The sequence below is a fragment of the Ambystoma mexicanum genome, chromosome 4q (assembly GCF_040938575.1).
Source record: "Ambystoma mexicanum isolate Mex_15411 chromosome 4q, UKY_AmexF1_1, whole genome shotgun sequence".
NCBI classification, from domain to species: Eukaryota; Metazoa; Chordata; class Amphibia; order Caudata; family Ambystomatidae; genus Ambystoma; species Ambystoma mexicanum.
Window position 1 is genome coordinate 290,395,134 of NC_090928.1, and position 144,179 is coordinate 290,539,312.

Consider the following 144,179-nt stretch of genomic DNA (forward strand, 5'->3'; position numbering starts at 1 on the left):
AACATCTATCGAAATCCGAAAGGCATTGGGGATGACAATTTTTTTTTGGAGTTAGAACTCCTTTTGAATTTAATCTCAGACGCTTCCGACATCACCTCAATTTTTGTAGCTGGAGATTTAAATTTGCAGCTTCTACCTAATCATAATTTGAAATATAATCTCACTTGTCTAAGACTAAAGACCCTAATGAAAACTCGGAAATTGATCATGTGCAATGGCTCAATATCAGGCGATTTGGCACCAAAAAATACCTGGTGTAGAGGAAATGCATCCTCCATAATTGATTATGTTTTTGTGGACTCACTTACTTTTTACAGGGCAATTACCTTTCAAATTCTGCCGCAAACAAGTAGTGATCACAATGTCTTGAACCTAAAATGGAATGTCAAAATGAATGTGCCGCAAGCCAACCAAAGATTTGAACACATAGTGTTAACCAACAATGCCCGTTCACGATTGGTTTGGAATAGGAAGAACTTAGAAGCATACTGCGCAACAATTGAAGCAAACATACACAGTGACTATACAGTCCATCTTCATTTATTTGAAGTAGCCTACAAGAATAGAAAGCTTGATTTCGCAAAATCCAAGCATCAAAGCGATTTGATAATACAACAGAAAAAAACCACACTAAGGAAAAACCGAAAGGCAATTCTACGTTCTAATTGTGTTGACAAATACCAGAAGGTAAAATCACTCAACTGTCAATACACCAATTGGCTAAAAGGTTATCGTTGTACCTTGTATCAAAAGGATGGGGAATCCATGTTGCAAAATAGTAGGAACAAAAATACTGGTCAAATGTGGGCACTCCTCAACGACGCCCTGAATTCAACACAAAAGGCAGCTCAAATAAATGGAGTAAGCGAAAATCAATGGATAAACCACTTCACCAACATGTATCAGAAAGAGCTGTGTCACCCAACTAATGTTGTTAGACAGAATTCCAACTATAGTGGGCTACAAATTGAAGAAGAGGACGTATTACTCTACATAAAAAGGCTCTCAAATTCACGTGCACCAGGGCCAGATGGTGTGAGCAATTTCATGTTCAAACAAGCTCCGACACAATGGGCTAAGATCTTGACGTTGATCTTCAATCAAATCATTCATAATGCCTCAATCCCGGACTCATGGAAAAAGGCCATCATTATACCAATTTTCAAAAAAGGAGACCGCTCACTTCCAAAGAACTATAGGCCCATTTCACTATTAGATGCATCTGGTAAGTTATTCTCTAAATTCATTCTAAGAGACTTTAACAAATGGACACTTGAAGCAGATGTCAGAGATCCTTTCCAAACCGGATTCGTAGCGGGTATGGGAACGTCTATTAACTTGCTCATGTTAACAGCTATTATTGAGCATCACAAAGTAATTAAACAACCATTATACTTCATTTTCATAGATCTACGAGCCGCGTTTGACTCTGTGTCACGTGAACTATTAATCCAAAAACTAATTCGATCAAGATGTCCAAGTTATATCATACAATTAATAGAAGACCTGCATACTAATAATTCTATACAAATTCGACTTACAAATGAAGGCAAATTATCTCAACCTATCAAAACATTCCGTGGAGTGAGACAAGGTTGCACTCTAGCATCAGCACTCTTTAATTTTTTTATCTCAGACATTGGTCAGTCGTTTGAAAACATCTTCATTGATTCTCCAAAATTAAAGAATAAGGCTATTCCCTTTCTGATGTACGCAGATGATTTGGTTATTATGTCTAAAACACCGAAGGGACTACAAAAGTCTTTGGATGCAATCATTAATTACACTCACAATAACTATTTAAGCATTAATCATGAGAAAACCAAGGTGATGACCTTTAATGTCAATCATAAATCATCTAGAACAATGAGTAACTGGAACATCGAGGGAGAAACTCTCAAAATAGTAAACCACTATAATTATCTGGGCGCACAAATATTTTCAAAAGATCAAGTCATGACATACAAACAACAACAAAAAGACAAAGTGATCACCTTTATTCAGCAATCCAAAATAATTACAAGAAAATATGGAAAGTTTACTCTGGTCCCGGTCCTATCATTCTATAAACAAAAAGTTACACCAATTTTGCTTTATTCATCAGAATCAAGACCAGTTATGACCGACAAATTTTGGAACTCCTTGGAAGCAAAGTATTGGCGCAGTGTTCTCCAGCTGCCATCATCAACGCCAATAGCCATCATCAGACATGAATTGGGACTCATCTCCCTACATTTCAGATACATATGGCTAATAATAACATTATTCCGGAAATGCTTATTGGCAGTGAAAGATACATCGGTCCTGAGCATACTGTCTGATTACATCTTTGGCTCCAATGACAGCTTCATACAAAAATGGCGAAACATAGTCATTGACACATTGGCTCTGATTGATGTTGCTCTATCCAGTCTACTTCAAAATCCGGATCATATCAAAACGAGACTATTCGAAAGAGATTGGAATAACACCAGAGACAAATGCACCAAGTATTGTGATTATGATTCGACAACCTTCACAAACAAAAAGCATTCGTACCCAGAACGCTATCTAATCAAATTTCCATCAATCAAATATCGGAATGAGTTATTACGGCTAAGATTCAACATATGGCCAACGAGACAAGTGTTGGCCCGTCGCAAGCTCATCAATAAAGAACAAGCGTTCTGCAGATTTTGTCGACAACAAGATACCATTGAAACATTGAGACATCTGCTCACCGAATGTGAATTTCTTCTACAATTTCGTGTTAAATATTTTAGACATCTAACTGAGCCATTTGGGGTCACTACATCTGATGTACTATGGAGAACTATATACTCTGGGATATCAGTAGCTGTGTCAATTGGGGCAATGGCCTTTCTAGAGGAACTGAAGCTTGAACAAAATCAAGTGGAGCAATAACATGATCATCACAGTACTAAACAAAAGACAGACCTATCAGAAGTTTGACCCCTTGCAAAAAAAAAAGATATGTTAAAAAAGATATGTATATATTGTTAAAATGATTTTCAAAAATTTTTTATTTTAAACTTAAGATATTGAAAAGTTGTATATTTCAACTATATCAATAAAAAAAAAAAAAAAAAAAAAAAAAAAAAAAATAACAGAGGCCCACACTGTTTGCTCATGGCTTGGAACAACAGCTATGGGTGTCTGTAACGTAGAAACTAGACAAGGGATAGGGCAGAGGTTGCCTGACGGAAACCAACAGACAAGCTCTGTACAAGGGGTTTACAAACAGTACAAGAGAAGACACTAACAGATAAATCCAGGGAAAAGGAAGTTGAATAGCAAACTAGCAGAAGGAAATGAAGGGAAAGGCGTATAACAGGATTGGATAGGGAGAAAGAACTGAAGGTTGAAAACAAGTAAGAAAGCAAGGGAGCAGCAGTCACGGAACAGAGGAACTGTAATATCTGAAAGTAAATAATGAAGGTAACTGATGTGGATAACAGAGGACTATAGGGTACAAGGTAGAAAGCTCAGAAAAGCAAGGAAGCAATGGACCAGCCTAAAAGGAGCAGGGCTAGGGCTTAGGGCAGCGGAGTGAAGCAGGCTGCACAGCAAGTAGCCCAGAAGGGCCAGGCAGCAAGGAGTGAGCCCAGAGGAGTAGGGCCACTGACTGTAGAAGGGTGCAGGAGGACTGTAGAATGCTGCTAGACTGGAAGCTCAGCGGATGAAGACTGTAGATTGAAGGCAATGGAGTGAATCGGCTGTAAGGCAGGAGTCTGGGAGGCAAATGGCGGAAGGTAGCAGTGGGGTGTGATCGGCTGCAAGGCAGGAGCCTGGAAGGCAAGAGTGGAAGGTAGCAGCGCAGAGTGATCGGCTGTTTGGCTGGAGCCTGGAAGGCAATGGCGGAAGGTAGCAGCGGAGCGTGATCGGCTGCTAGGCTGGATCCTGGAAGGCAAAGACGGAAGGTAGCAGCGGAGAGTGATCGGCTGCTTGGCTGGAGCCTGGAAGGCAATGGCGGAAGTTAGCAGCGGAGCGTGATCGGCTGCTAGGCTGGATCCTGGAAGGCAAAAACGGAAGGTAGCAGCGGAGAGTGATCGGCTGCTTGGCTTTAGCCTTGAAGGCAATGGCGGAAGGTAGCAGTGGAGCGTGATCGGCTGCTTGGCTGGAGCCTGGAAGGCAAGGACGGAAGGTAGCAGCGGAGCGTGATCGGCTGCAAGGCTGGATCCTGGAAGGCAAAGACGGAAGGTAGCAGCGGAGCTTGATCGGCTGCTATGCGGAGGAACTGCATACAAAGATACGTAGCTCCAAGCAAAAAGGTGCTGGAAGGACTCTTAATGCAAGATACTGAGCCCCTGCAGGCAGCAGCTTTTATACTGCCCAGCCCAGCACAGAGGCAGGCTAATTGGTTGCACCTGGCTAAGCACACCTGCAGAAAATCTGCCACCTCCCTCTCTGTGTTCCTGAGCTGGTGGAAGCAGAGCAAATCGGTAGAGCTTCTGGGGATTGTAGTTCCGATGATGACCAATAGGAATAGCCAGGAATAGATGGTTATAGCCAAGTGCATTATGGTTATTGAAGTTTGTTGGAAAAAATAGAAAAGTACCAAAGTCTCGAAAATGAGAAATAAGGTCCATAATGATCGCCAATGGATGCGCCCATGGCGCAGGCATGACACATCCTCACTACTGCCCAATATCAATTCCATTGGTTAATTGGAAAACCAGAGGCATGTTATATGCTAATAACAAACCCTTGAAACATGGGAAGTTATCCAAAATATTGATGATCTGGTCACCTTGAATGGGATGGCCATCTACTGGAAGAAGATCAAGGGTCATTCCAAAGTAGAGGGGCCAGACAAAACTGGAAATGACTTAGCTGATCGACTGGCCAAAACCGGGGCCATCCAAGGGGATCTAATAGAGATCGAGTCCCTGTTGGGGGAAATCCAGGTCACTGCTATCACTAGGTCCCAGACAAATGCTCACAATGATCTTTCAACTGCACAATGGAGTAAGGAGACCCCAGATGCTGATTTGATTACGGCTCAGAAAGGGGATCCAATAATTGGTAAGTTTTATCAACACATTGAGGATGCTGAGAACTTTCCCCTGACAGATACCGATGACATTGGGAAAGAGGACCTCAGAATGTTGATGAAATGTCCAAAAATGTTCCGAATCCAAGACGGTTTGTTGGTGAGGAAATCCCTAGCTGGCCATGATCAGTGGGTGGTTCCTACCTCATTCCGAAGCATGATGTTCAGTCATGCCCATGATGCGGCCACAGCCAGTCATAGGGGGTTTCATACAACACTTGAAATCTTAAGAGAGGTTGCATACTGGCCACACATGGGGCAGGACCTCGACCAATACTTGAAGGGGTGTCTTGTGTGTGCACAATTTCAGCCAACATCCCTCACACACTGTGCGCCTCTCCAAAAGAGGGGGATGACACTGCCATGGTCAGATTTGCAAGTCGACTTTATGAGGCCCGTGATTCGCTCCTCTAGGGGAATAAGTACATGTTGACTGTGACATGCTTATTTACTAAATGGGTGGAATGTCTCCCGGCCCCAAACTGCAAGGCAGAAACAGCAGCTGCCCTGATGATCAATCATATCTTTTTGCGTTTTGGACTACCCCAAAGGATTCAGTCGGACAGAGGTAGCCATTTCATCAGCGAAGTAATGACAAAGATGTGGGAGATACTTGGGGTTAAAAGGAAGCTACATATTGCTTACCAGCCAGCCTCTAGTGGTGCAGTTGAATGTTACAACAAACCCATTGTGAGCATATTAGAAAAAATTGTGGCAGATTCTGGGCCAAGTTGGGATATCCTATTACCTCTTGTCCTAATGCATCAGATCCACCCCTTCATCTGCAACTAAAATGTCACCGTTTGAGCTGATGACTGGATGCAGGATGGTGCTTCCCCAGCATCTGCTTTACAGGACCCAAGAACAGACATTGATCAATGCCTCCACAACCCATGAGTATGTTGAAAATTTAAGAAAACACCTTCAACATGCTTTTGCCTATGGTCAGTGAAATCTTGAAAGGTCAGCCGACAGCATGAAGACCCACTATGACTTAAAGACTACCAGGAAGGAATACAATGTAGGAGAACGGGTTCATCTATACAATTTCCAAAGGAACCAGGCCAAACAGTGAAAATGTCTGCCTACCTGGAAGGGACCTTTTGAAATAGTAGACAAGATCTCACCAGTCGCCTACAGGATCTGCATCCCCAATTGCAGTTTGGCAGAAGGGGAAGACAAGTGGATCCATATTAATCAGCTGAAGTGTTGCCATCCTAGGCACCCCCCGGTAGCAACTGGAGGAGTCTTCTGGAACCCCAGAGGGGGCCACTCCAGATCCATAAAATTCCAACCCTAAAATATTCCACATATAGTCTATAAAATACAATAATGCAAATGTCTCCTGATTTATAACATGTATATGTCCGCCCAACTCCATTAATAGTGGTGGGGAAATGTCTACAAATATGTTTTATTGCTTTGTCATCCTAGCAGAAAGAGAGAGAGATAAACCATGGAGACTGACCAAGGAGGACAACCTGGGGATCGGGAGCAAAGATCGAGGGGCCCGGGGTATCGCTCAATACTCCCATCTGGACTGGCGAGGAGAACCGATCGATCCACAGCTGGTGGAGGAAAAGATGCCAAACTTTGCCATGTGTGGAATCCGGAGAGATCTTGCAAAGTTCAATTGATGGATTGATGGAACTTAAACGGCCATCACAAGAGGGGGGCTTGTGGGATGTATCAACCCACTCATCCAAGCCCTGCAACTTCACCGTGCAGTGCTGGCAGCAGAAACATCATAATGACCGCCGGAAAGCATGCTGCTCGCTAGAAATCACTAGAAATTGCGCAGTGAAAACCTAAAAAATAGGCTACCATCCACTTTTGCCTATCTTAGTGAGCACAGGAGTTCACTGCCAAAAACCACCATTGGGCTACCCAAAAAGAAGCCTGAAACCAGTTGGAAATAGCAATGCTGATTGAAAAAGAAACACAGAGCTGCTTGAAAATCTGTTTTCTTGATTGTCAAAAATTGATAAAATCATGGCTCACAAATCACCTAAAAGATCCAACCTCCTTGTTGGGTGTTCCACATCATTTACTGCAAGAATCCAAATCAATACAATGTCAACAAGAATCATATGTTCTCAGAACAAAATCCTATTTTAATGATACTTGATGGAAAGACAGCAGTCCAAAATGGGTGTAATACTGGTACTCGCCTCTACCAAGAAGCCAGCGTTTTCAAACATTTTTTGTAAAGTTGTACATTGAACCCCAAACTATGCCCAAGAAAGACTTGGTATCAGAAGCCTAAGAGGTGGATACAATTCAAAACTATATTCTGAAAAGGCTTGAAGGAAGAAATTGTTTAATGTATGTGTTAAAAATGTGGGTTATATTATAAGAAAAGACAATTTGTAGACATTGAGTTTTCCACACTGTGCTACAAATTAATTTCACACCCTTTCCCTGGACAAAGGAAGCTTCCCCTGCCCTGGGCCAAGAGATTGATAGGCTGGTGTGAACAGGAACTAGCAGAGGCACCCTGGCCTGTTGCTCTCAGTCAAGACAATGGATTATTTGGGATGAATAGGAATATGCTAAATTTGGGTGTAACTGTCAACAAAGTGTTGGCAGGAAACAAGACATGTGACCCTCTGAGTCAGCCCAGCTCTAGGAGACGGACCAGACTGAGATGTTAATTGAATTGAAAGCAAATATATGTTTTATAAAAATGCTTATAACAAATTGTACCAAGCTGATAAAAATGAAAAACTCTGAGGTTCTTAAAATGAAAAATTCCCTAACGATTTAAGACTAAGCTGGATGCCGTGTGTTGTTCTGAGACCAAAACCCAGAATTTATTCATATTGTAGCTGCCGTGTTGTTGCTATGAACATATGAAATTACAGTAATATGCTTAGAGAGCATACAAAAAGTGGTCATTTCTGAACCAATGCTCCTAGGAAGATAAGAGTTGGACCGAAATGTACCTTAGGCAACCTGTCATGCAATTTAGGTAGCATTAACAAGTCATGTATATTGTAAATATGTGTTTTATGAAAAATCAGATATGCTCTACAGACACAAAGGGCAGTGTTTTCACCTTAGCCATCAACATGACACCGGGTGACACGCTGATCCTTTCTCCAGTCAGGGGATAGGAAATCCTTTGACCAATGAAATCCTTTGAGGGTTGGGCATAGAGAATTAGCCTTCCCACCAACTTTGGAAATACATAAATAAAGACTTCTAGGACAGATAGGACACACACCTTTCCACTACTCACAGATTTCTTGGCGAAGCACCCTGCAGGAAGACTCCAGACTCCAGATAGATCCAGATACTAGACTCTAGAACCAAACTCTAGAACTTTGAAGCAGAGAGGCCTAATCCAAAAGCTGAACCCTTCTCAGCAGGCCTGCAGAATCTAGCAACCTGATTCTAACCCTTAAACTCCCCAGGGGCTCTCACCTTCAACAGCCGGGCTGTGCTGTTTGCTATTCTAGCCAAGAACCCTGTGCTAGAACCAAGGTCCAGACCCAGAAAGCAGAGCTGTATCCAGAACCCGTCAGATCCAGTCCAAGAGGCCACCCAGACTGCCGTGCAGTGCTGAGAGCAGAACCCAGAGTGCCTGAGACCTGTCCGGTGGTGAGAGCGAAGCCAAACCCTTCACCAGATCTTTGATGAGGCCCGTTCCATTCTAAAGCCTAGGAGTGAGTATCTAGTCTAGAACTGTGCACAGTCATCTCTTAGTTTAAAGTAATCTTATTCTATTTCACCCATCCAGAACTGCATTATAGAACCTTTTGTCCATCCTGAATTCTTCTCTCCTCCACATAAGTCTGTGATAATTGTAGCAATAATCATCTTTGCGCTGATGTTTCTGAAGAGGGGCAAGTGTTTTGACGGACAGAGATCAGTGCGGTGGTGCCACTGTTCTTGTGGCTGCCCGTTGAGTGTCTTGCTTCTTCATAGCCCCTTAGTTTAAGTCCATATTGGTTCCGAATCTTTAAAGTGCATCTGTCATTCTGAAATCTTGACTTTATTTCTGAAAATCTACCTTCAAAAAACCCTGTAACTTTTGAACCGCAGGTCCTAGAATTTAACTGTCATTTTGAAGCTAGGATCCTAAGATTTCATAAGCTTTCCAACAAACCCAAAATGACATTCCAATTCATTATAGTTTTACTGTAATCGTGTTTCACGCACGCAAAAAAATTCCCGCAAATTGTCATTTAGCTCCATTTCAACACATGCCAAAATAGCTGTGTCTTGTTTGCAATTGCTGAGATTCACTTTCAATCTGATAATCATTCAGGAATCATTGCTAGTGTTAACCTGAGACAATCCAAAGTAACTCTCACTAGTGCTGAATCTCCTTTAGTGAATTAAAATCATTTTAGCATATTTTTCACATTCATTGCTATCCCATCCAAAAGTATTTTTGCCTGCTTAGAATCATACCTGTTTCTCTAAGCTTGCTGGGGGAACTGGAATTGAACTGCATTGTTGATTGTATTTCTGGAACCTGTGTGCCCTCATTTCCATCTCTTCATATTGCATACTGGGGGGAGTGAGTAGTCACAAGGGAAAAAGTGATCATATTATCTTTTGATTGAAATCATATCAAGTTTATTTCTGTGTTGCATTCTTTACCATCTTGCATTTCCTTGAACCATATAAAGTGTTCTCTGCTACCTATCCTTCCTATTCCTATTCCTTACTGATTAAAGATATTGTTGAGATTGTAATATTACCCATTGCTGATCATTGTCATATTCATAAGTGTGCTATTCAGAGATTATTTTATTCATAAAAGTGTGATATATATATTGTTCAATTCTTCAAATAAACCTTTTAATTTGCAAAACAAACCTACTTCTTGGCTCAGTGAGGTCGGGGAGATTCAAAGAGAGGGGCGTTATATAAGGGTTCATCATCCAGATTTAAAGAACTTTGACATAAACATATATAAATAAGGGCTTCCATTGGGCATCCCAGACTAGGCACTGACTTAGTTGGAGTGCTGGATTGAAGTCATTTACATGTAAAAAAAAAATACAGTGAGGCATGAATGTTTTCACATTGTGACAAGGAGTATTGAAAGGAAGATAAAAGAGAAGAAAGAGAGATAAGAAGAAAAACAAGATTATTAGTTAATCCCTGTTTTGAGGTGCTTGGGTGAAAAACAGCTAGGCAGGTGCTCGCTAGAGCCATTATATTCACAACCTTGTTTTTGTAAAGTACCTTATATATGAGTAGGATCTTATCAGATCGATACTTAGAGAGGGCGGGTATGATATCCTGTAGCAAAGGACACAAATATGGCTGTTGTTTGGTAATGCACAGGTTATGAAACTCAAATTGAGTTGGCACTCAGTCAATTCCTAATTCCTTAATACACTCATAGTAACATGTCCAATGTATTAACATCAACATACCTCTTAAGTTTTGCCGTTGTGGTAAATTACTTTGCAAATGCAAAGGACGGAACCATTTGAGTGCACATGTGAATGTGCTTTATACTGTAGCAAAGAGACAGACAATGTGCCAGAATTGCTATTTAGTAATAGGTTGATTTTGAAACTCGATCTGAGTTGTTCATGCGAATGAAGGTGCCTATTTCAAAAATGCACTTATAACGTGCCCAATAAGTTAACATAAACATACCTCTTACGCTTTGCTATTGCAGCATCTTACTGCATTTGCAACAATTTGAGTATGTGGTCAAACGTTATTGAGGGAACAGTAACTAATCCAATGCAAGAACGTGAAAGAAAAGAAAGGAAAACAGCTATAAGCGTCAGCGGACTGCTCATTGTCACCTCACATCCAATTCCGAGCGAAGCGCTCTCCATGAATCACAGCGGTAGTCTAAGGGACTGTGTCCCAATCATTTTACCTAGGTGGTTGGCTCCTCTAGGATTGTGATCCCCACACTAGTGGCGAGCCGCGCGCACTCTCAAGTATTACAAAAGGATAACTAGTCCGTAATCCGTGCATGCCTAAAACGGAAAAACTCCATCGCCATTTTGGAGGAGTATTAACTCATTCCACAACCATTATAAATGCAGAAGATACATCGATGTATGTTGCATATATTAAACTGAATTGTTTTAATAAGACTGAGATATATAAGATTGCTTTTACCGGAGGAAAGATTACTCACTGTAATGGCCCATGCAGGGACAAACATCAGCAACTAAAGAATATAAGAGGCTCTACCAAAGCATAAACTGAACGGATTTGTTATCAATTAAGACCCCTTGGGCTTGTGAAAGTGTGGTGTGACAGCAAGGAGTCCATGATATTAGTAATATAGAGCCTCCTGCATGACACCTGCTCAGCCGCACACCCTTTAATATTGCTTTGGAAAGACTTGCGTGAGGATTTGCTTGTGCAGGAAACAAATGGAGCACTAGAGACATTTATAGTTGGTCTTAAGTGTAGCCTAAACTTTGTTTGTTGTGGATTAGACCAGAGCGCTATGGGGGCATTCAACAAATTATGACAGAATTCAAGTGTATGTTTTATATACTGAAGATCATGAGGAGATTCAAATCCCCTGATTTCTGAGTCATATATATTTTTCTCAGATGCACTGGTTTACCTGCCAGTGTTGCAACGCGAAGCAACTGGATAAAGATTGGCATTCATGTTATTGCTACAAATGAGAGATGCCATCAGAGTAGAGTGGTAGTGCCTTGCCCACAGTCTCCAGTAATTGTAAGTGATCTTTTTTGGACTCCACATTGACAAGCATACAGTCTAAACATGGCTTTAGATTCTTGATCCTACCTTTTTCCTTTTTTGACGGAGATGTGACTCACAAGTAGACCCAGTGAATCCACCCACTATACTGTTGGCTCAAGACTGTTGCATCAAAACATCTGCATGAATTATCTCCACGCAGAGCCATTTTTCATCCACCATTGCCCTTGTATCAAGAGCTGAGCAATAGTTTGAGTTGAACTTCTGAAAAGCTGAACTTCCAGAATACATTTCTAATGTTAAAGATCACGCTGAACTGAGGAGCAGCAATTATATTTTAGTCTTTGAAAAGTTACTCAGAATTCACTGCAATGGTTCATGATTCGAATCCCTCTTTCCAGGATATGGCAAACATGTCTCCTCCTCAAGAGGAACTAGAACAACTCAGCATGTATTTTAATATTCTTCTGCCATGTTAGAGAACTGCTTCAGACAGGAAGTAGTCACGACAGGTTTTGATAGAAAACACATGCAGGTATTATGATTCACCAGGAAAACTGACACAGAACACTCATCAATTCATTTACTGCTCCCACTCTTAAACCACACCTTAGCAATTAACCTGGGACAAAGTCTGCTGCCGATCATCTTTAATGCTCCAAATAGTGATTAGATTAGATTACATTATTAATACATTGGGCCCTAAGGGACTTTCCTATGAAAAAGGCAATAATCCAAAGCATGTTACTACATTTTAATTAGTGACACACCTCTAAAACACAGTATCAAATACAAATCAATAAAAAAAGAAGCAGGTCCATAATATGCGCTAAAATGCCCCCAACAAAACGGGTGAAAAAGTCATATGTTAATGCATATAGCCTTGCAGCCATCACAGTAAAAGACATAAAGCCGGTTCTGGGTGAGAAAAAATGGGCATAGTGATCGCTCACTGCAGCTAAGAAATCACGCACATTCCTTATCATCAAATTCGGCTGGGCATATATTTTTGTTCCTCAGCTATTTGTGCAAAGGGCAAATAAGTAAAACATGGAGGGTATTCTCAATCATCCCATGTCTGCAACTACATTAACTGGTGTTACTCACCTTCCATGCTTTTCTGACATGTTTGAGAGGCAGTTTGTCACAGAGGGCCAAAATAAACAGGCGTCTTTCCTCAGCTTGCTTAAAATCTGCATGTAAGGTTGCATGCCAACAGCACCTGAGTAAACATCTGCCCAGGCAAGAGTATCCAGTTTGTATGTAGTGCATTCATACATGCATTTCACCCTTTCGGATTGTTTGTTTATTTAGATCACAGAGTTTCATTGCCTTAGAACAATTGTGAATGGTCTGTACGATGAAGGAGCATTGTTAGGACCTTTTTTAGTGCAAGGGTACAATAGTACTCATGCGCCATGGGACAGAGTTCTATAGGTTTACGAAAAACGAACAAACAACTTACTTTATAATGGAATCCATCAGGAAGAGGCCCACTTAAAAGGTTTAGGAGAAATCCAAATAGTGAATTATCATAGGGCACTAGCAAACTAGCAAACTACTTACCCACTGACAGTCCTAAATAGCACACAGGAATATGCACAGCATCACTACACGAATAACATATTGACTTTAATTGTAACAAAAAAAATCCTTTTATGAAATAATTATTCTAACATGTTCTTCCTCGCCCACTCTAGAGCATCATTGTCTAAGATTTTCCAATTATTTAATAGCATGGTTTTCTTGTAGCTTAAACTCCCAACACCAGACCATAAATCATCTCGAAAGTATTTGGTGTGCTACTACCTCAAACGACAATTTAGAGAATTTAAAAAAGGAACAATGCTGTTATTCCTGTGAGATTTCTAAAGCAAAATATTATTTTCAATATGCCTTTAATGAATCAGCTTCTAACCAATCAAACACACTGTCTACTGTGTTGAAAGCGATAACAAATCAAATCCCTCCTAAACAGCCTTCCATCTCTAGTTCTAAATGTCAAAATGTTGGCATGTTCTTTTCTATCAAGGTTAATGACATTAGGAAAATAACACCCTGTACAATCACTGAATGTTTTCTTCTAACCTGAAAAGCCAATATAATTTGGGATTGTTTTATGTTTCCATATACTGCTAATTTTTTTTTCTTTAATACAAAACACTATAGCCACTTTCTTTGTTGATGACCCCTTTATGGCCTCTAGAGTAATAGAATTTGATTCTAATCTGTCTTCCTTTTTCCCACCAGCTTTTTCATCTCTCATTTCAGTCTGGTTGTTGACTTGATGTTGTTAAAATTGTGCATGTTTTGCCACTGTTAAAAAAAGAACCCTTCTGCTGAGTGCAGGGCTAATTATAGACCAGTCGCCTCACTATCATTCTTAGGTAAATTCATTGAGAGAGTTGTTTAGAATCAATTAAATGACTGGATTAATGATCAAAACCAACTTGCCACATTGCAGTTAGGATTTCAAATTGCCTGTAGTACTGAAACAGCCAAGTTACATACTGTGGACGATATTTGTATAATCCTGTATGATGGCGGCTATTGTCTGCTTGTGCTGCTCCTTTTATCAGGAACCTTTGATACAATGGACCATGAGATTCTTTTTGAAATGTTATCATGTTGCATAGGAATTCGAGAGCTAGTAGTGGACTGGTTTTGTTAAAATTTGATGAACTGAAATCAAAGGCTTACTATGGGAACTACCCATTCTGACTCATTCCCAGTTTCATTTGGAGTCCTGCAGGGATCTGTCCTTGCACCATTGCTTTTCAACTTATATATGGAACATTAGGGAGTTTGGCTACTGTAAGGCGAATGACCCAAAACCCGAAAAACAAAAACAATCCCAAAGAGACCAAATAATCAATGCACCGTTGGAAGTAAAACAAAGTTTTATTACATGCAAAAGTATCTGACGGTCCCGTAGAACCGAACTAACACAGAGCTCACCCCACCAAAAGGGGTTACATCTTTTATAGCGGAAAACCTCAAATTAACAAGGTTATGCATAAAAAAAGATTACAACATGATCCCACACTCCACATTGGCTAACACCTATATACAATTCTAATTATCCCATGTAGTCCATTACCTTATTGGTCACACATTATCTAAAACACATTCCCCGAAACACGTGACCTGATACACAGTCATTGTAAAACTTAGGAGTTGATTAACTACCAGATACATTGTTACCATAATACATTTCTTTAACAAGTAAACATTCTTGACCATCAAGTGATGTGCACCTCTCCGCCAGAGCCTGATCAAAGTGTGAATAGCAAGGTCAACCCTGGTTTCATAATACAATGGGCTTCCTCATTACAGCAGACACTGTGGCACACACAAACTGCTCCCTGCTCTTGGAGATAAATGATAGGCATCACCTCTGCTCCTTCCATCCCAAATCACAGTAGAGCCCTAGGACGTCTCCTCCCTTATCTCCCTGGGAACCCAGGTGTCCATGAATGATGTGATTATGTTTCAATTTTGTTCATTAATTGATCCCTAGTGTGCAGAGCCAGCAGTTTAAATAGGATGACCGCTCTTCGGGTGAGGGCAGTAGTGCTCTAAATCTTCCCCAGGCCTCTTGACTTCACAGAACCCCATGTCCTGCTTACATGAAATCAACCTTTAAAGGCGAATGCTTACCCTTCCTTCCTGGACCCAACATTCCTTTCTCTTTTCTTCTAGACTAAAATTCCAAAGCCCGGGCTTCACACATTCGCGATGCTGTTATCTGGGAAATATGCTCCACTATTTGTGTAAACACAAAAATGTTGTGTTTTTTGGTTTGCTGTGATTTTCCAGTGGAACACCCCCATAGACACTTAGGATTTAATTGGCTATTGTGAAAATCCATGACAAGGTGATGACCTGGATGTTACTTTTCTGATTTTCCTATTGGTCATACCTTCACCTGACCTTTATGGACAGGCCCTGAGGCATGTTGTGGTACTGGAGGTAGCAAGTAGGGATTTACAGATCACATTTTTATATGTAGTCTGCTCAAAATTGGTTTACATGAATCCTGTCAATTTTCAAGGACTCTTATGAGAGCATCTGTTGCATTATTGGGAGACTTTTAGATATAAAATTCAGGAAAATGTGCCGCTAAGTATGGTAAATTTGCACGACTGTGTATATTTTTAATTAATGCCCTTAATGGAAACTATTGCTAGTGATTAAAGGTGTATGAAGGCAGTTGAATAACTGAGTGTGATGCCAAATTGGACAAGATGATTCCCTAATAAGGGTGAAACTAGGTACACAGTTGTGTACAGCCTTGAGAAATGTCTGTATTGTGTAAAAGGGATCTATGTGATTACTTTGAGAAGAAAAAATATCAAAGCCGAAAAAATGAGAGGTTTTTTTTCCGCACATTTCAACGCAACTATATGCAGGGGAGACCCCTGGATCCCCTCATACTCACCTTGCATTATTTATTACACTAACCGACCCCCTCAAATATATTTGCATTGAAATGTGCAGTTAAACATTCAGCATTTTCGGCTGTGGTATTTTTGTTCGCACAATAAAGGGGTGACACTTTGATAAAGCTATGTGTAAAATAGCACTGCCCTATTTGACAAAGACAATATATTCTGGAGCAAAAGCTCTGAACTGGAAGTGATCTTCCAATGATGATTACTGGGTGGTGCTGTGGCATCTGTGAATTGGCTCAAATGCCATATTCTACTTTCTCAAAACAGTACTCAAAGAAAAGCCAACAACAAAAGATCAATCGCAAAACATTGTGTCTATCAAAAATACAAAATCTACTTAAGTCTAGGTCCCATCGAGTGAGGTATAAAGATAATACTCTCCCCTGTGAGCCCAACATGTTTCTATATGATCACCTTCTGGAAAGACTAACTGCCCAGAAAGTAATTTCCTACAAGCTGGCAACAATAGAGCTCAAACCGAACTCCAGCCACTTTGCCATTTAAGCTTAAGAGCCCTTAAGAAAGCTAACCCGGTGCCCAATTATTGTACCATCTGCACCTGACCCTCAGTTTATCAAACTACAGCGATGATTGAATCTCTATGGTCTGGACACACAGTCTCCCCACCAATGCCTTGGACATAGTTTCCAAAGAAATTAAGAGGAATCTCACTGCCTCTGGATTCTGAGAAATATAAGTTTTGTAATTTGTCACCATTTTGAGTTTTGCAGGGAAGAGAATCCTTTCCCTCCTGCCCATTTCCACAAGTGCCAATTTCATAGGCTTAAATACCCCCTATTATTTCTGAATCAAATCAAAAGGTTCAAGAAAGGGAATAGAAACATTCCGACCAAACAGGTCCGTTTTCAGATCAACAAGCCACCAGACACCTCACAGAAAACAGTCGTAGTAGAGGTAGGAGAGGATCAGGAGGATCTAGAAAACCCAGACGGCTTAGACGCCTATCGATGTTTAACGCGAGCGACATCGAAAGAAGCAGCCAAAAAACAAAAATGAACAACTTGGTAATGAATATATCCAATCAAACATTAACAGAAGATGAAATCAGTGTACTGAACAAAGGCTTATCATTTGACCCAACAACAGAGTTTGAACCCATTGAAATTCACGTGGACCTTTTCAAATTTGTTTGAAAACTAAAACTTAAAAAATTCTTCGCGACGCAAGTTGAAAAAAGAAAAGTACCATCTGAAACAATAACTAGGAGTGATATAACCATTGAAGAACTAAGCAATATTCACCTATTAAGATCCCTACAAGAAGCAGGGGATTACCCAATGCATCAAACAATACAAGAGTTACAAATACAACCAACCGGCTTATCGACTAAAAAATTGAAACCCAAATACAGGTTCACATCAAAGCTATCACCGGACAACATGGTGGACGCATTTTACAAAGCCGTGACACAAGATCTATATCACTTAAGAACAAGACCTTTGACAAAAAGAAAGAATATCTTTAAAAATCTTACAACAAATGAAATACTAGCTACACGTAGGCTACAAGCTAACAAAGAACTGGTCATTAAGGAGGCGGACAAAGGTGGCAACATTATAATAATGAACAGAGTGGATTACATTAAGATGGCCATGAACCACCTGGAGAACTCTAAATGCTACGAAAAACTAACAGCCAATCCGACATCTAAAATAATACAAGATTTGAAAAATTACATAGATGCATGGCATCAACAAGGATTAATATCAGACAAAGAGAAAATGCACCTACGTGTAATTAAACCAACAATCCCAACTATATACTTTCTCCCGAAAGTTCACAAGGAATACGAGACCATGCCAGAAGGGAGGACCATAGAAAGTGGCACAGGATGGGCGACGGAACCACTAGCACAATACATTGACAATATAATAAGACCTGAAGTAATCAAGATCAAAGCATACCTGAAAGATACAACAGCGGCTATTAAAATTGTTGAAGAAATTAAGTGGCAGGACACCTATCTATTAGCAACATGGCATGTTAAAGCTCTTTATACATCGATTGAATACAAATTGGCCCTGGAGGCAATAGATTACACCTTTAAGAACAGATCTGAGTCCTATTTTAACTATGCATGCATGCTTAAGGAAATGCTCATGGAAACATTAGAGCACAATGTCTTCATCTTTGACAATCAATTTCTCCGCCAGATTCGGGGTGTTGCAATGGGTGTTAAAACGCCCTGGTCCTCGCAAACATCGTGATGGGAATGTTTGAAGACTTATTTATATATCAACTAGCAGATTTCCAGAACAAGACAATCAAATGGCTAAGATACATTAATGATGTACTGATTATTTGGAATGGGACAACAGAAGAACTAGAGTCTTTATTACACCAAGTAAATGATAACCAATTCGGCCTTTAGTTCATTGGACAAAGTAGTAGATCAGAAATATATTTTTTGGATCTAACCATCTATGTATCAATCACCCTTTTCTAAAGGTTATTTACAAAAACCTTTAGAAAATAAATGGAAGTCAATTCGACACTTTATGCGACAAGTTGCCACCACAAACCAGTTATCCACAATATTCCCAAAGGGGAGTTCGTCCGAGCAAGACGGAATTGCACAGAAGCATCTAATTTTGAGAGTGAATGCCAACTGTTATCAGAAAGATTCAAAGTGAGAGGATATTCAAAGAAATCAATCACAGCTGCAAGAAAAAAAGCCAAGAGCATGACCAGACAACTAACACTGTCTCAAGAGAACAAAAGTACACAACCAGACAGCAATATTCATTTTATTACTGCATATTGTTCAAACAACAAAGAAATCAAGAGAGTCCTAAAGAGAAACTGATACTTATTAAAATTGGATCCACACATATGTCAATATATACAAGACCACCCAACAATAATTTACAGGAAAGCAAGAACTTCGAAAAATATGTTGAGCCCATCCATGCTGCCAGAAGAAGAAAAAGAACAAGAAGCGACAAGACCACAGGCATGGCTACACCAACCACCACATTGTTCAATGTGCCAATATGTGGTACAAGAAACCGATGCATTCACAAACCATGAAGGTGTGAAAATAAGAATCAAAGAACTAATAAACTGTAGATCCAAATATGTGATCTATGCGGTGATATGTGTTTGCAATCTGCTATACATTGGGAGCACTATTCGAGGGTTAAGAACTAGGATCACGGAACACATTTCGGCTATAGGAAGTCAAGACAAAAACCTCCCGCTGTCCGTACATTGGCAAAACCAGCATCAAATGCATAATAAGAAAGATCTTAGGTTTATTGGTCTCAAAAAAATTAAGTTGGGCAAACGTGGAGGTTATCAAGAACTATGCCTACGGCAGGAAGAAGCCAGATTAATCTGCCGTTTTAAAACAGTTGAACAAGGACTCAATTCAGACAATGAAATGATTCATTTCCTGTGATGTAACAGCAATGAAAAAGACAGATCAGAATAACAAGTGTATTCATCAATGCATATCTGTACAGAAACTATGTTGTCTTAATGTCTAAAGTTTTATTTTCGGCCAACGAATAACATTGAATGTTTCCAGTAATGTATAACATGTCAGATGTCATTTACAATTATCATTTTTCAAAATATAGGGTCATCAAGGGAAAAAATTGCACAAGCCTACAGTCAGGATAAAACAACTCATTGCAAGTACCAATGCAGTGATATAAAAAGGAATAATACACTGGATTATACAAATATACCAATTTCTTGGTTCATGTAGAGATCCCATGGGTTGATTGAAAAATAGTCAGGGAAACGGAATGAAGAAGTCTGGGACAGAAGACTACCATAATTAAATAAAAAATAAAAAGCGTATGAAATAAAATGGAAGACCTCCTTAACCACAATGCACCACTCCCAACACAGAAGCTGGTTTAATGTCAACAAACTCTAGGATAAGATTGAATGAACATAAACCCCTCTCCGCCCCCCCATTGGCTAACCTAAAAACTAGAAGATATAATACAGTTTTCTAAATAATTACTATTTGGCAAATACATCGACTTTCGAATCCGTAAACTAGAGCTAACACGTTGTAAAGCATAACTTAGGAGAATAGCCCAAAGTATGGCCGGTGAAAATGAAAGTACAGAAATCAAAGAAGGACTAGAGGCGTAACCTCGACACGTGAGGCGAGATTCAGGATAATTTGGAGTTAAGCCCTTAAGATGGGGAGGGAAGACCACCCAGTTTTGAAGATGCACGCTTCACACAGAGGCAGGCATGCTCCCTACCTAGAGACTAAAACAAACCCTTTTTAACTTGGGTAAACAAACTCGCGTAATTGGGCACAATTGTAAACATGGAAACTAAAGGGAATTCAAGGTGTTTTCTCTCGTATAATAAGAGGGAGAAACACATGATCATGATTATCGCTAGTAATTGCAAATAAGAGTGCGCAATAGATGGCCCAAGCGTGTCTTTCTCCAGTAAACAGGAGGGAGTAACACACGACTAGTGTTATCGCTATTGTTTTTCAAAACATAAGTGTGAAATAGATCATTATTTGAGCATAAACAGCTGACAAATATGCTCAGAATTAAAATCAAAATTGAATTATTCAGTTAAATGGAGCTATCAGAGTAGGTAACAGCAGCCGAAAAGGACTAATCGATTTTTCTATTTAGGAGGGATCAAACCCTAGGACTTTGGTTACTTAATACGACTAAAAATAATTTCCGGAAAGGGGGACTCCAACCTTGATAAGCAAGGGTAAGACATGAATTTCGTTGTGTCTTACTGGTGATAAATAACGTAATATAAGTCCAACCTACTCCCTCTGCAACATTTACAATCTATTGATTTCTCTTTCATTTCACTACTATAATGGACCTACCCACAACTACACGAGGTGTCATACGTATGTGTCACTTTTCGGGTGTTTATTGTATTGAGGGATATATGTATAAGGGTAACAATACCAACTAAGGTCACCACCTCACCAGCACAAATGTGGAATCAAATAAGAAATTATGTAACAAATTTACTCAAAATGGTATTTTATTTTGTGTTTATGTTTCTATAAAAAAACAGCCCGGATTTGAAAAAGGCGCTAGATAAAACGCCAAAACACGTGTCATCCATAAAGGGCGAAATACATACTGAATAAACCAAGAATGAAGGAACTTGATTTTGTGAGTTTAATTTAATACACAAGGAATTTGGCGCAAGAAGGTGCGGGCACAATCAAACGTTTTCTCATAGCGAATAAACGGAGCCACACCCCTGCGACAACGGAAAAATAAAGGAAGTATAACAAAGATAAATATCACATAAGAAAGAGATCATCAGCTCCATAAGCATCTATTAACAAGTCGCGAGAGTACACCTTAACATATCTCCACACAAAAAAGTTCCTCTATATCTGCACTATTATTTATTGCTCTTCACACACACATCAGGAAATATGAAAACTCGCCTGCCGTGAAAAATGACCACCTCTTTTCTCACCGTCACATTTTGAAAGACTTCCTCCCTAGCCATCTGACGCTCACACTGAATCACAATCATCGCCTTCTCTTGGTTCCCCCACCACTTCTTATGGAAAGTGATAACATCCAGCGATTAGTTACAACTGTATATCCTCTTGCAAATGCATGTGTTCTTGAACCGAGGCCAGGCAAATCCCACCAAATGTAGCATTGAAGCTCTTTAGGGAGGTCCCTGGATCTAATTTGAAGTATTTTGGGGGTATGCTCTGCAGCAACCATCTTATTATTCAACTCCATAACTGTCTCATGTAGTTTATCTGGTTTTGGATCAGTCTTGGGTGCTCTTGTCTCAATTTTACAAATCATTTCCATAACTTCATGGCTCGAGGGAGACGAAGAACGAAGAGAATCAAGGATCAAAAGGTCCTCAACTTGGACTAAAGAAAAATTATTTTTTACTGGTAATGTCCAAGTGTTGTTATGCCATTGTTCAGGAAAATAGAATTTGAAAGCTTAAACAAGTAGACAATCTTTCTAATCAGATCCCAAACACATCAAAACCATGGACTCTTAATGTGTAAAATATGTACATGTGCCATGAGAAGAATAGACTACTTTTGTTTCAGGTCAGTGCTTACTCTGGCCCACACTCTCCCTACTTTGAGTGAGCTCACTCCTACCACACTCGCCTTACTGGTGCTTACATGTCAATCCCACTTCACTCATTTTAGAATAGGGGTCCACATGACAAGTAATAAATAAAGAGGGACCATGCCTAATGTCAAAATGGCCACCTCATGGGACTTAAATGATTTTTCTTGCACCATGACCAAGATGTTCCATCTAGTGGGCACTGGAGGACCTATGTGTCATCACCAACCCACTCACTCTCAGCCCCAGATCACAAGCCACATCACTGCAGTTTCTCAAAACACAGCAAGCACTGAGCCACATGACCCTGCCCACAGAACTGTGGTGGTGGCTGCAGCTCCTCTTCCAGCATCTCTAGCAGCAAATCCACACCCATAGGACACTGAGGAAAACGGTCACTGGCAAGTCCCTCAATAAACACTGCCACCAGAGTGAGGGATAGTGCATCAGGAGGGATAAATACACTCGCACCACAACCCTTCATGTACCCATTGATAGATTACATAGTTTCCCTTCCCTCAGAAGGCCATCAAACCCTTCATGTAATGATGAGGGAATCGGTGGGTGGGAGACTCGAAAGTGAGTGACCATATCGTTCAGTGGCCAATCAACACCCCCTAACGTTGTGGGATGTTTTTACCCATGCATCCGAGCCCTGCCAAAAAAAAAAAAAAACTGTGCATTACTGGCGTTGAAAACATCATGATGGCCAGAGTTTCCCAGAAAATGCCCAGGGAAATGCATGAAGAATAGGCTGCCACCCATTTTTGCCGATGTTATGGGCACAGAAGGGCACTGCCTAAAACCACCATTGGACTACCCACACTGTAGCCTGAAACCATTGGGAATGGCAATGCTGATTGCCAAAAGCAACCTAGAACTGTGGGGAATTCATTTTCTTAAATCCCAAAAATGGTTGCATTACCAGTACTCACCACTATCAGAAAGCCGGCGTTTTAAAACCACCAGACTTTTGTGTAAAACTGAATAAATGAACCCAAAGCAGGCCAAAGAAAGACTTACTGAGAGGTGGATACAATGTAAAGTTATATTCTGAAGTGACTTGAAGGTTTATAACAAGACTGGCTGAGCTCTGCAGGTCTGCAGCGTCTCAAACTGAAACTGGATTTAAAATTACCAAAAATTGAAATGTGTAAATAAACTGAGTGACCTACTTTTGAGTGTCACATAGTTTGTAACTGTTAAAATGTCATAGTTTTGAACTTAGAATCAGCATTCTAGCTGCATGTGTAAAAATTGTTAGTTTTATTTGAATGCAGAAAACTGGGTAACTAAAAGTGACATTAGCTGGGGCCTGGCGTAAGGAATTGGATTCTGCCTGACAACTTCTCCCCAACTGGAGTGAAACTGGATCCACAGCAGTTCTCAGGCCTGGCTGCATTCTGAGGGGAGGTTACCCTTCTCTGATTGAATTACCAAGGGACTGCTAGAGACTAAACAAAGGACCCAGGCAGAGGGTTTATTGGGGGGAGGCCATAAATGGCTTCCTCTTGAACAATGGGCCTTCCAGGGCCCAGGCAGATGGTTTATTGGGGTAATCGTAAAATAGCTTCCTCTTGGCAGAAGCTGGGAGGGGCAGGGTCTCTGAGCTTGGCAGAAACTGGATGAACTGATTTCTCCACCATGTGACCTGGGAAGACACACCCCTGTTGGCCAGAATATGATTTTAAGAAAGATGTATAACTCATGGTGATACCATAATTCTTGTGATTTTTCTGTGCACGTTTTAAGACGTGTTGGGAATTTGTGTGATGTTCTGGGGCAAAACCCTGCTATTTATGTATACTACAGACTCTGTGTTTAAGCTAGAGACATGGGAATTTACTGGAGTATGTATGGACAGGCCGTGTATATGTGTATAATTTTTAATGAAAAACCAATATTGCAAAACCAGTTAAAAAACGCAAAATGTTGCCGTTTCTGAATGCAAGCTCTTAGAAACATCAGAGTTTGAACAGAGTATACCTCATGTGATACGTGATGGGTGCATGTAATTTCAAACCACTGTGTATCTATGAAATATGTCTTTAGGTCAAATATAGATTTGTGGGCAAACTGAGCAGGGGAGGATCCTCTGACCCATAAAACCTACAGCATCACCATGACACACATTCCTTCCCCCAATCAAAGCAGTGCGGAAAGCTTGACCAATGGGCAGTTGAGAGAGGGGCTGGCTAGCGATGCTGCACACACACCCACTTTCAAAAGACATAAAAAGAGCCACTGGAAGCTAGAGAGGACATTCAATTCCATTTGCTGCGGAGCATGCTGACCGACGACTTCACATCCAGAGATCCTACACTTAGACTTCCAAGCTAAACAGAGACTACAGAACTTTGAACCAAGAAGGCCCACTGCAAGCAAAAGTATTTGTCAGCAGGCCCAAAAATCTTTTGCAGACTATTCACACCCAGACCCAGGTGTTGATTCTGGCCTGAAACCCTTTGCCAGAAAGATCCAGAAGCAGTGCTGTACCCAGAGAAAGCAGAGCAGTATCCAGAACCAGAGGCCAGAGATCCAGAGTGACCCAGATCGTTGTTAGCAGAAACAGAGAGCTGACCCAGATCACTGTGAAGTGCCGAGACAAGAACCGGAGTCCAGTCCAAAACCTGACCAGATCCGTGGCGAGGCTTATTTCAAAATATATTGTGAGTACCTAGCAGAACTGTGCAGAACCAATCTCTTAGTTAAAATAATATAATTCAATCTATTTTAATCTAACCAGAACTGCCACCTAACTGTCACCTGTCATTTGCAAAGCTGTCACCTGTCATTTTCTAGCTGCAAGCTGTAACCTGTCGCTTTGAACTTTTAAAATTTCAAATCCGAAAAACAACCTTCACAAAATCGTTCATAACTCCGTAACCGTTTGTGCTAGGAGCTTGGTTTAACTACTCCTTATACTTTTGCCGTAATCACGATTCTGGCACTCGTGAATTTTGCCGCGATTTGCGATTTGGCCCGATTTCTTTACTTGTAAAAAGATCGCTGCTTTTGCCTGAACTGCTAAATTTCATTTGCCTCTTAAGAACCATCCCTGAATCATTGCTAGAGTGAGCCTGAACGCATATTAACTAGATACCACTCACCCTGAACCTCCTGAAGGGAATTAAAAGCATTTTCAGCATATTTCTCACTGCATTGTCACCATATTCAAAGCATTTTGCCTGTGTTTCAAAACTCCTATCTGTTGTATAAGCTGCTGGGGGGTGAATTGTCCAAGAAAGTGATTACATTGTCTTTTTCTGAAACCCTATCAAGTTTTTTTCTGTACTGCATTTTCATTCCACCTTGCATCCATTTGAAACCATAAAAGTATTGTTGCTATCTTATCCATCCTATAACCACTCATCATTCATTATAAAGAAGTGTGCTAGTGCCAGACTATCCATTATTGATTACTGCTCAGATTAAGTGTGATATTCAATTATTAATTTATTATAAAGTGTGATATATATATATATTGTTTAAATTCTCAAATAAACCTTTTAACTTGCAAAACAGAACTACTTCTTGGCTCAGTGGGGTCAGGGGGATTCCAAGAGAGGGGTGTTATATAGGGGTAGTCATCCAGAACTCATGAACTGGACATAAAGATATATCAATAAGGGTTTCCATTCAGTATCCCAGACTAGGCATTGACTTAGCTGTAGTGTTGAATTGAATCCTCTTACAAAGTGGGGGCTCGAGCCGGACGTTTCGGTTAGATCTATCACTTGTTCAGATTAATACAGTGTGCCAGCTGACCAGATACACACATCCGGTCGGATCACCATGCTGTGTTACGCTGTAAAGCACTCCTCAAAGGAAAGCTCTAAGGAAACGGTCTGTTTTGCAAAAATAAAATACATACTTCAGTACGTCAGGAAGGAACTCAAATTCCAGAATGACGACACTGGTAGACATCAAAATAGCCAGAGAGCACTTCTTACATAAGCTATTTGTGAGAGGTGAGTGGACTCATCAGGACCAAACGGTCTGGTTGCAGGCAATCGCGCAACAGGTCACGGAAACAGGGTCAGATACATGGGGAGATCAGGGTCCCCTACATGTGGCCCTGAGTGAACTATACATGGCCCCTAAGGCCAAGGATGAGCACAACAAGATTGCCAGGGTAGCGACCTATTTATATTTACATATGGGAGCCATGCAGGACAAATGTGCTGAAGGCCAAGATCTGACGAGTAGGCAACTGCTGGCATTACAGAAGGCCCAATCTGATCTGGACTCTTCTGAGCAGAGGCTGCTCAGGAGCCAGGAGTCAGAAAATGACAGCAGACGGTACATCACTAAAATAAAGGAGGATATGGATGTGCTGCAACAGGAAAAGGCGGACCAAGATATCAGATTTCTGGCCTTGCAGAAGGAGTACCAAGAAGGTTTGGACTCCCTACTGCAGACCCAGAAAAAGCTGGAGCAACAGTTAGACTTCAATAGGGCATGTGCTGAGCAGGTAGTCACCCTGCAAAGTCACCTAGATAGGGAGAAGGCAGAGAGCAATAAACTGATTTTGAAAGACCTGGATACCCAGGCAGAGTTTGACCAGGAGCGCCAGAAGGCTGGTGCCTTCCAAAGGCAAAGGGATGACCTGGCGGCACAGATGCAGGCTCTTAGTCAGGAAAGGGATACCTTAGGCCAGGAAGTCTGCCACTTAAAAAGGGAAATGGAAGAAAATCACCTGGCCCTCCAGGGACTGGGTGACCTCCAAAAAGAACACCAAAACTTGTTAGAACACACCAGGAGGGTGGAGGATGCTCTGGCAAGAAAGGAGCAGGCCAATAGGGACACAGCTCAGGAGGTAACTCCTTATACTTTTGCCGTAATCATGATTCTCGCACTCGCGAATTTTGCCGCGATTTGCGATTTGGCCCGATTTCTTTACTTGTAAAAAGATCGCTGCTTTTGCCTGAACTGCTAAATTTCGTTTGCCTCTTAAGAACCATCCCTGAATCATTGCTAGAGTGAGCCTGAACTCATATTAACTAGATACCACTCAGCCTGAACCTCCTGAAGGGAATTAAAAGTATTTTCAGCATATTTCTCACTGCATTGTCACCATATTCAAAGCATTTTGCCTGTATTTCAAAACTCCTATCTGTTGTATAAGCTGCTGGGGGTGAATTGTCCAAGAAAGTGATTACATTGTCTTTTGCTGAAACCCTATCAAGTTTTTTTCTGTACTGCATTTTCATTCCACCTTGCATCCATTTGAAACCATAAAAGTATTGTTGCTACCTTATCCATCCTATAACCACTCATCATTGATTATAAAGAAGTGTGCTAGTGCCATACTATCCATTATTGATTACTGCTCAGATTAAGTGTGATATTCAATTATTAATTTATTATAAAGTGATATATATATATATATATATATTGTTTAAATTCTCAAATAAACCTTTTAATTTGCAAAACAGAACTACTTCTTGGCTCAGTGGGGTCGGGGGGGATTCCAAGAGAGGGGTGTTATATAGGAGTAGTCATCCAGAACTCATGAACTGGACATAAATATATATATAAATAAGGGTTTCCATTCAGTATCCCAGACTAGGCATTGACTTAGCTGTAGTGTTGAATTGAATCCTCTTACAAAGTGCACCCTTTTCTTGCAGTAATCAGTTGTGAGGGCTCCTTTCTTGGCCAGTAAAGGGAATGGCAGAATCGTGGAAAACATAAATAGTGAACGATTATGTGTGCAAAACAGCCACAGGTAAGACTAACAAAGAGGTATTAGCAAACGTGTTTCACCAAGAGAAAAAACAATCAAAATAATAAACAGCATTCATTAGAGAATAAGCTTAATCCCGTGTTGAAAATGAAGTGCATTCAAAAAGAACAAGAATCTAAGGGATACTTTGGTTCACACTTACGTAGAAGAAAAGAAGACACCAAACACATTGTGGGACCTCCCGAGTGTGGTGGGACACTATCGATGTGGCACTTGTGTGGCGTGTCGCTACACCAGCCCGACAAAAACTTTTGACTACAAGGAATACCATCGAATTCTACAGACCCACACCAACTGCAACAGCAGGTTTGTGATCTATGGAATACAATGCCCGTGCCACCTACTCAATATAGGGAAAACAACTAGACCAGTGAAACAGCGGATTTCAAAGCATAGATCCTATATCAAAAACAAGGTACTGGACAAACCCCTGGTTGACCATTTCAGTCGACTAGGACACACAAATGATGACATTTCCTGGACCATCATACAGCAACTTACTCTGCAGAAAAAGGGAGGGGACAGAGAGAAAGCTCTGACGAGACTCAAGCAACAGTTAGTCCATAAACTAGACACTGTTAGAACAGGTTTAAATATATCTGTAGAATGGAAACACTTCTACAGCCAGTGAATTTAAATGAACGGCCTAACCTCTATGATGATCTCAACAGATCTTACAATTTCTGGTACCACGAGTACATTATTTGAGGCTGTGTCACTGGGGAATTACAACCCTTCATCCATACGTCTTCATTTTCAATACACATATTTGGTTGTTACAAGTTGCACTGTATGATACCCATTTCGCACATGAATCAACGTGGACATATCTTTATCTGTATTTATTATTGTTTGTTCTGAAATGTGATGCATAAGTGATTTACATGTTTAGATTTATTACAGATTGCAAACCACAATTGTCAACATTGGGTGGCTCCACATAAACTCCTCCCATTCCATGACATCACATCTGCGAAGATCTAGGCGTTTGCTCGCTGTTCCGTTTACCCTGCAGTTTACGTGCAATTAGCGCACACTACGCTTGCCTTACTTCACACAGTATTTTCGCTCCTAGCAGAGGCGTCCAGCGGGTCCACCCCTCGAGCCCCCATGGCTGTGTATGATTGGCTACTGAACAAATGACTTCCTACTACGGGAGCGCCACTACCTAACCAATCAACACGACCGACGGGTTTGATTACCTGAGTTTGTCATGGCTACAGTTTCACTTTCAAGGCGTCCGTGTCCAGAGACGTTCGTGTCCAGAGACGCTGCCCCTCCTCGCCTAGCCCAGATGTAAGAGGATTCAATTCAACACTACAGCTAAGTCAGCGCCTAGTTTATAGTACTGAAAGAAAACCCTTATTGATATACCTTTATGTCCAGTTCATGCGTTCTGGATGACTACCCCTATATCACACCCCTCTCTTGGAATCCCCCTGACCCCACTGAGCCAAGAAGTAGTTCTGTTTTGCAAGTTAAAAGGTTTATTTGATAATTTAAACAATAGGTATATATATCCCACTTTATAATAAATTAATAATTGAATATCACCCTTAATCTGATATGATAAAGATTAACAATGGAGAATCTGGCACTAGCACACTTCTTTATAATCACTAATGAGTTGACATGAAATGGATAAGATAGCACACTGGTAAATAGGTACAGAAGTATAATGTGGTAGAGAATACTTTATAAGGTTCAAGGAAATGCAAGGTTGAATGAATGAAATGCAGTATAGAAAACAACTTGATATGATTTCAGCAAAACAATGTAATCACTTTTCTCTGGCAATCCCCTCCCCCCCTTGATGCAATGCAAGGAAATGGAAGGAAGCACACAGTTCTCAGAAATGCAATCAAATGTGATTCAGTTCAATCCCAGCAAGCTTACAGAAAACAGATAGGAGTTTTGAAAACACAGGCCCAAATGCTTTGATATGTGCTAGCAATGGATGAGAAATATGCTGGAAATGCTTTTAATTCCCTTTCAGAGGTTCAGGGTGAGTGGTATCTAGTTAATATTAGCCCAGGCTCACACTAGCAATGATGCAGGGATAGTTAGCAAGCTAAACGAATTTCTGGCAAATGGAAGGCAAAACCGCTGTCTTTTTACACGTGAAGAAATTTGCAAATTGCGGCAAAATTCGCGCGTGCGTTTTCCGTGATTGCGGTAAAACTATAAGGGGTAGGAATGTGGTTCTTGGTGCGATTCAAAGCTAAGATTCTAAGCTTTCAGTTACTGCAAGTCTCTAGCACAAACGGTCACGGAGATATGAGCGATTAAATAAAGGTCATTTTTCAGATTTGAAATTTTAAAGTTCAAAAAGACAAGTGCAGCTTGCAACTAGAAAATGACAAGTGACAGCTTTACAAATGACAGGTGACAGTTAGGAGGCAGTTCTACTCAGATTAAATAGATTGAATTATATTATTTTAACTAGGAGATTGGTTCTGCACAGTTTTGCTATGTACTCACACTATATTCTTGAGTGAAATGGGCCTCGCCATGGATCTGGTCAGGTTTTAAACTCGCCTCTGGTCTCTGCACTTCACAGTGATCTGGGTCAGCTCTCTCTGGTTCTCTGGTCTGGGTCTCTAGTTCTGGATAGATTGAAGTTTCTAGTTTGGCTCTCTGGAGGTTTGATGGAGGTAAAGTATGGATTTTTCCGGCAGAGCTTCCAGCGGCAGATGGATTTGAAAGTCCCTATCTGTCCTGTCTGTCTGCTTTTATGTGTTTAGAATGTGGGTGTGTTCTAGCATCACTGACCCTACCTCTCTCTCAGCTTCTAATTGGTCAAACTTCCATTTATCATTTGATTGGGGAATGAACTGTGAGTCAGAGGGATGTCATTTTATGGCTTGCAGATAGGACACTCCTCTGTCAGATTGCACACATTCTATATTTGATAATAAAAGACATATTTCACAGTTACACAGTTGCTTGAAATTACATATACATGGTGTGGCTGAATTTAGCCATGTCTCTGTCCAAATCTGCTGTTTCTAAGAGCTTGCATTCAGAAATGGCACATAATTTACTTTTTAACTGATTTTTCACTTTCTGACATTGACCCAACTTTACATACATGTGTGCAGGGAGTATGGACATTAACTGATGAAGTTTCAGATTTTTAACATGCATACATTTAGAGTAATATCCACTTTTCCGCTAAAACCCCCCTGAACACGCCACCGGGTCGAAAAACCTCTTAAAATGTGGGCAGAAAAATCACAAGAATTATGGTATCATTTATAAAATTTTCACATGTCCGCTCTATGAGTTATTCATCTTTTTAGAGTTATGTTCTGGCTCCAAAGGGGTGTGGTTTCCTCTCAGCACAAGGTAGAAATACTGGTTTATCCAGTTCTGCCAAGCCAGCTTGCTCTCACAGGCAGTGCCCCTCCCCTTTCCTCAGGAGGAAGCCACTTTTTACGACCATTTACGACTCCTGCCAATAAAACCTTTGCCTGAGCCAGGACAGGGCTTTGTTCAGAGCTCCTGTAGAGCACAGGTAATTCAATTATCAGATAGATGGCATATCCTTAGTGTGAGCAGCAAAAGGCAGATGGGCCAGGAACACAGTTGTGACTCAAGTTTCACTCCTGATGGGGGTAGTTGCCAGGCAGAATTCAGTTCCTTAAGCCAGACTTTCAGCTAACTGTCATGTTTTTTTGTTGCTTTTTAAATTAACTTGCAATTTTACACATGCAGCTAGAATGCTGATTCTAAGTGCAAAACTATGACATTTCAACAGTTACAAAGGCATGTGACACCAAACATAGGTCACTCATTTAATCTAAACATTTTCGATTTTAGTGTCTTTAAATCCAGTGCAACTTAAACTGCTGACTCCATAGCTCAGCCAGTTTTGTTATAAGCATTGTTCTGGGCTCTTCATTTCCCAGATTTTGTAGGCACACAAAACTCCATTCTGCCAAATGTCTGCTGGTGTTCAGTGAATATTTTGCACATATTGCAATGTTTGAAATAGGCACTTTGGCTTGCCTTCAGAGAAACACAGGGTGGTTTTAAAACGCCGGCTTTTGGATAGTGGTGAGTACTGGTACTGCACCCATTTTTGGGATTTAACAAATGAATTCCCCACCATTCTAGGTTGCATTTGGCAATCAGCATTGCCATTCCCAATGGTTTCAGACTACTGTGCGGGTAGTCCAATGGTGGTTTTAAAGCGCTTTGAAGCTAACCGGCGCTACTGTTTTTCCTTTGGCAACCCATTTCCCTCATGGCAACCCGGCCTTTCATTCTCGCACTGGTGGGTGGCAAGTGAGGCAACCATTTTGGTGTGCGCACAAACTGCGCAGCTTTCCTGGATTTCGGCGCACATGTGGGTTTTCCGCCATCTTGAATTTTCTAAGCCCACAGCACCAAATGTTGTGGCATGATAGCTTAAACGTGGGTCAGGACACCCAACAAGCCCAACCACGCGACTGCACTTTGAATTTGAGTCGATGGGGAGTCGCGTGCCCAAGGGTTTTGACCCACGCACCGGTCTGTCCGCATAATCTTCTTCCTCTTCTGTAGATGGCACAGTTCAGCATCTTCTTCTCCATCCGGTACTGATCGATGGGTTCTCCTCGCCGGTCCTGATGTGAATATTGGGCGGTCCACTGGGCCCATTGGATCTTCGTTCCCGGTCTCCGGATCGCCCTCCTTGGCCCGTCTTCAGGTTTTCTTTCTCCTAGGACGACAAAGGAAGAGCGGCAATACCTACTCATAGACTTTTTCCACCACTGTTGAGATAGTGGGGCAGCATATGCATTTCATCATCACAAAACATTACATTCTTATTTTGAAAAAATAAAAACAGTATAACTAAGAGACAGTTTCATGCAAATCACAATATTTTAGAGACTAGATGTGGTATGTTTTATGATTGGAACAGAATTAGTCTGAGACAGTACCCGCTAGGATTCCAGAGGATTCCTCCAGTTGTTGCAGAGTGTGCCTGGGATGGCAACACTTCAACTGGTTTATGTGGACCCACTTGTCTTCCCCCTCTGCCGAACCGCCTTTGGGGATGCGGATCTTGTAGGCCACAGGGGAGATTTTGTCGATGATCTCAAAGGGTCCCTTCCATGTAGGCAAAAATTTGCGCTGCTTGGCCTGGTTCCTTTGGAAGTTGTATAGATAGACCCGGTCTCCCACCTGATATTCCTTCCTGGAAGTTTTCAGGTCATAGTGGGTCTTCATGCTATCAGCTGATCTTTCTAGATTCCGCTGAGCATAAGCAAAAGCATGTTGAAGGTGTTTCCTTAAATTCTCCACATACTCATTAGTTGTGGAGGCATTTATCAGTGTCTGCTCTTGGGTCCTGTAGAGCAAATGCTGGGGAAGCACCATCTTGCGCCCAGTCATCAACTCAAATGGTGACATTTTGGTTGCAGATGAAGGGGTAGATCTGATAGCCATTAGGACCAGAGGTAATCGGATATCCCAACTTGGCCCAGAATCTGCCACAAACTTCTTTAATATGCTCACAATTGTCCGGTTATATCTCTCTACTGCCCCAGAAGAAGCTGGTCTATAAGCAATATGCAGCTTTCTCTTGACCCCCAGTATCTCCCACATCTTTGTCATTACTTCACTGGTGAAGTGGCTACCTCTGTCTGACTCAGTCCTTTGAGGTAGACCAAAACGGGAAAAGATGTGGTTAATCATCAAGGCAGCTGCAGTTTCTGCCTTGCAATTTGGGGCTGGGAGACATTCCACCCACTTGGTAAACAAGCATGTCACAGTCAACATGTACTTATTCCCCCTAGCCGAGCGAATCACAGGGCCTACAAAGTCTATTTGTAAATCTGACCATGGGAGTGTCATTCCCCTCTTTTGTAAAGGTGCCGGTGTGTGAGGGATGATGGCTGAAATTGTGCACACACAAGACACCCCTTCAAGTATTGGTCGAGGTCCTGCCCCATGTGTGGCCAGTATGCAACCTCTCTTAAGATTTCCAATGTTGTGTGAAACCCCCTGTGACCGGCAGTGGCCGCATCATGGGCGTGACTTAACATCAGGCTTCGGAATGAGGTAGGAACCACCCACTGATCGTGGCCAGCTTTGGATTTCCTTACCAGCAAACCGTCTTGGATTCGGAACATTTTTGGACATTTCATCAACACTCTTAGGTCCTCTTTCCCAATGTAATCGGTATCCGTCAGGGGAAAGTTCTCAGGGTCCTCAAGGTGCTGGTAAAATTTACCAATAATTGGATCCCCCTTCTGAGCGGTAATCAAATCAGCATCAGGGGTCTCCTTACTCCATTGTACAATTGAAAGGTCGTTGTGAGCATTTGTCTGGGACCTAGTGATGGCAGTGACCTGGATTTCCCCCAACAGGGACTCAATCTCAATTAGATCCCCTTGGATGGCCCCGGTTTTGGCCAGCTGATCAGCTAAGTCATTTCCAGTTTTGTCTGGTCCCTCTACTTTAGAATGACCCTTGATCTTTTTCCAGTAGATGGTCATCCCATTCGATGTGACCAGATCATCAATGTTTTGGATCAACTTCCCATGTTTCAAGGGTTTGTTGTTAGCACATAACATGCCTCTGGTTTTCCAATTAACCAGGTGCTCCACGAACCCGTTCCGTACATAATCCGAATCTGTGATTATGACCAGTTCGTGGAGTTGATGCTGGACAGCAGTGAGGATGGCCTGATGCACAGCCATCAATTCTGCCACCTGACTACTTCGGGGACCAATTTTGTATCCAGCGGAGGGTTCTGGGGACTCATTCACCCATGCATTCCCTACGCCGGCCACCAGTTCTTTCTCCCCGTTGTTGTCAACATGGTAAGAGCATCCATCCACATACACAGTGGGCATTCCCTCACACTTGTCTTCTTCAAAGACTTTGTGTGGGGAATTAAGGTATGCCTCCATGTTGTCCTTGATTTTCAGACTTTCGTCCTCCAGACAGTTTTCTCTGGCACAATCATGCAAGTCAGCCAGACCTTGCGCGAGGGGACTCTTCTTGTTTTGGCCATATCTTACCTCCACAGGAAAGCCTTGCATTGACAGAATCCAGGAAGTAATTCGGGAATTACTCACATTTCCGGCCCGGATTCTGTCACTTTGGAGATATTGCAGAGGCTGGTGTGGAGTCTCCACTATGATGTGTTCCCCCTGGATAAACGGGCGGTAATTCTTCAATGCCCACACCGTTGCCAGGAGTGCCTTCTCACAATCGTTGAATTTTTCCTCCACAGAGGATAAAGTTTTGCTCGCATAGGAGATTACTTTATTGACCTTGTCATGCTTTTGGTATAATACTGCCGTCAAGCACGTATTAGAGAACCCCGTCTCCAGGAAGAACTCCTTGCTTCTGACAGGGTAAGCTAGGCAAGGCGCTTGTGAGAGGCTTCTTTTGAGTTGTTTTACCGCCTCGGCTTGTTCTGGACCCCATTCCCACTTGACCCCCCCCTTCAGGAGATGAATCAGGGGTCTGGTGATCTCTGCGTAGCCCTCAATGAACTTTCTGCTGTAATTAGTCAGTCCAAGGAGGCTCCTTAGTTCCCGCAGAGTTGTGGGGTCTTTCAGTTTCTGAAGTGCTTCCACTTTCTTTTCCTGGGGACAGAGACCCTGAGGAGTAATCTCATGCCCCAAGAAATTAACACGGGTTCTACACCACTGTGCTTTCTGAAAGGAAAGTTTTGCTCCGGCGGCCCTCAACTGCGTCAGAACATAACGGATCTCCGCTATGTGTTCCTCCACAGATGAACTTTTGATGAGGACATCATCTACATAAGCCAGGTTACCCCTCGCACCCAGGTCGGGCATGGCCTTATGTAGGAAAATATTGAACTCATTACCGGAGTTAAGGTATCCGAAGGGAGTCCGGGTCCATGTGTACTGCTGGCCCCCAAAGGTAAAAGCCAGTTTGTATTGGTCCTCCCTGCTGACAGGCACGGTCCAGTATCCATTGGTCAGGTCTATTGCAGTGAATACCTGTGACCCCTGAATCTGGGCCAGCCCTTGGTCAATGTAGGGCAGAGGCCATCGGGAAGTATGGACCCGTTTGTTGAGCTCTTTGAGGTCGGCGCAGAGTCTCCACTGGCCGTTTGGCTTCAATATACCCAGCACCAGATTATTGAAGGTGCTGTGGACTGGACGGATTATTCCCCTAGACTCAAGGTTCTTAATTATTTCGGTAAGGGACTCCATTGATGCGAGAGGCAAGCGATATTGCTTCACAAACACAGGAGTCATGCCAGGGTCCGTGGGGATTGTTGTTGTGTGGATGTCAGTGCGACCACAGTCATATGAGTCTACCGCAAAGAGATCTTGGAAATCCAAGAAAACTTGTTTCAACTTTTGCTTTTGTTCCAGAGTCACACAGGCATCAGCTAGGTTGACTCTCTCTTCCACCATCTGCCTGAAGCCTGGAAAGACTTCTGGTTTGGCTATTTCCGCGGCCTCCTCCAGCTGGGTGGAGAAGTCCCTGGTCAGAGTGCTGATTTGGACCGGAGGCTTCAGGTGGGAAAGGCAGCCCTCATGTACCTGGAAAATCACCTCATCCCTCCTGAAGTCACACGTCACATCTTCCTTACCATAGGGGCAGGAAGTGTACACCAGGAAGTTCCCCCCATGCCGGGTGAAAATCCTGTCTGGTGTTGTATTGTCCTCACTGTCACTGTCAACACAGTCCTTGGGGATTGGTCCTAACAGTTCATTTACAAGATCAATGGAGAAATGTCGGTTATCAACCGCCATTCCAATAATGGTGCCTGCGGCTAGAGTAATACTCTTTAAGTCGCTGTTATCCACCTCTATTAGACTGGTGTCATGTTCTATGTTGACTAATGGAGTTGGGTTTACCCCCAACCCTTGCTGTTGGAAAGAAGCATTTAGATGTATGTAAGCATCAGGGTTTTTCAACTCTTGTCCCCTTTTAACTTTCACTTCCAGGGAGAATTGTCGGGTCCTTTCTGGGATGGTGACTTCCTCTTTGACCTGAATTTCAACTGCATAAGGTAGCAATTGAGCTGACCTAAATGCTTTTTCTGGATCATCAAAGCCCATGGGATTATCCGCTAATCGGGACCAAGCTTTGAAGTTTATTAGGTCCAAACTAATGGCAAAGCGATTGAGAATGTCACTGCCTAAGTAAAAGGCGGCAGTGACGTCTCGCACGACCCAACAATTATGGACTATGCTCTTGTTGCCAATGGAGATTTTGAGCATACACCTGCTTGGCAGGAGATGTTTTGAATTGGGTGCTTCCAGGTCCATTTCCCATTTGTCTATCAGTTTGAAGGTGGGAATGGCTGGATCTTTTGGAAGTTGGCGAAACATGGCTTCGCTGATGAAGCTCTTACCGTTGTTCACACACACTCGAGCGAGAACAGAGTCCTTCCCATCATTTAACTGAACAGGGATGAACAACAGCTCTCCAATTTGCTGAATATCAGCCAGGCTTTGAGCTGATTTCACATCTTTCTGGACTATAGGAGTGGGAGTTTCAGATTGTGGATTGGTATAGAATTTCAAAGTGTTTCCTTCCAGCGTGGAATACCACTTTAGACTGGAAGGAAGGTTGATTTTCAGAAATAGAGAGGACCCCCCATCACCAGTCTGTTGTCCTACTGCTATGACTGTCACGTCTGGAATTTGGTTGTTCTGGAAGTGAAATTCTACTTGGTCAGATTTTTGTTCAACCATGTGGCAGGTGCCGTTTAAACTAACATGGTTGACACTCTGTTTTAATTTTATCGGTCGGCTAGTCTGGGTCCAGAGGACCTTGTTTACGCAATCTATTAGGGGTGACAACCTTCTCAGGAGGTCATTCCCTAGTAAACAAGGGGTGCCCTCTGGGGTCACAACTATGACCGGGTGTTTCAACTTATGTCGCCCAATTTTAATGTCCAAATCTGCCGTCCCCTCGACGGGAATTTCCTTCCCGTCAAAGTTCTGTAGTTGTCCAGGAAGAGAGGTGAGAGGAATTTGGTAATTCTCTCCCCTTCCTGCATTCAGTTCGTCAAAGGCCCTTCTGGACAGAAGGGTAGCTTGAGATCCCGTGTCCACCAGTGCCGAGATTGTACCCTGCCCCTGTACTTGTACCGGGGCATAATATCTTCCCTCCTTCTCCTCAAGGGGGCACAGATAATGCACATTTTTGGACAACTGGTGGGCTAACTTTCTGGTTTTGGACATCGATAGCGAAGAGATTTGGGCAGAATTCTGTGGAGAGTCTTGGGAATCTGAAAGAAAAAGTTGGCAACTGGAGATCAGAGCCATTGTGGGTTCCTCTGGTTCCGGTTCTGGGCTGCCCCCCCTTTTTGGAGGCAGTCCCCAGGATGGGTTTGAACCAGGGGATTTTCTTGCTGTTGGTTCTGGGATGAGATGGTGGGCGGCGGTAGCTCAGTCTCCACATCTCCCCAGTCTGGATTTGCATCCCTAGGGACCCATTTTTCTTTGGGGGGAGTTCCCCCCTCTCTGAAGGAGAAGATCCTTTTCCCAGGATCCTCTGAGGATCCCTCTCCCTCAAATTGGAAGATCTGTACCTCCTCCTCAAACTGAGTCTGTTTGGGTCTTTTGTTTCTCCTACCCCCCCTCTGCTCCTTAGGAGGCAGGCTTTCAGGGGCAAGAGATTTCGTTTCCGGTTCCTGGGTTTCCAGGGGCTGTTTACAAGTGAGGAAGGAAGCTTCCTCCAAGGCTTTACACCCCCCTTCCCTTTGTGCCTCCTCCCTGGGAACCGGTGAGTTATCGGGGTGCTGCCCCCGTCATTGTTCTGGAGCACCAGGTCCAGAGTTGGGTGCGTTCTGCGCCGGCACGCCCATCTGAGGGTTCTGCTGAGCCCTCAGTATGTGACCCAGATCCCGCGCCATGTTTTGAACCTGGCGCTCTAACTGGGAAACCCGCTCAGGCTGATACGGGGCCCTGTTTTCCCCCCTGGGCTGATCCCGGGAAGGGTAGCTGTCCCTCCTCTGGTAATACCCCGGGTTGGGAAGATTTGGGTACCCCTCCACCCTTGGCCTCCCCTCTCCCGGATTCAGTGGTCTGGGCTCAGGGAATTGGGGAAAGAAGGATGGATGATTTTGGGGTTGGAAGTCGGGTGGATATCTGGGGAAAAAGTTCTGCCCAGGGTTTGGTAAATTTCTGCCCTCCTGTGGGAAGTTTGGAGGGAAGTTCCCTGGGTTAGGTGCTTGGCTGGACCCCCCCCCTTGGGCTGGAGGAGTCCACACATAACCCAGGATGGGTCTGTTTCCCTTATAACGGGGACTTACATAATCAGGAGAGCGAGGGACCCCATTTGTGGGGCTGCCTCCCTGGCTCCCTGTCTGTGACTGGCCCGAGGACCTTCTGGGCCTAGCATTATTAGGTGCAGGTAGGTTTTTAGGCCCCCCTATCTCCAAATCCAAAACAGGGGTGACCTTTACCTCTGCCACCTTGGCAGCAGCAGGGGTGCTGTTGGCTTTGGGGTTTTTCTGGGCATTACTTTTGCTATCTACCGGTTTCTGCACCTCATAGATCCGGGAAGCCTGTTCAATGACCCAGTCTAAGGATCTTTTCTCGTGAAAATCCCTCACGAGCTGGGTCATGATGTATTTGGGCAAGGCATGAAAAAATGTATTAACGAATTCTCTACTGTCTGTGCGCACCCTTCTGGTGGTCTGCGCAAAAGCACGCTTTAACTCCTGCACAAATTCTTGTGGGGCCTGATCCTCCCCACATTGCAAATTGTAGGCTGCCTTGCGAGCCTCTTGAGGATTTCTGTGAACAGAAAAATGTTTCAAGATGGCCGCCTTATAGGTGGACCATCTTAAATGATTTTGGTCCTCCAGCCCTGCAAAGAAACTGGAGTATTCCGGGGAGAAGGTCCACTTTACATACTGAATACAGCTTTGGCTGTCCTTCAAATGGAAAGTCTCCATCATTTGTTCAAACAACTCTAAGTGCTCCCAAACGGAATACTTAGCGTTCTTATGGTAAGGCGTGATGACGCTCCTGATCGCCTTAATCTGCTCTAAGGGGTCCTTTAGCAAGGCCCTTTTTGCCTTATTGGCCTTTTTAGTTCGGGTAACCCTTGTCCATTCGTCCTCGGACTCAGAGGCACTGCTCCCAGAGGTTCCCGTCTGTTCTTCCAGGTTTTCCCGGATTCTGCGAGCCTGGGAATGGCTGGCAGAATGTGGGGACCTGGTCTCCTGTGTCCTGCGCAGTTCAGAGGAGTCTTCAGATTCCTCCTTGCTGCCAGGATTTTCTGGGTACCCCCCCCACTGACCTAACTGGGCAGAGGTTTTCAGGATGCCCTTAATGGGCCTATTCTCCCGGGGTTCCCCACTGAATTGCACCATGCTTGGGTGCCCATACCCGGATGCCCGCCCCTCCATTCCTGGATGGTACTGGCCTATGAGCCCCATGCTTCTGGCTGGATAGTAATCTGCCATCCCTGTGGCCCTGTGCTCATGTGCGCCAGGGGACACGGGGGTGGCAGAGTCCAGGGACTGAGAGGTATGAGGGCCTCTGGTACTAGGGCTCCTGAGGTTATGCTCCGGAGTTTCCATTTCCCAGCGAACCTCATCTCTATCCGCCCCTGCTCCCTGTTGCAATGCAAGAGCCTGCATTTGTGCCTTCAGTTTCTCAGTTAAGGCCTTACTCGACTCTATCAGTCTCTCCTGCATCGCTACCTGCTGTTGGAGCCTATCATTGTGCTGGCAGAGAGCTTCATTCTCTCTCTGTGTTTCCTGATTGGTCCTGGAGCACTGGGCCAGTCTTTGCTGCAGGAGGGTTACCTCCTGAGCTGTGTCCCTATTGGCCTGCTCCTTTCTTGCTAGAGCATCCTCCACCCTCCTGGTGTGCTCTAACAAGTTCTGGTGTTCTTTTTGGAGGTCACCCAGTCCCTGGTGGGCCAGGTGATTTTCTTCCATTTTTCTTTTTAGATGGCAGACTTCCTGGCCTATGGCGTCTCTTTCCTGACTAAGAGCCTGCATTTGTGCCGCCAGGTCGTCCCTCTGCCTTTGGAAGGTACCAGCTTTCTGGCGCTCCTGGTCAAACTCTGTCTGGGTATCCAGGTCTTTCAAAATCAGTTTATTGCTCTCTGCCTTCTCTCTATCTAGGTGGCTTTGCAGGGTGACTACCTGCTCAGCACATGCCCTGTTGAAGTCCAGTTGTTGCTCCAGCTTTTTCTGGCTTTGCAGTAGGGAGTCCAAACCTTCTTGGTGTTCCTTCTGCAAGGCCAGAAATCTGGTATCCTGTTCTGACTTTTCCTTTTGCAGCACATCCATATCCTCCTTTATTTTAGTGATGCACTGTCTGGTCTAATTTTCTGACTCCTGGCTTCTGTGCAGCCTTTGCTCAGAAGAGTCCAGATCAGATTGGGCCTTCTCTAACGCCATCTGTTGCCTTTTTGCCAAATCATGGCCTTCAGCACATTTATTCTGTATGGCTCCCATATATAAATATAAATATGCCGCTATCCTAACAATCTTGTCGTGTTCATCTTTGGCCTTAGGAGCCATATATAGTTCACTCAGGGCCACATGTAATGGACCCTGATCTCTCCATAAGTCTGACCCTGTTTCAGTGGCCTGTCGCGTGATGGCCTGCAACCAGGCATCCTGGCCCTGCTCAGCCCATTCACCTCTCACAAATAGTTTATGTAAGAAGTGCTCTCTGGCTATTTTCATATCTACCAAGGTCGTCATTCTAGAGATTGGTCTCTGTCCTGACTTACAGAAGTTAGTATTTTATTTTTGCAGAACAGAACTTTTCTTGGAGTGTCCCTTTTGAGGAATGCTTCACAGCGTAATGCAGCGTGGTGATCCGACCGGATGTATGTATCCCGTCAGTTAGCACACTGTATTAAGCTGCACAAGTGTAAATCTAACCCAGATGTCCGACACGAGCCCCCAATTTTGTAAGAGGATTCAATTCAACACTACAGCTAAGTCAGCGCCTAGTTTATAGTACTGAAAGAAAACCCTTATTGATATACCTTTATGTCCAGTTCATGCGTTCTGGATGACTACCCCTATATCACACCCCTCTCTTGGAATCCCCCTGACCCCACTGAGCCAAGAAGTAGTTCTGTTTTGCAAGTTAAAAGGTTTATTTGATAATTTAAACAATAGGTATATATATCCCACTTTATAATAAATTAATAATTGAATATCACCCTTAATCTGATATGATAAAGATTAACAATGGAGAATCTGGCACTAGCACACTTCTTTATAATCACTAATGAGTTGACATGAAATGGATAAGATAGCACACTGGTAAATAGGTACAGAAGTATAATGTGGTAGAGAATGCTTTATAAGGTTCAAGGAAATGCAAGGTTGAATGAATGAAATGCAGTATAGAAAACAACTTGATATGATTTCAGCAAAACAATGTAATCACTTTTCTCTGGCAATCCCCTCCCCCCCTTGATGCAATGCAAGGAAATGGAAGGAAGCACACAGTTCTCAGAAATGCAATCAAATGTGATTCAGTTCAATCCCAGCAAGCTTACAGAAAACAGATAGGAGTTTTGAAAACACAGGCCCAAATGCTTTGATATGTGCTAGCAATGGATGAGAAATATGCTGGAAATGCTTTTAATTCCCTTTCAGAGGTTCAGGGTGAGTGGTATCTAGTTAATATTAGCCCAGGCTCACACTAGCAATGATGCAGGGATAGTTAGCAAGTTAAACGAATTTCTGGCAAATGGAAGGCAAAACCGCTGTCTTTTTACACGTGAAGAAATTTGCAAATCGCGGCAAAATTCGCGCGTGCGTTTTCCGCGATTGCGGTAAAACTATAAGGGGTAGGAATGTGGTTCTTGGTGCGATTCAAAGCTAAGATTATAAGCTTTCAAATGAAAGTTACTGCAAGTCTCTAGCACAAACGGTCACGGAGATATGAGCGATTAAATAAAGGTCATTTTTCAGATTTGAAATTTTAAAGTTCAAAAAGACAAGTGCAGCTTGCAACTAGAAAATGACAAGTGACAGCTTTACAAATGACAGGTGACAGTTAGGAGGCAGTTCTACTCAGATTAAATAGATTGAATTATATTATTTTAACTAGGAGATTGGTTCTGCACAGTTTTGCTATGTACTCACACTATATTCTTGAATGAAATGGGCCTCGCCATGGATCTGGTCAGGTTTTAAACTCGCCTCTGGTCTCTGCACTTCACAGTGATCTGGGTCAGCTCTCTCTGGTTCTCTGGTCTGGGTCTCTAGTTCTGGATAGATTGAAGTTTCTAGTTTGGCTCTCTGGAGGTTTGATGGAGGTAAAGTATGGATTTTTCCGGCAGAGCTTCCAGCGGCAGATGGATTTGAAAGTCCCTATCTGTCCTGTCTGTCTGCTTTTATGTGTTTAGAATGTGGGTGTGTTCTAGCATCACTGACCCTACCTCTCTCTCAGCTTCTAATTGGTCAAACTTCCATTTATCATTTGATTGGGGAATGAACTGTGAGTCAGAGGGATGTCATTTTATGGCTTGCAGATAGGACACTCCTCTGTCAGATTGCACACATTCTATATTTGATAATAAAAGACATATTTCACAGTTACACAGTTGCTTGAAATTACATATACATGGTGTGGCTGAATTTAGCCATGTCTCTGTCCAAATCTGCTGTTTCTAAGAGCTTGCATTCAGAAATGGCACATAATTTACTTTTTAACTGATTTTTCACTTTCTGTCATTGACCCAACTTTACATACATGTGTGCAGGGAGTATGGACATTAACTGATGAAGTTTCAGATTTTTAACATGCATACATTTAGAGTAATATCCACTTTTCCGCTAAAACCCCCCTGAACACGCCACCTGGTCGAAAAACCTCTTAAAATGTGGGCAGAAAAATCACAAGAATTATGGTATCATTTATAAAATTTTCACATGTCCGCTCTATGAGTTATTCATCTTTTTAGAGTTATGTTCTGGCTCCAAAGGGGTGTGGTTTCCTCTCAGCACAAGGTAGAAATACTGGTTTATCCAGTTCTGCCAAGCCAGCTTGCTCTCACAGGCAGTGCCCCTCCCCTTTCCTCAGGAGGAAGCCACTTTTTACGACCATTTACGACTCCTGCCAATAAAAACTTTGCCTGAGCCAGGACAGGGCTTTGTTCAGAGCTCCTGTAGAGCACAGGTAATTCAATTATCAGATAGATGGCATATCCTTAGTGTGAGCAGCAAAAGGCAGATGGGCCAGGAACACAGTTGTGACTCAAGTTTCACTCCTGATGGGGGTAGTTGCCAGGCAGAATTCAGTTCCTTAAGCCAGACTTTCAGCTAACTGTCATGTTTTTTTGTTGCTTTTTAAATTAACTTGCAATTTTACACATGCAGCTAGAATGCTGATTCTAAGTGCAAAACTATGACATTTCAACAGTTACAAAGGCATGTGACACCAAACATAGGTCACTCATTTAATCTAAACATTTTCGATTTTAGTGTCTTTAAATCCAGTGCAACTTAAACTGCTGACTCCATAGCTCAGCCAGTTTTGTTATAAGCATTGTTCTGGGCTCTTCATTTCCCAGATTTTGTAGGCACACAAAACTCCATTCTGCCAAATGTCTGCTGGTGTTCAGTGAATATTTTGCACATATTGCAATGTTTGAAATAGGCACTTTGGCTTGCCTTCAGAGAAACACAGGGTGGTTTTAAAACGCCGGCTTTTGGATAGTGGTGAGTACTGGTACTGCACCCATTTTTGGGATTTAACAAATGAATTCCCCACCATTCTAGGTTGCATTTGGCAATCAGCATTGCCATTCCCAATGGTTTCAGACTACTGTGCGGGTAGTCCAATGGTGGTTTTAAAGCGCTTTGAAGCTAACCGGCGCTACTGTTTTTCCTTTGGCAACCCATTTCCCTCATGGCAACCCGGCCTTTCATTCTCGCACTGGTGGGTGGCAAGTGAGGCAACCATTTTGGTGTGCGCACAAACTGCGCAGCTTTCCTGGATTTCGGCGCACATGTGGGTTTTCCGCCATCTTGAATTTTCTAAGCCCACAGCACCAAATGTTGTGGCATGATAGCTTAAACGTGGGTCAGGACACCCAACACAGACGAACACATTAAGGTACGAATGCAAGCCAAATCCTATGTGCTCTGATTCTAGGCCACGAAACAGGGCCTAACACAGTACTTTGCCCTCACTATACCTGCAGACCTATATTTTGCTCGCCGATAAGTTCTCTTCACCCATGCGTGTTTTTCGTACACAGATACTGTCACGTTTGGACAATCTGGGATAGAAACCACGATTCACAGTAGGTGTCTCCAGCATTTTGAACCAAGAAGATATATCTTACCATTTGAGGTAAGATTTTACCCATTTTTCTCGAACTCATATATGACACCACGATCTTTATAGAACTCTTTATATGTCGTTACAGGTAAACATTTGTTCCCTCAACGACGCATTGAATGCACCAAAGATATCTATACCCATGATGGAATATCTTAATTACCCTTACACTGGATACGTTTTCGGTAAGATCCAGGCTCCTCTACCAGAAAGTCTTCTGTTTTTAATGAAGCAACCTATGGGAGCTTTGTGAATTAACATTTTAGTTGAGGTCATTGTTCCACTTACCCCTTCCCATTTGTTGTTCATAGATAGAGACCCCGGGACTACCATCCATTCCATCACACGTCCTGATGAAGGCCTGCCCATAAAGCTGCACTATACAGCTCCTCGAGGCCGAAACACCTTTGTGTCGACGATATCACCATTTGAACAGTGCACATTTGAAGCATTGTTAATGTGCCTTTTGTATATATGTCCATTGATGTGGGTTTATCTTTATTCTTGTGACTGCACAATTGAAATGATCAACCAATACTAGCAGTTATCTGTTGTTGTTATTGCATTGAGATCCAGCCTGTTTTAATGGATCATACCTATATGTGTTGTTTTTTCTAAACATCTCTGGGTTCTCTTTCCCCTCCAACATTATCCAAATGTAATTAAATACATTTTGTGAAGAATAATGCAGTAAAAAGTGACTGTTATATTTGCTATAATGTTTGGAACTATGTGACCTCTCACCCTGACGTTTTTGTCAATTCAACTTCAAGGTCTACATGTTGCCAACTTTTCTTTTCCCACCTACTCCACAAAACGTCCAAAGGCAAAAGAGAATGGCCTGATTTACAAACATGTTTTAACATTGCATTGGAAAGTCCCATTGAAAATATTTTTGTAAATCAGGACCTTAAAATTTGCTTCCCAAAAAGAGTTTCATTCTGCCCTAGAGCTTGTATTCAAGGCCACACAATGAGATTTCGAAATGCAATCTGTGCTTCAAGATTGTTTGGGCACAAACAAGTTTTGTCACCTGAAGTCCGGTCAGGTGGACATATCACCTCTGCCCAAGGTAAAATGAACCTTGTCTGAGTTGCTAGATAATTGTCAGGTTCCATGTCATAAAAATCAATCAATAAATAACGAATTACATTTTAATGAATTTATAATAACAAGAAAAATAACCCCTGTTTCCCGTGCTAAAAAACCCACCCAACCCCCTCCCCACAAGATTTAACCATTTACCCCACCCCCACATATATTTTCCTAAAAGAATTCAGCATGTTTTCGTTATTTTGAATTTGTTATAATTGTCACTCTCTATGTATTTTTCGTTATATTCACTATATACCAACTGACATAGCACTAATAACCAGGTTTTGTGAAGAGTTGCCTGTAGTTCTGTATGAAGCTTTAGTTTGAATATAAACCCAAAACCTGCCCAAAGAGCTTTGCACTGGGAACACATATAATATAGAAAAACTAGTTTTGCAGACCCTGTCATGTGGCATCCCTATAGGTCCCAGATCTGGCAGATGTGCCATCAGAAGATTCTCCCTAAAGTGTTTGCAGAGTTTCCCTTATGACTGGGATGCAAAGGAGGTAGTGTTTCCCAAACAAAGCTTGTTGTGCTATAGCCATTATTACAATAAATGTTTACCTTTCTGTTGCATCTGTTTGACCATAGCCCAGAAGAACAGTTCTAGGCATCTGGCTGGTATCACACGATATGGTGCTTCTTCTTTTCACTTTGTAGAGTTCTCGGCATATGGCTGCTACCACACGTTCTGGCCTTCGTTTTGCTTTGTAGGCCTGGCGAGCTTCTTCCCAGGATGTGTGGGCCTGCCTTTTGGAGCTCCTTGTGTTCCAAACAATGTCAGGAAGAGAAACTGAGACATAGCTTGATCAATTGGCTGCCTCTCCTACCAACATTTCATCTCCAGATTGTGGAGCCTACTGAACTAAACAGAACCCCACCGTACCACTCTCTAAAGTGGTGGGGAAAGAAAGAGTGACTTTACCCACATATTGTAACTTTAGGTTTCTGCAGTGCATGCCGCCAAGCTTAGATAATACAAATGACTTGGTTATTATGCAAAGACGTGTCTCAGGGGCTTGGGAACCCCTTGTGTCTCAGTTCACCTCTGGCAGAGCTGGAGCCACATCTGTCCATGAGTTCAGATGCCTTATTGGCTTATTGGGAGGCTTTGCCCACACACTGTGGATGCTGTTTCAGGCACTATTTGCGCTCTTCAACAAGATGTGTTCTTAGCTGTCTTAACTGAACTTAAACCCACTCACCCTAATTTCAGAGCACCCATATTCTAGTCCCTGAGCTATAAGACCGTTTACACAATGGGGGTAAGGTTTCAGGTACGTTGTGAGCTTTTTATGAATATACGAAAGTAGCTGTCTTAGCTGAACTGCAACAGTCACCCCGTTTCTAGGTCACCCATATTCCTGATCACTCAGATGTAGACCTCTTCTATGTGTGGTCTATAAGAAGCAAAGAGATGTCATTTACCCCCTCAATCATTAATTGCTTTAAAACAACAAACTCCTAGCATTAATATAACGACACACAGTGTCATATATTGTGCTAGTTTTACTAGGCTGTTAACTTTTGGGATCTTTTAATAAGCACTGTGAAAAGTACAGGTCGTTGCATTTGTTGCAGGTCCCTGCCCCTTTAAGGGAATAGACAGGAGCTCGGTGGGAAAGAGAGGGTGGAGAAAGGAAGAGGAGGAGTCAAAGGGGAAGAAGTCAGTGCCTAGTTGAGTTTAATAAAGAGAGACACGTTTATCCAATACTCTGGTGCCGTGTCCTTATTTATATGCATGCCGGGGAGAACAGCATTGACCATGGATATGTTCAGAGAGAGCTACACTTTGCATAGCTAGCAAATATTTCGACATTGCAAGTCGTGGAATAATCTACCCTCTACGTGTGTATTACAACAAGCAATGCCTAGCACTATTCTATTTTTTTCTGCCTTTGTACTATATTTTATTTCTGCAAGAAAAAAACTACATAAAATCAAGCAGCAAACAACACAGATGGGGTGCGTTAGGCGCATAACCATCTCCCCTCTTACCGGAATACTGTGCATTTCTCATTGCTCGGCTGCCAGTGTGTACTCTACCCGCTCACAGATTCATAACAGGCCTGGTTGCAAAATTCGCAGAAATCCAAGAAAAAATGAATCAATAGTAGGTCTCGTGTTTAATTTGAACGTGCTTGTCACTTCTGAATTACGGTGATAATTATATCCGACATGATTGGTCTCCCTCAACCATGTCCCAAAGGAGAAAGGTTCAGCCACAGTGGTTTCCCAGTAATACATTATGAAACTCCTGAGTCTAAATTGGTGTCATCTGCTGCAGGCCTGCAACTTTGTATAGGTGAGTAACCATCCATGCCCTAATAAAGCAGGTAATGGAATCCGAAACGAAATGTGATTTCTTCCTTTTAGGAAGAGCAATTTGGTCTAAAAGTGAAGAAAAAAACAACCCATTTATGAGCTCCACTTCCATGTGATGTAAAATCGCTTTCTTTATTCACCATCAGAAAAATAAGAAATAGTGCCTGCTTCTTTCCACTCAGGGCTGGCATTTTGTAATTGGCGAATAAAATGGCTGTCCTGATTGTATGCCAGGTTGCTATCAAGCAGATGGTGCTGCTGGCATTTGCCTGCTGATAAAATCATAACTCAAGTTGCATATTTTATTCTTGCTTCCAGCTACAGTGCATTAAAGGTGTCCTTGGCAGGAGAGGGACAGAACGACAATGAGCAGTACAGTGCCAGAAGTTAAATATTGCCCCATTTTCATCATCGATCTGCCCACATGAAGTATGAATGCTCTCTGGATTACCTAGCTCACTACTCCAATATAGCAGAGGTAGCCATCAGCAGAGAGCAACTGACGACAACCTGTCATTTGTTTACCCACCACTTCACACCTTATTCTCCCCTCGTTCCTTCTATCTTACTTTTCCTCTACTTCTCGATTTCTCCTCCCTATCTTAAACCCTCCATGTTTCACACTCCACATTCTCCTCCGATTCCCTATTTCCTACTATTCTGGCCCCCTTTTCTCCCGCTAAGCCACTCTACTTCAACTCTGTACCTCTCTCACCTTAGGTCAATCACTTCTCTCCTTCACTCTTTTTCCTTTTCTCCAAAGAACTCTCCCTCACTGCAGAAACAACTTTGATTGCTGGCTGTTAGTTCACATTAATACAAAAATATATTTGAATCTGCAAATGGAGGTCATTATCCGACAGTGCGCAGTGAAAGCAATTCTTCTTCCTAATTAACATTGCAGACTGCTGTCTGCAATGCCTCTCCATTGTCTCACACGCTCTGGGCGGAAAAAGAGATCACCCATGGAGGTGGAGAATTATGTTACCATGGGCCTCATCACGAGTTGGGCTGTAGCTCTTAAATGAGGCGGTAACGGTATTACCGCCACATGTAAGGGCTGGCCCTATCACAAATTTGGCGCTAAATGGGCTGTTTTACCTCCAGCTTTTTCTCGAAGTGAAAATCCCATTTAGCGCCCTGTATTACCACCGGATGTATTAGCGCAGAAGATTCCCCATTGGGTTAAGTGGACCCAATGGGGAATGGGGATTTACAGTTAACACCCAACCCGTGATCCGGCGTTAATACCACTGGACCGGTGGGCCTTAAAGCTATTACAGTTGGGTGGTATTACAACCGGGGTACCACCCAACTCGTGATGAGGCCCTTTGTGCGCAACGTGAGCAACAGTTTTTCCAGCGGTATGTGTGATCCCTGCAATATATGTTGCCTATTTAAAACTGTCAGTTGTTCTGCTATTGTTGTCCTGAATGTTTCAAAGAGTTCTTCTTTTTGTATTTACCTATGAAATCTCAATTTTTGTATTCTGAGAGATTATCCTATCACTCTCAAGAGTTAAAGTTAGAAGAGAAATGTGTACCCCCATTGGGATTATCATCTAATCACATTGCCAGCAACATGCGCTATATGTGCTTATACAAGTCTTCGTCTTCAGTAAGCTGGTGGCTACTCCCACTCACAGCTCCTAAAGTCCACCTGTTTCATTTACATTTCTAGCTAGATGGAGCATTAGCTCTCTGTCAGATCTGTTGTAGGTACGTATTTGAGGAAACCTGGTACCAATAACGTGCTTTGTGATGCAGATGAAATTCTGAAGCCTCCACTTCTTGCATTTGTGTGTGTCGGCGATATTGGACAAGTTATTCCTTCCTTTTCACCCACCCTCTGCACTCCCTGACATCTCCCTCTCCTTGGTCCCTACCCTCACAGAATAGTTTCTGCTTCAGCGCCAGGGACTGGAAATATAATTATCAGCTCAACAGAGAAAGTAAAGCCTTCCAATGCTGTTACCCAGATTAAGGCACGTTGTGAAAACAAAAACAGGACTACATCAAACTTTTCAAGGCAGGCACTCAATGGTTGGTATTCTTCGAGCTTTTTTAACAGAGGTGTTATCAATCTCTTCTGTTATCAGGTAATATTATCCCCCTAAATAATCTCGCCATACATATACTTGCCGGGAAATGGCATAGGCAACATTATTTAGGGGGATAATATATGGGGTAAATGGGAGCGGGGGCTGAGGGGGTGTCACCATGCTCCATTTAAAAAAAAAAATGTGGGTTGTGGGGGTGTCCACTGCAGGTTCCATGTGGTAATATTGCCCAAATAAAATGGCGCCATTATTGCATGGCAATAGTTATGTGTGGATATTATCGCTTGGAATCCCTCTTCCTGTGAACATACAGGACAAGAAACTGAGCAGAAACGCATTCTTGGAATTACAGAGCGAGTGTAGCACACGCAATAAACATAAAATGCAGCATCTCATCCAAGTAGGATTAATGAACAATCTGAGCAGTCATACACAGTTCACTCTACACTTGCGCTGTATTTTTCAAAACAAAAGCCCTGCAGCTGTTTAGCTTGTTACATGTGCACCTGTGCCTGTAGGAATCCTACTAATCGGTGCGTGTTGGCTTTGTGTGTTGCTCTCAGATTTGCGCCGGTTTGGTAGTTAAGCCAAGATATATTTTGCAAACATGACCGACCCCCATCGGCAGTGTAAGTAAAATACTACTGGGTTCAGGTCGAAACCCAAAAACTAAAATGTTAAGGCAGGAATGCAGATAGAGGTGTCTCTTTCGTCTCCAACACCACTTCTCCAGTACTGCAAACTAGGATTAATTCCTATTGTGCTGAGAAAAATGAGTGTCAGGACTACCCAAGACGAGATTCTCTTCTTTAAGAATACTGTACAGAGTTTTCCAACAGTCGCTGGAAAATGTGCATCCCCAATGCAGGATGAGCAAACAAGTTACTCGTGTTTAACAGCCTCCCGTTCTCCAGAAAAAGACCAGAGGAATAGCACTGTGCACTGCAATGCTGTCATAACAATCATAGTCGGTGATGTCTGCTTAGTTGACACGAAAAAAACATCTTCCAATGTTGTGTATAATTTTGCCTTTTAGTCACATCATGCCTATCAACAAGATGCATACCTGTGTCACACAATGACTAAGACTTCTGTGGTGTGTTTTTATATTTTGAACGAAGTACAAACTATCGAGGAGCACAACAATGGGCCAAGTCGGATCATGGCAAGGTTGAAATTGGCTAATCCTGGCTTTGAGAATCACAAAATATTGCATTCTGGTACTTCTCTTTATTGCTAACACTACCTTTACTGACTACAAAGCCTGTGAGTAGGCCTTTTTCTTCCCCTCTCAACCCGATATGATTGGACATAATGGGCAACATTACGAGTTTGGAGGTAGCCATGCCGTTTTTAGCGGCATGGCTACCTCCAAATCCGGGTCGGGGTCCGGGTCCCGCAAAAGGGGACTTACCGGCCATTCCAACCTTGGAGGGCCCGGTAATTGCCATTCGTGGGACCCGGACCCGGTACATCCCCATTCCCATTTGAGCCCCTATAGGGCTCAAATGGGAATGGGGAGGAAGCTAACACCGAGCCTGTTAAAGACGGGCCCGGTGTTTGTTTGTTTGTTTGTTTGTTTTATTATTTATAATGCGCTATTATACCCAAGGGTATCAGGGCGCAGCAATTACAAGAATATGCAAAGCTTGGTTACAAAGTGTACAAAGTTCAAATAGCATAGGGAATGTACAGAGCAGTAGATGAGAGCACACAATATATACAGTATATACAAATTAAAAGGTGGCACACAAGGTTAGCATCCTGATATGCTAGCGGGTCCCGCTCTGCACGTCTGGTCTGACCAGGCGTGCAGTGCGGAGACCGCTGCAGACCTCGTAATGTGGCGGCTCGGAATGAACGGAGCAGGTCCCTTACCGGAAACTTTCATTCCGTGGCCCCCACACTTGTAATGAGGCTCAATCTCATTCCTTTGAATATTTTATTATTTGCGTTAGTGTATGTTTGTGGTTTAATAGGTACTCCAGCTCTGCATCAATCGGGAACTCCTGTCCAACACATCAACCGTTTCAATTTCCCACCGATTACACATGCCAAGATAAAAGAAGGAAACCTGTCCAGTTGCGATCACTTTATCCTTGGGGGCTGCAACAAAGAACACAGGGCCCGATTCATTGAATGGGGCACAGAAAAGGCTCAAGGTCCACGCACCAAGAAGGACCCTGCTGGAGCTGTGGCACAGAAAAAAGATTGAGTGCCACATGTATTAATGGATTTAAACACTCATTACTAGCCATCGCACAAGTAAAAACAAGCTGCCTTCAACACGCCCCCCAGCACACCAAAAAGCAAGCAAAAGGACTAATACAGTGCAAGCCTTCACGCCACCCCATGCACACCATCCAGTAGCTCTGTGTCACTTCACAAGCCCAGGCTGCACCCCAGCAAAATCATGCATCTCACCTCACAAGCCCAGGCTGGATCCCAGCGGAATCGCTCCCCTCACCTCGCAAACCAAGGCCGCACCCCAGAGAAAATGCGTGCCATCAATCGCAAGGCCAGGCTGCACCCCAGTGAAATCGCGCAACTCACCTCGCAAGCCCAGGCCGCACCACATAGAAAAAGAGTGCCCTCCATCACAACCCTAGGCCACACCCCAGCAAAATCGTGTGCCTCAACTCGCAAGCCCAGCCCGCACCCCAGCGAAAACACATGTCTCACCTCGCAAGCCCAGGCTGCACCGCAGTAAAATCGTGCTCCACACCTCGCAAGCCCAGGCCGCACCTAATCGAAAACACGTGCCCTCCAGCGCAATGCCAAGCTACACTCCAGCAAAATCACGCGCCCCACCTTGCAAGCCCAGGCCGCACTGCAGCAAAAATGTGCACCTCACCTTGCAAGCCCAGGCCGCACCCCAGCGAAACTGTGTGCCCTCCCTTGCAACGCCAGACTGCATCCCAGCGATAAGACGGGCCCCCCTCGTAAGTGGAGTCTACAACCCTTACCAAAACGCTCCTCTGCACACTCTGAACCCATTCTGGCCACATACCCCTTACTGCATATTAACTACTCTAAGCAAAAGAAACCGGTGTCGGCAAACTGTGGAACCCTTGCGTTCCCTGCACACCTATTGTGTTTGTAGGAACAAGCAATATGTATGGTGTTATTAGAACGTAGAATTGAAGAAAAACTATTCATTCATAGATGTATGAAAGGATTGTTAGTATAGGAATCAGCATAACATCCAGTAGATACATATCTTAGTTTCTTAGTTCCAATAACAATACAATTAATTCATTCAATTATGTCAAATACATTTGACATACATGTAATATTTCTGTACAGTTAGTACGGATAATAACTTAACACGTTTTGGGACACTAGTCCCTTCATCAGGTGAAAACGTTCCACTATATTTCTTTAATCAATCTTCACCATGATCTGTGTTATGAGACAAAAACAAGCATAGAATATGTCAGCTATGCTATGCTTCGTTGATTTATACAAATCATGTTAAGTTAAATATATATCAATTGTCTCTCATGACAACAATCTAGTCAGTCACCTTTCAAAGATATTGTTGGGGATATATGGGAAGGGTACCCTTCGTTAGAGATGTGAATGGATTCTTGAGGAGGAGTAATCCCGTTATTATTGTAACCTATGGGTAATAATGTACCATCAGAAAGGCTTCCAAATCCTAAAACAGTTTTAAAGATGAAAAAGGGCACTATATCGGGTGTCCGTACCTTGGATGTCAAGCGGTGGGAGACAAACTCATTGTGATGTCCCTTACTGGTTCTCTAGAAAAAAGACAGGACAGAGCACTATTGCTAATACGGAAATCGGATTGACAGGAACCTGTATGACTCATATCGCCTATGATTGACCTCAAGCAAGAGATGTGCCATAGCGTGTAGGGACAATGCATCTTCTTCTAATGAAAAATGGCATGGTTACTAGGAGCGGTGCTCTGTAATGGAGGACAGAGAAGTGATCAGAGGACTAGTGGATCCTAATATCCCAGCTATCTCAATAGTTGTGTAACTGTCTGAACGTACCTACTGTCAGGTCTGGCTCTGTGATGAGTGTGGGTGTGTGTGGGAGTCTGTTCTTGGATGATGGAATCTGTTAATCTTGAAGAGTTTTTATTCTGCCTTAACTACAATGTCCAGAGTGAAAGTAACCCAATCCAACATAAAGGAGGGGGGCATAGAGCTGATTGGTCCAGGAAGTCACCTGGTGGACTTGGCAACATTGTAAACTGCTTTTCATCATCCAGTCTGAACCAGGAAAGTCCTGTATTTAATGTTCTCCTATTTCAAAGTTATTAAGTTTAGTTTAAAACCATTTTCCAAACTCCTTTCCCTGAAGCCATTAAAATCTATCTAGGCTGTCTGAATCCCACAGTAAGAGCAGGGAGGTGTCTGAGGATGTTGTTAGGGAGTTGAGGGAGGAGTTAAGGGCAGCGCACGTTGAAAATGAGAGGTTAAACAAGAAAATTGACGATGTTTGTGAGAGAATGTCCCAGCTTCAACAGGCAGTGGGTCCCTGGTTACCCCCGGGGGTTGAGGACGTCAGGGAGCCTCCTATTCTAGTGAATGAGGGGGCGGGGTCAGGATTTGGAGGAGTCAAATAGAAGAGGAGTTGGAGCTCAAGGAGGGTATTTGATTCCGGTGCCTTTAGCTCCTCCAGAACGCTTTGGGGGGGGACCCAAAGAAGTTTCCATCTTTTATAACTCAATGTGAGTTACATTTTTTATGCAGACCTGAGGGTTTCCCTGCTGAAGAAGCAAGGGTGGCTTTTATGCTGTCTTTTCTGACGGGAGAGGCTTCGACCTGGTCAGTCCTTCTTGTTAATCAGGGAAGTCCATTATTATCAAATGTGAGTCTCTTTAAAAAGGAATTCCATAAGATGTTCGGGAAAAGAAAATTATCTTTGGCGCTAGATGGAGAGTTACTCAAGCTTGAGCAGGGAAGTCGAGTGTTGGTCAGTTATAATACACAGTTTAAAATGCTAGTACTAGAGAGTAGTTGGCTGGAGAAAAAAGGGCATCATTGTTTTATCGTGGATTGCGAGAGGAATTGAAAGATGCCTTGTCTGTTATTGTTGATTGTCCTTCAACGTTTGAAGGTTTGGTTGACTTGGTGATGCAGGTTGAGTTTTGGTTAGGGGAAATAAAGAGTGAACGTAGGAGAGGGTGGAATGAACTGAGATCTGTTCAACAGGTGACTAGGCAGAGAGGTGAATCTGGTTCCAAGGAAGAGAATGAGAGGAAAGGTCAGGATGATAACAAAAGACAATGGGGTCCTTTCTCCAGAGAGGAGAAAGATAGGAGAAGGGCTCATAATCTCTGTCTGTACTGTGGCAAGAGTGGACACTTTCTGGGAAATTGTCCATATACCCCAAAGAGAATTCAAGCTTCACATAATCGGGGTCAACAAGTTACTAACACCATTCAAGCGGCAGCACCTCATATCACAGTTACTGTATCCTTTTTTGTTGAGGGGATGTTTAAGGTGTCTGGTCCTGTTATGATTGACTCAGGATCTACCTCTAAATTTCTGGATTGGGGTTTGGCAAGGTCTTTAGGGATACCTCTTGTTAAGAAAGAAGTTGCTGGTTTGGTTAGGGCAGTGGATGGTTAAAATTTGACCTCAGGCCCAATCACCATGAGACTACTCCGTTGGAGATGGTTATGGGAGAATACCATGGAGAGACCTTAATGTTTGAACGTATTGATGCTCGTCAATTTAAGATAATCCTTGGAATGCCATGGTTGACTCATCATAATCCTTTGATCGACTGGAGTAAATGAGTGGTGGAGTTAAAGTCTGATTTTTGTAAGGAATGTTGTTATAATTTTGAGAATGGAAGGAGGGAGGCAGAGGAAACGGAATTCTGGCTTGGACGGAGAGGTTGGGTGAGACTCAATCAATTGGATCGATTATTGGAGAATTGCCAGAATATTATTATGATTTTAGGGACATCTTCAATGAGACTGAGGCTGGGAAGTTACCTCCCCATAGGCTCTATGACTGCAAGATAGACTTGGAAGTTGGGGCAATTCTACCTAGTAGTAGAGTCTACTCTTTAACTGAAAAGGAGAATGAATATCTGAAAGAGTATTTAGCTGAAAATCTAGCTAAAGGGTTTATCAGGCATTCTCAGTCGCCGGCTGCCTCACTCTTGTTTTTCATTCCTTGGAAGGCCGGAAAATTGAGAACTTGTATTGATTATCAAGCCTTTAATAGCGTGACTGTCAAGAATAGGTATCCACTACCACTGATTTCGGAAATGTTAGACCAGATTCAGGGATCCACAATATTCTCTAAACTGGATTTAAGAGGGGCTTACCACCTGGTAGGGTCAAGCAAGGCGAAAAATGGAAAACAGCTTTTAATACCAGATTTGGCTTGTTCGAGTACCAGGTGATGCCTTTTGGTTGGACATGCAGGATATCGTAAGACTCTTGATCTTGTTCAAAGACATTTCTGGTGTGAAACCATGAGGGAAGACATTTTGAACTATGTGAAAACCTGTCAGATCTGTGTGAGGTAAAAATCTTCTGTGTGAAAACCAACAGGCTTGTTGGAACCCTTATCAATACCGCCACAACCTTGGCACACTGTGTTCCTAGATTATATTGTTGGTTTGCCCATGGATCAAGGATGTTCCAATATTTTAGTGGTAGTGGACGGCCTCACGAAGGAGAGTCATTTTATTCCTGTCAAGGGGGAGGCGACGCCGACTAAATTGACACCAAAAATCTCTTCAAGAAGTTGTTTGTCTTCATGGTTTACCAAGTCAAGACAGAGGCTCTCAGTTTATCTCGAAATGTTGGACAGCCTTTTATAAACAATTGGGAATTGAAGTTCGATTGTCCTCAGGTTATCATCCCGAGACCAGTGGGCAGGCAGAAAGAGTCAACCAAGATTTGGAGAAATGTTTACGCTGTTGTTGGGAGGAAGGTTGAAGTTGGGTAGATTTGTTATGGTTAACAGAGTTTGCATATAATAATTCAACCAACGACTCTATGTTTCCTTTTTTTTGTAACAAAGGTTTTCATCCACGCTTTCTTATGGAAGATTTTGAAGGGGATCCTATTAATCCAGCAGTTGAGGAGAGGTTGCAATTGATGAGGGAAGGTTTAAAGAGGGTTACTAAGACATTGTTAGTGAGCAAAGATAAGTATAAGAAATTTGCTGACAGAAATAGGAAAAGGAGTCGGAATTATTGCGTGGGAGATTTGGTTTGGTTGTCTACTCGTTTCTTAAGATTAAAGGGTAAGAACAAATTCAGTCCAAAGTTTGTAGGCCCATTTGAGGTCCAAAGGCTCATAAATCTGGTGGCCGTAAGATTAAAATTATCTGGAGATTTAAATGTTCACCCAACTTTTTACGTTAGTCAGCTCAAGCCAGTTATTAAAGGGACTAGATTGAAATAGGCCTCCACTTAAGTTACTTTGGACAGTGAATATGAGAAGTATGAAGTGAAAGAAATACTTGATTCAAGAATTTCTCAAGATGGTTTGCAATGCTTGATTGACTGGAAAGGTTTTGGGTCAGAGTAAAGATCTTGGGAAGCAAGTGAGGATGTATATGCCCCGTTATTAATGAAAAGGTTTCATAAGAAATGTCCTTGCAAGCCTAGCCCTGAGGTCAGGTCTTAAGAGAGGTGTACTGTCAGGTCTGGCTCTGTGATGAGTGTGGGTGTGTGTGGGAGCCTGTTCTTGGATGATGGAATCTGTTAATCTTAAAGAGTTTTTATTCTGCCTTAACTACAATGTCCAGAGTGAAAGTAACCCAATCCAACATAAAGGAGAGGGGCAGAGAGCTGATTGGTCCAGAAAATAGTCATTTAAGGTCAGGCAGCATTTGATTCAATACATGCATGTGCTTAACTGTGAAAACTGTAGTGTCTCTTCGAGTACAAACAGAACGCTTTAGTTTCTGTGTTTCTGTGTTTAAACTTAGCGCACAGGTGAAGCAGCTGAACTATTTAGTTCATAAGCAGTTTGTAGATTTAAGTGCTAGTTGTTTTACTGCTATTGGTAGTTTTTTCTAGGCAAACCACATAAAAGCACTTGAAACAAAAAAGACAATTTATGTACAATAAACTTATTAAATATTTTTAAGAAGCATTTTGAATTATAAAGAATTTCCAGCTTCAACTCAAGTAGTATTAAAGAACTTAAAGCCAAGTCTTCATGTCATCAAATAAAGTCACGTTGAAACTTTTTTGATAAGAGGAACTCTCTAAAAGAACTCCAGTTCATCCATTTATAATATAAAGAAGGAAATCCTAAAGAGAATCCAATGCAAAGACTTTTTGACTATTGAAGAGGTTGAAAGTGATTTTAAAGGAAACAAGAAATCTCTGATCTGCAGATTACTGATCCTTTCATCAAGTGGCAGATGATGCACAGGTAGAGAGAATAACTGCAGGAATAGAAAGGGAGATATGAGACATTTTTATTTTTTTATTTTTTTGGTTTATAAAAGAAAACCTTTACAAAAATAAGAATAATATCAAAAAGTAACTGCATTAAAAAAAACAAAGGTCCCTCAGGGAGCAGGGGTCTTTAACAGCAATCTTTTCATGCTACATAAGTCTTCTTTTAAATTATGATGGAGCTTATTTTCAAGACTTGTACTATATTTGCTGTTAACAAAATCTCTTGACCAGCAATCATTCTGTCCCAAAAAAACTCTGAGATAAGACTCTCCTCCTTGGCCACAAATCTTCTGAAGAGCAGCAATCTGGTTTTCCACGTGCCTTCGCACTCTATTAACAAATGTCTTATTGTTTGATTGCTGGGAGCTATACTTTGTTCACAGAGTTTTCTTGCCTGTTCCCCTTGGTTTCTTTTTACCAATATTTCCCCAGTAGCCGCCACATTTAGTTTGAGCCTCAAAAAATTGTTTCTTGATATTTTGTCTGGGAACTTTCAAAGATATTGAGAGAGGGAGCCCACCTTTCACCTGCAACAAAAGATTCAGAGGATTGATAGATCTTACACTGGAAATTGTGTCTATCCAGTCCCAGGTTTCTAATGATTTTTCACTTTACCAGGATTTGAAACAACCACTTCCAAGCTCAATTCAAGCCTGATTAATATTCCTTTTATTTTTTTCTGCAAGCCACAAAGAACCTGAGATCTTCAGTTTTTGAGGTGCTCATTTACCTCGTGGAAAAGGGAATCTTTCTTGCCAATGATGATTTCACAAAACTAAAATTAACTTCCAGTCTGCACAACACCCTAATGAGACTAAGCTCAGTTCAAAACACACTCTCAATTGAGGTGCACATTGGCAGAGCCAAGGTTTTTTTCCAAAGTAAGTCCTCAATTCTGTTCCAATTTGTGTGCCATAAGAGTTGCTTCGCTTCTAAGCCGTATATATGTACTGGGACTGCTTTAGCCATGTAAAACCTGATTAAATATGACATTGAAAATGTGCAATATTTTGCGTTAAATGTTTTCATTTGTGGTATTATTTGGGTAACTTTCTTTCTTTGTTGTTTGCCGGGCACGCAAAGATCTTGTAGCCCAGGTAGGTCAGTTCTTCCACACGTGGGATAGCCTTCCCATCCAAAAACCTATTTTCATAGCTGATTTTCTTCTTTGGGTGCTTGAAGATCAGGATTTTGAGGGATTAATTGTAAACCCATTAAAACTAGCATACTCCCATAGCTTGTACAGGAGACGTTGAAGGCCCACTGCAGAACTATCCAATAATACAATGTCATCAGCGTAGGCCAACCAGTGCAGCCTCCTTCCATTTATCACTGGACTGGCCAACGCTGAAGAAGACAAAAAGTTTCCAAGATCTGAAATAAAAAGGTTAAAAAACAGCAGTGCACTCAATGCAACCTTGTCTTACCCCTCTATAGACCTGGATCAGAAAGATGACTTTGTTCGTCCAGGCGCACTCTTAAGGTTGTATTTCTATGCAGCTCAATTAACATTGGTAAAAGGGGATATGGAATCCCCCAGCTGTGTAGTTTTCTCCAAAGCAAATATCTGTCCACATGATCAAATGCCTTGGATAAATCTACCCAAGCCCCATAGAGAGGTAGGTCCAATTTCCCCTTTGTCCTTTCGCTTACCAGATTTAAGATTAAGCCGTTTAAACTGGTGGACAATCCCTTCCTGAATCCTGTTTGATGGCATGAAAGAATCTGCTGTGATTCCACCCAGAATGTAAGCTCTCTCAAAAGTAACTGTATAAAAAGTTTTCTGTCAATATCAAGGAGGGCGATGGGACGATAGTTTTCTGGACTAAGCCGATCGCCCCCCTTGAAGAATGGAATGACAAGTGGATTCTTCCACGAAGGTGGAAAAGTATGGGTCTTCAGTATTTCTTGAAATAAGAGATTTAAGATCTCTGCCCATAGTTTTGGGTTATTTCTCAGAACCTGGTAGGTTAACCCATTTGGTCCTGCGGCTTTAGACCTGGAGGACTTAGTAATTAGTTCAAAAATGTCATTTTCATCATAGGAGAGAAACCAAGGGGGATCCATATTACAACAAAATTGCGGGGACCCTCAAGATTTAAAGTTTTTCAGAAAGATATTCCACCCACTTTTCTTCTGGGACTAGATTACACAGGGAGCTGTTAATACCTGTTTCTAGTTGACCCACCACCGCCCAGAAGTTCCTAGAGTTATTTGCACTTAACAGATACAACATTTGTTCACCATCTTGTTGCATTCTTTAGAATCTCTGGTTTCTTGACCAGTTTCTTTAGGACTGTTTTCCTTTTTTTAGCTCAGAGTAAAGGATGGTCTTATCACTGATCTCTTTTTTTAAATTGTGCATTGTACTTCTATGTTCTCTTTTTTCTTATGGGTTTCTTCATTGAAGATGTGGAGATGATCTTGCTTCGGGACTGCACCAATCTTGCTTGGTGGGTGAATAAGCCAGATAAATTTCCCGAATTTCTCTGGGTGGAGTTCTTCCTTCCATGCTAGGTTTGTGATTTCTCCCAGTTTTTTATTTAGGGTTTACCCTCCTTGCTTATACTTTGACACTCTTAGCTTTCCCTTGTGGCCTTCCACTTCTTGCCCCAATCTCATGCCTCTACAACGTTGCAGATCAAGAAAGGAAAGTTCCAACCTAGAATGATCACTCCCACCTTCATGATTTATAGTCAGACTTGATTGGAGGCAGGACAGTTCATATGAAACAAAGATATAGTCCAACGTAGATGCTGAGTTCCCTCGGCGCAAAGTTGTCTCGACATTTCCGCCTTCCCTAGGCTTCCCCTGAATTCTCTCTAAATCCCATGAGGCCAGGAAGTCTAGCCACAGTTTTCCTCTTCTTGAGAGTTTACTTCCTTTTTGTGAAAGCTGACCACAAAGATTACAGTCTGTATTAAAGTCCCCCGCAAAGAGAATGTTTATTCCCTCCTGTTTAGTTTTCACCTTAGTTAATCCAGTTCCGCAAGAAAATGCTGAAGTGTGGAGGTGGCAGGATTCCAATAAATGTTAATAACTGCCATTTCCAGTTGTGGATTGTTGGTTTTCATCTCTATTTTGCAAGCTTGTATTCCCACAAGATTGTTGCATATTGGAGTGATCGACTTAAAGGTGGAATTTTTAAAGGCAAGTAAAAGGCCTCCCCAACAGACTGCCTTTAGTTTTTTGAGACGCTTGAAGATTATAAATTGAAAAACCCTCAATCTCGATCGAATTTACGAGCCAGGTTTCCTGAAGCATTAGGATATCATTGTGTCCCCAAAGGTCTTCTTTAAGTTGTTTCTTTTTCCGGAAACCTGGGCCTCGCATATTCCAGCAGATCAGCTTCAGGCCATTTTGCTTTGAGCGTTGGAGAGGGCTTGCATCTTTCTTTTGCAGTTCCCCTGCTGGGCCCCCCCATCTGGACACCTGCTATTACCCCTGAACTTTCCATATTAGGGAAGACTCTTAATTTGTTTTCTTCCAGCATTTCGTAGACCGTGAGGCCCACCCGGCCCAGGTCAGTCCTATAATTTAGGATTGCTTGTTTTGCTCTTCTTGTTTTCAGGACAATTTCCACATGATGATGATCACTTTTAAGTGGAAATTTAACATATTTGCTTGCAAAGAGGTACAGGTTTGGGACCTTCTTCATGTAGGAAAGAATAGCTGATCTGTGAGAGATTTGTTTTTGTTGTTAGGAGCCTGCCTTAGCCAGACTTTTGGTATTGTATAATCTGCCTCTTCTGTGCTCTTAGCTTCTGCTGGTTCTTGAATGAAGACAGGTTCTAACTCCTTCATTAAGCTTCTTCCACTGTTGGTCTCCAATTTTCTACATTTCCCCAAGCCATTCCATGTATCCTCGACACAGATTATCATTGCCGGCCTCTCTCCCTCTTGTATAATTTGTTTAGGGGGACTTATGGAAGGGATAGGCACCGGTTTCTCTGTCCGTTTTGCAAATATCGGTGCTAATTTCAAAGGTATGTTTGAAGGCTCCCCAACAGTATCACGATCTGGAAATCATTTTTGCAACTTAATTTTCTTTTTTTCTCAAAAATATTGGGGCTATTTTAATGCTTGTTTGACCTTTTCCACAGCTTTGTTTGCTTATTTTCTTTGGGGAGGAATCCATTGGATCAGTTTGGAGGCCAATACTTAGGCATTGGATTTTTTTTTCCATTTTGCCTTCACCTTTCCCCATTTGAGAGCTTTTTGAACCTGTTTGTTTTTGGAGGGAATGACAATCGATCTTATTTGATTGTCACCCAAGGGCAGACTAGATTAAAATGAAGCAGAGACTGGTGCACCCACCAGAACAAGCTCGCTTTCCACATGTTTCCAAAACTGGTTTGCACCTGTTTTCTTAGCAAAATGACTTTTCTGTTTTTTTGTCTTTTTGTGCGTTCTTTTTGCTTGTGGGAGAGGCGTTCTTAGCCGGGTTATATTTGCTTTTTTCCGTTTTGTACTTCTACCTTTATAGTTTTGAAAGGAAGCTGAAACCCAGGTATCATCAACATGGGCTGGCCCATGTATGATTCTGTCCTCAAGCAACGCTGAAGTGTCAATAACCACCACCACGTCATCGACTACCACATTTGCTTACCTTCAAAACTCCTCCAAAATGGATTCCGAAAGAGGGGTGTCATCAAATGAGGGGTTACCGACCAGACCCTCATCACTTGGAGTTTGCCTGGAGTTTGCTAAGTGTAGAACATTTCCGGTCAGTTCTTTAATCATCTCATGCGTGGTGTCACTATCTTTTTTTCCTGTTTGAGTAAAAGAAAGATTTGAGCAATATCAAGTCCTTGTTTCACCCCTTCCAGTTGTTTTTCCTTGAGGGTAGGGATCAGAATACCGTTCATGGCAGTACTGAGGCCCACAATTGCTGATTAATTTTTTGCTGTTTCATTTGTTAGTTCTAGCAAAACACTGGCTTGTGCTTGCACTTCCATTTTTAAGTGTTCAAATACTGAAACCAGTGAATTTAACACAAAGCTAAGTGCCGAGAGGGTACTTTCACTAGCTTACTGAAGATTGCTTTGTGGGTCTTCGCTGGGTCTGACTTGGGGTCATGTGTTATATTTGGCGGTGACTCTCTTTGGTTAGTTGGATCCAAAACAGTGTTTTCTATAGTTTCCATAACCAGGGGAAAACCCCCTTCTTTGATCTCTTGTGTGCATTCTATATTTTGCCACACTCTGTCGTCAAGGTCTTCTGCATCATTTAAACTGTTGTTTCTTTTCTTGAGGAAGTGATCTTTGATTTTACTCTGAATTTTTTGTTGTTGTTATAGTATACTCCAAACCTGCTTACACCCCTTTCTCAGTGAAGTCAATGTTTCATCTACCCCATCTGTGTGTGGGGAATGAATGTGGACTTGAGCACAGGTGGTTATGGGAGCATTCTGTTGTGGGGTTGGGATGATTGATAGAGATGAGCCGGCTTCCTCCCCAACCCTCTGTATTTGACCCAGGTAAGAGCCATCCTAGTCCGGAGTGCTCTCCAGGGTTGGTGTATTGCGAAGTCTCATTCTGCAACACGGATTCACTACGTGAGAGACTCACAGTAAAAGGGGAAAGCTCAATTGAAAAAAGGCTGCAAATCTATGGCTCTTTTGTCTAAACAATGTGATGATGAAATCCGGTGCTGAAGTATTTATACCGACTTTATCCTCCAGATGAAATATTAGACAAACAGGTGGCAGACCAATGAGAGGCACTCAGAAGGTAATTTCTCAATAGAGTGTTTCAAGTTGCCACTACAATTCCCACTACATGCCCTTCGTAGATCCCACTTAGAAATACTGCAACTTAAAGGCCCCTAAATTGCAATAAATGCACAGAGGGGAAAATTGTCTAAAATAGCCTTTGCCTGGGACAACACAGATTCACAGTATCTTTAGTTAGAGTTTTCAGTCACCAAGTTAAAAGGGATTACCTTCAAAAGGAACTTTTCAAAGAGGCGGCATGGAGATTGTAAGCGACACACGCGCAACACCTTCTGCAGCTCTAAAATATGCCGCCACACCACGCAGTCAGCGATTTGTAGTACTCAATTTCCGCAACATGAATTGATGATCCCCTGAACCAACCAGAGCCAAACAGCGGCTCAACAGCGCAGACAGAACACAAAGCACTGCCCTTGACACGTCACTCTGGCTTCACGCTGCAAGGGTGCTATGCTCTGTTTTTTATGTCTGGGTCCAGGGGGGCGTGGCTAAGTGCTCCAGGTGCCTTAAAGGCAGAGGCACTGATTCTCCAGTCTAACCGTGCCCAGCAGCAGCACGCGTAATTCATCACCAGCAAAAAACGTGTTGAAATGCAGTTTCTCGAAGTCACAAAGTCCACGAAAGATATCACCTGATCCACAGCGGCTCAACAGCGCAGACAGAACACAAAGCACTGCCTTTGAATCTGCACTCGGGCTTCATAAGACATTTATTTTGATAGTAATTTATGTTCATTTGTTTCCCTACAGATTGATGCCTGACTGAAGAAAGTTATCAGTGCCTTTTTTTTTTATTTTCTCCACTTCCCCTTTCCCTTAAGAGGGTTGGAACCTCAGCTGCTAGTCAGTTCAGTTGTTGCTCACACCTTCTTGGGAGACTGTGGGACTCAGCAGCTTCCACAAACAGAAGTTTACAGTACCGTACACCTACCAGGTGAATATTCGTCACTCTCTCTAAGATGATAGAAGCCAAAAACAACTCCTTGTTCCACGGAGGCGATGCCTATCTTTCCATGAGAAAGAAATTGAATGCGAAAGATCACCGATTTTATCTACACACCCATCTGTCCCCATTGGCTTGGCTGCAATGGCCACCTTGTCCCCTTCCCCCTTTGTCAACCTGGATGACTCCAGGCCATGTTCTACCATGGATGACCCCTGTGTGGCATTACCTGTCCCCACTGCTGCTGAGGAGTCTCCTCCCACGTCACCTTCTTGAACGCAACCCCAGCAGCCATGCCCAATGCCACGGCGCTGCCACAGCTACATCGCTCCCCAAAGATGAGCTGTCATGGGTGCATGGCTGGGGCCTGCGCCTCAGCCTGGTGGAGGCATCCCAGCAGCCATGCTCCACAGCATGGCTTCTGCCCTTTCCTCAGATGCAATGTGGAAAAGGAGACAGAGAACAGACTGTACTGCACCAAATCCGGCATGGCATCAGCAACATTCACATGAACATGATGAGTCAAGGGAACAACCATCAACCTCCACACCTCACTCTACCCAATCACATGAAGCTACTTGCCATTGCAACAAGTACATACACATGTCATGCACACACATCAACTGAGAGGCCCCAAGCAGTACGATGAACAATCACATCAGAGTATCGTGAACTGCAATGCCTATACGTGACTACGCCAGACATCCTAATGCACATCCTAATGCACATGTTGCATCCAGGCATGAGTGATGCCCAGTCACACATTCTCATTTTTGCACATACACATGAGCATCATGCATGCACATGACACGGGCAACACTACCTCACCTGTCACACTTGTCATCCAGGTATGTCTCAGATACAAGTAACTTTACATTTCCACAGTCTGCAAGCCAGCCCTGCAACACACAATGCAAGTGATAGCACATTTAAAATATGTATAGGTCTAAATGCACACATGGATGGCAATGTCTGAGGGATGCAAGCAGACATCCGCCTGAGGTACATACTTGCTGCAAGCCTAAGGGGGTCACTGCCAACATGCTGGTACATGCACAAACCACATGCACTGTAGAGCATTGCACCACATGGCTACTCATCAGTGGACTCCAGATGTGGACGTAAATCGCAGACCTGGTTGTCCAGCACCAGGTATAACTTCTCCAGGAACCGCATGTTGTTAGCCGACATCCGACACCTGCATGAACGGTGCACCTCCGTGGTGGCACCGGCCTGGACGTAGCGCAGGGCCTTGATGTGGGTCCTAGATTTCAGGTACTCCTAGTGCTTGTGCATGGTCTTGAAGGTGTGGGATGCCATGCCCGCAGCGTTTATGGCATCCATTATCCTGTCCCAGATCTGCTGGCATTCTTCCTTGCCACGTTGCATCAAAGGGTGGAAAGGGCATCATATTGCTCCAGGACCTTCTCCACCAGGATGTTAACTGCACTGGCGGTGAAGTTGACAGCCCTCTGTCTCGCCGCCACAGGGTTTCCGCTCTGGTCAGAGGATGATGGTGCTCACATGCAACCACTGAGACAGATGTGGGTGGGCAAGGTGGCCCTGGAGCTGGGCTGCGGAGCGGTGGTGGTGGAATGGCACGGTGGGAATCCAATGAAGCAGCTGGGTTGGTCACAGGGCGAAAGGTAGGAGCATAGGCAATGGCTGGACAGCAGGCATTCTAAACGCAGAGCAGGTGGGGAGCAGGCACACACACTGTACAGAGAGCAGCAGATGACTATGTTGGAGGCAGCACAGGGCAGTAGGAGGCAGGTAAAATGGCACAGAGGCAGGAGAGTGGGTCTTCTGTGTCTCGCGATGTAAGCAGCCAGAAACAGAGTGAAGGGACTTTGCGCATAAAGAACTGGAAAATCATGGACACGTGAAATCTGAGGAAAGGCCCTCAGCACATAGCGTATCTGACATGCGCTGCGCGCAGGCCTTAAGTACGCCATATTCGGGCATACATTAGTACATCTAGAAGCAACTTTTTTTTCCAGACTTTTTCTTTTCTTTTTTTCCCAGACTTGCGGCATGTTCCCATTGTGTACAGTACAAACAAAGTGTCTACTACTTGAGACACTCCTATCCTCTGCACACCAATATAACTGAACATACAGTAAAAAAATGTATTATTGTACAATATTAACATATTTACTTGTAATCTGGTAAAACACACACATATGCATAAACAAGTACATTTCAAGACATATCTTCTGTGTATCAAATCACATTTGTTTTCTCCAAAATATAATTCTTCTCCCATCAAAGGGGAAGAAAAGAAGAAAAGAAAGTCTTCTATGTGAAGTACTTGAAGATCAACACGTTTCGGGGATACACCCCTTCTTCAAGAGCAATGAATTCTGAAATAACATAAGAAAACCCTATCAGGCTAATGTTCTACTCCAAGTTCCCAACTATCCTTTAGTTATTCTGTCATACATAACAGGGATACAATCCCCCACTTAGTGATACAATCCCCATCACCACATATCCATAGTGAGGTTGTTCAATATATGGTGGTTATAGCTTCAAGGCCACGCTCCCATGTATTGGTTTCTGGTCCTGGGAAGATGTCCAAGGGAGGGTTGCAGTCCTGCAGCCAGGGACATGGGCATCACAGCAAGGGCCATACTCACTTGGGTCAGGCAGGTGTGGCCCTGCACACATGGGGGACATGTGCAGACTTGGCAAACAGTGGGGGAGCAGCAGATGTTGTATTCCACACACCAACAGGGTGCGGCCTTTGAGAGTTTGTCTGAGGGCATGGACAGGGTGGCCACTTCCATGATCCTCTTTCAGCACAGGTGGAGCAACAGCTGCAGGTCATGCGGTGCACATGCCACTCCCACAGGCTGCGCATGGAGCCCAACATCAGGGGCCGACGGGCAGATATGCAGTGTCTGCAGGCATCCCTGCTTGCAGAGGGTCAGGCACACAGGGAAGCCCTGAGGCATTGGCCCGCCTGTCACTAATTTGGAGACAAAGTTCCCGGTGAAGGTGATGCAGGATTCACACCATGCTGGAGCAGTCCGTGGATAAGCATGAGCAATGTCTTGCATGCTGAGCATGCGTCATTATTCCCCATGTTTGCTGCATTTGTAAAATGTCTTATATGTGCTTTGCATGCTACCATGTCAGGATGCTTTTTTTAAGTGGTACTCATGTCACTGTGTTACCTCCCTCTGTAAACTCATCTATGCCCGCACCTACTGTGGTGTAGTGCATGTCATTGGCCATCTCCAGTCCAGGAAGTGTAGTCTTTGATGTGTGTTTCACTTGGCCTTTCCTCTCACTGCCACTCCCTCTCCCTCTCTCCTTGTTGTGGTATGGTGCACTCACGGGCAGATCACAATCTATATCCTGTCACCCTCTTGCACCCTGTGGTGCTATTGCAGTGGGTGCTCTCTGCACATTTTCAGTATCTATTCATGTGTTGTCTTGGATGTGCATGTTCTTTCTGTTGTTACTATGCATGCCATTGCATTTAGGGGGTGCGGCATGTGATGGGTTGCATCTTATGCGAGGCTGGTGGGTAACCTGTGCAGGTAAGTGAAGGGCATTTGTAGACACCTGTGTGGTGTTTTTTCTGGGAGTCTTGCACTGTGTGTGATCACTTTGGATTGACTTGTCTTGTGGGGCACCAGTACTACTTCATGGGTGCATGTTTCACAGAGTGTGGTTCTGGAGATAGGTCTGGGCATGGTGTTGTTTCTATGGATTGGTGGAGTCACTGGTTTCGTATTCAAAATGGTGGGGGTTCTAACTCTGTGGGCCTTTCTTGGGTCATTGGCAGAGGGTGGCAGGGCTGGCTGTTTGTGGCCTGTGACAGGTGTTGATGGTTGTGCTGGTGTGTGTCTCATTGCACTTTGACCATGTTTACTGAGTGACACTTCACATTCCTTGCAATGTTTGTTGGGTAATGGTTCGACAGCACATTTGGCCTCTCTCGCTTAGGGTTCCCTAATTATGGTGTGCAGCCCCATTTACAAGCCACAACCATGGAAACACTGATACGCATTTTTGGGATGCTATGTTGTGCACGAGCACATCACGTTTTACAGTGTTGGTGTTTTCACATGCATGCTGCACCACACTGCTGCATTGAATTGAATGCACAATTGCATCAATTGTATGCTGTCACAGTGAAGTCTGCATTGATCGCACACTTTTACTTTGCATCCTGTGTTTAGCATGCATTTATCCTTGCTTGCAGTATCGCATTGCTTTGTCTTGTCTGCTTATGTCTTCCATGGCAGTTGCCTCGGTGGCCAGCCTTCCATTCTGACATCGGCCTCTGTGAATTGATGCGTCAAGCGTGATCCTACCTGAAGTGCAAGAGATGAGTATTTGTGTACTTGCATTCTTGTGCTTTGCTTCATGGGATACAATGACTGTGTTCAGGGCACTGTCCCAATACTACGCACGTGATTGCATGCCTCCTCATGTCATTGGTAGTCTTTAAGGGGTGTCCCTGCTTTTTTGGGGCTCAATTATCTGCATATGTATGTACTGTCTTTTCATTGTCATGCATAATGTTGACTGATGCACGTGTTGTGTATGTGCCATCGTCTTATGAATGGGGTTATGTGACATGCACATGTGCTGCGTGTCCCTGCGGGGGACAGGCTGTTTGGGGTTTGTTGTTGTTTGTCACTGTGTGTGTTTTGTGTGTTTGATTTGCATGCAGTGTGCAGGTGTTGCTGCATGTGTGCTGGGATACTTGTTGATGGCTGTCTTGTGAGTTTCTGTTTTTATGTCACTGCGGGGGGTCGTGGTTCTTGAGTTTCTTGGTGTATGGATGTGTTAACTGCACTCTGTTTCATTTTGTTCATTGTCTGCAGATCCTTCCATCAGGGAAAGATGGCAATTTCATTGGATGAAACTTTACTGTCGACTGCATGCCGAGGGGAAGGTAAGATGTGCATTTATCTTGATTGTTATGGAATGGCTATTTTAGTTGCTGCATGTCTGGATGTGTCCCCCTCTTTGTCACAATTGTCTATTACCACTTTTTAATTGTTGTTTTTGGGATGGGGTTTATTGTGGTCATGTTTGCCAGATTGAGTAACAGTTGGATTGATACTGCAGTGCTTTTCTACACCCCACTATAGGGACATGTCTGTGTACATGATGCACATTGTAGGACATGTGTGCAGCTATATGTGATTTTGCTTGTTGTATTTTGTGTCCATGTTAATTTTTGAGGCCATGTATGGCTTGCAGCTCAGACATGATGTTTCAGGATTCATCGCTGCTTGCACGTTTGACAGGTATCTTAGTCATATGGGATGTTTTTGGTGCCAAAGAGGTGATTTCATTAAATGTTTCAAAAAAAGGTAGCAGGCGCTCCTCTCCAGAAGGAACATGGCATGATAACCAGTTCTGAGATGAGAGTTTGCAGCAAATGCTTTTTGCTCACTGTACCTTTCACAGATGGGAAATAACCATTTGCATATCAGTCTTTGTCCGCCCACATGGGCAGTCCAGCACCGAAATGCTATGGCAATTCCTCTCTGAACAAGAGTACCAACAGCAACCCCATACACGTGTTTCAGCCTAGTTGGGCCTCATCAGTGAGGTGAAGCTGTGCCTCTCTGAGCACAGTGAATAGGGAGTCCACGTCTGGTTACCCCCAGGTAACTCAAGGTGACCAACCCCAAGTTCCTTAAAATATTTCAAAAAAAGGTAGCAGGCGCTCCTCTCCGGAAGGAACATGGCATGATAACCAGTTCTAAGATGAGAGTTTGCAGCACACGCTTTTTGCCTACTGTACCTTTCACAGATGGGAAATACCCATTTGCATATCAGTCTTTGTCCCGCTCACAGGGGCAGACCAGCACCAAAATGCTATGGCAATTCCTCTCTGAACAAAAGTGCCAACAGCAACCCCATACACGTGTTTCAGCCTTGTTGGGCCTCATCAGTGAGGTGAAGCTGTGCCTCTCTGAGCACAGTGAGCAGGGAGTCCACATCTGGGTACCCCCAGGTAACTCAGGGTGACCAGCCCCAAGTTCCTTACAAATATTTCAAAAAAAGGTAGCAGGCGCTCCTCTCCAGAGGGAACATGGCATGATAACCAGTTCTGAGATGAGAGTTTGCAGCACACGCTTGTTGCTCACTGTACCTTTCACAGATGGGAAATATCCATTTGCATATCAGTCTTTGTCCCGCCCACATGGGCAGTCCAGCATCGAAATGCTATGGCAATTCCTCTCTGAACAAGAGTACCAACAGCAACCCCATACACGTGTTTCAGCCTTGTTGGGCCTCATCAGTGAGGTGAAGCTGTGCCTCTCTGAGCACAGTGAGCAGGGAGTCCATGTCTGGTTACCCCCAGGTAACTCAGAGTGACCAACCCCAAGTTCCTTACGAATATTTCAAAAAAAGGTAGCAGGCGCTCCTCTCCAGAAGGAACATGTCATGATAACCAGTTCTGAGATGAGAGTTTGCAGCACACGCTTTTTGCTCACTGTACCTTTCACAGATGGGAAATATCCATTTGCATATCAGTCTTTGACCCGCCCACATGGGCAGTCCAGCATCGAAATGCTATGGCAATTCCTCTCTGAACAAGAGTACCAACAGCAACCCCATACACGTGTTTCAGGCTTGTTGGGCCTCATCAGTGAGGTGAAGCTGTGCCTCTCTGAGCACAGTAAGCAGGGATTCCACATCTGGTTACCCCCAGGTAACTCAGGGTGACCAACCCCAAGTTCCTTACAAATATTTCAAAAAAAGGTAGCAGGCGCTCCTCTCCAGAAGGAACATGTCATGATAACCAGTTCTGAGATGAGAGTTTGCAGCACACACTTTTTGCTCACTGTACCTTTCACAGATGGGAAATATCCGTTTGCATATCAGTCTTTGACCCGCCCACATGGGCAGTCCAGCATCGAAATACTATGGCAATTCCTCTCTGAACAAGAGTACCAACAGCAACCCCATACACGTGATTCAGCCTTGTTGGGCCTCATCCTTGAGGTGAAGCTGCGCCTCTCTGAGCACAGTGAGCAGGGAGTCCACGTCTGGTTGCCCCCAGGTAATTTAGGGTGACCAACCCCAAGTTCCTTGCAATTATTTCTAAAAAGGTAGCCGGCGCTCCTCTCCAGAAAGAAAAAGGCATGATAACCTATTCTGAGATGAGAGTTTGCAGCACACGCTTTTTGCTCACTGTACCTTTCACAGATGGGAAATATCCATTTGCATATCAGTCTTTGTCCCGCCCACAGGGGCAGTCCAGCACCGAAATGCTATGGCAATTCCTCTCTGAACAAGAGTACCAACAGCAACCCCATATACGTGTTTCAGCCTTGTTGGGCCTCATCAGTGAGGTGAAACTGCGCCTCTCTAAGCACAGTGAACAGGGAGTCCATTTCTGGTTGCCCCCAGGTAACTTAGGGTGACCAACCCCAGGTTCCTTGCAATTATTTCGAAAAAGGTAGCCGGCGATCCTCTACAGAAAGAACAAGGCATGATAGCCTGTTCTGAGATGAGAGTTTGCAGCACACGCTTTTTGCTCACTGTACCATTCACAGATGGGAAATATCAATTTGCGTATCAGTCTGTGTCCCGCCCACAGGGGCAGTCCAGCACCGAAATGCTATGGCAATTCCTCTCTGAACAAGAGTACCAACAGCAACCCCATACACGTGTTTCAGCCTTCTTGGGCCTCATCAGTGAGGTGAAACTGCGCCTCTCTGAGCACAGTGAGCAGGGAGTCCACTTCTGGTTGCCCCAAGGTAACTTAGGGTGACCAACCCCAAGTTCCTTGCAATTATTTCTAAAAAGGTAGCCGGCGCTCCTCTCCAGAAAGAACAAGGCATGATAACCTGTTCTGAGATGAGAGTTTGCAGCACACGCTTTTTGCTCACTGTACCTTTCACAGATGGGAAATATCCATTTGCATATAAGTCTTTGTCCCACCCACAGTGGCAGTCCAGCACCGAAATGCTATGGCAATTCCTCTCTGAACAAGAGTACCAACAGCAACCCCATGCACGTAGCTTGTAGTGGTGACATCCTGAAGATGTGCCTATCATGTGTGCTACCAGGATAGTTGGCATACACTTCAGTAATGATGCCCTTGGCATCACACAAAACCTGTACATTGTTGGAGTGCCAATGTTTCTGTTTGCAGTAGATGTGCTCTGTTGCTCGACTTTTGGGAAGTGCGCCACCACATAAATGTCCTGGACCAAGACTTGCCTTTGTGCGGTGCTCTGGGCATATAGATATGCCGACAGACAGAAGGATGTGCAGTTATGATTGCCGACACCTGGTGTAAGTAGTGAGACTGCGTGGCCTGGGAGATGCCACATACTATGGTGGTGGTCTGCTGGAATGAGCCAATGGCCAAGAAATGCAGAGCAGTTAGCACCTTTTGCAAGGTGCTCAGCGCTTGGGAGCACATGGTGGGTGATGTGAGGTCATCTTCCCACTCCGTGACCAGGTGGAGGATGATATGGCGGGGGCCTATACCTGCTATAGACCTGGTCATCAGTCATCCCAACTAGGCTGGTCCTTTGGTGGAAGATCTGGGCCCTGGCCATCCTCATCCTCCTGTGGTGGCCCTGGGTGATTGCTGCAACAAATGGTGCATTTATTGTGGCTGTATCCGTGCTTTTGTTGATCGCATGTGCTTTTTATGCATTTGTTAGTGTGTGCATTGATGTTTACGCCTGCTATTGCGTTGCATAGGTGTTTCTGGATTTGGGCTTGCTTTTTCACACCAGCGTGCCTATTCAATTCCATAAATACATTTGTTTTGCGCGCATTTGGGCGGTGCGATTGTGTGATGGTGGTATATCCCTCGTAACGCCCACATTTTTGCTTGTTCTTCCTCATTCCATGTGTTCTACCAACTTTTTAGGTGGCTGCGCAGACCCGGGCGGTCCTTCACTTGGAGTCTCGCACAAGCCGTTCGTCAGGTCCCAGTGATGTGAGGACAGGCGCGGATTCCTCGCGAGTTCCCGGTAAGCCCTGTGCATTGTGTTCCATGAATCAATGAACGGAAATCGCATGCAAATACCTCTTTTCCAGCGTAGAATATTCAAAGAATTGGGCACACCATGCACAGAAATAACCTCACCACAACATTCCTGTGATTTAAACTGTATAGTGTATTACAAAGGTTGTATTGGGCCAAATGTATGATGTATGGCCTGCAAAGCCAACAGCAAGTCTTCAACATGAGTTACAGAGAAAATGTGGAGGCAGCTTGAAGGCATATTATACAAAATATTTAAACGAGACAATATACTTGTAATAAAACAAAGAATTGCCTCTCTGTTTTGTTTTATGACACTCATCATGTTGCCTTCCCTGTGCGACAGAGAGCCTGCAAGATTGCAAGATAGGTAGAAGAGAGTAATAAGAGGGGATTTTACTTTCAAAGGAAAGAAATGGGGATTTAACTCCTAAGGGAATGAATTCACTTTGAAAAATAAGCCTTGTGAGATTGAGTTTGCAGCCCAACACGTACAATGCTACATTCTCACATGATGCCACCACATCTAATACTCAGTATGTTAAATCACTAAAAAGTGACCAAATTCCAAATGTGTATTTTTAAAATGCCAGCTGGATGTACTAAATACAGATTTTAAACTTAAGAGTTAACGTTTCAAGAATGCTTGTCCTAAAACAGTGATGAGTAATGACTCTTGGCCTGTGCAGAGGGTATTAGAGGCATGCATGGATCATAATGCATTTTAACCTACCAGTTTAACATACAAATCTTAAATGCATTTGCAGGGCATTAGATAAACAAGATTACAAAGATTGAATTGGCACAAATTCATGATTTGTGGGCTGTAACTGAATCAGCTGGAGCTTTGTCATTGGCATTACAGCCCGCAAACCCTAAAATTGGTTTGTACATGTGGTAGTAGCATGTGAGAATGTAGCATTCTACATCTTGGGCTGCAAACCCAAATGCACCAAAATATTTTCTTCTGAAGTAAATTCCATTCCCCTGGGGCTTAAAACCCCTCCCCTCTTCCATCTCTGTTTTGCTTATCTTCCAGGCTCTCAGTTGCACAGAGAAAGGAAGACGATGAGTACCAAACAACGGAACAGAGGTAATATTTTGCTCTATGGCAAATATGTTGACTCTATGTTAAATATTGTGTATAATCGGCTTTCAACACCCTCCTGAATATTCTCTGCAACTCATGTTGAAGCAACAGTTGGCGTTGCAGCCAGCAAATCATACATGTGTGTACATCCAACCTATATAGTATGTTGTCCAATCACCAGCGAATGGATTTCAGACTTGTATATATAATGTATACTGTATTTTGTCACAAAATAACTCACCAAACAATGATCTCTACTAACCATGCATGTGCAGAGATGTCAGGTTATAAATTACCGACAGACCAATCACGCTGTTCTCCACCCTACTGCTCATATAAGACCTGACCTAAACTATAGGTAGCATCGGGATGAAGGGGTTACTTGCGTACAAAGATTTTTGATTATTCAATCTCACATTAGCCCCTATAGAGTCTCTGATTAAAATACCCCCCGCCCATGACTGATATACAACTAATGTGGGTTGTAGTGTCTTTGCATAATTTTCTTTCAGTCACGACCAATCATTGTGGCCAATCCTGGTCCGGCACAGCAGTTCAGGGGTAATGAATGTGATACTCGGTAAGACCCAATCTCAATGTCAATGCACCCCAAATTGCTATATAGAGGAACAGCACTCACACTTTCATATGCCACCCTCTGTTAGTTACTTCCACTTATGGTGTGATTATGAAGAGGCTTGAGGAATGGGTTCTGGGTAAATAATGTTTTTTCTGATGCCCAGCTAGCAGTTCAGTCTGTGCTGGGAACTTTTAATAGGTGTACAAACCTGTACTTGCTAGTCTCCAAGTATGCCCTACATGCAGGAACGCCTGTCTACATGGCTTTCATGGTCCACAGTTCTGTCTTTGATTACGGAGACAGGGGACTCCTGTGGAGAACTTTGCGAGATATGGGAGTCCCTGGTGCCTTCCAGCGTGCACTGGAGACTCCACACTCTTACTCTACGGTCTGTATCTAGTGTGGTAACAAAGGTGAAGTGAGTGATATTATTATCCTGGAGCAAGAGGTTCGGCAGGGGTGCACGCATGCACCCCTTCTTTTCAATCGGTGTGTAAATGGTTTACCATCCTTCTTAGAAAGTGTCAACGCTGACGTACCTCATTGTGCGGGCAGGAGGTTCCGTGTCCTAAGTTAGGCTGATGATGCAGCTTTGTTGGCTAGGAACCCAAGATCCCCATCAGTGTCTTGTAGAAGGGTATGTCAGGTTTATCTTCCTTAGGTGACTGAAGGTTAATGCTGACAAAAGCTATATAATGTGCTTCACTAAAAAACATCTGTGATCCTACAATCTTTCTTGATGGCTGCAGACTTAAGGTTTGACAGAACCTTGGCATAACGTTTAGGAGACTACGAAATTGGAAGAAAAATGTAACAATCAGAAGGCATAAAATCAAACATTGGCATTTTCAGATTTGACAAATTGCTGCAGCATTTTTCTGTTAGTCATATGCTAACTGCCTATACGGGTAAGAGTTTGGCTACATATGTTTACGGTAGTGAACTTTGGGGTGTGGGTGATGTGAGGAGAACTCCTTCTCGCCTTCTGGAAGTGCCTCCAACAACAGAATATTTTAATACTCATCTTGAAACAGGCCTTCCATATATCACTGACACCATGAACGAAACCTTTTATTTTTTGTCTTTCTTCGTGGAAGAGCAAGGAAGATATTTTAACCAAAGCTTTGATTAGCCACTTGATGTCCTTAGGTAATGTTTATAAAGTTAACTGGTTATTTATTTATATATATATATATATATATATTCATTTCTATGTATAAATCGGGGAATGTGTGGATATGTGTGGATATGTGTGTGTGTGTGTGTCCGTTTGAAATGCTCAGCATACGTCCCAACAAGCTACAAACCTGTAATTTGGCACGTGGGTAGGTTCCATGCATGGCGTAGACAATTTAAAATGTATCAAATATAAATGTTTCAATTATGTTATGTCTGCAATGCTTGGATATGTGTGTGTGTCTGTTCAAAATGTTCAGCATACTTCTCAACATGCTACAAACCTGAAATTTGGCATGTGTACAGGTTACATCGTGCAGACAATGTAACAAGTATGAAATACACATTTTTCTCATTTTTATTTTTTCAATTGGTCTCCAATGCTTGGACATGTGTATGTGTCTGTTTGAAATGTTCAGCATGCTTCCCAACATGCTACAAACCTGAAATTCGGCTTGTGGGTAGGATCCATGGTGTGGACAATGTAACAAGTATAAAATATATCTTTCTCTGATTATTTTTTTTAAGCGGTCTGAAATGCTTACCACTGCCATATGGCTCTTTGCAGCGTAGTTCTGCCGCAGTCCTACATTTATTGTTCCTAAAGTTAGCAGTTCATGAAAACTTCAGCAGTTCCTAAACTTTCCACACTATCAGAATTCTAGCTGACATAGCTGACCTAGCGGTATTCACTTTTGAAGTCATGCGGGTGAAACAATACAGTGCTTTTGTAGTAATGCGGCTAACAGGAAACAGTGTATGTCTTTTCAGTAGTGTCCACAATTATGTTGTCCATCACATCATGGCAAATCTCTCATGATAATTACAGGAACTTCATTTCCCATGAAAGTTTTGAATCTATGCCACCTCAACAGTACGAAGCTTACATGCTTCAGCCATACACATACGGGTATGGCACTTCAAGTTTACAGGCTTCAGCCCTAGGAATTACAGTGCGAAGCATGGGTGCACGTGCTAGTTCTATATAAAATTAACTCTCAGCTATGTTTACGCAATGGTGGTTGGCGGATTTACCGCCCCATTCCAAGGTGAGTGGGGCGGTAAATCCCCATTTCCCATTTTACCCATTTTACCCTTCCCCATTCCCATTTTTGCCCCATAGGGCATAATGGGAATGGGGAAAGGCGCTAATTACGCCACCGTAAATTACGGTGACGTAATTAGCACCAAGGTCCCTTTGCGGCATGGGTTTTAACGCCTGCAAAAAGCAGGCGTTAAAATCACCATCCCGCAAAGGGACCTTGGAATCAGGCGTTAAGGGTCGGCGCCCTTTACGGCGCCGTAAACCCCTTAACGCCTGGGTCCTAATGAGGGCCAAAATCATTTATTTTATTGTGGCTTGTGATCTCACAATATGTTCACGCTATCACTCTCTCACCTCAAGAGACTTAGGATCCGATTCATAGAAAATGTGCAAAGACCTCGCTAAGTACTATGCGTGTAAATCAACTTTGTGCCTACTTGCACGCGAAAGTATCTTTTCGTGTTATGCGTATTCATGGATTTTAAAGCGCAAAGTAACCCGATGCACAAAGAAATCCGAGTTGCATATGGAACGCATACAGCAGGGCCTCGCGTAAACAAAAACCATTGCCAAAGGACAATCTTTCTGCCTACCTTTGCCACAACATCCAGCACCCAGGCAAATCTGCTCACGGTCCCCCGTAAGTCAAGGCTGCACCCTGTGAAACTGATCGTGGTCCCCATTAAGTCACAGAAAAATCTGTGCGAAACTGCATGCGCAGTCCCCATAGGTCAAGGCTGCACTCCTGCGAAAGTGCACGCAGTCCCCCCACAAGTCAAGATAGCACACCAGCAAAATTGCACCTGTTCCCCCATAAGTCAAGGTAGCACCCCTTTGAAACTGCATGCCGGTCCCCTGATAGTAAAGGCTGCACCTGTGTCAAAGCGCATACACGGTCCCTCCGTAAACCAAGGCTGCACCCGTTTGACACTGCATGCATTGTCCACCATAAGTAAAGGCTGCACACCCCTTCGAAACTGCATTCACGCTCCCCCGTATGGAAAGGCTACCCCCATGCAAAAGTGCATGTGCTGTCACCCCGTAATTCAAGGCTGCACACTGGGGAAGCTGCAGACTGTCACACCTTCTCTCAAGGCACCCAAACTACTGGCCCACACCTTTAAATCATAGCAGCCCCCTCAAGTCTCAATGCCGCCCATCAGCCCAGCTCAACTCAGCTACTATGCCAGGTAGCCCCCTCAAGTCCCAACACCACCCACCAGCCCCCCTCTACTCCCCCACTAACAGGTGTCAAGTCGTAAAAAAATGTGGGGGGACTCATAAACATAAGGAATGGGATGTGACATCACCAGAAATTAGCATATCAATGTGAAATATGTTAATTTCATTCCATTGGCTTTGTATAACCATACAAATTGCACAGGATGAATGACATTTGCCTTTCATAAAATCAAGGCACACAAAAACCAACAGAGGATATTTTCTTATAATAGTGTTTTGAAAACAGTAAAAGGTGTGCATGTTTTATACTCCCAAGAATCACTACCAATATTTTCCCTGGAACATGCAGTCCTGAAATTTGGCATTTTAACTTTAGTTGTCTGCCATGTCTCATCATGATATATGGTGCAGTGGTGAAGTGTCCGGCCTCTGAACCTTACAACCGTGGTTCCAGCCCAGAAGTTGCATAAATTGATGAAAGACAGCCGATTTCTTTCATTTTACACTAAAATAAATGGGGAGATGGTGTCCACCCTCGACTTGATCCCTGGCCACCACGCCAGGCAGTCTGCTCAAGTACCGACACCACCCACAAGCCCCATTGACCGCCACCACAACCCCAGGCAGCCCCCTCCAGTCCTGACACCACTCACCAGCCCCCCTCACCTCCACCACTACCCCAGGCAGCCACCTGGCAGTACACCCCCTCCCCACATCCTCCTGATCTCAGATACATCACCAAGACAGTCCCCTCAAGTCCCAAACACCACCCACCACCCTCCCACGGCTCCACCACAATGCCAGGCAGCCCCCTGACAGCACAGCCCCAACCCCAACCCTCTTTACCTCTGACACAATCCCAGTCAGCCCCCTGACAATACATCCCCCCACCTACACCACTACCCCAGGCAGCCCCCCTGACCTCCCCCACAAACCCCAGGCAGACCCCTTACAGCACAGCCCCACCCCCAACCCTCTTTACCTCTGACACAACCCCAGTCAGCTCCCTGACAATACATCCCCTCACCTACACCACTACCCCAGGCACCACCCGCAAATCCCGACACCACCCACCAGCCCCCCTCACCTCCGCAACAACCCCAGGGAGCCACCTGACAACACCCCCCTCACCTCTCCCACTACACGAGGCAGTCCCCTGACATTACATCTCCCTCCCCTCACCCCCCTGAATTCTGTCAGTACCCCCAGGCAAGACCTACCGGATGACACACCCACCATTCCAATGCTGATCAACAACTTACCTCAATGACACCGGCCAGTCTCCAACATGTAGTACACAGGCCACATATCCTCCTGCAACTTGAAAAACTAGGAGCACTGCTGCAGCATACATGTCCATAGCTCATCACAGGACTCTGTTGTACATCACACTCAGTTGCACATCAACAGGACAGCATAATGTAGCACCAGCTACACTGTGACCACACCATGTACATTTGACATAGTAACGAAATGGAAAGCGATGTAACGTTTCATGGTGCCCATGTGCCATTGCAATGGGCCCACAGTGCTGTAGGTAAATGCCCTAGGAGGAACAAGTTTGAGACATTGCAGAATGTACTCAGTCATATGTAATGTGTGTGTGCATAGGAGCCTGTACAAAGGAATGAAGGGAGGCAGTCAGGTAGGTAGGCATGGATGGCAAAATCCCTGCAAGTGAAACAAGTTGAACTGGCATGTGGCTGGGTGATGTGTAGGCTGTCAGAGCATGGGAGAGTCAAGGAGATGGACAATGTGTACAGCCAGACTGAAAAATAAATAATCAGAGAATTCTGCATTTCAGTGGCAGATGTGCAGCATGATACAAGAGCAGGTTGTGAGTGATTACAGATGTTGCTAGTGGGGTCCATTGCATGGGAGGGATACAGCCACTGAATAATGAGTGTACAAATGATGAGTTTAGCCCACACATCCACAGTGAGGCCCCAATCCACGTGACAGTCATAGTTGAAATACATTCCAAAACATAGAAAAGGGTTTTTTAGACATGGACAAAAAGAGACTGCAGCAAGCGGGTGATCATGATTGAGAAACTTTAAGAAGCATTATAACATTCACACAACAAAAAGAAAACATGAGGAAGGGTGAAATGTCCACAGTTGAAATGGAAATAAAAATCCAAAATGAAACCTAACACTAAGAACTATATACACAGGCTATATATCCTCCAGGGCAGAATCCCATTCCTCATCTTCGGCCTGGAGGTAGGCCTCTGTTCTTTCCAGCAGGTCTTGCAGGCCCTCTATCATCTTCCTCTCCTCTTCCTCTGCATCCCTGCAAACAGCCTCCAGGATGGCATGCCCACCCCAATGTCGGCCTTTCTGACACCTCTGTCGTGGTCCCGGCAATCCTTGCCCCCCTAGTGATGTGTATCACATAGATTATAAATCCAGGTAGCTGGTTGGTGAACACCATACACATATAGCCTATAAGGGATACCAGGTGATTGGACCCAGCATCTTCTGCCCGTCTTCTTCCATGAGGGGGATCTTCTTCTGTCGTCATTCGGTACAAAGACAGAAATTGGCAATGATTTACACAGGCCATGATTTCACAACCCTACCGTGCACTTGGTATCAAGGAGATGAGCAAGGCGGCTACTTTTGAGTCATGAAAACTTCTCAGAACTACATGTACCCGCTCGTTTTACCAGACACGTTGGCACCTCCACATCTTTCCCACCCAAGGCATACAGTTGTTACCTTCGCCCCCTGTGCACCGTGCAGCACAAATCCCATGGGCTAATAGTGGGGGCAGCCCAACCCTGCTCTCTGATCTTCCTGATCGAGTGATCACTCTACAGTGTTATGGCCAGGGGTCTTGGGCTGGTCAGTGTACTCAAATGTCTGTGTCCTGGGCTCTTCCTTCTAAAATATAATGTTATTATACAGATGATTATAATGTTACAATTAACTACGTTTCCACTACCCTCTCTCCTCCTTTCTCCTTCTACAAATATCTCATCCTAAATTGCCTGGGTGCCTGGACATTTGACCCTCCTTTCCAACATTCCCCCCTTTCAGCCTCATCATTCCACTGTGTTCCTTTCTTGGGCACCCACACTCTAAATATGGACCACATGTGAGATATATACAGCCCCCATTTCCTTCTACATCACTAAGTCAACTTAATGTTCCACATAGTTCTCAGGATCTGGTGGGTCCATGGTAAGTCTTCCAGTGGGATCAATACTTTGCTATATTCTCACCATGTAAGGTTTATTTGGTGTCTTCTTTTTTACCTGCTTTTGTACCACAAGGTGCACTCCTGACCCCAATTGAAACCATCATCATTGCATTATTAGGGATTGATTTAGCACAGCATTGACATCCCAATTGGCAGGTGTAGAAGATCACCAGCATGAACACGACCACTGGCAGCAATAACCTCACAACTGCTCCCATCCACAATAGTGCCCACGAGAAGAGATCATCGAACCATTCACTTTTCTGAATCCCTGCTTCGCTCTGCATATATTCCCTGAAAGTGTGCACAGCCTCTTTATCTGCGTGAGAGACTCACAGCATCGTTTGGGGGCACGTATGTGCAGCAGGACTCTCCTGTTTGTTTTTACAAATGCCCCCTCTATGGCTGTAAGCAGATGGAACACATACCGGTTCCGCAATGTCATCAACCTGATTGCTCTCAGTTCAACCGTGATTGAATCCTTGTTCAGCATCATTCGCAAGCTGTATCAGTTTGTATCTAACTATTTGCAGCCATTTGGCATTGACTGTTGCTTCTATACATAGTACTAACAGTGAAGCAAAAAATGTCTCTATTATACAGTATGTATTGATCAGGTTGTTCTTTGAGAAATTGAGCCGAGTTTGATGATAGATAGTTAGACCTTTTCTTCCTCTTCAAAAGTATGATTTCTTTCTCTGGCAGAATTTAAAAAACAGGAGGCTGTAGTGGGGATGCAGAAACAGTGGGCTTTGGTGATGATTTGGTGGTACCCAGGCTCCCTTTTCTCATAATTAGATGCACTTCTGTGATCACAAGAGGAGATGAGTGCTGCATGGTCAGCGAGCATACACCCCTCCATGATGTTGGGAGGTGCAAGAACGCCTGCTGGCTGCAAAGCCAGTAGGTATCCATCACTGTGGCTGTCCCTTTTTTGAGATCTGCAACGTTTATTGTCACATTGCACTTGTCATTGGTACCCACAGAAACATTGCCTGCATTATAGAAGCACAGTTCATATTCTTCCTGTTTCTGCACCTTCACCAGCTTCTCTTTTGCTTCGATCCATGTTAGCTTTGCCACATGCTTCCCCCAATATTCTTGACATGGTTTGTTTACCCTCTGAATCACTTATTTTTTTCCTGTCCTATATGTCCTTCTGCCATACAGCTTAACACTCTCTCTCCCCACTGATTGGCCACAAACCTCACTCCTTCTAGCTGCATGTATGGTCATTGCAAACACTCTACACTTCTGGATTCCTCATCAGAAGGCGTATGCTCTGCGATTGGAATTTTGCCATCTACATATTGCTAGATGAACAAGACATTGAACATCCAAAAACTGAACTTCTTGGGGTATTAATACCTTGAGTGCTCCCGACGCATGTGGTATTAAGGAGCAAATATAACAACTCCCATTTACCCTTTGTTTTCCACCCAGCTCATGTCTGCGTATCAACTGTTACTCAACTCTGGGTGGTGCACGTACTCTATCATATCAAAACCTAAACCTGTATACTCATCATATCTCTTCCTAGATTGTCTTTTAAAACATTTTAATTGGCTAACTTTGCATCTGATAATACATTATTCATTTTTTATGATATTACGTCCCCATTTGGTGGTATGTTAGCATAAATTCCCTGTGTTGTGGTATTGTCTACAATGTGATTGGTACATCAATCCCTTGTACACCTCCCTCAGATATCCCCCTCTTTATATGCTCCAACCATATAAAATGACCTTCTAAATATACTGCAAAACCAAACATAAAGCACAAAATATTTTCAGTGTGAAATGCATTATGCACATATACATGAATGAAAACAAGGACATGTTATATATGTCTTTGGTTGCATTTTGTACAGTAGAAACCAGCATATCAATGAGCAACTTTACTGAGATCCTGAAATAAGAAAAGAAAGAACAAGAATATGCAAGGAAAAACAACCAAAAATACTTTACTAAAAAGAAATCAGTTAAAGGAGACACATAATGAAATTGTAAATATAACTCAAAATCATATGTAGAGCTGGTAAATCACTCTGCAAGTATATGTGTACTTTTACTCATGTACAGTTGTTGTACTCGCTAAAGGGGGGTGTGCATCGGGATCCTTCCGAACATCAGAAAGGTATACCCAATATCACAGCTCCCGGACATTCACTGCAAATGGAGTGGCATAGACGATGGAAAATGGGTCGTTATATCTTGGCTCACTCCACATGCATATGAAGTTCCTCACAAACACCCTATCACCAGGTGACAATTGGAGAGGTTGTGAAGATGTTGAAGTAGAAGCAGCTCTGGTTGGTTCTTCAGACCGCTGTGGTAATATCTGTTGAGAGATACATTTTATTGATCAAGTTAATGCAGTCAGGTAGTTCCTGAATACCTCACCCAAAATGGATGCTGCACTGTGAGATTTACTGTCTTGCACCGCACTATGTAGATGTTTGAACTGGATGGAATAGCTTCATATGCGGATGCCCGCTGCATCATCAAAGTGGATTTAGATTTTTCAAGGATAGCAAATACTGCATGTTCCTTATACAGTGTTACAGAACACCCCATGATAATTATGGAGCTGTTCTCGATTGCAAATTTAGCAGCACCACGTGCCTGTTCACAAGGGAGCTGGCCCAGCATTACTGAATCTAGCACTTCACTATAATAGGGGGATGGTTTGTGTTCCCTAGTGCTTTTTGGCCTGAGTACCACATCATCATTTGACCATTTGAATGGGAAAACAAAAACAACTCTTGGCTGTAGTCAGGGGTTGCTAACACTGGGGCAGTGGAGATTACATTGTTCTGTTCATTAAAGCACATGAGCATGTCCTCTGTCCATGTTATCTTGGTGTATGTCTTTTGTGCCTCCTTGAGGCCCTGCATCAGGGGCTTAGTGTATGCAGCATAATCTAGAATCTGTAAATACAGAGTCCAAGGAATTTCTGCATTTCTGTGACCGTTTTTAGTTGGGGGCACAGCGCACTGACGCAACACGCTCTGGTATTATTTCTTTACATGCACAGATGTCAATTGTCCCAAATAGAGAACATCTTGGAGGCAATATTGTAGCCTAGCTCTGTCTACTTTGTACCATTTATATGCTAGCAACTGTACAGCGTGACAGAATCCTTCCACATTGTTTCTCATTATCACTGCACACTAGCAAATCATACACATATTGAAAGATAGTGCTTGGCACCTGTATGTTCACCAAATCTGCATGTAATATTCTGTTAAAGATACTAGGGGATTCACAGTACCCTTGAGGTAATCTTGTCTGCTCATACTGCTTACCGCCATGCGTAAACGCAGTAAGGTTTTGAGTGTCTACATGCAGCGATATGGAAAAGAAGGCATTTTTCAAGTCCACTACCATGAAATGTGTTGCTTGTCTTGGGACGCTACACAAAATAGTCACAGGGTTGTGAACGACCGGAATCTCTGCCGGTACAATGTCATTGAAGGGGCCGAGATCCTGGATCATTCTCCAATTTGACCCCTTGGCCTTTTCTATCAGATATATAAATGTGTTGCATGAGGAGGTAGAGGGTACACTAATTCCTTGATTTAGGAGTGCAGAGATGGTATCTCTGATCCCGGACAGTGGATATTGTTTCATCCGGTGCAACACCGCACCTTGCTTGAGTGTTATTCAAATGGGTGCCACCCCCTGTAAAAGGCCGACATTGTGGTCGCTTGTTGTCCATAACCTCTCAGGAACCTGTTCTAAATCAGTGATAGAGGGCGCTGTCACAAGGGCCATCAGAGAACACTGTATTTTATGATATTGCATCATTATCTCATAGGGTATCCAAATAGCCAACACTATCTATCGTTCCATCATCAACCCAGTCCTCAAACAATTCTGCATCTGTCACTTCTTTTAGGGGTACTATTGGTTTAATGCACAGTACAGTGCACCATAAAGTAATCCTTTTCTCTGATACCACCAACCATTGCAAGTCCAGTGAGATTATTCTCCCTGCCACCAATTGTGGGGTCACAATGGGTCTGGAGTTAAAATCAGATGGTATCCACCAACATGCCTTCCCAAAGTTGGGGCGCTGCATCAGGTAACACTGTAATCCCATATACAAACATATTAGGATCAACAGGAATGCTGCAAACCACCACTGCCCCTTCTCTGGCATATATTATCTCCATTGCTCTGATAGCACACATTCCTGGGGTAGCACATATTATTCCCCGGTGTTTAAAAGAGATGGTCATTGTAAAGACTGGAGGGGGGTGTCTGTACTTCTGCTCTCTATATGGTAGAGGAGAGACACAGAGGACCCCAGCCAAGCTTCTCTATTCAGTAGCTATGGTTGAGCAATCAAAGCCTAGCTTCTCAGGAAGGTGATGTGGGCTGGTTCGTAAGTACAGTGTAGTCCCCAAGCACCCACAAAAGAATGGCTGCACACTGTATTGGTTAAAACACATTATATAATTAATATTCAAGGTTATATATAATACCACGATAACTCACTTTGTGCCCAGAAAATCAACAATGGTAAATATATGCAGTTCTAAAGTGGTACCACAACTATTATCAGATCTCATTAAAGTGCATCAACTTTACTGTCAAAATGTCACACAGATCAATAAAGAGGAAACCATCAGTAGAGAGAGGAAGGAAAGCAAGATGGTTGAACAATTGTCAGAATACTGGTCACTACCATTAAACACAGCTCTGTGTGGAGATCCCCCCACCTGGGCAACCTGTAGAATAAAGATACAAGCCCAGTCCATATATTGTTCACACTAGACTTCCCAATAGTTCTGCAACCCGAAAGTACCTGGCGTTGTAGCGTTCCTCGGCGGGAAATCGACGGCCCTTCTTGAGTGCCCTCCCTTTAAGGCAGGAGTCACGGGTCATCGAACGTCCGACGGAGAACAGGGTGAGCTACGACGGTGAAGTGGCAGTTTCATTCCTAGCAGTGCTCATTGACGGGGAAGCGTAAAAGTCCTGCAAGGAAGAGGCGTGCGGGGCACCTCGGTGTCGATAGTTCTGGACCGCAAAGAGTTTGAAGAACTGTGGCCCAGCAAAGGCGTTGAGTAGTAAGTGTCTCTGTGGTCTTTGGGTGGTGGGAAACCCACCGGTGGAGGCTCCTCGGCACGTCATTTGTCAGGCCTTCTCCAGCAGGATACAGCGGCAACGATGTGGACGAGAGCGTCCTTGGATCAAATGAAGTTCTTAGGCAAATGAGAGCACAGCGGCTCCTGTCGGCGACGGCGGTCGTCGACAGTGGCGGACAACAGTCCGGGCGCTTCTCTTTGTGATTCCGTGGCAGTCCCCGTCTTGGGTCGGCAGCCTGTCAAAGGTCTGTCTACCAAGGCGCTTTGGCAAAGATCTGCTGGTGCACGGTGGTCCCTCGTAGCTCGGGAAGAGGGCGGCTTACCAGGTCCTCTCCGGGTCAGTTCTTGGAGACACAGCAGCTTTCAGATTGTGAAGGAGAGCAACAGCAATTCTTCTCTTCCAGCAGGGCTTCAAGGTTAAGCTTCAGTTTCACTCCAGTTACTCTTCAGCTTCTGAACATGATTCCTACCAGTGAGAGGTCCCCAGATATACTGTTGATCTCCCATTCATTCTGCTGGTTCATACACAAGCATCCAATCACGACTGAGGGCATTCATGCAGGCAGGCAGCCAATCAGGCACACGGTGCATTCAGGCCATTCACTTCTCTCCAGACACTCACAACAAATAATGTGTATTGGGACAAGTACCAAGCCATTCAACACTCCACACTGCATTCATACCGGTTTCGGGCAGGGCTATCTCAGTCATTGTGTCAAACACAAGATACTAGACACCCACAACATAGAATGCGTATTCGTCACACACTCCATTCACCCAGGTCCCACCCACAGGCGTACCCACAACATACGGTCATTAAGAAGGCTCCAGCCAGTCTGGTCAGCACTTCCCTACATTACCATATATGGAACTTCCACCCAACAGCCAGTCAGGGGGAAGGGGCAGAGTCAGGGCTTCCCGGGACTTCGGGAAGATCAAGGTAACAAGCGATGGAAGGCAAGGGGCCATGGGGGCCATCTTGTCTCCATCAGGAATCTACCGATTCCAATGACAGGGCCTGGGCATCCCAAAATGGAGGACGCCCAGGGCACCAGTCAATTAAGCACGGAGCTGCCACCAGCCCGTACCCTGCTCTGTGGGTCACACACAGGTGCCCAAAAACATACACTAGGGGCACAGGGTTGCACCCCTACCCATGTGTGCCATAAGGGTATCCCATGGGTCTGTTCACAAAAACCAAAGGAGAGAGCTGCACCGCCAGGAGTCCCATATGAACTCCTGCATGGAAAATATGACAGAACACACGATAAAAAGCAGTAAAGGACAAGGATATGGAGTCCCTGTCCCTCCAATGCATTTCCAGCATCACAGTCATGTTTATCTTTCTTAGGAGGTCACTCCTAATACACTTTCTGGTGAGGTTTCCGAATACAATAGAGGTGCACGCACCACTTTGCCTACTATTTTGATGGTTACATCTTCAGTAAATGGAACCGTTGTCACAGTCTCATAGAAGCCTTCTGTACCAAAGGTTTCACTCGGTAACGGGAAGTTTCCTTCACTAATGCATGGTTTACCGCCACCCTAATCAATGATAAAGATGACTTGTTTATTTCTTATCTCAGCGCCCACCAAGTGTTTCTCATCAGGGTGGGTAATCACCGACAGGACAGGGCATGCAAGAGCTCTCTGTGGCTTGGCCTTGTCAGGATATGTATTGTTACCTGGGAACGTGAAAGGGTTTCCTCCCAGAATGCCCACTCCCTGATAATGTGTCACTGTCCCATTTGGAACACATTGCTCCTGGGAATTGGGGTGCTGTATGATGTGGGGTAAAATATAGCCCCTGAATGCCAGCAATAAAGAGGCCAGATTGATTTGAAGGAAACTGGCTAAGGTGGAGTCCCATTGAAGTCTAAAGCCAGCACAGAAATGGTGATGTCAGACATGAAACCTAATGAACCAAAAACAGGCCTAAATCTCAAATGAAGGAAAATGTGCCTTGGAAACTTAGAAAGTGCTGGATGGGCCCAAAGCATGGCAAACGACATATGTGGGTGAAAATGCGGTTTTACTAAATACAACAAGACCCAATCATGATCTTCGCCCCCACAGAAAGTATACTTAGATGTTCCCTTTAAGAATATCACATCCCCTAGTAGGTTTTATTATTTTGCCACGTAGTTTGAAGTCACTTCTGATGAATTTTTAGCATAAAGTTTTGTTTTTTCATGTAAATCATTGAGAGACTTGAGCGAACATCCGTTGGTGTCTGTTGTACTCCCCATTTTAGATAATTGTTAATAAAACAGCCGTGATTTTGCCAAATATCCTGAGTCAGTCTGATTGTTGATGTATTGATTGATTTATTTATTACTTTTACATAGTGCGCCTAACCCTCAGGCATCTGGGCGCTTGAATTTAAGAATACGTTACATTAAGATACTTAGTTATGCAGTACGGTTGCAAATGCAGGTATGGTATCAATACACAGAGTAAATGCAGAATTCAGTATTGCAGTTTTTTGTTGAGCTGTGTAGGTCTTGTCTACAATCAAAGGACCAGGAGGAAACCTAGTGCTCCTTTTTTGTAGCAAGGTTGATTCTTAGTATCCTGGTTAAGAGCCAAGTTTTTCGTTTTAATGAAAGGACCATAGTGACGGGTCTGTCCTTAGTTCCATGGGCATGGCATCCAAAAGTTGGCTGCCATAACAGGGAAGCTAGATCTACCTGCTTTTTGTCTTTTGTATCTTTGTGTGTTCAGTTGCTCTAAGTAGGCAGAACCTGGGTAAGTAAGATCGGCATCCCCATCCATCTCAGATACTGTGTTCTCATCTTAAAGGGCCTACGGGTTCACGTGGTAGCAGGAGAGGATGGTTAAAGACCCATCGACCCAGTAGGCTTTTAGAAATTTGGAACATCGGGAAATCCTTCCTGTTTTCCACAGGTGCTGAGCGTATCAGAGGCGATGGTGGCTGGTTGGAGGAGGATCAGGAGCTAAAAACACGAATGGTGAGTAGATTGAGGTGACTGGTAAGATAAGGTAATGGGGATTGTGGTAAAAGTACAAGATAACAGGGGTTGGTTAATATATGACGAGGAGTCTCCGAAAAATAAATGACGATGAATGTCAGAAAAGGAGTCCTAAGCTCAAGGAGCTTTTAAAGGAGTAATTTCAAAACCCAACGGGTACTTAGGCAGCACATAGACAGGTCTATGGGAGGAAATGATTCAATCTCCAGATGGAATATTATAGGGGCTGAGAGAAAAGGAGTGTCATGACAAGATATATGTGAAGTCGACTAGTCTGTTTTGTTTGTGCATTTTAAAGTTTTAAGAAAGGTGTTGAGGAACGACAAATGTAAAATTGTGAGGTTAAAGAGTAAAAAGTTGTTATCTATCTTTTTAGTCATTATCAGCACCGACTGAACAGGTAGATTGGAGTAAACAGAGAAGTAGAGGTTTTAAGCGCGAGAGTGTTGCACACTCATATTTGTTATTTTTCTGAAATGTATTTTATGTAAATCAACGGTAAGTATCGACAGTGAATTGAGGCTTGTCGCAATGGTGGATGTTACTCCACTGATGCATCTTTGCAAGCAACTGCCAAAACACGCACCAAAGCTGAAACAGTACAGTGCAGAATGTGTTAAGTGTAACGCAGATAAAATATTCATGCCATGGCCGCAAGGGGGATTGCTGTCAAACGCGGTTTTGCAACACATGACCACATACTTGCACGCGGCGTACACAGGGAAGAAATTGGAGGAATACATTGGAGAAAAGGTTAGCTAGTTTAGAGTTCTGAGGACTGGATGCTTAATCAAAGTAGGGAGGAAGGTGTTGAGCCTTCTGCTCCCCTTATCTCGCCCGAAGTAAATGGTGATAGTACAAAAGATGAAGGATTGTATCCATTTAGGGAATTAAAAGCGGCAAAAGGATATAGTAGTCTGATACATGAACCACCTGCTTATAGCAGTGATGATAGCTCGGAAAAGGCTAAAGGTCTTGCAAGACAAAGAGGAGAAAAGTGAACAACCAAATGTGACCCCAGCTATAGGACAGTAGATTAAGAGGTGGAAAGGAGAAAGAGATAGAGCTGACGAGGTTACGCTCATATAGTACAAATGGATGGGTGGACAGATACTGCTCAAGCTTGATGGGAAGAGTATCAAGGAAGTAAGGCAAAGGGAAGATCAAGATGAACAGGATAGAAATGACAGGGAATGAGAGAAACGATTGATGGATGATGAGCATAAAAGGAACAGTAGACAAAGACGAGAGCAGATTTATGAGGAGGAGCAGCTAAGAAAGGAAGAAAGGGCAGAGGATCAAAAGAAGCATGACAAAGAGGCAGAGGTCAGGGTCGGACTGGAACAAGAAATAGCCCCGGAAGTCTGAAAAAAAGTGGCCCACCTGTCGCCTCAAAAAAGTGGCCCACCTGTCGCCTCAAAAAAGTGGCCCTCAAACCATAATCCGTGAATCGCATCAATTCACGACTTTACAGAAAATGCTATGCCAAAAACTCACAACTGGATAAATTGCCTTTTGCAATAGGGTGGTCAACTTTTCAAAATGGCTTTGCTGGACACTTGGTTTGTAGCGGGCAAGATTTTATAAAGCGCCTGGGCGGGTGGGCAACTGTTGTCTTGTGGTAGTCAACCTCATTCGTCCTCTAGTTTGGAGGGAAGAGCAACTGCCTTCGCAAAATACTTTGGACATGTCCCAGGGCACAATATTTCACATCAGAGTAATCACTGGTTTTAATATGGTATTAATATGCTACCGATGGATACGCTTATCATAGGTGTGTAGATCTTGTGGACTACTGATGTTGAGTCTGGGTGTGGGGAAAGGGTGGTGGGGGTGGCAGATATTGGGTTGTTAGATTAGGGGTAGCAATTAGAGGAATCTGCTGTTAGTCAGTCAAACTCTGTATTGCTTTGGAACATTGAATGTCAATTATCTGTCTGCCTTGTGGTAGTAAATAAAGCTGTCGAGAAAAAAAAAATAAAGGCGTGGATGTAGATCCCCTTAACATCAACTCAATTTCTTTGGGAAAAAAACTCCTGCCTTAGCCCGCCTGCTTCCCAACCACCTAAGATTACAAAGAGACCTAAACACCTGCCAGTGCTCCTCACGCTATTTAAATAAGGACATTGAAAATCTACAAGTGACACCTCCCTTCCTGAGGAGATCTTCTGCATTTAGTTTCCTGCACCCCTTTCCCTTTTGCCTTTCGTGCTCTGAAGCAGGAAATGATGGCATGATAAAAACATGTTTTTATTAAAAACAAAAAGGCTGCTATCCTCCTCTCTTCCACTGTGGATCCACTGACCTTGGTAATGGAATCACAGATCCCCTGGGCAAACATGGCAACTGCTTTTCGAAGCTGTTCCTCTTTGCGGATGGCCATCACAGACCATTGGGGTCATTACGACCCAGGCGGTAAGTACACCAACTTTACCACCATGGTCATGGTGGATGGCGGATTTACCGCCCCATTCCAAGGTGAGTGGGGCGGTAAATCCCCATTTCCCATTTACCCTTCCCCATTCCCATTTTTGCCCCATATGGCATAATGGGAGTGGGGAAGGCGCTAATTACGGCACCGTAAATTACGGTGCCGTAATTAGCACCAAGGCGGTTTAGCGCGATGGATTTTAACGCCTGCTAAAAGCAGCCGTTAAAATTGGAATCTAGCGTTAAGGGTTAACAACGGCGTTAACCCTTAGCGCCTGAGTTGTAAAGAGGCCCCATGTCTTTACTGTTAAATCCCTTGCCACCCTGATGCCAGATGTGTGCCCCGTGCAAGGTGGCTTGAGATCGTGGCATCTTTTTGGTGGAAAAGAACCACCACACCTTTTAAGACCACATGCATGGAGTCTAGCATGTGCTGTAATATTGTGTCATGTTCAGGTGAAATGTCATCTATTGCCCAAACTGACAGCCAATTGGAATGCATTTATTAACTTCCTGTTTCCTTTCAACCTAAGCAAACCAATCTGAAATGCCTTCAAAATGTCCCAGATGGTTTCTTGCCATACACTAATGACATTCTCTTCTCGTCCTCCGTTTTTTTTTTATTGCACTAAACCGGGAACCAACTTTACTAATGTGTTTCACACAGTGACTGACGATTACACCGTCTGTCATCAAATTCCCTTATGTAACGCATACACCCGGGCCTCTCCTGCAGATTTAAAACCGGGAATCAATGGAGACCATTAAATCATTGGGTTTAACCTCACCCATATGAGGAGGGGGATCCCTCTGTCTGATGAGACACTCATTCTATCTGACCATAAAATACTGTCTCAGCTTTGCCATAAATCATTGCGCCACCCCTCTGCAGACAGGCGGGATCTCTCCGGAACTCATTCAAGGCCATGATGTCATTCAAATCATGAATTATCGTGTGGTCACCGGTACCGTCCCCAGGGAGACTAGCGTCTGACTTTTATGCCTCCTTGGAAACTATGCCACCGACTTTGGCTGCAAACCTAACCATGCTAGGAAAAATGTGTGCCTCTGAAAATGTTCTAAGCGAAATGTTTTGCTGAAAGCACTTCAGAATTCTAGAAACTCTGTCGGGAAGATGTGAAATAGTGGGCAAGCCCAGGTTCTAATCCCGACGTCTGCACTAGTCTAGCACTAAACAATGTGTGATTCTGAGCATATCAATATACCTCAAATTATAAATATGAATACTGGAAAAAGAGGTCCTGCATAGTTGGTCATCCAGTGCTGTCCCTGCTTCATGCATTCCCCCACCCCTTGCAACACACAAAAGCATTACACCTAAAGTGCTTGATGGTGTCAGGGACAGGTACCCAGGCATCCTGTCCAAGGAAGGGACTTAGGCAAGGAATCTATACTGCAAACATCCTCATTTTTGTTCCCCCCAAGCTGCATTACACCGCTATCATCTCCTTGCCCATCCATGCATAACCCAGTATCATCCTGCTTCACACACAGCCTAGTGAAAAGGGCGATGCGTAGATCTCTCAAGGAAGCAAGGAAACCTTTGGAAATGATGCTTATATTGGCCTGCCTGAAACGGAGTCACACAGCAGCGACACTAATGCAAGACAGTGGCATTATTCAACACTTAGGCATTTATCATAAGAACAGTCTGTTCTTTTCATAGCACTCTCACTGAGGTGCTAGAACACTTTCATAAACAATCAATATTAGCCAACTGCAATTAGTGTGCATTTGGCGACCTCAGAAGGATGAAAGGCTGAGTGGACCGTAGCAGGATTGGAACCTGCAGAGCACACCCATCTCAGCAGTGAGCACTGAAACCTGCTGTGCTGTCTTACCAGCCATTTATCGAGCCGGCTGTTGGTAATGCCTTGATTCTGAGGGTTAGATTTCATGATAGTGTAACACCAATTAGTACAGCACTTAGGAGCAGGAAGGGTGTGTGATGGTGCACTTCTGATAAACGTGATAATATTAATGTTGTATTTTCCATTTGGAAAGCAGTGTAGGGCAGAGAGGTCAGGAGAGGCAGAAAGTTCACAATCATTGAAATGGTTACACTCCTGAGTCATCTGTGCAGAGGGCTATCAAGGCACACAATCTCACAGACTGCATGTCGACACTCACACAACCGAACACAAGGACACCTGGGGCAGCAACAGACCTCGCCCCCTGTCGGCGTGCCTTCGCTCCCCTAACACCTAGTCAGGGCCTTCACGTTCCCTTGCAATCTATGCAAAGCTTCCTGCATAGCCAGCCCTGCACGCGCACATTAAGGGACTTCACTGTTGACACCAGATTGGAGAGTGCCACGTTCATGCAAATCTTCATGCAAACCCTACTCCCTGAACTCTGGCATAGCTGCCAAGTTGCCCACATACATGCCTGACTCCTCGACCCAGTCCTGTTTCTGTTCCCCTCTGCATGCTGGGACTTGTAGGCTAATCCTTACAATGGGAAAAAACAAACTACAAGTTCCAGCATGCAATTGGAAATACAGATTAGGACTAGGCATGGGTGCATCTAGACTAACATTTCGTCGGTGGAGCTGGGCCTAACCGTTCAAACGTTGAGAGGGACGCTAACATCACAGACTGTGGGGGGGACTTCCTTTTGTGGGGGAGGCTAACTTCTTTACACATTCAAAAGAGACTATTCTAGTGCACTCGCAACGTTACAAGCTTTTAACTCTCCCCTTCATATCTGAAACCACACACACCTAATGCCGTGAGAATGAGCGGTCTCCTGAACCCCCTAATCTTCCGATCCCTCCACTGACATGCAAGTACTAACTCCCCTTCCCACTCTCCCGCCCCACCAATGCCGAATTCCCTTGTCTACAAATGTATGTATAAGAACGCAAGTACTAACCGTGAAACGTGTTGCATTAGTAATTGCCGGGCTTGTGTTAATTGTGCAGCCGATGTCACTATTTATTTTCTGTGTCCTGTCGTCCTGCCATGCCAACATAGGCCATAAGAAATAGTCTGTCACATTTCAGAAATCCTCATGACGATTCCCTCTGATCACGAACACGTAATGGAGGACTACTCTGTGCGCACCAGCGTTACTTATTAACACTGCATGATTGGCGCATTGGAAATCCCACCAGCCAGTAAAAAAAAAAAAAAAAATGTGTAACTTACGTCTGGCGACTGCGGGACGAGGTGTGGGCTTCAGCTACCGGCCCCAGTGCCTCGCCTATGATTTCGGCCAAGCCACGGGCTGAATGGCCGTCTGCGTCGGGTCAATCAGGCTCAGCCCTCTCAGAACCAGGAAGTTCAGGAACTCACATGACCGGCCCAGCCCCAACAACCTGCCATTGCAAATGCAATGAATCGCAATAAAAGGAGCGGCTCCTGGCCCCAGGAGCTGCTCCCCTTGCCGTGACCCACTGCATTTGCAATAACTGGCGCCACACTGTCGCCGGATCTGCCTAGAGCCCAGGGCACCACCAGGCCAGTGAATTCACCAAAGAAAGGCAACACTCGCGTGTTACCTCTCTTTAATGAATGCACACGCTGTGCGCCGTGCAAGCCAGCCTGCAAAATATTGCAACCTGGGCCCGGCACACCGGCCACACACAGCAAACCGGCCCCCAGGGCCTCGGAACGTATCGGCCACGGGCCGATTGGCCGATGGGCCAGTCCAGCCCAGGCAGAGAGCCATCGAAGAATGAGACAGGAAAGGAAAGAAGAGAAGAGAAAGAGGCTCAGAGATTACGCGATAAAAGAATGCAAAGACGAATGGAAGAGTACGTAGACCAAACGAATGAAGGGAAGAGAAAAGACAAGAAGAAGAAAGGGTTAGTTGGGAAGTGACAAACAAAGGGAATTAGATGAAGAAATGGAGGGAACAAGTAGACAGAGGGCATGGAATATTGATTGCATTGAGAAAGAGCTGATGGAACCGAGTCCAGTAATACCAGGGGGCAATATAGAGAAGATTCTCCCATCGCAAAGAGTAATGCCAGGACCATCTAGGGTAAACCTAGATGAGAATTTCGAGATAGGAAGCATCACACATAAGATCGATAAAGCTTATCAGGAGATGAGGACAAAAGGTGAATTGGGAATTAGAGGAAAAGGAGATTGATCTATAGTTGCCCAGTTACAAGGAAAAGAAGGAAGCCCGATTAGTCTCAAGCATAGAGACTTGTCTTTAGACAGGCTGTCTTTATATAGGGATGAGAAAGATGAAAACCATACTAGATGGGGACTGGATATGTCAGACGAAGACAGAGAAACCTTCCGTGGGGAGGAGGGAGAAAGTACATGCGGTCCCGAGAGATGTTTGTAACCAGACAAGGAAGTGAGATGGTCGGATCTAGAGAAACCTAAAGATAGGAAGCCAGACCCCATGACATACCCAGAGCAACCTATAGGATGATCAAATAGTGAGAGGGGGAATCTCCACAATATGTGAACAGGTTGAGGTCATTGACAGGTAGAAGGCAATCAGGAACCACTGTCCCCAGTATGGATAGTCAGACGAAGGGAGCCGATTGCAGATTTTGGTTCACGCAGTTCCCCTTACTGGAAAAAGGAGGGGCCAGACCGCAGTATATCCCTTTGCCCCAGATGGACAAGGATAATTTAAGATGTAAACTTCCTAATTTAATGGCTGGTGTGGGAAAATGGATTTATGAGCTAGAAAAGATGACAGGAGGCAATTCTCTAGCTAGAGGGGACATTAATGGTCGCCTAGCAGCCATTCTTGGGCAAAGAGCTGATGACATTTGGACAAGGGCAAGTTACTCAAGTGTCACATCACAGAACACAGCTCCTGACGGAGCGTCATTTAATAATTGCAGAGTAGACATTTGGAGAGCACTCAGGGTACAGTTTCCTGATACGTCAGATATTAGTGCAAATATGGCACATAAAATGAAAGATGACAAAGATCCACTTGCTTACTTTCAAAGTATTCAGGAATGCTGGACTTTGGAATCGCGAGAGCCGTGGGGGAAATCCGTGCCAGTGTTTTATCAAATTTGTGTCAGGGATTGCCAGAGCAGGTACATAGACAGCTCAAGAAACTAGTGGGAATGGAATCGAAGACATGGGCAGAGATACAGTTGACTATCGCACATCTTTGCCGATTGCTACAAGAGAAAAATAAGAGGAAAGAAGATGCTAGAAAACTAAAGAAAGTTAAGCTAGTTCAGAAGAAATTGTCAAAGTACGCCATAGAAGGGGTGGTATTGACAAGCGGAGAAGGGCTGGGTACATCGCAAGCGAGTAATCAACGCCAATCAGATCAAGGAGGGAATCGGTTCATGCCGCAAGGCAGAGGAATGGGCTTCAGATGAAGAGGTGGTTTCCAGAATAATCAGAGCAGTTTTTAAAAAAAACAAGGTGGGTTTCAGAACATGCAGAATGATAACCAAAATGTGAAAGGAGTTTTTAATCAAGGGGGGCTGGCCAGAAGAGCCCGTCCTATATGTTGGACATGTGGTATAACAGGGCACATCGCGCTAACATGCGGGAGCCAAGGGTATGTCCAAAATGGGCAATTCCCAAGAGGGGGAACAGCTTATCCTCCAGCATATAGCTCAAAACATAGGGATGGGTTTTTGCAATATTAGACAGTGTATCAAGAATAAGCGCCGCAAATACAACAGGCTTTGCAACCACAGCAAGCACCATTGAATCTGCCGCAAGGGCAGTCCCAGCATGCACCCATGCAGATACAGCAGAGTGCGAACACGGGACAGTTACTAACACCTAGAGTAGGGTGTGTCACTGTTGTGGTGGGAGGGAGACATTTTACAGGTATGGTAATAAGCATGTATCCACAATAGGACAGCTCACAGGGTGACTTGATTTGTTCAGTACTATCAGTGACAGCAAACCCCCAAGAGGAACCAAGGGTTGATGTTAGCATAGGAGGCAAATATTTTTCTTTTTTAGTAGACACTGGGGCAACTCGCTCATTTGTACGAGAGGGAAAATATCCGTTATCAGGAAATGCCATGAATGCTCAGGGCTTCTCTGGAGCTAGAAGTAGAGTTCCTTTTACTGATGAATTACCAGCCTCTATAGAAGAGTGTGATATGTCTGTTCCATTATTCTACTCAAGGCAGACACTGGTTAACATTCTGGGCCGAGATTTAATGACAAAGCTAAATATGACGATTTATTTTTCTGATGAAGCCATAGTGTGTTCCACTCCAGCGATACATTATCTAAACATGGGTGAATTTATAATGCCGTTTATTGGGTTAATAGCTCTTCAAGGGATGCCATTACAGCCAGAAGTCTTTTCTTAATGGGGTATGCATTTTGTTAACATGGCTACCCCGCTTAGTGGGCAAAATTATGAGGTTACCTGATGAGTTCTTGTTCAGGCCGCAGGTACCTATGGACAAAGAAGGGGACAGACTATGCCCCTAGAGTTACAGGCAGCCATAGAGCGAGGGGAACTGACCATCCTCGAAGGAACAGATGACAAGGGCAGCCCATGGAGAATGGTAATTGCCATTGGGGAAGTGTATAGATTGACTGACGTCACAGAGGAAGGTATGTTTAGAGATGACCCGTCAGATGATGAAGTAGTATTAGAGATGAGTGTTACATATTGGATCAAAATAGAGAGAAGGGAAATCCCACAGCAAATGGTGATAGTGCGGCAGCGCCCAGCATTTTTTGATGAGCACATGGAAAACGTGCCAACCTCTTTATTTACTACAGGCCCTTATAATGTAGGCTTATTGAGGGGGGTGGGAAATGTTAAGATTAAGCTGAAACTAGGAGCAATTTTACCTCAAGCGAGACAGTACCTGATGTCTCGAGAGGCGGATGTGTTTTTTTTAAGACTATATCAGCTATGAAGGAACAGGGTATCTTGCTGACATCAGAGTTATTGTGTTATTGTGTAATACTGCTGTGTATCCTGTGAAAAAATCGAAAGGGGGGTCATGCAGGTTAATTTAGGGCATGAGGCCAATTAACTAGATTGTAGAGGCAGAGTTTCCTTTAGTTCCAAATCCTGCAATTATTTTGAGTAGTATCCCCACAGAGGCACAATATTTCACTGTGATTGACTTGGAAAATGTTTTTTTCTCAATCCCGTAGACTCTCAAGACCTTATGTCATTCACGTTTCATCAGATTAAGTTGATGAGTACTCGTTTGCCCCAAGGGTATTGTGAATCTCCATCAATCTTTATAGGGTCCTGCAGATGGACCTAGGCAATATTAATTTGGAAAATAGTGTTGTGCTGCAGCAAGTAGACGACATTTTAGTTTATAGCATGACAGAAAATGAGTGCAGAAAAGATTTGATTCAGTTAATGACTATCCTAGCAGACAAGGGATACAAAGTAGACAAGGACAAATTGCAATATTGCCAGGAATAGATGTACATAGGCCAGTTAATCTTGCATGAGGGAAAGAAAGTTACACCTGAAAGATCTGAGGCGATTATGAAAACACCAAAACTACAAACAATAAAGAAAATGCAGCAGTTTCTGGGATTGTGCAACTATGTTAGAGCATGGGCATTTGATTATAGTTCATACACAAGACCCCTTTATCAGGCTTTAAAGAAAGCTGAAGTGAACAAGGAAAACATAGAATGGACTGAGGAAATTGAGGGAGGGTTTGAGGAATTGAAAAAAGCAATTTATACAGCTTCAGTTTTAGGAGTTCCCAATTATTATGAGGAGTTCTTCCTGTTTTCGCACGCAAATTTAACAGTTATGACAACTGTGCGTACACAAAGGACTACACTAGGGTACACAGTGAGATTCTAGATCCAGTTATGAGAGGACACTTTCCTTGCAAACAATCACTGTCAGCAGCGTTTGCCATTGAGAAGTCTACACACATTGTGATGAGATGTTCCATGACTTTATTTGTTGAGCATGCTTTGTTTGCTGTTTGGAGAAACCTAAGGATACTCTAACATCTCAGAGGGCTTCTGCACATGAGGTAGCTATATTGAATCCAGCAATCAAAATAGTCAGGTGTAAAATAGTGAACCCTGCCACGTTGGTAGCCAAACCTGTGACAGTGAATGAGCAAGTGCATGATTGCTCAAACTATGAGTAGTCTATGACGAGATACCAAGGGTAAAGGAGAAATCTCTAGCAGGAGGGTAGGTTCTCTTATTAACAGGTCATAAAAAACTGATCAAATGGATGAGGAAAGTCATTCAGGTTCAGCTGTGGTAAGGCACAGAGCTAATGGGGAATTTGAAGTGGTAACAAGTGCACGACCACCGTCTTACCTTTCAGCACGGGCTGCAGAATTGGTGGTGCTTATTGTCACGCTCGAGAAACACACCGGGCAGGCAGTAACCTCGGAAAAGGGGGTCTACCTCCGAGCGGACGGCACTCCAGTGCAACACGCTGGATTATTGGACTGGCTTATTAAGGTACTACAACTCCCAGTAGCTATTGCAATAGTTAAGTGTGCAGCAAATACTAAGAGAACTGATTTTATATCACACAGGAACGAAGCGGCAGACGAAGAGGCCAACAGGGTTGCATAATCTTCAGATATTTAAAGTTTTGATACTCCAGATGTAAAGGAAAATGTGGTCTTGATTATGATTGTAAATGGAGGGTTTAATCATTTGTCCAGAACACAGTTGATGCAATTCCAAGGCAGTGCTCCTCAGTAAGAGCAGGAATTGTGGAAACGGAGGGGGTGTTCTTTATCCCCTTATGATACATTGTGGTGACAGGACAGCACTGGTAAACTGGTGATGCCTGTAGCATTATTAAGGGTAGTGCTTGAACAGCTGCTCCACCCTACACATGTAACTAGGGAAAGCCTTGCAGCAGCTAGTGCAGAGGACTGATGTGTACCAAATGTGTTCAAACACATTGCCTTGTATGTAGTAAATTGCATTATATGTCAAAGGTTTACTGCTGGGCACACACCGTGAACAATCAGAGGAGTAATTCCTCAACCGAACGATCCTTTTCAGCATTTACATATCGACTATGTCGATATGCTGCAAGTATGTAGTGGAAATAGGTATATGATAGTGGTGGTGTGCCCCTTTTTGAGATGGATTGAATATGGTTCATGTACACACGCTGATGCCACTTGTGCTGTGAAGTTTTTAGTTTGAGAAGCCTTTCCTACATGGAAAGTATGTGAGGTGTTGAGATCCAACAATGGGCCTCATTTTTAAATGAAGTATTCAAACAGATCAGCCTATTTCTAAGTATAAAGCATATGTTTTCTTCTGCTTATCACCCACAAGTGAACGGAATATGTGAGAGACACAACGGTCTGCTCAAAGTAAGAATTGCTAAACTCAAATTGACACTGAAGAAGGGATGGCTGCATTGCCTGCCCCTTGAATTATATGCATAACCCCATTCACTGCCAGGGGGCTGGATTACCTTCAGTTTCACGTCGGTGTGCGCAAAGCACGTCGGCATGAAACTGAAAGTAAAATCACTGCGAGAAGGTAAGAGCCCTTCTTTCTCCGCCTCTATCTCTGGTCATATTTCAAGCCGGAGATCGAGGGGGGTAACGTTTGAAATGGGAGATTTTCCCCTTTCCAACTATACCCATTGTGTGGCATTGCCGCAGGGCGTGCGATCCCTGGGCAGCAATGTCACTGGATCAATAGAGATCCATTTGTGACGCAGGGGGGCTGCTTACTAGGTAAGCAGCCCCCTTCCCCCCGTGGCCCCAAAGCATGGGGCCACAGCACTGGAGACCACTGGGGGCAGATGATCACTGCCCCCAGGGGTGAAAAATAAAATATAGAAAAGTCGAGGGAAAAGGGAGGTGGGAGGGGGTTTGGGGCCCTGGGCCTACTAGCCACCAGGGATATTGGCAAATGTGGTGTCATTGGAAAGGGAGAGATACTCCCCTTTCCAACGCAACCATATGTATGAGGCATTGCTGGTCACGGATCAGCGCAGAGTGCTCGATCCGTGACCAGCAACCCACTGGACCACCAGGGATATGTTTGTGATGTGGGGGGCAGGGGGGCTGCTTAAAGTAAGCAGCCCTCTCTCCCTCTGGCCCCCAAATTTTTTGCCCCATGAAATGGTGGTCCCCTCCTCCCACACCAAGTGGAAAGGGGGGCCACCCCTTGTAGCCCTCCCTGGGGGCAGGTTTATGGCCGCAGGCAGGAGTACATGAGGTGGCCCCCCCATCCAATTGGGGGGCAGGGGGAGGGCTACCAGGAATTAGTGTGCAGGCCCCCCAAAGCAGGCCCCCCACTGGGGGCAGATGGCTGATCATCTGCCCCCAGGGAAGGGGGCAAAAAAATGAAAATAAGAAAAGGGAATTTTGGGTGGGATTGGGGGGGCCACTAGCCACCAGGGATATATTTTACCCAAGGGGAAATGGGGGCACCCCTTGTATCCCTCCCTGGGGGCAGATATCTGCTCCTAGGAAGGGGCATCTGACCCCAGGGAGGGCTGCATGAGATGCCCCCCTCTTATCTGCCCCCAGGGAGGGCTGACTGAGATGCCCCCCCACATTTGGTTCCCTGTTTTCTTTTGTGGCTTGGACACCCGAGGCCCATATTTGTATGTTGTGCTTGTCTGGAGAAAGTGTGAAATTCAGGTGTCAAAACACACTTGGGGTTACCTGTGTTTTAGGATTTCCCCTTGGCTCCCAGGTAGGTGCACCCACACATGTCAGGTACCGTTTTCATCAGGACACCTGTGGGAACGCTGGACAGTAGGCCATGTGTTGTTGGCATGTGTTTCGATGGCTGAACTGAGTGAAATGTGCGGAAAATGCATTTTGTTTCTCCACATTTCGGACTTTGTGGGGGTGTCTGGGTAATAAATTCTGGGCCGATTTGCACAAATCATACCTCTGCGGATTCCCACAGGTGTCCTCTTTTCGGAAATGCATGGGGTTACCTGTTTTCCTTGGTGGCTTGGACACCTGAGGCCCATATCTGTATGTTGTGCTTGTCAGGAGAAAGTGTGAAATTCAGGTGTCAAAACAGACTTGGGATTACCTGTGCTTTAGGCTTTCCCCTTGGCGCCCAGGTAGGTGCACCCACACATGTGAGGTACCGTTTTCATCGGGATACCTGTGGGAATGGAGGAAGGTATAACATTTGTTATATTTGGGTGGTTTTCATAACGTTTTGACCCATTTTCTGGTGCCCTTTGTTAGATAACTCTTCCATTTCCCAAATGTGACCTACATTTAGTCGCTGCTTTAGGCACCATACACTTTTGTAACCTGCACAAGTCTCCTACCCTTGAAAAGGTCTGCCATTGCTCTTTTTAAAAAGTTATGCTTGCCATTCCTCACCACATTCGTTTTCCTGATTTACACATGCTAAATGCAACTGTTCAGGCCGTGAGCATAAAACTTCTGTGTACCATGGCTCAGTGTTTGGCTTGTGGTATTGCTTGTTTTCTAAAACACTACGAAAAATGTGTGCTTTCCTAACTGCAAGAGTTGGGGGAATGTAGCGGAGCATTGCTTTTCACAAAATTCATAGAAGCCATTGCCGTACCAAGCCAACCATGTCCAACACACCTTTTTTCCGTCATTTTCCTGCTTTTCCCCCAATCTATGGCATTTTCCCCTACCTAGTTGTTGCCTGACCTACACAAATCACCCCTTCCTAAACTTGGAATTTTGTCTACTTTTAAGAAATATATGCGTTTCTGTCCTCCAATTCGGCTTTCCTACCATTTTCTTCCATTCCGTCCATGCATGTCCCATTGACAAAAATGGCCAAAATCGCCTACCTCTCACAAAACAGTTGATAACCACATCAAAATATTTTTTTTTTTTGTTTCCACTCAACCTGTTCTTAAAAGCCAGGAAATTGGGGAATAAAGCACAGCAAACCATTTGTTCCTAGCTCTTACAAGGAAAAAAACACAGGCTTCTTTGTACATCATTTTATTGGCATTTTTTGAAATAACCCAGTATTTTCGCACTTTTTGCTTATTTTCACTCACCCCCCCTACAGCAACCTAGGATTACTAGGTGGCATTATGACCGCCTAGAACTAGGTAGGGAAAAAAGGAGCCAAATTTGGCCGAGATATCTCATGTAACATAAAAGTTACAAGGCATTGAATGGCCACATACCGAAATCACCAGAAAAGGCCCTGGCACTGGGGGGAAATACCCATGGCACTTAAAGGGTTAAGGAATCAGCCTGGGTCGGACCACCACCTCACACCACATGAGTACATGACAGGAAGGCAAATGAGAATGACCCTGTCCCCTCCATCGAGTAGAAGTGATGCCCAGACGACTGAAGAATTGTTAGGAAATGAGCTATGTGCATATTTAACATGTATGACCGCTAGTAACCCTGTCATTTCAGATCAAATCAAGCGTAAGGGGTGTCGGTCTCAGGACACAGATGAAGACCATTTAGTAACTGGATGTGCAAAACTACTAGCTATACCCAAACTATTTGTTTGCGACATCATTTTAGTACGCAACTTCAATAGGCAGTGGCACGAGCCCCGTTTAAGTGGACCATACATTGTCGAGAATGTCACTCCCTCAACAGTAAAAGTCCAAGAAAGGCGTGCATGGATCCACTCGGGAGACATGAAGCTGTATGCTGCTGAGACCGAAACACCCAACCCATTGATTCGGAAGCAAGACAAGAAGAAGCAGTTCAGCACATGCATGCTCAATCGATGACGAGGAAGATGGACGCTAAGATTGCTGATTAAATAAATGCAAGTATGCATTTGGACTGTGGCTCGCCTCGGACACTCTGTGTAGATATTTTAGCAGGAGTGAAAATGAATGTTCTTGAGCCACAGGAATCTTTTTACTTGGACTTTTAGAAAGTGCTGGTGTGCAAAAAATGCCAGATTGTGATTTCATTTTCGAGAAGTACCCTGATTCGTTACTCACTGAGTTTCTCTTTGATTAGATTAATGGTCCTATCTGATGTGGATATCCATAGACTCCTTATCATTTTCTTAATTTTTATACTCTGAGCTTACCCTGCTCTTGTTGAGCAGAGAACTGACATACACACTTTTGTGCGGGAGCCTAAGAATGGCCATGCGAATAGAAGACTGCTGAGATAATTGAGCAAATTCTAACATCGAACAAGGCTGCCTGATTAAAATGTTTTTTCTTCCTTAATAAATAATACACAATCACAATGTGGATTATTGAGAATAATGCAGCTCCAGAAAGTGAGCAGACTTGATGATGTGTGGAGAGAGACCAGTGTTGGGGTCTCATATACTGGTGCTTAATATATGTGTGCACAGCATCTGTCATTGTTTTTCTGTTTTTGCTAATCCACACTGCTTATCTTGCTGGTCCTAGAACGATAGCAGTCCCTTTGATTCACCCCACCCCAGTGACCTCTTCAGAGTTAGATGTTTCAAGGAGACCAAGGCCATATGTGATTATCCCTACACCAGTGGCACATGTAAGGTCACCCATTTCTCTGATAAGTGTTTCTATGATTCCCCCTGTAGGATGCTCCATTTTTCATATACTCCATGACCATTATGTATGAGCTCATTTGACAAGAAAGAGGCCCAAGTGAAGTGCAAGGGAAGATGATTATGAGTTAAATAATTATCTAGACAGTACAGCAAATCTGGGGAACAACATATGGTATCAACACATGAAAGAAGTAGGAAAGAGTACCTCTGAGGATTGCTATGTTTGTGCTCTCCTACCTTATGCTATGGGGAAGTCCAAGATATTCATAGCTAGAGAAATAGATGTCCAAACAGCTCTTTGCCTCTCTCATCTTGCACCAGGGTCAAACAGCATTGTTGGTATGGGTGACTGAATGATCAGCTCCAGAAGAAGATGATTATGTTCAAGATTTGAAGACAGGAGCAAGAGCACACACCAGAGATCATGTGATACTATATGAGCAGCCTGTAATGAAAGGAGTAGGAATATGATGGGAGATAAATAAGAAGCTCAATTCCCAAGGAAAAACTGATGAAGAAATACGAAGATGCAAGACGAAGATGCAAGGAGAGAGGACACATGCAGATCTGGGGAACAGTATTCTCTCCAGATGGCTGGGAAGAAGGCATAGTTGTATGCAGATCTGTGGCAGTTACAGGCCATCACAAACCAGTTATAGACCGTGCAGAAAAAGGATACAAAGCTCTATGGCTGAAGCTTTCAAAGTTGTTGACATGGGTCGAGGACAAAGAAGGCCTATTGCAGATAGTTCCTCTGGCTAGCTTGGAGCTATGCTTCAGAAACAATGACACTTGAAACGTTGGAGAGAATCAGAGGTGCAGTTGAATCTTCGATGTACCAGTAATGAAGGATGGAATAGCAGTGATAATGGATCACTACTGGGCCTGCAGATCCAGAGCATATATGAATCTGCCCAAAGATTAGGGAGGATTATGTTCCATAGTGATTGTTCATGTTCCAGCACTGCTGATACCGAAGTGTGACCTGAACATTTGAGAATTTCCAAAAGCAGGTGTTCATCTGAGAAAGAGGAGATTGGTTGGATTTCTCAATCAAATAAAGAGAGAGAACTACTTCTCAGCTAAATCGATAGAAGCTTTCAATAACATTCCATATGAACACAGGTTGTTCAGCGGGACTTCAGCGATATTCACGACAATCTTCATGCCAGGGATCCAGATGATGGCAAATGCCAGATTGTTACAGATAACCAGATGGGAACTCCTGCAGACAATTAACACTACCATAAAGGGATTTAATGCGATCAAGGAAGAGGTGAGAGCCATAAGACTGATGACTCTTCAGAACAGACATGTCTTGGATATGATTACAGCTATGGAGGATGGTGTTTGTGCCAAAATCGGAGAATCATGTTGCACATTCATACCTTCTAACGATGAAGAGAATGGGACCTTGACAGAGGCCATAACGATGCTCACAAACTTACATGTCAAGATGGAAGAAGAAGTGGAAGACATTGCTGATGACAGTTGGTAAACATCAACCTTCTCATGAGTTCCAAAATGGAAGGCGAATATCTGCAAATTTCTTGGAGCCTTGTTGGTGATGATCATGTTTAGATTTGGTGTAAATAATAATCACACAATGTAAGAAGACAGCAAAGAAACAACAGGAAGGAAGATCATGACTGATGTCGAGTCAGGGTTTGGACCCAAAAAGCTGACGTATGAATAAATCAGAGTCTATGTAAAAGCGAGTATTCAGGCACCTCAGGGAACAAAAAACCACAATAAGTATGTGAGTAGATGGATGTACTGCAACCCAAATGGACAATGTACTCTTATGACCTGGAGTGTTGATGAACATGTGAAATCAGCAGGATGCCTGAAAGGAGTAACAAAGATATGGACTCTAAAGAAGCACTTCTTCGGACAAGGATGTCTAGATGTGAAGACTGATGGGAGAGTGGTCGATAAATCAACCAGCAGGGGAGTGTAGAGGAAGAGCCAAGGACCTCTACTGAAAATTCAGCCCCCATTCTGCCTATATGTTGGCAGCTGGAAATGGCAAAATGCACAAAGCCATTAATCATACCTATACTGTGAAAAGTCCTTGAAACAATTTATCGATTTAGAAGACCCTATATGTACCCACGTAGATTGACGGTCTTCAGAAAGAAGTTCCGGAAGAAGTGTGAAGATGAATGAAAGAGGAGACTGGTGTCATGATGCCTACCCCCGGGCATCCGGACCAAGCCCATCAGCCCCGGGAGCAGGCATCCAGGTGCTTACTAAAAGCCCAGCAGCCCCGGCTAGGGGCTGTCTGGGTACAGTCCTGGCGCCATTGGCACCAGGCTCATAGAGGAAATCAGTCCTGGCGCCATAGGCGCCAGGCTCATGTACATTACTTACCTCATGCAGACCATGCTGCAATGAAGTCAAGCCAACGTGAGGCCTGAATGGACTACTTTACTTCAGGGACTATTTTTTTACTCGGGTGTGGTTCTGGGGGAACTTCTTACCTGGGACTACTTTGAAGGCTATTTAAACCACGCCCGAACAGCAGCACATGCTTCACGTTATTCTGCATCCAGCAGTGTAACGCTCACCATGCCTGCAGTCAGCATCCAGTCTTCTGCCACACCCGCCTCGAATCCAGAGCTCCTAGAAAAAGAGGAAAGAAGAAGGAAAGGTTAGAACACGGACATTATTTTAATTCCTTACCTGATTCCGGATCCATCACATCTTCGAACTTGGAAAGGACATTATTTCTGCACGTGTCGCATCGCCAGCTGCAGCGCTGCGCCATACTCACCAGTCCTCACAGCATTTTTCGATTCGGCGCTGCCTCCATCATTTTCCTCGCCGAACTCCAGCATCTAGGGGACAAAAGAAATATAAGGTGAGCCGAGAGAGCCAACAAATACAATCTCTTTTTACCACCATAGACTTACCTGATTTACCACCGGAGGCATTATTCGTTAACATCCTGCAACTTCTTATGCCGCACCTGTAAGGAGAGAGAAAACAACAAGTTAAATACACGCATCTTTTACCGGACAGTGTTGGGTAATACAGACTCTTACCTGAATGCCATCAGCTGTCACAAGACAATCTTCTCTTGGACCCAGCTGCAACAGAAGAAGGGAATGGGACAAAAGTGAACATAGGACATATTGAACTCTTTGGACTTTATACTTACGGGTTCTCGCCAGGAACCTCAGAGTCATTATTCATCCAGAACTCTTCCAACACCTTCGAACCAGTGAAGTAACTGGTATCTACGCGCAGGATGGAGAGCTCATCATTCAAAAACATAAGGTGAGATTACTGAAAGGGAATATCGGAGGTGATTAGTGGGGAGAACAGTGGAGTGCCATTACTAGAATCCACGTGTGGCTAAATCCCTTTCTCCACTTGCAGGAGAATACTTCTACGGGTGAAGCAGGCAAGATTAGGCGGGCCAGTCCAGTCTGTCATCTCTGCACTACGCTTCACGTTGAAGGAGACTGCTGCTGTCCGGGTCCGATCGACGCTCCTGTGGGAGCCAGGTGAGCATAACAGAACGCAAAGCCTATCTACAAATCCCCACCTGGGTGTTATGGAAGCCTCAGAAACCGACCAACTAGCCCAATTATTAGGGGAACAAAGGGCGGAGGTGCACTCCGTGCGCCAAGAAACGAATGCCCTCAGGAGAGAACTGATTGTGTCAAAGGAACGTACTGATGATCTTGCTAGACAACTGCTCCAAAACCAAGCTGGGCAAACACCCCTACCTGGACTCGGGGGGAATCCAACTCCTGTTTCATCGAGCAATCCTGTGCAAGTGATTCTACCAGGGACTATTCCTTTAGCTCCACCCGAACGCTTTGCTGGGGACACAAAAAGGTTTGAAGTGTTTATGAACCAATGGCGCTTGCAATTTTTATGCAGACCTGGAGCTTTTCCAAATGTCCAAGCCAAAGTAGCCTTTGTACTATCGTAGTGGCAGCGCAGCTGATTGGTCAATTCCACTAGTCAACCAGGATGACCCTCTTCTTCGGGATTTTCAGGGTTTTCAAAGGAGCATGGAAAGACTATTCGCCAGACATCCACAGGGACAGGCCCTGGATAACAAACTTTTATCCCTACGACAGGGTAACCAGGATCTGCTAATCTATATCGCAACCTCCAATAGGTTGGTGGTGGAAACCGGATGGCCTGAGGAAAAAAGAATTACATTATTTCATCGTGGACTTCGGGGAGAACTCAAAGATGTTTTGGCTCAAGTTGTGAACCCACCTCAGGATTGCACAGAATATATAGACTTAGTGGTCCAGTTAGACCACCGACTTCAGAATAGAAAGGCTGATCGAGCTAAGTTTCGATAATCGGGTATGGGTTAAACCCAACGTTACCCCCAAAGGAAGGAAACTACATGGACCACGAATTGGCCTCAAGGATGAATCAACCCCTTTGCAAAAAGACCGCTTCGGATGTCATCACCACAGTCGATGGAACTGAAATTGCCTCTGGACCCGTAACTCATTCCACTACTGAGATGACACTGTTGGGACAAGATGAGCATCGAGAAACTATTGTGTTTGATTTAATCTAGACCCCACAATTCCAAATAATTCTGGGAATGCCATGGTTGGAAACACATAATCCTTGTATTGAATGGCGAGAGAAGAGAGTGACCTTCCCGGATTGTGCACACACCTGTTACCCGGAAAAAACCTTGAACAAAGGCCTGGCCACAGTCACTAATCCAGTCATGCAGTTACCTCAGGAATATCAAGAATTTCAGGATGTTTTTCAAAGAGACAGGCAAACACCTTACCACCTCACAGATCATATGATTGTCAAATCGACCTCGTACCCGGTGCACAACCTCCATGCAGTAGGATCTACGCCCTTACGGAACCCAAAAATCTTCACCTACAACAATACTTGGACCAATAGCTTGCTAATGGCTTCATTCGTCCATCCAAGTCTCCTGCATCCTCAGCTTTATTCTTCGTGCCTAAAAAGGAAGGTGACATTAGAATGTGCATAGACTACCGCGCATTAAATCAGATTACGGTAAAAAACCGATACCCATTGCCTCTGATCCCCGAATTACTAGACCAAGTAAAGGATGCTTCTATCTACACTAAGTTAGTTCTCCGAGGGGCATATGATCTGGTACGTGTAAAGAAAGGCGATGAATGGAAGACTGCCTTTCAAACCAAGAACGGGTTATTCGACTACCAGGTGATGCCCTTCGGGTTGTGCAATGCACCAGCAGCCTTCCAGTATTTTATGAACAATATCCTTTGTGAACTCATTGACGTCTGTGTTGTCGTATACATAGACGATATTCTAGTATACTCCTCCTCAGAATCAGACCATGTTAAGCACGTTTGTGCAGTCCTTGAAATACTACGCCAGCACAAGTTATACCCAAAATTGGAGAAATGTGTTTTTCATTCTACACAAGTTGAATTCCTTGGATTTATCCTGATTCCAAAAGGAGTTCGAATGGACTCTCAAAAGGTGGACGCAATCTTCAAGTGGCCATCACCCAGTTCAGTTAAAGTGGTACAAAGCATGCTTGGATTTGCTAACTTCTATCGCAGATTTATTCCTGAATTCTCACATAATGTACACCCCATCACAGCACTTTTGCGAAAAAACAAACACTTCTTGTGGACTGAAGAGGCTGAAAGAGCCTTCCAAGAGCTAAAATTGAAATTCACGTCTGCACCTGTCTTAAAGCTTCCACGCCCTGAGTTTCCATACATAGTTGAAACCGATGCATCCAGTTTAGCCATGGGAACTGTACTGTCCCAGAAGGATCCTGAAACCGGTTAACTTCATCCAGTAGCATTCTGGTCAAGAAAGTTCTCGGCACCTGAGTTAAACTATGCAGTTACTGATAAAGAGTTATTAGCCAATCAAGTCTGCTTTCAAGGCTTGGCGGCATTATCTTCTCCGTGCCAGGCATGCCATCACTGTAATCACTGATCACAGGAATTTGCAGTATTTGAAAACAGCCAAGGTCCAATCATCGCGTCAACTTCGATGGGCATTATTCTTTGCCGAATTCGATTTCGTGATTACTTATCGACCAGGTTTTAAAAACGGCAAGGCAGATGCCTTATCCCGAATAGGGATGGGAGAAGCATATTCGAACCCGGAAGCAGTGCCTATAATTTCAGAACAAAGAATTCTTGGCATTACTACTCTACAGACTTTAGAAGATATTCATATAAAAATTCAACAACTTTTCGATCCTGCAGCCCTGCAGGACTGGGTAAAGAAAGGCAAAGATTATTCAGTCAACAATGACCTACCTTATTATCAACGGCGTCTATTTCTACCACACAAGGAACTACAAGAACTAGTTATCTCCAATTATCATGATGCTCTGATGGTAGGACACCCAGGTATCGCAAAAACTGAAGCTAAAATTAAAAGACAATTCTGCTGGCCCACCTGGCGAAAAGACGTAAAGTCATTTGTGCTATCATGTGGTATCTGCGCCCAAAACAAAAGTCAGAAGAAAAAACCAGCTGGTCTTTTACAACCTTTGGATATTCCACCTACGCCATGGCATACTTTGTCTTTAGACTTTATTACTGGTCTACCTCCATGTAATGGATTTAACACCATTCTAGTTATTGTGGATCTTTTTTCCAAGATGGCCCAATTTATTCCTTTAAAGGGATTACCTTCCGCTTCAATTTTGGCCAAGGAATTTCTCGAAAACATTGTTCGAATACATGGATTTCCTTCTGTATTGGTCTCTGACCGAGGTAGTCAATTCATTTTGCAATTTTGGAAGAGATGTTGTCAATTAGCACAAATCGACGTGAAGTTATCAACCAGTCACCATCCCCAGACCGATGGTCAGACAGAGAGGACCAACCAGACTCTTGAACAGTACCTACGTTGCATGCTACACCAAACCGAAAGCAATTGGAAGGAGATTTTATGGATTTCCGAATACGCATACAATAACTCTGTACATTCAGGAACCGGACAAAGCCCCATTTATACCATATATGGACATCATCCTCGAACCTCAGAACTCGATTTGCCTCAACACTTAGAAATGCCTGCAGTGAATCATCTGCTATTACACAAGCCTTTAAGGAAGCAACAGAACATTTGAAACAAGCGAATGAGAAATACAAGAAAAATGCTGATCAATATAGAAGTGATACTCCACAATACCAGATTGGGGATCAAGTTTGGCTGGCTACAAAACACATACCTCTAAAAGGGACTCCGACTTTTAATCCTAGATATTTGGGACCTTACACTATTAAGGCCATTATCAACCCGGTGGCCATCAAATTGGATTTACCCTCTAATATGAGGATTCATCCTGTCTTTCATGTTTCACTCCTGAAACCAGTTCAACCCGGAAAAAGACTAGCCAAACCACCCGACCCATCCTAATAGATGGGGAACCCGAATTTGAAGTTAAAAATATCCTGGACTCTAAAATGGTTAAATCAAGACTTTTTTATTTAATCGGCTGGAAGGGTTACGGACCACAAGAAAGGTCATGGTATCCTAGTGACCACGTTCATGCACCTCGGTTGGTGAAAAAATTACATCAGAACTTCCCAAACAAACCAGGACCAAGGGGAAGAACACCTTTAGGAGGGGCCTTGGGGGGGAGTGCTGTCGTGATGCCTACCCCCCGGCATCCGGACCAAGCCCATCAGCCCCGGGAGCAGGCATCCAGGTGCTTACTAAAAGCCCAGCAGCTCCGGCTAGGGGCTGTCTGGGTACAGTCCTGGCGCCATTGGCACCAGGTTCATAGAGGAAATCAGTCCTGGCGCCATAGGCGCCAGGCTCATGTACATTACTTACCTCATGCAGACCATGCTGCAATGAAGTCAAGCCAACGTGAGGCCTGAATGGGACTACTTTACTTCAGGGACTATTTTTTTACTCGGGTGTGGTTCTGGGGGAACTTCTTACCTGGGACTACTTTGAAGGCTATTTAAACCACGCCCGAACAGCAGCACATGCTTAGCGTTATTCTGCATCCAGCAGCGTAACGCTCACCGTGCCTGCAGTCAGCATCCAGTCTTCTGCCACGCCCGCCTCGAATCCAGAGCTTCTAGAAAAAGAGGAAAGAAGAACGAAAGGTTAGAACATGGACATTATTTTAATTCCTTACCTGATTCCGGATCCATCACGTCTTCTTTTTCGATTCGGCGCTGCCTCCATCATTTTCCTCGCCGAACTCCAACATCTAGGGGACAAAACAAATATAAGGTGAACTGAGAGAGCCAACAAATACAATCTCTTTTTACCACAAGGACTTACCTGATTTACCACCGGAGGCATTATTCTTTAACATCCCGCTACTTCTTACACCGCACCTGTAAGGAGAGAGGAAACAACAAGTTAAATACACGCATCTTTTACCGGGCAGTGTTGGGTAATACAGACTCTTACCTGAACGCCATCAGCTGTCACAAGACAATCTTCTCTTGGACCCAGCTGCAACACAAGAAGGGAATGGGACAAGAGTGAACATAGCACATATTGAACTCTTTGGACTTTATACTTTCGAGTTCTTGCCAGGAACCTCGAAGTCAATATTCATCTGGAACTCTTCCAACGCCTTCCAACCAGTGAAGTAACTGGTATCTATGCGCCCCTGCATTCCACGCAGGATGGAGAGCTCATCATTCAAAAACATAAGGTGAGATTACTGAAAGGGAATATCGGAGGTGATTAGTGGGGAGAACAGTGGGGTGCCTTTACTAGAATCCACGGGTGGCGAAATCCCTTTCTCCACTTGCAGGAGAATACTTCTACGGCTCAAGCAGACGAGATTAGGCAGGCCAGTCCAGTCTGTCATCTCTGCACTAGGCTTCACGTTGAAGGAGACCGCAGCTGTCCGGGTCCGATCGACGCCCCTGTGGGAGCCAGGTGAGCGTAACAACTGGTGACATCACAAGAAGAAGAGATGACGCACCCAGAAGAGATGCCAATGAAGAACAAATATAGACCTCATAGAATCTGATGGCGAAGTAGCGAAATGAAGAATGCATGTGCAGAGAAGCACAGAAGAAAATGCAAAGCCATTTTACAAAAGTGCAGATGCAGTAACGCAAGTAGACAAAATAATTATGAGGCAGGCTACGTAGTGAATAGACTGCAGATGGTGCAGTTAATATATATATAGAATTTGGATGTTCCACTACGCATTTTAGCAAACTTGGACCACGTAAATGAAAGGGCTGGAAGTGTGGCTCAGCAGAACAAAACAAGCTGAAGGAGAAGGATGATTGGAGAAGGCTTGCCTGGCCCAGTGTCAAGAGTTGGGGCCGCCAAGGGCCTGGTTATCTACTCTGAGAAATGATCTGAGCTCCTGTTTGAGGTGTAAAGGAAAACATTAGAAGTGCCTGGTTTTCTTCATTTAATAGTATTAAATACAACGAAGGAGCTCAAAATGTGGTCTCTATTCACGTGGTCAAATGAAAATGGGTTTTTGGGTAAGCTACACCGAGACCAGAAGATAAGGCCATGCCTTCACTTGTAAAAGTATATTTTGCATGAATACTGTCTGATAGTAAACATTGGCCTAACCACGCTTGCATCTCACTGTAAATCGCATTTGAATGAACCTGAAATAGGGTGCCTACGCTGCTATTTTAAGTTATCCGCTATTTTGATTAACTCCTGCTTTCTGTCCCGTATTAGAATTTGGGTTTTCAGCTCCAGCAGAGCAAAATGAACTTTGTACTGTGTCAAAGTAGATAAACATGCTGAAGGTGCTAAGGTGAATTGTTTGTCCTGCACTAAGGAAACCTTGGAATTAAACAAGAGCTGTGCTAATCAGTAATTTAGATGCCATCTGTACCAACTGTGTCTTCTCCATTCAAATAGCAAAACAGAATGATGAATAGCTGAACATGTGCTTTTGCAGAAATCTTTGTTTTCGCTCCTTGAAACTAAGCTGACTTTAAACTTAAGAACAAATGGTAGACAAATATAAGTAAATGAAATAAGGACTGTTACCCTTGTGTTCAATGTTTGAAAAACATATGGAATTTTTAACAGAATACAACCAGCTATTCAAGAATGTTTTAACATGTATTAGTTATGTTTAAAGGCTATGTACCCTAGGTAAATGTGTTTGTTAGGCAGAATCCTGTGCAGTTCCCTTAGGGAGCACTACAGAAGATTAAGACTACAGGTATGAGCAATAAATCCCCTTTGGTATATCTGTACCACAAAGATTTAGTTGTTAGCTGTGGCTAAGTAGCCAGACTTATCTCAAGAAGGAGATGAGCAGTATTCAGGGTTTACACAACAGGACTACAATACTAGGGTACAAGGAAACACTGACCAAAGCTTTGTTTTAAAAAAAAATCTATATATATATTTATTACACACTTCTAGTTCAACACATTAATCACAGTTATAAAAGCAAGTTAAAATCTGTCAAGAAAAGTATACACAACTCCCTAGTTAAATTGTAGACAAGTTTGAGCAAGAGTGAAAACTGAGCAAAACAGCACAGTGAAAACCAGACACAATTGGCACTCTATGAATTTCTCACAAGGGAGGGAAAGCACAAGTTATACAGGAATATCTTCTTAGACACCCTCGCAACACTTCCCATAAGTTTGTGAACAAGTTTTGTCAAGGCAGTACTTTAGTATGTACAATACTTAAATGAAAACCGAGCAAATGGCACTTCACAAGTTTTAAAAATGGGACGAAAAATGTGGTTATAAGAAGTGGGTGAACCAACACAGTTCTAGTTGAGAAGCAATCTAGAGAAGGCAGTTCTAACAAATTCAACCAGAGTCAATAGGCCTGTGCCATAGTCAGTGGTACTGGGCAATGGGCCCAGGAATAAAATGTTCTTGTAGCTGCAGTCAAGTCTTTGTTTAAAGATTCGAAAAGGTGGGTGCAGAAGGTGAAAGACAATGTTAGAAGATAGGGGCGGCCAACCCAACAGGTAGGTAAAGGATTTAAAACACCTTTACGGCTACCAACGAAAAAGGGCGGCCTGGCGGAACAAAGTACCTTAAAGTGAAGAAGAGGCGCCTCCGGTGGTGGTTGTTCCTGTCAGTTCCTGCAGTTAGGGAGATCTAGCAGAGGAGGAGAGACACTCATCATGGAGGAAGGTTTGAGTTACTGCACTGCCCAGGGATGAAACCAGCCGTGGTGCTGCCCAGCGAATAAAAGGTACGCTCCTTTAAATCCTGGTCCGGGTGGACGGGTGCCTGGCTCCAACCAAGGAAGGCGATTGGCAAACTGGTTGGCCCCACCAGCTCAAGGGAAGAAGGCTCTTGCAGATGAAGATCTTCTCTCGTTGTGTGGAGAAAAGTGGTGAGACGCTGCAGCAGGGCTTCATCGGTGGTTCAGTTGTTGCAGATGTCTTTGGCTCCTCTCCTCTTCGGCTTCTTAGTTCCAGTGGCAACGTCTTGCTCTTCCAGTCCTCAAGACCCTGCTTTTAATCAAAAAGATGCCCATTCATACAGCCTAGCTGTCACTCACACAGTGGAGTGGTCATCCTGGCGGGAGACCCTCCAGCCTATCAGGGCAGAGTGCGACATGGGTTGCTGAGGCAACCCTGTCCAGGGGTACTACTTCCCCTCCCACACAATGGACCCACCCCAGGCTCAGTGGCGCCGAAAGGAGTGCTTCTTGGAAGGATCCCCGACCTGAGTTAGGAGTTTAGAGAAAGACACGAGAAAGAATTTATATAAAAGTTCCGGCAAATAAAACCCACCGGAGTAAAGTTAATATAAAAATAAACCGGTGGCATGTTAGAGGCTGTCAGTAAATGTGGTAACCTCGAACAATGGGAAAATCCCATAGGGGAATATTCGTAGTCGAATATTTTTGGTAGTAACCACTGCCACCAGCCAGAAACTTTTGAAAGAGGGACTGTACGTTACCATCTCGAAAAATGAACATAAGGGAAAAACTATTAACCCTTGCCAGAACCTCCACAGTAAGATGGGTTGTACTGGTTTTGTTCATAAAGATTGACTAGTAAAGTCAATGGGGACTTGACATGCCCTGGGAGACAGAAGTCAGTCCCAGGGTATGGAGTGTATGTTTGGGGGTCGCTACGACACCCCTGTGTCACTGCACGGAGGGTGCTGTGTAACACATGTGGATAAAGACGGTTCCTATGGGGGTGAGATAAACCCCATAGACATTAAACACAAAAAATAGCCTAGAACACACATAGCAAATATGCCTAAGAGTGGGAAAAAGAGTCACATTCTTAGCAGGAGAAAAAAAAAACCTTCAAATCCAGCAAAGCTGCTTGGGGACTCTATAGGTAAGGGAAATTAGCCATAGAATGAGAATTCTCCCTAACAGTGTTACACGAAGAGGGGCTGGACGATGTGTCCGGCATTGCAAGAAAAATGTATAAATACTCATGTTTTTGAAATGTCCAGCACTTTCTCATCTCACGGTGTCTGCTTGCACACCCGAAGAGAGACCCTCAGGATTGATGTCACATCGCTAGTTGAAGACGAGGCTGCCGAAACGGGATCGGAGAGAGAAGGGGGCACCTGCAAAGTGAGACGTGAATCCTCTGCAGTACTGCACGCCCGATCCCTGAACGGTAAGCAGCATTTAGTAGGACATCACGATGAGGGTCCCCGTATCGAGGCCCACAACGATTTGTAATCTGATCGGACCCCTTTGAAATTTGAAATCAGGTGAGTCGTGCCCCGATTCTTAAAAGTCCTGATATTGATTGCAGTTTTGTTTTTGCAAATACAAACAATGCCAGGTAAAGAGAGTGATTTTATATGCCTGGGGAATTGTCATCCTGTTTCAGGGTATTATTCCACAGAGAGAGACAATCTTTGAAACAAGGCCAACTGGCGCCACCCGATGGGTCACTGGCTTATTTAATGTTTTGTGAGTAGGCCTAGGAACTATAGTATTTAATGAAATTTGGCACAGACAGACCAGACATGTTTCCGAACTTCAGTAGCCAATCTATGGTAGTTTTGAAATTGCCCGCCTAGAGCATTTAGAATCTGTATTGTTGAGAAAAAAGGCTAGGCCTGCAGCATTTGATGCAGTTAGAGATTGGAGGAAGAAAGCTATGCAGCAACTCAAAAGTAGAGAAAAAGCATGCACATAGACACATGACGAATGCTGAGAAAGCATTGTTGTATGATCAGCAGGTACAGTCAGAATCTATTATAAATATGGATAGGGCTTTTCAACTAGATGTGCAAAAGATATATCCTTCTCAGGATGTTCATACATCAGATGAGTTACTTAATAAATTATTGAATGAACGTAGAACTGTTTCAACTGCTCCACCTCCTTTTGTGCCTCCTCCCGTTGTTGTTACTCCTCTTCCCATTGTTGTTCCTCTTCCTCCCGTTGTTGTTCCCCCTCATGCACCTGCACCCTTGCCGACAGTTGCTGTCCCCATATCTCTGTCTGCACCGCCAGTGGGATTGCCTCTGCTATCTATTGAATCTTTGCCAGGTGGTTCTGCTCTACCTGTTGTGATGGAAGGGGCAGGAGCTGATACAAGAATAGTGACTTGTGGCACAGTATCTAAAGGCAGAAAGAGAGAATTGTATACATGGGCTAAAAAGTACATAGAAGAGGGTGATGAATTGGCTGTTTTAGTTGCGATTTCTGTCCAAGGCGGTATTCCTGAACAGAATATTGTGATAGAACGGATGGGAACATATTTAGATATATGGAGTGATTTAACAGACTTGAATGTCCCACATCGGTTGAGGTATTTGAATGTCCTTGCCCGCTCAAGGGACACTGTGGAGAAAGTATATGAGCATGTGGAGAAGATATTTGAGTTTAAAAGGGAGCTAGATCGATTACAGGAAGATGAAATGGATGGTAATGAATGGCAAGCTTCATATGTGCAGAAGCGACTTCTTCCTCCATTGAAACCAATGAGTGGAGAATTTGCACAAGAGATGCTCTTAGATGGATTTCGGATGTTTCAATTTCTCCCATTGAAGTGCATGACACGTTTAGTCATTATGCTCCGGAAATGCAAAGGAAAGTGTTACAGGTGATGGTAGAGTATCTACAAGATGAATTTATGAAGAGAAAGGAATGTTTTCCGGCAGATTTGATGGTCATTTATAAAAGAGCCTTTTCGCCCGATACTGCTTTGACTACTTTGTCACTTGATTTAGACTTGTTGCTTAATAGACGTTCGGATTTGCCTACTTTACAATTGCCAATGAGGGTGGTTCCTCTGACATTTGTTCCAAAGGTAGAGATTCCAGCTAATGTTGCAGCAGGAACACCTGCCATTACCACTGAAGCACATTATGTCTGACAGTTTTTCCACGTTACATTTTCTAGACAGGAAGTGAGTACCATTAGGCAATCAATGCCAGATATTAGGAATAATCCAACAGGATTTTATAAAGAAATTGAATTTGTTTTGCATTTGTCAGTTTTCACGCTGGGTGATATAGATTTGTTGTTTCCCGTGATCCTTCCTGCTGATTTCTGGAAGACGATAAGGCAGGGATGTGTGATACATTGGATGCCTTAGTACGAGTAGGTGGGGGAATGAATGCTGGTGAGAAACCGCCACAGTTGATACTGATGTTGCCAAATAGAATAGTGACTAAATTGAAAACTCTGGTTCCTGAAAAAAGAATCATATGGGATAAGCTTACGGCTTGCATGCAATTGAAGTCAGGGGTGCAACTGAGTATTTTAACAGATTTGAGAAAGTATTTTCAGATTTTAGTGGTCAAGACGTAAGTACAGAGCCAGGAAAGAGGCTGTTCTTTGATAAGTTTGTGTGTTGATTATTGCCTGAAATCCAATCAAAGATCACGATTTCTGAGAGTGCATGGCAAGCCAAATCACAATCTGAAGTGTTACACATGGCTGAGTACTATGAAAATATGGTTAATACAGAGAAGGAGAAGGTGGAAAAGAAGAAAGGAGACCTGAAAACTAGAGTTTTATTGCAGCAAATAGCTAGAGGAGCCGGAGGTGGGAATACACATCTTAGAGGTTCATTTACACCACAGGGCGGCACACAACTGGGTCCTGTACATATGAACCAGTGTGCATATTGTAAACAGGAGGGTCGTTGGCGAGCACAATGTCCTATCCTTCAGCAGAGATCAAACAGCACATGTGGTGCCATGGGTAGACGATCCAGAGGCCGTCCTGAGATAGGGGGTCCTGGTAGAAGTCAGTTTGCACAGACTCAACAGACACTATCACAAGATAATCAGCATCAGAGTGTTACTAGTGGGAATCCTTTGAATGTCTATTTTTCTGAGGATTTTGGATCTGACGATATACTGTTCTGTTAGGACAGCCCCAAGCAGGGTCTGGAACCAATACCTATTCCCGTCGATCAGAAAGGGCCCTATGTCGAAATGAAGGTGGGGAATAGGGAGCATCTCTTTTTGATAGATACAGGAGCACAGAAGTGTTCTATTGATCATTCACGGGTTCCAGATATTCCACTGTCAGGGCAGAACAACTTTTCTGCAGGGTTCTCTGGTACACCAGTGGTGAGTCCGGTCTCTCAGCCGGTACCAATTTCACTGGGACCATTTACTGAGTCTTGTCTATTTCTATTGACGACAAATTGTGGCAAACATTTGTTGGGATTGAATTTATGAAAGGAATTGAATGCTGTGATTTACTGTTCTCCAGATGGAGTATACTTAACGATTTCGCCCAAACAAACTTCCATTCCACAGTTTTTGTCTATGCCTTTACCAATTGAATTGAATAAGCTTCCAACATGTTTATGGGCAGTTAATGATAATGACGTTGGAATTTTTCAAATTGAACCCATCAAAATTGTGTTGAAACGAGGAGTTAAATTGCTGTGTATTCCACAGTATAAAATTTTGATTGAAGGTGAACAGGCTTTGAAGAATATTATTTCTGATTACGTAGACTGAGGTGTAATTGAGGAAATTGCAGGAAGTGTGTGTAATATTCTGATTTTACCAGTTTACAAGAAAGGGGAAAATGTGATTCCATTTCGTTTTATTATTGATTTGCACGCAATTAATAAAATTGTTGCTCAACAGTTTCCGATTGTACCCGATGTTACCACAATTCTGACTATGAGTCCAGCTACAGCTATACATTTTAGTGTTGTGGATTTGAAAAATGCTTTCTTTAGTATCCATGTGCATGTTGATAGCAAATATTTGTTCACGTTCACCCTAGGCGGACGCTCGTTCACATTCACTGGTGTGCCGCAAGGGTACACTGAGAGTCAAAGCATCTACAGCAGAGCGTTGAAAGAACAGCTTGATACGCTTGAGTTACCTTCCACTTGCACGTTTTTGCAATATGTTGATGATCTACATCTAGCTGCTGATTCTGAAGTTGCTTGCAAAGAAGGCACTGTGATGCTGCCTATTAATTTAGCAAAACATGGGCATAAGGCTTAGTTGAAGAAGTTTCAGTATTGTCAACATGAGGTTGCCTATTTAGGCTATCTCCTGTCGAAGGAGGGAAGAAGGCTGACACCTGAACGGAAACAAAGCATCTCTGATATGTCTGTTCTAAATACACAGAAAGAGGTCAGAACTTTAATATGCATGGCCTCATATTGTAGATAGTGGATCCCACATGTTTCTTTGTTGATAAAACCTTTGTTGGCACTGACCAAGAAGGACATTTCTTTGCCTTTACCATGGAACATGGATTACCAGAACACTTTTGATTTGCTTAAGGCTGCGCTGTGTTCAGCACCAGTTTTGGGCACACCAAATTATGAGAAATGATTTGTTTTGTATGTAAATGAACGTGATGGATGTGCTTTGGCTGTTTTGACAAAGGAACTTGGGGGTAAGAATAGGCCGCGCAGCTATTTTTCCTCCATGTTAGACCATGTTACATGTGCTTCGCCAAGATGTTTGAGAGCTGTAGCTGCTGCTGCTGCATCCGTGAAACAAAGTGATGGTATGGTTTTAGGTCATTCTTTAACCGTGATGGTACCCCACTGTGTAGACGTTGTATTAAACAGAACACAGACGCAACATCTCACATCAGCCCGATTAACAATATACAAGCTGATTCTATTTGCTCCGCAAATCCAAATTAAGAGATGTTGTTCATTGAATCCGGACAAATGATTGCATTCTCCACAAGAGAAGGATTGCAGTGTCGAAATGTAACATGATTACCTCTTTATCACAGAACAAGAAACTAAGGGCATAATTGATTTAATTGATTCACCCTTAAAGAATTCACAAGTGGGAGCTATTCTGTGATGGCTCCTGTTTTAAAGTTCCGGATGGTACATCCACCGCTGCTTATGCAATCACCACATTAAGCACTGTTGTGGAAATTAAACCAATTCCACATAATTCAGCGCAGGCCGCAGATATTATTGTGCTAACTAGAGCTTGTTAAATTTCTGAAGGACTTAGAGTAAATATATATACAGATAGTACGCATTTGGGGTGGTTCATAATTGTGGTCGACTATGGGCTGAGAGAGGATTCTTGACCTCACATGGAACAAAAATTCATCATGCCACTCTGATAGTCCGGTTGCTGTCAGCACTTGCCCTTCTTACGCAACTATCAATACAAAGTGTGCCGCACACCAGAAAGTGACAGACGATGTAGGAAAAGCGAACACTTTTGCTGACAGAATATCAAAATAGACTGCTATTGATTTGCACTCAAAGATGTACGTGCTTGATCCAACAAGATGTGTTACTGACACTTGTATGATGGAAGAAGGGATTAGCTGTATGAAGGAACTTCAGGCTGAAGCTACCCCAGAAGAAATTAAACAGTGGGCTGAGAGTACAGTGGGTCTAGATGATGAGGGTTGTTGGGTGGATAATGAGAAACAAAGATGGATGCTACCCAATGCCTATGTCTCTGCTATGGTCACCATGGCTCATGGCCCAACACACATATGTTCCAAAAAGATTTGCCAACAGTTAGATCCCTTCTGATATAACACAAATATCCAGAAAAATGCTGAATATCTGGGCCCGAGTTGCATGATATGTTTGCAACATAACATTGGGAAGGGAACACTGACACTGAAGGGCAGTTTTGGTGCCCCCTCCATGCCTTTTGAGGTGATCAATTTTAGCTTTATTGAGATGGAATGTTGACAAAACTAAAAAAATGTCCTAGTTGTGATCTATGCCTTTAGCAAATGGCATGAGGCTTTCCCACTGAAAGATGTTACAGCAATGTCAATGGCAAAGACCATGCTTAAGGAATATTTTCCTAGGTTTGGCTTGCTGAGAGTAATTTGGTCCGATCATGGTCCACATTTTATCGCTGCTGTCATCCTGCAAGTATGTGTGGGATTACAGATTGATAAATGGTTCCACTCGGCCAGACATGCTCAGAGTGCCGGCCTTAAATGGCTGACACTTTGCCAATAGCCTTACTATCAATATGGATGACTGCACAATCAAAGACAGCGCTCTCCCCTTATGAGATTGTCAAGAGGAGACCAGCTAATGTATGGAATGCACCGAGGCCCAAGCAGTTGAAAGAAATTGAGTACCCACTTTTGTCTGACTATTGTGATCAGTTGACTCAAAACTTGCGTTTGACTCACCAACACGTACGAGCAGCCTTTTCTGTAAAGAATGAGGGTCCAGGCCATCGACTCGGACCTGATCAGTGGATCCTGGTGAAGAATTTTGAGGGGGGCACCTGCCTTGCACCTCGTTGGAAAGGACCACACCAGATCCTTTTGGCTACGCAAACCGCAGTACATGTGACCAGTAAGAAACACTGGATCCACGTGACACATGTGAAGAGGATTCCTTTTCCTCCGCCCTATGACGAAGGGGAGGAGAAAGGAATTGATGATCCCGATGTTCACAACGAGTCTGCTTTGATCGACACCAAGGATGTCACGAAAGTCCTTCCTGAGCCCGTGGGACCTGGGGAGATTGCTGTTTCTTCATAATCTTCTTCACTGTCCATCAATCTTGTTTCTGCTTCTTCATCTTCTTCAGGAAACAACAACGCTTTGTTCTCCGATCATTCAGTACCTGGAGTTGTAAGGTACAATCTGTGATCACGGAACAGGATTTAGATTTAGGGCCTGCTGAAATCCCATTCATGTAATAGAATTGGAAAGTACAGCCAGGATTCTGTGCCCACAAGAAACCCACAAGAAACCACTGTTGCGTCAGTCCCTCATCATTCCTCTGCTGCATACAATAAGAGGCAGGGACTGGCAAAGTTACTTTCAATCAAGATAGGCCACGTGGTCAAGTACCACTCATGGATGAACTGAAAAAGCCTAACAGTGAGACTTTTTAACGGACGCTAAGAAACTATTACTATTTTAGGGGCCACTGGTACTAAAAAGGATCTTCATTGTTTTGCTGATAATGAGTCCACCCACCGAGGATCTAGGTCCCTGAGGACCAAATGGATACTGATCACAATAACAGCTGTATTGTAATTGCATTGAGATTTGGGTTTTGGTATCTGGAGAGTGTACATCCGTTTGATGTTTTATTGTACACTGGAAGTGTCTCCACTGTGTCTCCACCTTACGTGCTTACACACACTCTTCATCCTCGAGACCTCCAACATAGAGGGGGTTATCATAAAAACACCCTTTTGATGATCATGAACGCAGCCCATGCCTTCCTGAATAAAACCAATTGTTGGATATGTTCACTTCTGCCACACCATGGGGAAAAGGGATTGGGTTGGTATATACATCCACTCCCTCTAACTACAGCATGTTATGCTTCACTTATGGCATTATTCTTTGGTTGATAGAACGATAGTGTCACTGGGAATTTTGATGGGACTAATCTCAATGCATTTGAAAAACAAGTTTCAGCACCTTTAGGAAGTTCTCTCTTTGCGAATAGGAGCAAGCTAAATGTTGCTTTTATTAGGTCTTCTGATAGACTTTCCAGACCTTTCCAATCAATGATTACTTTTAAAATGGCTCCCATTGGTAATAGGGAAGCCATGTCTCCTTTCTATACTATTAACCATAGTCCAAACTCTGTTCATTTTGCATACGAAGATACGGTTCGCAACCAGTGGGTACATTTGAGGGATGAACGAACGTTGCTGTGCTAACTAGTGAAGATAGACCTCTATATGTAGGAGATACTGTTTACTTTGTGGTAATGAGGCATATCCTTGGTTGCCAAGAGATTGGGAGGGTACTTTTTATTTAGGTATAATATTACCAGGTGTATATGTTGCCACCAGTGCTGAAGTTTCTAGAACTCGTCCCAGGCGGGATGAGGATGGTGACACTCCCTCACAGATTCTGGGTGATGTTGCTAAATACTTTGTGCCATTATGGGGAGAGATAATAAACTCCCAAGATATTAGAAAATTGGCAGGGGTTTTAGAGAAAACCATCAATGAAACCACTGACATCCTATACAACATGAAACTAGAGCAAAAGGCTATTAGATTAGTGGCTCTTCAAAATAGGATGGTGCGAGACATCATTCTAGCTGAGCATGGTGGGGTGTGAAAAATGGTGGGATCTGTGTGTTGTGTTTTTGTACCCGATTACTCCCCCAGGATATTCAAGGCAATTAAGAAATTGCACACCTTAAGTACTGAAGTACATGTTCCAGAGGCAAACAGGGATATTGGCAAATGGTTCTGGGACTTGTTACGATCTTGGGGCTGGAAAATCTCTGCAGTTCTAATGGTGATCTTTGGCATTGTACTGTTTTTCTGCTGTTGCATACAGTGTCTTCCTGTCATTTGTTCTATGATAGGGGGAAGTTGTGCACAAGCAGTTGGTAAACTAGAACCTAAGACACATATGCCCAGAAAGATTACTAATGCCTTGGTAATGCAGGACATCGCCATAAAGGAGTTAATGGCAATCAATGTTTTTGAGGATAGCGGTTCAGGATCTTCTGACGATGATACATGGTTTTCGGATGATGCTAATGTTTGAGTAATGCTCTTGGCGTAGGCGAAAAGGAGGGTTTGTAAAAGTATATTTTGCATGAATACCATCTGATAGTAAACATTGGCCTAAGCACATTCGCAACGCACTGTAAATCGCATTTGAATGAACCTGAAATAGGCTAACTACACTGCTATTTTAAGTTATCCTCCATTTTGATGAACTCATGCTTTCTGTCACATGTGAGAATTCGTGTTTTTCATCTCCAGCAGAGCAACATGAACTTTTTACTGTGTCAACTTAGATAAACATGCTGAAGCTGCTAAGGTGGATTGTTTGTCCTGTACTAAGGAAACCTTGGAGTTAAACAAGAGCCGTGATAATCAGTAATTTAGATGTCATCTGTACCAACTGTGTCTTCCCCATTCAAATAGCAAAACAGAATGATGAACAGCTGAACATGTGCTTTTGCAGAAATCTTTTGTTTTTGCTCCTTGAAACTAAAGTGACTTTAAACTTATGAACACATGGTAGACAAATATAAGTAAATGAAATAAGGACTGTTAACTTTGTGTCCAATGTTTGAAAAACATATGAAGTTTTTAGCAGAATACAACCAGCTATTCAAGAATGTTTTAACATGTATTAGTGTTATGCTCTCCTGGCTCCCACAGGGGCATCTGTCACACACCGCCGTGACTGGCGTGGCTGGAGACGATGGCGTTGGAGCGGCCATTAGCTGTTCCGCCACGTCTCCATGCAACGCTCAGCGGCGGTCTAGTCTTTCGGCCGGCCGCCGGGGAGGACCGTTTTTAGCCGCTCCATCCCGGAAGTCTGCACGTTGCAACCTACTCGCGTCAGGCTTTCGGGTTGGAGCGCTCGTAAGTTTTCTCCCTCTGCGTGCTGCCTTGCGCCTTTTCTTGGCTCCGGCTTTCTCTTTCCTGCTGCTGGTGCCCTTCCTCCGGTCGATCTTTTGCCCTCTCTCTCCTGGGACGCGTGGGTTCTCACCAGGTTTCGCAGGGATCTTATTCCCTTTTCCCTTCCCTTTCCTCCTGCTTTCCCTCTCTGTCTTTGATACAGTGTTTCGCGGTCTGTCTTTGGGGATTGCCCCCGTGTTCCTCTCTAGGCTCCTCCACTACACTCTTTACTGTATGCCATATTCCTGCCGGCATCTCATCCCAGAAATTCTGAATTTACCTTCTGCTATACCAAGTGTGAAGACCACCAGAGACCATCACCAAGGGGTTTTTTATGCCAACGGCTTTTTCCCCTCTGGTCTGAACCGGAGGAGGGCCCCCCCCCAGACCTTCTATTTTGGGGTCAGGGTGGCTTCCCTTTGGGGCAGATCCCTTCCACAAAAAAAAGGAAAGAAGAAAGAAGAGCTGTGGAAGAAGCGGTTCGGAGGAACTTTACATTCAGAACTCACAGGTGAGGAGGAAGGGGATTGGAGTGACTCGGAAGGGGTGAAGGGAACACCTGAACCTGACAGCATCGATCGGACCCGGACAGCTGCGGTCTCCTTCAACGTGAAGTGTAGTGCAGAGATGACAGACTGGACTGGCCTGCCTAATCTCGTCTGCTTGACCCGTAGAAGTATTCTCCTGCAAGTGGAGAAAGGGATTTAGCCACCGGTGGATTCTAGTAATGGCACCCCACTCTTCTCCCCACTAATCACCTCTGATATTCCCTTTCAGTAATCTCACCTTATGTTTTTGAATGATGAGCTCTCCATCCTGCGTGGAATTCAGGGGCGCATAGATACCAGTTACTTCACTGGTTCGAAGGCGTTGGAAGAGTTCCTGATGAATATTGACACAGAGGTTCCTGGCGAGAACCAGTAAGTATAAAGTCCAAAGAGTTCAATATGTCCTATGTTCACTCTTGTCCCATTCCCTTCTTGTGTTGCAGCTGGGTCCAAGAGAAGATTGTCTTGTGGCAGCTGATGGCGTTCAGGTAACAGTCTGTATTACCCAACACTGTCCGGTAAAAGATGCGTGTATTTAACTTGTTGTTTTCTCTCTCCTTACAGGTGCGGCGTAAGAAGTTGCGGGATGTTAAAGAATAATGCCTCTGGTGGTAAATCAGGTAAGTTTATGGTGGTAAAAAGAGATTGTATTTGTTGGCTCTCTCAGCTCACATTATATTTCTTTTGTCCCCTCGATGCTGGAGTTCGGCGAGGAAAATGATGGAGGCAGCGCCGAATCGAAAAATGCTGTGAGGACTGGTGAGTATGGCGCAGCGCTGCAACTGGCAATGCGACGCGTGCAGAAATAATGTCCTTTCCTAGTTCAAAGACGTGATGGATCCGGAATCAGGTAAGGAATTAAAATAATGTCCGTGTTCTAACCTTTCCTTCTTCTTTCCTCTTTTTCTAGGAGCTCTGGATTCGAGGCGAGCGTGGCAGAAGACTGGATGCTGACTGCAGGCACGGTGAGCGTTACGCTGCTGGATGCAGAATAATGCGAAGCATGTGCTGCTGTTCGGGCTTGGTTTAAATAGCCTTCATAGTAGTCCCAGGTAAGAAGTTCCCCCAGAACCACACCCGAGTAAAAAAATAGTCCCTGAAGTAAAGTAGTCCCATTCAGGGCTCACGTTGGCTTGACTTCATTGCAGCATGGTCTGCATGAGGTAAGTAATGTACATGAGCCTGGCGCCTATGGTGCCAGGACTTATTTCCTCTATGAGCCTGGTGCCAATGGCGCCAGGGCTGTACCCAGGGGGTAGGCATCATGACAATTAGCTATGTTTAAAGGCTATGTACCATAGGTAAATGTGTTTGTTAGGCAGAATCATGTGTAGTTCCCTTAGGGAGCACTACAGAAGATTAAGACTACAGGTATGAGCAATAAATCCCCTTTGGTATATCTGTACCACAAAGATTTAGTTGGTAACTGTGGCTAAGCAGTCAGACTTATCTCAAGAGGAAGATGAGCAGTATTCAGAGTTTACACAACAGGACTACAATACTAGGGTACAAGGAAACACTGACAAAAGCTTTGTATTAAAAAGAATATATATATATATATATATATATATATATATATATATATATATATATATATATATATATATATATATTACACACTTCTAGTTCAACACATTAATCACAGTTATAAAAGCAAGTTACATTTCTGTCAAGAAAAGTATTCACAACTCCCTAGTTGAATTGTAGACAAGTTTGAGCAAGAGTGAAAACTGTGCAAAACGGCACAATGAACACCAAACACAAATGTCACTCTATCAATTTCTCATACGGGAGGGAAAACACAAGTTATACAGGAATATCTTCTTACACACCCTAGCAACACTTCCCATAAGTTTGTGAACAAGTTTAGTCAAGGCAGTACTTTAGTATGTATAATAATAGAAAATGCAATGAACGTGAGAAATGATCTGAGCTCCTGTTTGAGGTGTAAAGGAAAACACTAGAAGTGCCTAGTTTTCTTTATTTAATAGTATTAAATACAACGAAGGAGCTCAAATTGTGGTCTCTAGTCACGTGGTCAAATGAAAATAGATTTTTAGGTGAGCTACACCGAGACCAGAAGATAAGGCCATGCCTTCACTTGTAAAAGTCTATTTTGCATGAATACCATCTGATAGTAAACATTGGCCTAAGCAGGTTTGCATCTCACCATAAATCGCATTTGAATGAACCTGAAATAGGTTGACTACGCTGCTATTTTAAGTTATCCGCTATTTTGATTAACTCCTGCTTTCTGTCCCATGTTAGAATTTGTGTTTTCAGCTCCAGCAGGGCAAAATGGACTTTGTACTGTGTCAACGTAGATAACATGCTGGAGCTGCTAAGGTGAATTGTTTGTCTTGCACTAAGGAAACCTTGGAATTAAACAAGAGCTGTGCTCATCAGTAATTTAGATGCCATCTGTTCCAACTGTGTCTTCCCCGTTCAAATAGCGAAACAGAATGATGAATAGGTGAACATGTGCTTTTGCAGAAATCTTTGTTTTCGCTCCTTGAAAATAAGCTGACTTTAAACTTAAGAGCAAATGGTAGACAAATATAAGTAAATTAAATGAGGACTGTTACCTTTGTGTCCAATGTTTGAAAAACATATGAAGTGTTTAACAGAAAACAACCAGCTATTCAAGAATTTTTTAACATGTATTAGTTATGTGGAAAGGCTATGTACCCTAGGTAAATGTGTTACACGAAGAGGGGCTGGACGATGTGTCTGGGATTGTGAGAAAAATGTATAAATACTCATGTTTTTAAAATGTCCAGCACTCTCTCATTTCACGGTGTCTGCTTGCACACATTGCGAGGTGTTGAGAGCCAGTCAGCTGTTCTGTTAAAATAAAGTGTACTTGTACCTTAGTACTTGTGACTGGCGTATTTCTATTATGTGGTATTAAGCCTCAATATTCTTTTAATCTTTCACACTCCCTTTTATGCTCAGGCACAGTGAGCCTTTGCAAGGCCGAGTTGAAACGCATTAATTGAATGGCAGACTGCAGGATTGCTGATGGATGTTGGGCTAATTGGGTCTGGAGGCATGACCAGGCCAACCCCCCACTCCCCCAGCACCTGGGGTACCAGCTTGCGTGCTGCTAGCAAGTGTAATATTCCAGAAGGGAACAAGCATGCCAACCAATTGTAGAGGTCCACGTAGCAAGGAGTCCTATAGTTTGAGAAGCCAATAGAACATTGTGTATTAGTCTAACTCGGAAGATGACTTGCATTTGGTGTGGGCTTATTCGTCCACCTGACTTTAGAGACCCAATCACGATCCTCGTCCCTACAGAAAATATACTTAGATGTTCCCTTTAAGCCTATCGCATCCCTTAGTAGGTTTTATTTTGCCACGTAGTTTGACGTCACAAATGATTAATTTTTGTATAAAGTTGTGTTTTTTTATATAAATCGTTGAGAGACTTGAGCAAACGTCTTTTGATGTCCGTTGTACTCTCTGTTTTAGATAATTGCTAATAAAACAGCCCTGATTTTTCCAAACTTCCTGAGTGCGTCTGGTTATTGATGTATGAGTAAGATGTGCATTTCGCGCCTAAAGCCCTCATCCCCCTGTCTCTTGGGATAACTCTTCAAAGACCCATTCCAGCCTTCGCTTGGCCTTGCAGGGCACATTCTTTCTTGGTTAAATACACCTCTGATAAGACATAATGAAGAACTGTGTGTGTGTGTTCAAGAAATTAACCTTCTGCAAAGCTTCTAGGGCTGTGAGCAAAGAACACATGCACACCCTTCTAACCCCACAGAACGGAATGTAAATGAACTAGCATAGCTGTGGCACTAGGCCTCATTTTCAAAATGGCATCTTACTTCTAAAATGGAGTTTCATTATACACGTGATTCTAAGGTTACAATTCACAATGTTTCCACTACAATATGGCTTCTATGAGTGGGCCCCCTCCTTAATCCATTCTCCTTCCACAACTGCCTATCTAGGGGCTGCGACTTTCTCCCCTGCTTCCCAACACCTGCCTGAATTGCCACCTCTGTGTTGATTGGCCATGCATTGACTGCCGCTGCACATTCCTTATCTGCTTCTGCCTGACAGAGGGCAAGCTGTCTGTATGACACGTGTCGGGGGTACAGCACTGGCACTGCCCTGAAGGGTCAGCACTAACAGACCAGACAGTGTGGGTGGGATTGGTTCACAGGGGGCTGTGGTGGATTGTGGCACAGAAGGCTCCCTGGAGGATGACTGGGGAACAGAGGAAGAAGTGGAAGAGACCACCCAAGAGCAGTGCTCTTGCCAGCTGGCCCAGGTATTGGCACACACGAGTAGCTAACACAGAATCACAAATCAATGCTATCCACCTCGCAAGGTCAACCAGCAGGGCCTGCTCCATATCTTGGGTGGGTTCCCTGGTTGGAAGGAGGGCCTCGGTTTGGGTGGAGGCGGCATTCACAAAGGCAGTCACTGCTGCAGCAGATGGCCCAGGGACAACAGGGACAAGAGGTTGTACAACAACCCCCACTTTGGACTACACATCCTTATGTCCCTGGGCTAGGGGTGCAGCCTGAACACCCTCCTTGATGCCCCCACCAGACCCTGTGTGCTGGCCTGCAGTAACTTCGTTCTTCACCTTCATCACCCTGGATGACTCCAGAGAGTCTTCCACCCTCGATGGCCTGTCTACTTCCACACCCTGTCCCACAGCAGCTGAGGAATCCCCCACCATAATCACCTTCTGGGACTTACCACAAGAAGCCTAAACTGTTGATACTGGTGCTCCCCAGCCAATTCTCCCTGATGAGAGGTGGTGTCAATGGGGGCTAGCTGGGGTGAGCGCCTGGGTCTGTTTGCCCAGTCCTTGTCCTTCCGCTCCACAGCAATACCCCTGTCCTCTTCATGTGCAACAGAAACTGTAGAAAATGGGACAAAGAACATTGACATCAATCTCAGTGTCAATGCGTGTGTGGCATACACAACATTAACAGTAACAATCATGCAGAACATGTCAACCAGCAACTGACACACACAAACACAACACACACACATGTACACCCATGCAATTGGCATGACTTCTGACACATGAGCGTAGGGACAATGATGAATCACAGTCATGACACAAGAGCATGTCAACACAGCACATTGTTGTGTGGTCACAAACACATTACAAATAACATGCAATGCCACCACAGCAAGTGACACATGTATGACATGCAGTTGGGGCATAGGAAGTGCACCTAGGTACCTGTCTACCAAATTACAGTTAGCAACATGCACCCATGACAGCATCACCTGTAAGCATGCAGCATGTACTGGCACACATTTGTGAGGAACAATCGCTTATGTCATGTTGATAGTGGTCTGCTGGGCTTAGGCATGATTTGGGCCAGGGTACGTCCTTTACCTTCCGGTCTAACTATGTATTCAGTCATTAATGCTGTCTTGTTATGGCTAGCTCTCATTTTGTAGTTTGATACGTCATAGAATGTCTTCCTTAGATTCTGTTTGTAGTTGGTAGATTGTTGGGGTCCGGGATCGGTGTCTTCATCGCTGTTGCCAGGGATGTGTGTGCCACTGTGGGAATTATTCTAGTTTTGCAGTGAAGAGCCACAATTTGAGCAGTTCCTGAATTGGAGGTGCTTACTTGTGTTGCATATATTCTTTGATAAATCGTTCCATATTTTTAGCGTGAGGTGAGAGAAATAGGATCCTCCAAATTTCCTCTTGTAGTGTTTTGGTTCCAGGCGAATGTCGTTGCGTGATCTGAGCATTCTTGTTGGGTGATGTGGGTATAATTTGTCTCTCAGGAATTCTGCACCTTGATTCTGGATTTCTCTGTGTGTGAAGCACATTGATTTGAATTTGATTTGTTTTTTTTATTGGTAGCCAATGAAGTGTTTTTAGCGCAGGAGTGATGTGTTCTCTTCAGGGAACTTTGAGAAGCAGTCTGGCTGCCACATTTTGAATGCGTTGGAAGTTTTTTTTAAAGTCGTTCAGGCATACCAAGGTATAGGCTATTGATGTAATCTACTCTGGACATGATGAGAGCGATGATGGTTAGTGTTTTGTTGGCAAAAGATAGGAACGGTATGATCTTTTTTGCCGCTTTCAGTAGAAAGAAGCATTTTCTGAGTATACCGTTTACTGGTGGCGCTAGGGTGAGTTTGTTGTCCATCAGGGCTCCCCGGTTTTTTACAGTCGACTATGGGGCTGGGTTGTACTGAGTTCCCTTTGCCAGGGGATGTAGTGGTTGTTGCCTCCATTTCTTGTGATGATCATTATTTCTGTTTTGCCTGAGTTGAGATTGAGGTAGTTAGAGTTCATCCAGTTGAATACATCACAAAGGCAGTTCTCAAGTGTTGTGTTCTCTTCTTGAGGGTCTTGTATTTTGAATACTATTTGTCTATCATCGGCGTAGTTGTAGCAGGTGAGGCCATATCTTCTGATGATTTTGATCAGCAGAGAAAGTTATATGTTGAATAATATCGGGGAGAAGGATGATCCTTGTGGTACGCTGCATGTTTATTCTCTTGTGTTGGATTTGAAAGGTTTCATCCATATAGTTTATTTTCTCTGTGTTATGAAGCATTTGATCCACGGTAGGGCTTTATCTGTTATTCCCAATCTTTTTAGTCTGGTGATGAGGATGTCGTGGTTAACAGTCGAATGCCCCCGAGAGGTCTAGAATGATTAAGACTGTACTCTTGTGTGAGTCTGCGTTTATTTTTAAGGTCATCCCATATTGAGAGGAGAGCTGATTCCTTTCCTCTCATGGTCTGAAAACAACTTGTGCCTGGTCAAGTAGGCAATGATCTTCTATGCATTCTTGGGTTGTTTTTTATATGTACGTTTCGAGCAATTTAGCTGTATTTGAGATGTTGCAGATGGGTCTGTTGTTAGAGAGGTCCTCTATATTTCCAGCTGTGTTTTGGAGTAGCGGTCTGATGTATGCTGATTTGAAGGATTGTGGCACTTTCCCTGTTGAGATATAAAGGTTGAGGATATTCCTGTGGTATTCTATGGGGGTTCCGTGTGAGAATTGATTTGAATATGTCTGGTGGGCAAGGATCCTCCCGGTAGTCTGTTTTGCTGCTTTGATTGACAAGTTTGACGAAAGTCTCCACTGATATTTCAGGGATGTTTAGCAGTTTGTTCAGGCGTTCCTCGTAAGAGTCACCAAGATATGTAGTCTGATCACATGCTCTGTTATGTATGGATTGTTGGATGGTGGTGATTTTGTTTTTGAAGTGGTCTGCTAGGTCATTGCACAGTTTCATCAATGGTATTGGTGTGTTGTTGCTGCCTGGTGGATTTTTTATTTCATTTATGATTTTGAAGATTTCTTTTTGGGTGTTCGGTGCTGTGAGGATTTGGCTGTTGTAATATTTCCTTTTTGCTTTTTGTATTTCCTTTTTGTAGGCACGGATATGTTGTTGAAGCTTAAATGTATTTCCTGTGTCATTTGTGGTTCTCCATTCTAGTTCTAGTTTTCGGTTCTTTTTTTTCTTGGAGCTGAGTAGTGGGGTGTACCTTTTTGCCGTTGCTCTTTTACGTGAAGGGGTGAAAGGTTTTTCTTAGGCGATTTTGCCGATCGTTGATGTTATCTAGTTGTGGAGTAGAGCTACTTTTTTGTCTAGGTTGGCTTCTTCCATTATTATTTCATTTGGTTTGCTGAGTTCCATAAATTCAGTTAAGTTGGAGTTTTTTATGGTTCTCCAATTGTTCCCAGATTTGGCGATGTCCTTAGTTACCCAGCTCATTTGTAGCATTGAAGAGGGCATCATTGGCACCCAGGGCACGATCCACCAGGATGCCAACTTTGGTGCAGGTGAAGTTGGTACCCTTATGCCTCACTGACGTGGCGGTGCCGCTCTCTCCAGAAGAGGTTGATGGTCCCGACATGGAAACCCCTGAAGCAGGTCTGACTTTGCTGGGTCCTGGATAAGTGCTGTGGCGCTGTGGTGGAGTTGGTAGGGAGAGGTGGAAGTCTCAAATTCCAGATGAGATGGTCACAGGCTCAACACAAGAGAACAGACAATTGCAGAACAGCTGGCGCTGGCACTCCAAGTCACTGCTGGTAGGCAGCAAGCACTTGCGCTCAATCAGGCAGCAGCAGGTGTTGAGTGTTTGAAGCAATGCAGAGCCGGAGGAGGCAAAAGCAATGGCATGCAGGCAAGAGGAACTTTGGTGCGTGTCCCTCATCCACGGCAGCACAGAACAGAGTAAAGGCCCTTAGCGTGTATGTTACGTGCCAGGTGCTGCACATCGCACACCTACATGGCTCACAGCAGTGATGGTGATATTTAAGAGGTTCGATGCGCATCACTGGTTGTGCATGAGAAGGTATGAAGACAGATGTGTTTCGCAAACATGCATTTTGTGGGTGCTACGCAAGCCATGTCCATCAAGTGATGCGTACAGCATTTTTCTTTTTGGGAGTTTCCCGGGTATCATGTATGCAATAGTTTTCATTGGGGTGCCTCTGAGTATTGCATACTGTATATTTTACCTTTTGGGTTTCATTGGTGCCTTGCTGGACCACGCATCTATGTGGTACATCACATAGACTGTTCCCTTTCTCATTTAGCCCTGAACAATATATTGGTGTGCATTTCATTCATCCATTTAGCCTGCACCATGAGTGGTAAGGCCCCAAAAAGGAAAGGGAATAGACTGGGACATGTTGCAGACACATCTGCACCAGCTCCAGGAGGTCATGGTGTGCCTCAGCACACAGGTGACCCGGCACCTGTACGTGGACATGGTTGAGGGGCAAAATGTGAACCAGCACCAGCAAGAGCCACTAGGTCCAAGAGAGGTTGCCCTGCAGAGCAGTAAGATGCCCCATCCCAAGACCCAGCACAGGATAGGGGTCCACCGAGAAGCATTTCACTAATAAGGAGTTTCAGATCCTCCTAGACTATTTGACGGATCACCATCATGAGATGTACTCCTTTGCGGACAGCCCCTATACTCCTGCACAGCATATGGTGCATTGGCAGCATGTGATTCGGAGAGGCACACTAATGCAAAGGACCATGCAGAAGGTGAGTGACAACCTGGCATCTGCACAGGGCACTAGAGGGGGGCCAGAAGAGGAGGTTCAGCTGACTCCAATTGAAGAGACTATGAGTCAACTCATAAGGAGTGAGCAGGTGCAAGGTGTGGGAGGCCTGGAGACCTATGAGGACACTTCTGATGAGTGGCATTTGTGTGCATTGTATTTGTGGATAATTACGGATGACCAACCCATATGTGTGCAGTAGTAGCTGCAGTTGTCAGCCATCCATGGCCAATTCATGTTTGCTTCCCTGTATACTTCTGTCACATGCCCTGCATTCGGGGACGTGGCACTGTGGTTCCCATGCATGGCACATGTTTGCGCGACATTTAACATCACTGTCTACTTTGCTTCACAGCAGTGCCAATACTTGTATGCAGTGTTGTCACAAACCAAATATTTGCACAGTGCAAGTCCCCATGATGTGCCCCCCTGACAGTCCCATATCACCTCAAACCACACCTCTGTGTCAGGCAAAAGACATACCTCCTCACCATTAATGAACCATTGCCACACTAATGGGCCCAGTCAATTTTCATTGTACATCAGGCCCATGTGATAATATGATATTGAAACACAGCCGTTGCTGCCGAGGTGAATGTTTGTTCTGTCACCTGCCCCAATGGAATGGCTTGTCAGGATGGATTTCCAAGTTGCCTGTACTGACACAATATGTTGTGACTAGCCTGCTGGCGTCAGAGTGCCACAGACAAACTGCCCTGTGTTGTAAGTGTTATGTTGAATGAATGCTCTTAACTTGTATATTGAATGGGGCAACACTAGTCAAAACATAGGTTGAATAATCTGATGGTTTGTCCTCATTTGAAGGTGGACAGTCATGTATTCTAAGATTGAACTGTCTGAATACAACCCATGAGAAAATGTTTAAGGAAGAACGACACCAATGTGTGCACCTGTCTGCTTTGCATGTCATGAATGTGCATGTTGTTATTGACACTTTTATCATGGGCACATATGTGGGGAAAACTAAATATATGACTGCACATTACAACTAATACCATTTATCCTTGATGCACGGCTCTGTGTGCAAAATCATGATGTGTGATGCATGTGCGTCCAGCCATTGTGAGTATTTTTTGCATTTTAATGCGCATGTTTGTCAAGGTACTCCTGAGTCATAGTGGTGTTGTCTTTCGATGTGCAGGTGACGATACATCAGATGCAGAGGAGGGGTGTGGGGGGGAAGAGAAGGAGGTCCAGTCCAGCAATGGAGGCTGTGGTGGCTTACACCATAAACATCCACAGGTGCTCATCAGTTGTGCTCCTGACTCGTCTGACTCTGCAAGTGACATTGCAGAACCAGGTGCGGTTGACTCATTGAGGGACCAGGAGGGTGGCACAATGGGCAGGTCGAATGGGGCCGTTGAGTCTGCGGGGTGCACCAAGCTTCACGGGTCCAGTCAGTGGGGTTGCCTACATCTGCAGTGGTTAGGGTTGCACAATCTCACTCCCCTGAGTTGGGGTCAGATTCTGGGACTGCTGCCCAAAGGCACGCTGTAGACCTGCAGCCAATGACAGGGGTCACACTACGATGGTCCTGGACCCCAGCATCCCACCACCGTCAGCCATTCACACATGGTGTACTTGAGCATGATGCAGAGACAGTGTGGGAGCAGAACATTTTGCATGCAGGCATTCAGCATGATGACAAGTACCAGGACTTTTCCAGGGAAATGTATCACATGGCCGGGGACATGCATTGCATGGCCAGGGACTTTGCCACACCTGCTGACCATGATGTACAGCATCTGATCTCTCAGGGACATCTGCAGCAACTGATGGCCGGCCTGGAGAAGCTGTATGCTGAGATGCGGTCCTCAAGGCTCTCCCACAAACAAGGCATGGAGGCCAACATCAAGGGCCAACGGGCTGATCTAAAGTGTCTGCAGGACTCTCTGCATGCAGATGCAGTGGTACATTGAGAAGCTCTGCAGCAGGAGATGTTGGCATCTAGAGACTCCCATCGCTGTGAGATGGAGAGCGTGAGGGCTTCACTGCATGAGGAAAATTCTGCCACAAGGTCCCAGATCTATGAAGAGATGGATGCCTTGAGGCAGCTGCTGTCCCAGCAAGGTGATGCATCATGGGTGAGCGCACATGCAGACTCTGTGGCCATTCACAAAGAAATGCATTGTGACCTCACCACCTTTGGAATGGTGGTGCATGCAGCAGTATCATGGCTAGCCCTAGCCAATGAAGACCAGGCTTTGGCACTGCATGGACAGGATGCACTGCCACCACCAGCTGATGATCCACTTCAGGATGGCAGTCACAGTCCACCCATGCAATCTCAACCCTGCCATGATGTCCATGAGCTCATGGATGGATTTTATTTATTTATTTATTTCATTGGTGTTGTATTTTTTGTCCACTCAAATACTCACTTGGACACACCCCCTCCCACTCCCTCCTCCAGGGTGTGCATTCCCCCCGCACCACAGTCCAAGATAGATTTTCTTTTTTTTTCTGTCCAGGAAGGACTTTTTCTCTTTTTTTTCCAGCCTTTTTGAGAGGAACACATTGCTCCCATTTGTTATACCCCTGTCCAGGATGGACATATTTGTTGTTGGTTAACACTGTATGGGTTAGACATTTATATAGCTTTTTCTTACTTGAGAGATGGGTTGTTGCCCTTTCAAGGATTTATGAGTGAAGTGCTAGACATGCAGCCATGCTCAGTCTTGTCAACTGACATGGTTCACCTGACTCCAACAGAATGACACGTACAGGTAACAATCGGTTAATAGACTTTTTGAACATATGTGCAGTATGCATGATTTGGTCCTATGGCTGGTGAAATGCAATTTCACATGTTGTTGCAGTGATCGTGATTTATCCAATAACTGCACTCTATGAGAGTTCCACCCTCCATCATTTCACCTCCCTAATCCTCATGCCCTTCATTCACAAATACAGAGGATCCGTCTTCGGTGGAGGTGATGAGCGAATCAGATCAGGGCACTTCTGTTAGCAGGTAAAGTTGAGCACTGTCAATCATGTGCATGTCTATTTTAGTGTGCACCCCAATCTTTGCATGCATTCTCACACATTTGATTTTCACTGAGTGAAGTTATTTTGTCACGGTGAATGTCAGTGCAGATCTGTGTTTTTACAAATGTATGTGTGTGTATATCACCTTCAACATCCATGTGTGTGCATTGGTTTCCAGCTTCCACTTCCACAAACGACAGCCGACTCATGGGAATGTGCAGCACTTATCACACTTGAGCCATTGGAAGTATATGACACATACTACAACAACATCCTCATACACATCCTCAAATCTCTGTACATCTGGACTCTGCATTATGATTGTCCACCTCTTGCCTAACTGACTGTTATTATGTCTTCTAACCACCACCCTTCTCCCCCACACCCCATCTGTCCTACGCAGTTCCGCAGGTGTACTCCCTGCCCTCACTACTCTTTGACTTGTGCCAGAGCACACTACACACCCTTATCTGCTGACATGACCTGCCCTGCTACAACTACACATTTTAGAAACACATCCATTCATAGATCACCAAGACCTCAGCTGCTATCCTTCATGCCCTTGCTTTTGGAAATGCAGATCTTGCACTATGTCTCCATGCACTCCACAGGACAGGTTTGGCGCACTTGGTGCATCTAGGTTTTTTCTGGTTTAAACATGTGGCTCCCTGAAGGCCTTTAACTGTGTTCCTCATTCAAGTCACTTGTTCATCGTTGTTTTCTGGATAGTCTCTCCTCCTGAATGTATTGCATGACTTTTTTTCCATTACTTGTTGTTCTAATACAGCACTGTGAATGACTGCACGGTATGTGTGTGTACATTGTGGGCACATGCATGTGGTCCATCATCCCCTCCCCACAGGTTCTGTTGATCTGTTGTCCCTGTAGGTGCACCCTATGATCCCTGCCTCTTTCCTGGGACTATCTCGTCCAAGGTGTGTAGTCTGTTGGAGGGGGCAACAGCTGGAGATTGAGATTCAACTGTGTGTTGTTGGGTGGTGCAGCATCTGGAGCTGTGGTTGAACTCACTTATTTGTGTGAATGTTGCAAACATGGGTTTCTTTCTGGTTTGCATGCCATGGTGTGTTGAGCATGTTGTTTTTGTGATGAGAAGCTGAGGATTACACTTTCACAGGTGGCCTCCGTTTCCTAGTCTGCCCTTCTCCCTCATGCCCTATTATCCTTCTACACCACCAACATGTGCTATTTTTCCATCAATTGGCCTTCTAGGCTCTAAGACTATACTTATTTCCTGTCTTTCTGCCTCTGTCTTCTTCACTTCATCCCTTCTCTCTGCACTCACCCACTGTAACAGCCTCCATCTCTCTCCTCATCCCCCATCAACCAGACTCCCCCTTGTTCTACAATTCCCCTCTCTCTCTCTCTCTCCACTCTGCAGCTACACATTCATCACTCTGTGTCCTGTCTCCCTCTTGCCCTCTATCATCCTTCACATCAGCTCCCACACTTGCACTTCCACTACCCAGACCTTCACCTCCTCACTTGGTGTCTGTTTAGCTCCCCTGCATCCTTGGATGTACCAAAGTCCCAAGTGACACCTGACGGTGGGTGTGTACAACTTAAATGGATGCAATCAATGGGCTGAATTATGGCTGCATCCTGGGGCTGACTGACACCTGTTTTCAGAGTGCAGGTCTTGCAGTGGTTGAAATGTGTTTTCTTCACTGCCAGTGATTGCTCTGTCAAGAAGATTTGATATTGTTGGATTCATTGTTGCTCACGATCTGTGGTTTCGTCTTCCGGTTGTTGACACTGGGTGTACCATGGTGGTCATGCTACCTTTTCCATATGGCAGTAATAAAGGCTGTCCAGTTTGTTTACTTTCATGCAATGTATGTCTTTGCAAGCTTAGAATGTTGTTTCAGGTCACATGCTGTGGATGTGCGACAGGTGGGTACCTTTTGCAGGTAAGTTAAATTCACTCATGGGCCACAGGTTGCGGTGTCAGTGGTAGGGAGGCTTTCACTGTGTGGGGTGTTTTTCATTGCAATGGCCTGAGGTGAGCTAGTCCTGCTACATGGTTGCGATGACACATGGGGTTGGTAGGCTGGCAAGTAATTGCTTGCATTTTTCTATTTGTCATGCCTGCCCCACGGTATCCCATTCACTCACCTTTTCATGGCATGTCTACCCATACTGGCAGACCACTCCTGGGGCTTTGGCTCTGTGTGGGGATGCAATTCCCAGACTACTCTCTATCCAGTAGTTTTACAAAGGTAGCGGGCGCCCCTCTCTCGCAAGAACAGACATGATAACCTGTTCAGTGGTTATTAACCACTTGAGAGTTCGCAGCCACTGCTTTTACTCACTGTGCCTTTCACAGATGGACTACTCTCTATCCAGCACAGCATAGCAGGACATGTGGGGGCCGCCCTGTTTGTCTAACTACAACAATGTGGATGTCCAACCCCCATTGTTTGCCATGGCAACGCGTACCATAGCCCTGCATCTATTTTGACACCTGTTATCAGCTGCTCAGTGTCTCTCAACACTCCCATCAGTTCCAAGCTCATTGGTCCTAATTCAGTCCAGTCCCTCTGGGCTCTGCCTTCCTTTCCTCTTGTCTGTTGCCTGCTCCCTTTTGTATGCCATTATCATTGACCTGTGTTTATCATTCCTTCCTCTTGTCTGCCTTTATTCCTGCTGCCTCTGTGCCCTGCTTTCCTCTATGACTGCTGCTGGTTCGCATATCTGCCTTCTGCCGGATCCTGTCTTTCCTGCAATCGCTGAGGATTTTACCTACCTTCATCGTGGCATTGGGAGGGCTTTC